Below are 108331 nucleotides of genomic sequence, written 5' to 3'. Positions count from 1 at the left end.
TTGCCACCAGGTTTCACCCGCTTGATTCAGGTAGTTCCCCTGGCTCTTGCCGACCTCGGCCCCACCTCCAGTCTCATCCACCTCCTCATAGCTTGGTTCTTCCCTATAATCCGGCCTGGGTCCACCTCCTGGCACCCACTACTGGCACCAAGGCCAGGGCAAGGGGTCCTATACTACTAGACCCTTTTCTGCTGCTCCTCCACACCCGTACTTTCTCACGACAGCCAGTGTGCTGCACGACCCATGGAGCAGTGCTGGCTGTGAACACCCCTGAGTGGCGGCTCCATTGTAGGGGGTTCAGGAAGTAGAGCAGGTAGACACCCCAGAAATGTCACTGCCTAGCTTCACTAACTACTGGGCTCGTAGGATATTTTGTTTGGGGGGCCGAATGCTGGGGATGTGATTTCTGTGACAAAGGACACAGGGAAGGGACTGGGTAGCTAGGACTGCTCTATGCTTGTTTGGGAAAAGCGCCCGGGGGTGATTCTCAGGCACCCTGTAGCCCATAGCAGGTGCGGGTTCCTGCATCCTCTCCTGGCCTGAGCCACATCCAAACCCCGCCCCAGAACCCAGGGGGCGGTACAGGCGGACAGCACCAACCAATTAGCGTGCGCGGGGGCAGGGTCGGTCCTCACGCAGGCTCTGATTGGCTAGCTCATGGCCCGCGCCAAACTCTTGACCGTTGGAATCGCCTTCTCGCCTGAGGGCGGAGGTGCTTCGCCTGCGAAGCCCCAGTGAGGTCGGCAGGAGACGTCCCAGCCGAAGTGGCCCCACTAAGGGCCTCTAAGGACGTCGCCAAGTGCCAGGGCGCCTCTGTCTCTTCTGGGTTGCCGCCCCGCTGGGCTGCTGCCATGAAACAGCGCAGACTACCTCTGCGAGGAGCTGCAGCGGGACCTGGAGGCGAGCGTGGTGAGCGGAGCAGCCTGGACCCTCCCTAGGAGGGAAAGGGCTCCTGGGGGCGGGTAGGACCCGGTCCCCAGCCTTCGGCCCTGGAGGAGGTGCGGGATACAGTGTTTAGCCTTCATTGGGAGGTGGGATTCGACCGTAGCCATGTTCAGTACCGCGCTTCCCTTTGCCCAGAGCAGTTTTGAAATTAGCTGGCCGTGCAGATCGCGACCACCGGCTCCTCCTGTCAGGGCCCCGGCTACGCTGTGTTAGCGCTAAAGAGAGGCGGACTGCCCGCCCAGGTGCGCTTGCCGGCCAGGTTTGGTAGCAAGCTGGTCTGGCAGAAGTAAAGTTTGCCCTGCTGACCCGCTTCCGAGGGCGTGTTTGATTTCTTGTGCCACCTCAGTATTTCTCATAGTGGAGACTAGGTTCTGGGGAAGCGCCACCCTGGGTAATGGACCCCTAGGGGATTGTCCTACCACTAATCACCCTATCCCAGAGAGCTGGGGGTTCCTGTTTACTGCCGGCTTTTAAGATGGACAGAGGAGAAGGTGCTCAGGGTTCCAAGCCCTTACCAGCTGAAAACCAGTCCTGTTCAACATTACTCCAATATTAGGGGCATGATAGAGAGTTTCCCCTGCAGGATCCCCTAGCCTTTCACAAGCCTCAGGGCATGTGGGGCCCAAGCATGGGCTCTTTGCCAATTGGAAAGCTGATGTTTTGTGGTCCCCAGGAGAAGGCCCAGTGGCTGCATAAACTGGGACTGGGCCTTCTCTCCGCCACTTGTGCCCCTGTGAGGACCATGAGCTTTTCAGAATCATGGTGTTATGAATGAGGATGGTGGGAACATGAAGTTAAGATAATAATTTTATAAAATGGGCAAGCTGTACTGACCCTCACATGCTTTTTTCCCCAAGATGCAACTTAACCACAGCCAAGCCTGGCCTCAGTGGGCACAATATGTTATATTACTCAGCAAATTACCTGTTCACTGCAGGAGAAATGTGGGCCCAAAATAAGGTTGATGAGAGGAACCCAGGTTAGTGTGAAGGAGGAGACTTTGGTAACCAGATCCTGAAACTCAGGGAGATAAGAATGGGTTCTCCTATCTATAAAACCTGTAAGAATGTGTGGTTAAGAGTCCAATTAGAGTTTATTGATTTTCCACAGCCATGTTGTGACTGCAGCCTTTGGAGTCTATGGAAACTGAAACCCACATCCTTGAGCTTACTGCTAGTTCTGCATGGGCCTTTCTGAGTCAATTAATCCAGACGAAAATCAGAATCTTGGAGCATTTTGCCTGGGGAACACACAGGTTGAAGAGAATGCAGAAAGTTGGCCTCTCCCAAGCTCCTGATTTCCTGAAAGGCTCAAGGAGGGAAGGGGTCCCCACTCCCTCCCCAGTCCTGCATCCACCTATCCCCAAGTCCTGTCATGTCCAGCATTGACCTGGCACCCAACAGGGACCTCTGGCTCTACAATCCTCAATCTCCCAACCCCTCCCTAGATCCAACCAGCCCATTGTTCACTACTAGGTACCCCACTATACAGAAAAGTTCTCCTTGGCAGAAGCACAGGTTCTGGAGCCCGTACCTCAGGATCCTGGGGACAGAGTTGCCAAATCAGGAATTGTGGGGTCCACAGGTGATAGGGCCTAAGATCAGGCTCCTACATCACATGAGTGGAACACAAAAGAGATTCTTGGGGTCCAGCCTTCCAACATGGACAAAGAAATTGCTATATCCCACCTCTAGGAGTTCTGCCTACAAGTGTAACCCTCCCAACCTAGAAACCCTCAACATCCTGAGGGTAGAGCCACCATCAAACTGCAGGCAACCTGACCTATTGGCTGAGAAAGGAAGCAGAAACTGTTCAATTTTTCACTGAGATTCTTTTTTCCCCTCTCTTATATCACTACCATTTTTGAAACCAAGTACTTTTCATGCATCAGTTCATCGAGGACTGGGATGTCTGAATAGCATATTACAGGTTTCTTGGGTATTCTTTTATTTTTACTTTTAAAATTTTTCTTTGTTTACTTTATTTTCTGCTCCCTTATCTGTCTCCCTGAATTCTCTTTCTCTCTTTTCTTCTGCTAACAGTCAACCTCTATTAATTCCTCTTTTATTCTTCCCATAATAATATTTTACTTCTATCTTCTCTTTCCTCATAAACATTACATCTGTTCTCTTTGTCCACCATTTGATTCGTAAACCCCTTTTGCAAACTTGCTGTTTATATTGTAGACAATAATTGAACACATCATTTCTGTGTTTTGTGACAAAATTGTAGATGCATTAATAGGAGGTATTTGGTTTAAGACTATATATTGTTTTTATTGGGTACTGTTAATATTGGTCTCTCACTTAATGCCTGGTGCTAGAAACATTCAGATATACTATAAGTCTACAGGTTGGAAACTGTACTGCCCCAGATCCACATGGATAGATGGGAAGACGCACAAGCAATATGAAAAAACAAGGAGAAAAAGCACTCCAAACAATAGAATCCATTGGCATCACAATAGAAGAAATTTCAGAGAAGGAGTTCAGAGTGTACATAGTTAAACTGGTTCACAATGTATAGGAGGATGTATAGAATGAAATCAGCAATAAGTTTCAGGTGAAAGATCACTTCAATAAAGAGACAGAGATCCTGAAAAGAAATCCAGCAAAAATCTGTGAAAAGAAGGAATCAAAACACCAAATTAAAACTTTAATGAAATGTATGACCAACAGCCTAAACCACTTATTAGACATAACTTCAGGCAATTAGGACAAAATGTGTAAACTTCTTTGGGGGGTTACTGGGGATTGAATCCAGGGCCACTTGACCACTGAGCCACATTCCAAGCTCTATTTTGTATTTTATTAATAAATAGGTCCTCACTGATTTTCTTAGTGCCTCACTTTTGCTGAGGCTGGCTTTGAATGCTGATCCTCCTGCCTCAGTCTCCTGAGTTGCTGTGATGACAAGCGTGTGCCATCATGCCTGGCAAAATATATAATCTTGAAAATAATGTTGACCACTCAGAGAAAATGGTAAGACACCAGGAACAGAACTTCCAAGAACTGTGGAATAACATGAAAAGACCAAATTTAAGATTTGTTGGGATAGAAGAAGGAGCAGAGATACAAACCAAAGGAATGTACAATCTGTTCAATGAAATAATATCACAAAATTTCCCAAACCTAAAGAACAAAGTAGAAAATCAAATTAAAGGGGCTTACAAGATCCCAAGTGTTCAAAATTACTTCAGATGCACACCAAGACACATTATAATGAGAGTGACTAACATAAAGAACAAGGATAGAATTTTAATGGTCATGAGAGAAAAAAATCAGATTATGTATGGGGGAACCCAATTTGGATCTCAGCTAATTTCAGAACCCAGACCCCCAATGCTACAATGTCCTCGAATGATCTATACCAAGCTCTGAAATAAAGTGGATGCCAACCAAATATTTTATTTCCAGCACAGTTAACCTTTGGATTTGAAGATTATACAAAAAAACCTTCCATGCTAAAAGAAAGTTAAAAGAATTCACAATTGGAAAGGCTGCACTTCAGCACATTCTCAATGACCCATAAGGATGAAATGAAAAAGCAATGTGAAAACCAGCAACTGGAGGAACTACACTAAAGGAATAGTCAATCAAAGGAGAAACTAAGTCAAATTAAAAACCAGAAAAAAACCAAAGTGACCAGGAATACAAATAATATCTCAAAAATAACCTTGAATATTAGTGGCCTGAACTAATCAATCAAAAGACATAGCCTGGCAGATTTGATAAAAAAAAAAAAGCAAGATCCAACAATATGCTGCCTTCATGAGACTCATCTCCTAGGCAAAGCCATCCACAAACAGATGGTGAAAGCATGTGAAGAAAACATACCACTCACATGGATTGGGTAAACAAACAAGGTTTTCCATCAGATAAAGTGGATTCAGGCCAACATTAATCAGAGGGGCAAAGAAGGACATTTCATACTGCTTAGGGGAACTATACATCAGCAAGACATAACAATTGTAAATATTTATGCCCCAAACAATGGAGCATCTACATACATCAAATAATCCCTTCTCAATTTAAAGGACAAATAGATCACAACATAATAATACTGGGTGTCGTTAACACACCTCTCTCACTACTGGATAGATCTTCCAAACAAATCTATAGACCAAAGAATCTATAGGACCAAATAATATAATCAGACATGGTGCAGAGTCACACAGGTAGTGCATACATGTGTACAGGGTAATGTCTGTCACATTCCACCATCCTTCCCATCTACACACCCCCTTTTGTCCCCTCACTCCCCTCTGTACAATCCAAAGTTCCTTCATTCTTCCCTGCCCACCTCCCCCATTATGGATTAGCATCTGCTTATCAAACAAAATATTCGGCCTTTGTTTATTGGATTTGGCTTATTTTGTTTAACATGATATTCTCCAGATCCATCCATATACCTGAAAATGCCATCATTTCATTCTTTTTTTAGTACTAATATGTTGTTATACATATGTATCACATTTTCTTTATCCATTCATCTGTTGAAGGGCATCTAGGTTGGTTTCATAGTTTAGTTATTGTGAATTGAGCTGCTAAAAGCATTGTTGTGGCTGTGTCACTGTAGTATGCTGATTTTTCAGTCCTTTGGGTATAAACCAAGGAGTTAGATAACTTGGTCAAAAGGTGGATTCATTCCACATTTTCTGAGGAATCTGCATATTGCTTTCCATAGTGGTTGCACCAGTTTGCAGCCCCACCAGCAATGTATGAGTGTACATCTGCACTGTGTTCAACCAGAGAAAGGAGAAGCTATATTCCATTTGTGTAAAATGTGTCAAAATACATTCTACTGTCATGTATAACTAATTAGAAGAAATTTTAAAAAATAAAAATACAATCAATAACTTAGACTTAATGGACATATATAGAATAATTTTTCCATCAAAGAATGAATATACTTTCTTCTCAGGAGCATGGGGATCCTTCTGTAAAATAGACCATATCTTAGGGCACAAAACAACTCTTTGCAAATACACACACACACACACAAAATAGAGATAGTACCCTGCATTCTATCATATCACAAAAAAATTTAATTAGAAATCAATGACAAATTAAAAAATGGAAGCCACTCTAACACCTGGAGATGAAATAGTATGCTATTGAATGACAAATGGACAGCAGAAGTCAGGGATGAAATTTAAAAATACCTAGAGATAAATGAGAGCACTGAAACAACATATCAAAATCTCTCAGACACTGTGAAGGCAGTGCCAAGAAGAAAGTTCATTGCATTGAACTCGTTCATTAAAAGAATAGAAGGTCAATGAATAAATGACCTAACATTACATCACATAGCCCTAGAAAAAGAAGAACAAATCCACAGCCAAAGCAGTAGAAGATAGGAAATAATTAAAATCAGAGCTGAAATCAATGAAATTGAAACAAAAGAAATAATTCAAAAATTGATAAAACAAGAAGTTGGTTCTTTGTATAAATAAATATGATAAGCAATTAGCCATGCTAACAAAGAGACAGAGAAAACTCAAATTACCAAAGTTTGTGCTGAAAAGGAAATATTACAATGGACACTGCTGAAATACAGAAGATAGACACTATTTTGAAAATTTGTACTCCAATAAAAAAGAAAATCTCTAAGACATCAACAAATTTCTCTAGACATATGATCTACCCAAACTGAATCAGGAGGACATACACAAATTAAACAGATCAATTTCGAGCAATGAAATAGAAGATGCCATCGAAAGCATACCAAACAAGAAAAACCCAAGACCAGACGAATTCTCAGCCAAATTCTACAAGACCTTCAAGAAGAATTAACACCAATACTCCTCAAATTATTCCATGAAATAGAAAAGGAGGGAACCCTTTCAAACTCATTCTATGAGAATCACCCTCATATCCAAACCAGGCAAAGATACATGAAGGAAAGAAAATTGCAGACCTATATCCATGATGAATATAGATACAAAAATTATCAATAAAATTCTGGCAAATGGCATACAAAAACATTAAAAAGATAGTGTACCACTATCAAGTGGGGTTCATCCCAGGGATGCAATGTTGTTTCAACATATGGAAATCAAAAAACATAATTCATCACATCAATAGACTTAAATACAAGAATCATATGATCATCTCAATAGATGCAGAAAAAAGCATTTGACAAAATACAACACCCCTTCATGTTCAAAACACTAGAAAAACTAGGGATAGTAGGAACACACCTCAACATCATAAAAGGAAAATATGCTAAACCCAAGGCCAATATCATTTTAAAGGAAGAAAAATTGAAAGCCTTCCCTCTATTAACAGGAAAAAGACAAGGATACCCACTTTCATCACTTCTGTTCACCATAGTCCTGGAACCTCTAGTCAGAGAAATTAGACAGATGAAAGAAATTAAAGGGGTACAAATAGGAAAAGGAGAACTCACACTATCACTATTTGGCAACAACATGATTCTGTATTTAGAAGATCCAAAAATTCCACTGGAAAACTTCTAGAATGAATAAATGAATTCAGCAAAGTAGCAGGATATAAAATCACCCATAAATCAAAAATTTTCTTATACATCAGTAAAGACTTCACTGAAAGAGAAATTAGGAAAACTGCCCCATTCACAATAGCCTCAAAAAACAAAATACTTGGGAATCAATTTAACAAAAGAGGTGAAAGACCTCTATAATGAAAATTACAGAACACTAAAGAAAGAAATTGAAGAAGACCTTAAAAGAAGGAAAGATCTCCCATGCTCTTGGATAGGCAGAATTAATATTGTCAAAATGGTCATACTACCAAAAGTGGTATACAGATTTAATGCAGTTCCTGTTAAATCCCAATAGAAGTAAAAAAAGCAATCATGAAATTTCATTTGGAGAAAAAAGAGACCCAGAATATTCAAAGCAATTCTTAGCAAGGAGAGTGAAGCAGGAGGCATCAAATAGTGGATCTTAAACTATACTACAGAGTCACAATAGAAGCACAGTATTGGCACCTAAACAGACATGTGGACCAGTGGTACAGAATAGAAGACACAGAGACAAAGTCACATGAATGCAGTTATCTTATTCTAGACAAATGTGCCAAAAACACTCATTGGAGGAAAGATACTCTCTTCAAAAAATGATGCTGGGAAAACTGGAAATCCATATATAGAAAAATAAAATTAAATCCCTATCTCTCACTCTGCATGAAACTCAACTCAAGGTGGATCAAAGACTTAGGCACTAGAACAGAGGCCCTGGTGCCTGCTAAAAGAAAAAGCAGGCCCAAATCTTCATCATGTCGATTTAGTAACTGAATTCCTTAACAAGACTCCTAAAGCACAAGAAGTAAAATGAAGAATTAATAAATGGGATGGATTCAAACAAAAAAGCTTCTTCTCATCAAAGGAAACAATAACATGAAGAGAGAGCCTACAGGATGGGAGCAAATCTTCACCACATGCACCTCAGAGTGCTAATTTCCAGGATATATAAAGAACTCAAAACACCAGCAAAAAAACAAAAAACAAAAAACAAAAAACAAAAAACTAATTACCCACTCAATAAGTAGGCTAAGGACATGAACAGACACTTCACAGAAGAAATACAATGGATTGACAAATATATGAAAAAATATTCAACACCTCTAGCAATTAGAGAATTGCAAATCAAAACTACTCTAAGATTTCATCTGCAATCAGAATGGCAGTTATCAAAACTACAAACAATTAAAAATGTTGGCAAGGATGTGGGGGAAAAGGTAAACTCAAACATGGCTGATGGGACTGCAAATTGGAGCAACCATTATGGAAAGCAGTATGGAGATTCCTCATAAAATGTGGAATGGAACCACCATTTGACCCAGCTATCCCACTCCTCGGTCTACACCCAAGGCACTTAAAATCAGCATACTACAGTGACACAGCCACATCAATGTTTATAGCAGCTCAATTCACAATAGCCTAACTGTGGGACCAATCTAGATGCCCTTCAACAGATGAATGGATAAAGTAAATGTGGTACATATACACAATGGAATATTATTCAGTCTTAAAGAAGAATGAAATGATGGCATTTTAGGTAGATGGATGGAGCTGGAGAATATCATGTTAGGCAAAATAAGCCAATCCCAAAAAACCAAAGTCCAAATGTTTTCACTTATGTGCCAGTGCTAATTCACAAGAAGCGGGTGGGGGCTAGGGAAGATTAGAGGTACTTTGGTTTAGACAGAGGGGAGTAAAGTGAGGGGAGGGGATATGCGAGTAGGAAAGAGAGTAGAATGAATTGGACATTATTACCCTTTGTGGATATATGATTACACAACTGGTGTGATTCTATATCATGTACAACTAGAAGAGTTTGTATATATGGTGTGTCAAGATGCATTCCACTGTTGTGTATAACTAATTAGAACAAATAAGTTTTAAAAATCCAATTAGAACTGGTCAGCTTGGCAAGGTGACCCAGAGTTGCCATGACAATGGGGACTTGATAGTCTGAAGTCAGCATACTGTCCATCAGAAGTCAAGATGTGGACATGGGCAGGCCTCTGGAAACTTCTCTGGGATCCCTAATGAAACTGGAATGCAGGAGAGGCACACTGTCCCTCTCCTCTCTGAGAGGATCCACTCTTTCCCTTGAGATTGTCCCCTTTTCCTTTTCCTAAACTTTCAATAAACTAATTTCTGTTACACTGAGCAACCTGTCTGAAATCTTTCTGACTTGATGAAAAAATTGGGGTTTGAAGAGGGGGTATTTTCAGTTCTTCAGATTCTCAGAAGGTCCCAACTCTAACAGTTGGATGTGAGGAGAACACGGGGTTAGGGTTAGGGCAGGAAATAAGGCTGACCTGAGGCAGAAAACTGGGACAGATGGTACGTCTATCTCAGTATTTAACAGTCTAGGCTGGACTCAACTCAGGAGCTCGAGTGATCCTCCCTCCTCAGCCTCCTGAGTAGCTGGGAACACCTCCATACCTAGCTCTCCCCTGGCTCTCCCTTCTATTTTATTTATTTTAGTATGTGGGATTGACTCAGGGCACTTAACCACTGAGTTGGATCCCCAGACTCATTTATTTCTTATTTTGAGATAGGCCTCACTAAGTTGCCGAGGCTGCATCTGATCCACTAGGATGATGACAGGTCTGCAGCACCACACCGGGCTCTCCCTGTATTTTAGGGGCTCCTTTCTCAGTTCCTGAATTACCTCCACAGTTACTGCCCTCTCTTGTTTCCATCCTACAGAATGAATTGGTGAAGTTGGGAGTCTTGATGGTTACAGGGTTACCCTCTGGTGCCCTGGATCATTTTCTGACCTTTTCAGTTCCCTCGAACCAGGAGGAGAGCTAGTGAGTGAGTCTACTCAGGAGGATTCTGGAATGGCCCATCACCCCCAGAGTGCAGGAGAGACTCAGAAGGAGCATCACTCCTTTAAGAGACCCACCTACACCCCTGGCACCCACAACAGCATTCACCAAATGGTGAAGGGAGCCCTCCTATATTTTACAGAAGAGAATGACTTGCCTACAGTCACATGGCCTGCATAGAGGGTGAGACAAAGAGGGTAGACAGGGACATTTGTACATCTTCCCCTGCACTAACTATGCAGGTAGATAAAGAGGAAAGGGCCAGGAATGGGGCTTTGTGTTGTCCCTGCATGGTATGAACCAAGCCCTGCTGTGACCCAGGCACCCATTCCAAAGAGCCCTCTGTGTCCCAGTTCAGGGGTCACTCCTAAGTTGGGTGGCAAAACCTTCTCCACAGGGCCTATTCCTGCTGGGTTCTTCTCTCCCAGAGTCAAGGCCCAGGCAGGACCCCAACACAGTGTGACAATGAGGCATGACTCAGGATCTGCCCTTCTGTGAGCCTGTCTCCTGCTTGTGCCTCAGTGTGCTCACCCATAAACCAGGTGAGGCAGATCCTTGGTTCCAAAATTGTTTAGTTTTCTGCTTTTAAAAAGGGTCCATTTTTAATTTACTTTTGGATCTTCAGTCCTTGCAAGCATTCGGCCTGTTTTTGAACCCCTTTACCTCTAAAAAAAGCCAAAACATAGAGTCATGCATCACTAAATCTTCTTAGATGTGCAACACTAGACAGTCTCAAAGTTGTGAGAATATCACAAAGAACTTACACAAACCTAGATGCTACCAGTCACTCCCTGTTGGCTTTCTTTTTCTCCTCCTTCTCATTATTATTACTATTAATAATATTATTTTGGTATTGGGGATTTTACCCAGAGCTGCTTCATGACTGTCCCCACCACTTTTCCATATTTCATTTTGAAACAGGTCTCACTAAGTTGCTTAGGGCCTCACTAAGTTGCCGAGGCTGCTTTGAACTTGCTATCCTCCTGCCTCAGCCTCCCAAGTCACTGGGACTGTAGGCCTGCACCCACCTCCATGTTGCCTCTTGATGGAAACAAAAGATGCAGTGAACATGAGCTGGGGGCGGCTGCTGGTGTCCCAGGGCATATTGCTTTCCCGTATATTTTTCATAAGGTAAAAAGACTGCACTCTAATGATGGGAAGTGAAGTCTAGAAAATACCTCAGGAGCCCCATTGCTTAGTATCATCGGGCATGCTGTACTCTACATAATCGCACGTGCTCTATCTTATACCACTGGCCACACAGTAGCGTTATCTACAGTAGCACCACCAGGCATGCAGAGTGTGCTGCACTAGGATGTTGCAGTGGCTGGGTGTCACTGGGTGAGAGCTTTCCAGCTCCCTCGGGTGCACTCTACGTGGCTGTCCTGGGGTGCACTGTCCTCATGCAGCCCATGACTGTCCTCAGAGTTTCACTAGTTCTCCTCGAGACAGAGGCAATTCTGGCCCACACCTCCTGCTTCTCTCTCTCCTGTGACCCAAGACCTGTGCCTCCCTGCTTCCTCCCACTTCCCACTCGGCTTCTTGCTGTGCTGGGAACCTGGAGGGTTTAGCAGAGCCCCACCCTGTGTCCTGCAGCAAGGCCCACGTGTGGCTGCCACCCAGCGGCAGCCTTCCAATACCTACAGACCACTGCCCTGGCTTCCCTGCCTGTCTTGGCTCAGGGGGCAGACTCCTTGGCCCTCAATCTTTTAGTTCCCAGTTTGGTTTTGTTAGATGTTGACTTGAGTGGAGCCATCCTGAGAGGACAAAGGTCCACATGGAATAATGGTTCCTCAACTTTTGGGTGAATTGTCACAGATGGTTAGAAAAAGACACAGAAGGGTCAGGATCCCTGCAGGTTTTGGTGACCCAGCACACTCAGGCAAACAGCGCCCAGGACAGGAGACAGCAGGTGACTGCACCTCCAAACCACCCTTTGGCATCTTCTCCCCCACATCTCATAACCTGGTAGTTTAGCTTGTCAGGTCCAAATGTGGACATCTAGTGGACAGGCAGGGAAGGTGCTGGACCCTTGGTGATAACTGGGGAATCCCTGCTGAGCTCCTCTGACAGCATGGGGCAGGGTGCCCATCCCAGAGCCTTCAAGGTTGAGCCAACTTCCCACATCAGCCACGACTGCCAATCTATACAATGACTTGGAGATGCCTCAGAAGACCATACAGAGAGGGGTACTGACAACCTGCAGCAGTTGGACATGACCCTGCCACTGTGGATTGGGAAGCCTTGTGACAAGTGAGCATGGGAGTCAGCAGGGAGGGTCTGCTGGCCCAGACTAATATTCCTTCCACTCTCAGGCCCAATGCTGCTGTGGGACCATTCTAGCCTAAGGGGACAATGTGGCCATGCTTGGAGTCAAGGTGGCAGCTTGGGTCAAGGCTGTGAATGGGAAGAGACTGTGGACCATGGTGGAGGTGGCCAGTTACATCCATGTCACCAATAAGTGAGTGGACACCCCTCCTTGACCTACGCCTTCCTCACCACACCTGCTTGGCTGACATTTTTCAGCCTGTCTGCACAGTGGGACAAGATCTTCACCAGAGGGTTGGTGTGGGAGGCACTGGGCTCCTCAGGCCACTTTCCCACTCCTCCATCTCCTCCTCCTCTTTCTGGCTCCCTGGCTTGCAGTGGGCACCTGGCTACACCCAGTGTTCTCCTTCCATTCCTCACAGGTATCAGGTAGATGACATTGATGAAGAAGGCAAAGAGTGAGTGTCCAACTGGGAACAGGGTGACCAGATTTCTGAGAAGTGGTCCCCTGGCCTTTTTCTGATTTAATCTTCTCTCAGGAGACACAACTTGAGCTGCCTGCTCATCATGCCACTGCCCCACTGGAAAACAAACCCTGAGAGTGACCCTAAGAATTATTTCAGAAGGAGCAGCTGGTGTTTGTGCTGTATCCCCAGACCCCTATGTGCCCTGATACACACAGCCCATAGTGGGTAAGGCAGCCTCCATGGAGAGGCCTTCATTGACACCAGGACCCCAGACAGAGCATGGGGTTATGTTGGGATTCCTTCCCTGTCGGGGTTTCGGCCGGACCCCTGGCCCTAGGTGGAGCCTGGCCAAGATGGCGCCTGGCAAGCTGCCAGTGCGGTTGAAAAACTGCTATTCTGCACGTATACAACTAACTTCACCTTGAGGAAGTCTCAGTAATTGGTCAGGGCCTCTGCATGATTCTTGCGTGATTCTTAGGTGCTTCAAGTTATACCCATATACGTCTATCTTTTCCCCACATATCATGAATATTCTAATTAGTTGATATAACCTATATAAGTGACAATAACTTTCCAAAAGAAAGAAGAAATAAAAAGAAGAATCAGCTGTTAATAAAGAAGTTTGCCACCCATCACGTCTCCGGGTCGTTCTTGCTGGCGAGAACGACAAGTGGTGCTGAAGCCCCGGGAATCTTACGTGCCGCGGAGAGGTGAGTGAGGTGAGCAACGGATCGGTGAAAGTGTGCACCCAGATCTGTCAGTGGACAGGGAGGTTTCCTAGAGACGAGAATATTGTGATTGCGATAAAGTTCCTAGGAACGAGAGGTGAAAGTTTCCTCAAAAAATGGGGAACGAGGTTGCTAGATGTAGAATGGAAGGTCCCTTGAAAGAAATTCTTAAAGCTAACGGCACTTCCTTAAAGACAAACTGCTTGGGCATTTTTAAAGCAGGTAGAGGAGATTTCACCTTGGTTTCTGGAAGAAGGATTGTTAACTATCCCACAGTGGGAACACCCGGGGGAAGATTTAAAGCGCTGTCCGGTAACGCTCCCAGGGACGTTAGCAGTTTGGTCATTAGTCAGAACTTGTTTGCGTTCCCCTCGGGAGGCTTTACAAAAGGCAGTTGCGCAGGGAGAGGAAGTGTTAGAAAAGGTAAAAGAAGAGTCACAAAAGGGCTCTGTTAGCGCTCAGTCAGATTCTGATGAGAGCGAAGAGGGACTCTCAGAGATGGAGTTAAATAAAATTAGTGAAGAAACAAAGTGTTCTCAAGCTGGTTCAATTAGTCAACAGGCATTAAGGGAATTGGAGAGCATAGGGCAGCAGTTAGAAGAAAAAAAAAATAAAAGGCGTTACAAAAGGCTTTATAAGAGTTGAGCTTACAAAAATATACAGTGGCACAGTAAAAAAAAAAAAAAAAAAAAAAAAAAAAAAGGAGAAAGTACAAATAAAACCACAAACAGAGCACAAAGAGAAAAATCAGTTTAGGGGAGGGTCCCCCTAGGCAGAGAGCTCAGCAGCTCCATTCCTTAAAAGTAGTAAAAAATAATGTTTTCTGATTTTCTGCATTCAAACCTAACCTGATTTCTCAACCAGGCAAAAAAGGGGTTAAAAAGTCCTGGGTGATCCTCCCTCCCCCTGCCACATTGGAATGTAACTACAGCGTCTCAAGGAGAAAAGGGGGGTAACCTAAAGATAAGAAGAAAAGAAGAAAAAAAAGGTGTCCGTTTAAACTTCTGGGCTGGTACACAGAACTAACTTATTTTCTAGGATTCTTCGTTTGTTTTGTTTTTTTTCTTTAATGCTGTACTTTTGAGCTCATAATTTTGATCCTACATACCTAGGTTAAGGATTTTATTTTTGATCAGTTCTATTTTTTATTCAACTGAAGTTTTTAAACAGCTGTTTCATTGCAATGAACATTTACCTATAAAGTTACAAGGCCTTTGATTTTGTGTTATGTGTTATGTTGTGCTGTCTAATGTCATGTTTTGTCAAAACTGAGCGCTCTTAAAATTAAAATTTAAAAATGGATCCAAATACTTTTATTCACGTGATTTAAAAAGGTTCAATTTAAATTGGGTAAACTAATAAAAGTAAAATATCTTTAAAAATAACTCGCAAGTCTCCAGGTGGTCAAACTAATAAAATGTTAATGTTAAACAATGTCTAATATCAATTGCTTCTAGGACTTTTCTTCAGCAGGAAAGAGGCAACGGATCCTGTTCAGGACACTTGTCTGATATCTTGGTTTTTATAAAATAAATAAATTGGAGTTAACATGTATGGGATTACTCAAATGTGTTTGTAGAGACGTCTGGTTAATTTACAAAGTTAAAATGCTAATTGTTAAATAACATCAAGTACTTTTAACTTCTTAAATTACATGGGATATCATACTTAAACATTATTGGTGTTTTCATAGGTTGGTAAATAAAAAGGGTTTACAATTACTTTATGTCCTCACTAAACTAGAAACAAGGTTACTAAGAGTTATGTCCTAACAAGTGAAATTCTATATACAAAGGGTCCCAAAAGTTTCAACTGTGTTTCAATTAAGAGTACTATAAACAACAAAATATTTAATCTTATTAAAATAGGGTGATTTATCTAAATTCAGAAATTTCATAAGAGTTGTTTCAAAATGTGAACAAAAAGGTGTCAACAGATAAAAAAAAATAAATAAATAAATAAAAGGTTCTGGGTATAGAAATATATTTAGTAAAAGGTAAAAGGAAATGTTTCTGGATAAAAAAAGTCTGTGTATAACAAAGGATAAGTTTCAACAAGTCTGTGTGTAACTAAGTTGGTTGTATGTATGTAAAACAGCTAAAGCTATTTTAGGTTTTTCCTAAGGTGAAATACTATGTTCTGATATAAGCCAAAGTTTAATCTATATGGTAAAATGACATGGTAAAATAACAAAGTTTTCTTAAAAACACCAATTCATTCTTAACTTTGTGTCTCTTAAGTTTTATTCTTTAGAACAATTGTCTTAAAAATAGGGGTTTATACAATTATGGTTAAGCAACTGTTAAAAATTGTACACGTTATAAAGTCTAAATTTTTCTTTAAAAACTAAAATTGGTAAGAACCAATTCCTCACTAAAATTAAAATAACTCTAACCACAGATGTACCTTATAACCCACAAAAACAAAGTATTGTCGAACATACACATCTCACCCTCAAAAATGCTCTTTATAAACAAAAAGGGGGAATAGAGGAGACCTTCAGGTCCCCTAAAGATAAACTTTCTCTTTGTCTCTTTGTTTGGGGTTTTTTAACTCTGGGTAATAAGGGTAACCCGGTGCTTTACTGGAGCTGTGGCTCAGTTTGTGTGTTTCCACGGAATAAACTAACTTACAACCTCTTTTTAGTCTCTTAGGAGGAACAGTTCAACTATGTAACAAAACAACTGCTTCTCTCAATTGTACTTCAGATTTGTGCTATCTCTCAATGTTAAAATGCTTCTAGGTTCCTGCTGGCAGACTTAATGTGTGTTCCTACCTTCCTACCAGTCCCAGTCTCTGTTACAGATGATGTATTGCCAGTATTGCTTTCCAGAAATAAGAGGGACTTTGGAATCACCGCAGCAGTCATTACCGCCATAGTTGCATCAGCGGCAGCTGCCACTGCAGCAGCTGTAGCCTTAACTACATCTGTACAATCTGCAGCCACAATCAATAAGGTGGTTCAACAGACTGCTACTGCCTTATCTACTCAGCAGACAGTGGATCAACACTTAAAAGCAGGGATTCTTTTAGTGAACCAGCGAGTGGACTTACTTCAAGAACAAATGGACATTTTACAGGAACTGTTAAGCGTAGGATGCATTTATCACCTAAGAGGACTTTGTGTTACACCCATAGCTTATCATAACTTCAGCTATGCAGCAAATTTGTCTAGAATCTTGTCTGTTCAGCTACGTTCCAACTGGTCTTATGAATTTGATAATCTTACAGTTATTCTTAGATCTCAAATTGTTAGCCTTAATGCTACTAGAGTTGATGTAGCTCCAATGTCTGAAGTGCTAAATTGGTTATCCTCCTCTTTCAGTTTTATTAAGCAGTGGGCTGGTATGGGAGCATTATGCATGCTTATGATCATTGCTGTTATCTTCCTCTCACGCACTATCATGCGTGTGCGTCAGAGTCAAGCGAGAGATCGTATCATCTTCCATCAGGCCATGGCTGCCCTAGAGGCCGGCAGCTCCCCACAAGTGTGGCTCGCGAGGCTGGACCATTGACCAGACGGGTAAGGTAGTAGGTAACGCCGTACCGACCTAAGACAGGAGCTGTAGCATGCTCTGCAGTTATCCGATGACGGGTAAGGACGGTGGTTGACCACTCCGCCTAAGACAGGCTTGGTCCCGAGCTTTTCTTTTAAAAGAAAAAAGGGGGAACTGTCGGGGTTTTGGCCGGACCCCTGGCCCTAGGTGGAGCCTGGCCAAGATGGCGCCTGGCAAGCTGCCAGTGCGGTTGAAAAACTGCTATTCTGCACGTATACAACTAACTTCACCTTGAGGAAGTCTCAGTAATTGGTCAGGGCCTCTGCATGATTCTTGCGTGATTCTTAGGTGCTTCAAGTTATACCCATATACGTCTATCTTCTCCCCACATATCATGAATATTCTAATTAGTTGATATAACCTATATAAGTGACAATAACTTCCCAAAAGAGGGAAGAAATAAAAAGAAGAATCAGCTGTTAATAAAGAAGTTTGCCACCCATCACGTCTCCGGGTCGTTCTTGCTGGCGAGAACGACACTTCCCTTTTCTCCTCTCATGGTCTTGCAACTTCAAGGACCTGCATCTGCCTTGTGAATTCCTCCTGCCCAGCCTTGGGTATTCAAACTGCCCACAGTGAGCAGGCTGCTCTGACCTTCCTCACTTTGGCAGTCAGAGTAGCTCAAGATGGGTTCATGTGCCCACACCTCCTGATGGCTGTTTCCACCCCTCTTGCTGACACTGACACTGTGACCTGTGTCACATGTCACATGATGTAGGCTGAACACTGTTCTATTTGTACCTCGAGAACACCTGCCTACTGACGCCTGGATTGCCTTTGATCTTCTTAACACAGGCCTGAATGGCACCAGACCCCTTCTCGTTCTAGCATAACCCTTTGGGGATGGATTCTCACCCTTCCTCTCCCTGCTCTTGGTCTTCGGCCCTAGGCCACCTTCATTGAAGACCAGCTTGGGAGCAACAGGGAATGGGAAGGGGATCTGGTCCCCTTGAATGCAGAGTGGAAGGTGAGGATGGGAGGGTCTGGGAGCTCTCAGGATTCCTGCTGATCCAAGGCTCCAGGTCAAAAGGAGGATGGCCTGTTCTGGAAGCTTCTGACCAGCGCCTCCTCTCTGCATCCTGTAGGTCTCAGATCAAAACTCCATTCTGTTTAAAGACCCCTCCCATGTGGATAGCTGCTGTCTCCCCTCAATGTGACCCAGAGGTACCTGGTAGTTTGTAAGGAGCCACCCCAAAATGTGGAGCTTGATGGCAGATTGGAGGGAGTAGGCAAGAGAAGATCTTACAGGATACTCTCGCTCTTCCCTTGTGTCTCCTGGCCCTTCCTTGTGCAGACCCTCTTTCCCCATCGAGGCAGGAAAAATGACCATGGAAGTCTGTGGGGGCAGAGGGCCCTACTTGGTCCCAGTGATATTTAGTTAGTGTCAGGTGTCCTCCTGGCTTCCACAGAGCCTCTTTGTGAGACACATCATATTTTATTCCTGAGGTCATGGGTCAGGTTTGTGCCCACGCTCCCCCTACAGTGGCTCCCATGGCAACATTCAGAGCTGCCAGCGGAAGTTGAGCTTGCAGCCTGCCATCTTCTCAGCATAGTGGGCATCAAAGCACTTATTCTGGGCCACAGTGAAGGCAGATTTCCAGTCCCCCATGATGCCTGGGGAGGGAAGAAGAGGCCTAAGTCTCACCCACACAACTGACTCCAAGTGGCTCAGGGTAGGCTCAGCAGTTGCTTCCACCCTCCCTTCTCCAGACTCTCACACTGACCACTACACACCTTTCCTTATGAAGGAGGAAATACTGTGGTCCATCATCTCAGTCAGTAAGATGCTGTAGTTAGCCATGGGATTCTTCTTCATCTCCTTGAAGGATGTGTGCTGGACAATGTGATCCACACTCTCCTCTGACACAGAATGCCCAGAAATTTCACAATCTTTCTAATCTTCCTTTTAGGGTTCTGGAACAAGAGATAGGCTCTTCAGTGGATGATTAGTTTGCTTACTGAGGACACACAAGGGTCATCCCCACTCTGGTATAAAAAGGGTGGGGATCACATCAACTTGAAAAACCTTCTGTCCCATCTTTCACTCTGGGTCTCTTTCACTGGATCCACACTGTTTAAAGTCTGGGATTGAGACCTGCTTGGTGCCTTAGGAGAGAGGGCAGGGACAGTCTTCTTTCAGAAATGTGGTCCCTGGTTTGGCAGTGGCCTGGGCATGTGTAACTGTTCCAGGAGCAAGAGATGAGGGCTGTACTGGGTCCTATGCTGAGCGCCTCTGCAGTACAGGCCAGGAAGTTGGTGAGAAGAATCCTGGACTGGGTAGGCTAGACACAGGGGAGGGCCTTGGCAGGTCCCCTGAGGTTCCTGTCACCCAGGTGCGTCCTGGATGGAATTGGCGGCAGGCACTCTCGCCTCCTTCAGGTCTTCATAGAAGAGGTAGAGCACAGGGTGGGTGCGGCTCAGCTCCAACCACTCCTGCACATGTTGGTACCATGACCCACAGGACACTGGGGAAGGGGCACCAACAGGGGTTGGTATGAGTTCTAGGTGTCCTTCCTCAGCTCCAGCCCTCTGCTTCCTCCAGATTGGGGCTCACCTTGTCCATCCATGAACTTCTCCAGAAAGCTGTCCCAGGTGCCAGGGTCAGGGTGCACCTTGGCCATTTTGTAGAAGTTGTAACCTTCTGGTCCAGCAGACTCTGGGGAAGCAGGACCACGGGCAAGTGTGTCTTGAGGAGCCGAGGGGCAGGTCTTTCTTTTAAAGTTCCCAGACCTAAGGTGCAGGAAGGTGAAAGTGTGCTGAGCTAGATCCCAGAGATACCTTCCTGCAGCTCTTTTGCCCCTGGATCTTGCCACACACCTGATGGAACCCCTGGACATTTGAGCTCAAGGAAAGGTACACGTGTATAAATGAGTGCCCGGTGACACTTCTCTAGGTCACCACCATGGTAGATCATCTCGAGTATCTCGCTCAACCAAGTGGTGCCTGGAAAGGAGAGAAGCAGAGGTGAGCAGGGTGTAGGGCCTGGCCCTGCCGACCAAGGTGGGGTTGCAGTCCCAGTAGGGGAGCAGGGTGGCCGTCCTCACTTACCAGACTTGGGGTAGGTGCTGATGAGCAGGTCATCAGGCCAGGCCTGGAAGCTCTGAAGTGGGCCCATCACCTCTGCAAAGTACTTGATGAGTGGGACCCCCTTCACATTGGTCAGTGGAGGCCGGGAGATGTCCTGGACCAGCTCCATGCTGCTGAGTCAGGGGCCAGCACCTGGTCTGCTCTGAATACCATCACAAAACAGCATTTGCTGTTTTTTTCTTTAAGATAAGGACATTGAGTCTTTGGAAGGTCCTGTGATTTGCCCAACTTCACTAAGCGACTAAGTGCAGAGATGGGATTGAAAGACAGTCTAACTCCAGTGCAGTGGTTCACAGCTCAGGCAGCACCTTCTGATTACTTGCAGAACTTTCTATGACCTTAGTGCCTGGTCAAAGCCCAGAGCGATGTTAGTGATATATGGGGTTGGACCCACATTTGGAAGCTTTCTAGGAGATTCTAGTGATTACTTCAGCATTGAGAAATTCCACCGGTCGCTGTCTGTTCCTCTTTGTATTTCTTTTGTTTTGTATTGCCTGTGGTGCTAAGATGGAACCCAGTGTCTCTTGTATGCTAGTCAAGTCTTCTACCACCCAGATTTGCGCACCCTAGCAGACATATCCATCCTAACTCTGAGCAGACAGCTCATTGCTGTTACTACCCCTGCTGAGATCACAGCTGATAGCCAATAGGCTCCTCTCTCTGCTGTTCTCCTCTACAACTCCCTGGGCCCATCACATTCAGATACACCTCAGGACAGCCACGTCTGGGATCCCACTTGCCCACCCAAGCTCCATCTTGGCTCCAGGATAACAGGACCAATGGAGCAGCTGAACTTGGTTGGTGGGCCAGTCTTGCATGTGAATGAGCAAAGCTCTGATCACTCAGCAAAGGAGGGGAAGGGAACTCAGGCCTGTCTAGAGTTGTCTATTGAGATGGGGTGTCCATGGGGAAAGAACAGGGAGGTAGAGGCCCTCTGAAGGGATCAACTAGGTGCCTGAACAAGCAAATGGATCACATAGAAGATATTGGATGGACAAGGGTGTCCTGCCCAGCCACCCCCATCTCTTACCTACCTGACCTCTGAGGATTCAGGCTTGTGGCCCTCTGGGCATGCAGGGGATTAATAGAGGTGTGGGGTGGGTACTACAGAGCTGTTCTCTTAGGTCCCCAGTGGGAGGGGTGAGGAACCAGCCCTGGGAATGGCTATCCTCATGGAAGGAAAGGTGGGGTTTGGGAATGGGGACATCAGTGTTACTATCCTTATCATTCAGGTGGATGCAGGCCACACCTGTCTTAAATCTAACATGTGCCTCCAGGAAACAACAGAATCCAAATGAAGGAAAAGAGCCCAAGAGTTGGATGGTCTCTCAGCTGTAAACTGGCAACTGAAGGCTCCCCAATCTTCGTCCTTGCCAGGATTTTTTCTAACTGATCACATCAATAGAGGGGAAGGGAGAGTAAAATGGGGTGCAGGGCCGCTCACCTTCCTTTGGCTTCAGACTACTCTTAAGACACCGGGGCTCAGGACGGAGCAGCACCAGGCATTCTAGGAACTGCAGGCTCTGACAACGGCAAGTCCAGAGTGCTGAGTGGGCAGGGCGATGGGACAGAGGTGGAGCAGAGTAAGGAAGGCCTATTTTTTTCCCAGGAAGGCTGTTTTTGAGGTAGCATAGGACAGGAAAGGAAAAGGATAGTTCTGTGAGGAAGCCCCTGCTTCATGGCTCCTGAGTGACCTCAGGGGCATCACTCATGGCAGTTGAATGAACCCACAGGTGCTTTTCTCCCCCAGGCTTGCAGGGGCCCCAGAGAGAGACATGAAGAGACTGGGGCACAAGAGTCACAGGGCTCCATGGAAGGGAGCTCCCCACCCCCTGTCAGCCTTTCTCTTACTGTTTGCATTAAAATCCAGCCTAGCCTGGCCCTGGAGGTCAGGAGGCTCTGAGCCACGGGTGTGGGTCTTGTGAGTCTCCCAAGAATGGAGTGTCCTCAGGGGTGAGCTGGGAAAGAGATTCAGAAGGGCTGGTAGGCAGGAGGGATGCTGGACACATGGTTGGGTTAGTGGCCCCTCCTCACATCTCTGTTGCCCTCACCCAGGTGTCCCAGCAATCACCAGAAGGAACCATCAGTCAACACTTTTATTTTTTGTTTCTGGGATTCAACCCAGTCTACTGTGCTACTACTAAGCAGCACTCCCAGTCCTTTTAAAAGTTTTTCATAATGAGTCATGTTCTTTCAGCGTTGCTTAGGGCCTTGCTAAGTTCTTGAGGCTGGCTTGAACTTGTGATCCTCTTACCTTGAACTCTTGAGTCACTGGGATTATAGTGTGTACCACCACATCTGTCTCAAAACTCTTTATTAGACTCAAATAAAAGCTGTCCAGTGTCTGGTAGAGGGGAGAGGGGACAGAAAATTAGGGGCAGGGATGGGGAGACAGAGGATAAGATGTCCAGTGTTCCCATGGAGAGAAGAGGTTGGTCAAAGGCAGCCTAGAGGATGGAGGCAGGTAGGGAGGGTAGGTCCAGAATCACCTTCTACTTCTTCTAATTTCCAGGCTTCCTCTTCCTCCTCAGTACCCATCTTACACAGCCAGATCAGGTCTCCCCAAAGCAGTGACTTCTCACACTAAAAAAGAGTGTCAGGGGTCACAGATGCTACAGAGTCAGGCTTCTGCAACTACCTGCAGCCTCAGCCCTGGGTGCCAGGATGAGTACTGAGCTGCCCCCTCCTGGACAGGATCACTGGGCTCCTTCTCCCTAGACCTAGGTCAGGCTAGGAAAGAGAACTGCACTCACCTAGGACATTGACCCTCAGGGTAGAAGCTGCCCTGGCTATTCCTGAAGGAACTCCTCTGCCAGGAAAATCACATGGGCTCTAGAGGAAAGCCAGGGAGAGGGAACCAGGGTCAGTGTTCATTCCTTCAGGAGTAGCATGCAGGAAATAAAGATAGGGAGTAACTCACATTTACTGAGAAGTAGAAGACAGACCTCTGTCTGTTAATTTATTAAGTATTGATTGATTTCTGGGGTGGTTTTTGTTTTTGTTTTATTTTGTTTTCATTTGATACTTAGGATTGAACCCAGGGCTGCATGGCCACTGAACTACATCTGCAACCCTTTTTTACATTTTATTTAGAGACAGGGTCTCACTGAATTGCTTAGGGCCTTACTAAATTGCTGAGTCTGGCTTTGAATTCACAATCCTCCTACCTCAACCTCCTGAGTCACTGAGTTTATAGTTGTGTGCCACCTCGACAGGCTTATTTTTAATTTTGATATATGGTTTCACTAAGTTTCTGAGACTGGTCTCCCACTTCTGATCCTCCTGCCTCAGTCTGTCAAGTTGCTGTGATTATAAAAAAGTGCCACAATGCCTGGTTATACCCTCTTCTGAAAGAGTGAAATGAACTGCCTTCCTGGAGTCTACTGTGAAGAGTGGGGAAGCTGATCACAAGATAAAATATAAATGAGAAGCTACTTCGAAAATCTGTATTCCAACAAAATAGAAACTACCAAAGGCATTGACAAATTTCTAGAGACATATGCTCCTCCCAAACTGAACCAGGAGGACATACACAATTTAAATAGATCAATATCAAGCAATGAAACAGAAGCCATTAAAAACCTAACATCCAAGAAAAGCCCAGGAGCAGACGAATTCTCAGCCGAGTTCTACAAGACTTTCAAACAAGAACTCATTCCAATACTTCTCAAAGTATTCCAGGAAATAGAAAAGGAGGGTACCCTACCAAACTCATTTTATGAGACTAATATCACCCTCATACCCAAACCAGGAAAAGACATCAAGGAAAGAAAATTTTAGACCAATATCCTTGATGAATATAGATGCAAAGATCCTTAACAAAATATTGGCAAACTGTATCCAGAAACATATTAAGAAAATCGTCCACCATGATCAAGTGGGGTTCATCCCTGGAATGCAAGGATGGTTTAACATCCATAAATCACACAACAGTCACACAATAACTCCATTTGCAATAGCCTAAAAAAAAAAAAAAAAAACTTGGGAATCAATCTAACAAAAGAGGTAAAAGATCTCTAAATGAAAACTACAAAACATTGAAGAAAGAAATTGAGGAAGACCTTAGAAGATGGAAAGATCTCCCATGTTCTTGGATAGGCAGAATTAACATTGTCAAAATGGCCATACTACCAAAAGTGCTATACAGATTCAATGCAATTCCAATTAAAATCCCAATGATGTACCTTACAGAAATAGAGCAAGCAATCATGAAATTCATCTGGAAGAATAAGAAACCCAGAATAGCTAAAGCAATCCTTAGCAGGAAGAATGAAACAGGGGGTATCGCAATACCAGAACTTCAACTATACTACAAAGCGATAGTAACAAAAACGGCATGGTATTGGCACCAAAATAGACAGATAGATCAATGGTATAGTGTCGGGGTTTCCGGGACCCCCAGCCTTGGGCACGGTCAAGATGGCGCCTGGCGCTGAGCCAAAAGCGGCCAGCTATACAGTAAACAACCAGCGAATTCCAATGATTGGCTAGTTAACGATGTGATTAGAGCATGCCCCCCTCGTGTACCTATTCTATGCCTGCAGCTGTCCGCGCGTTTACCTCGTGTGCTCTCCTCTGATTGGTTGAAGTGTATATAAACTTGATGGGTGGGGGAGTAGAGGAGAAGCTGAGAGTAGAAGAAGCTGAGAGTAGGAGTAGAAGCGAGAAAAAAAAAAGTGCGAGCGAGGGCAAGAGCCGAGTGGGAGAAGCGGAGCGGCCGAAGCAGGCGTGAGCCGAGTGGGAGAAGCGGAGCGACCGGAGCAGGCGAGAGTTAAGCAGAGGGAAAGAGAGCGAGAGAAAGAAAAGAGAGAAAGGGATAGAAAAGAGGGAAAGAAAGGAAGACTGTGCACAATAAACTTCCAAAGCTTCAGACGTTTGTCGTGTCTCTCTCTGCGGGCAGAGGGAACGTGATAACTGGTGCCGAAACCCGGGACCATGAAGGGTTTATAAAGAAGACAAGGTAAGATATCTTAAAAAATTTTTCAATAAGTTAAACCGGTTATAAAAAAGTTAAAGGGTATCAGGATACGCCATCAGCGGTCCTGGGGATACGCGGAATGCGGTCCAGTTAAAGGGTATCAGGATACGCCATCAGCGGTCCTGGGGACACGCGGGATGCGGTCCAATTAAAATAAAAATAAGGACACACGGAAGGTGGTCCGGTATCAGGATACGCCAGCAGCGGTCCTGACGCGTGGAACGCGGTCTAATTAAAAGTGAAAGTAGAAACACGCTTGAAGCGGTCCAATTAGGGTATAGGTAGCACGTGAAAAGCCGCTATAAAAATTTTAATGCACACTTGATAGATAACAGCTGGGGGAGGATTAAATCCTGCCTGCGAGATAAAAACAAAAAACCTTCACTCACCGAGCCTTTAGCTGAGGGAAGACAGGTTTTGGATGTTTCTACCAACTAACATTTCTAATAACACCTCTTAACTGTTCACTAACTGTGTGCTATCTCTCACAATGCTGGAATGGTTCTTTTGCCACCCGTGCAATTTTGATGCACATTCCTATCTTCCTACCAGTCCTAGTTTCTGTTGCAGATATAGAATTGCCAGTGCTATTATCAAGAAACAGAAGAGGCTTTGACATTGCAACAGCCGTGATCATTGCCATCACCGTCCTTGCAGTAGCAGCATTGACACAACCATAACAACGATCATTTGGCCGAAAATACAGCTGCAGCCTTACAGACCATAGAGACTCTATCAGAGAGTGGACTTACTACAGGAACAAGTGGATACCTTGCAAGAACTTTTGGGACTGGGATGCGTTTATTCCCTGAGAGCTGTTTGTGTTGCCCGTATTGTAACTCTACTGGGATGTATATTGTTTCTGTATTTAATATGGCTACATGGTTTTTCTTCTGTTTATAGATTTATCAAACAGCGGGCAGGCTTAGGAGCCTTGGCCTCCTTCTCTTCATTCGTTTTGGCATGCATCTACGAGCTAGCCAATAGAGAGATCAGATTATCTTTCATCAGGCCATGACCGCCCTAAAGGCCGACAGCCCCCCATTAGTATGGCTCTTGATGCTGGACCAGTAGTCAAAGACAGGTAATGAAGGAGGTGGCTGTGTACCAACCTAAGACAGGAGCTGCAGCATGCTCTGCAGGCTCTGATGACGGGTAAGGACATATGCTGACCACTCAGCCTAAGACAGACACGGTCCCGAGCCTTAGTTTAATAATAAAGAAGGTGGATATGTCGGGGTTTCCGGGACCCCCAGCCTTGGGCACGGTCAAGATGGCGCCTGGCGCTGAGCCAAAAGCGGCCAGCTATACAGTAAACAACCAGCGAATTCCAATGATTGGCTAGTTAACGATGTGATTAGAGCATGCCCCCCTCGTGTACCTATTCTATGCCTGCAGCTGTCCGCGCGTTTACCTCGTGTGCTCTCCCCTGATTGGTTGAAGTGTATATAAGCTTGGTGGGTGGGGGAGTAAAGAAGAAGCTGAAGCTGAGATTAGGAGAAGCTGAGAGTAGGAGTAGAAGCGAGGAAGAAGAGTGCGAGCGAGGGCGAGAGCCGAGCGGGAGAAGCGGAGCGGCCGAAGCAGGCGTGAGCCGAGTGGGAGAAGCGGAGCGACCGGAGCAGGCGAGAGCTAAGCAGAGGGAAAGAGAGCGAGAGAAAGAAAAGAGAGAAGGGGATAGAAAAGAGGGAAAGAAAGGAAGACTGTGCACAATAAACTTCCAAAGCTTCAGACGTTTGTTGTGTCTCTCTCTGCGGGCAGAGGGAACGCGATAGTATAGAATAGAGGACACGGACACAAACCCAAATAAATACAATTTTCTCATACTAGACAAAGATGCCAAAAATATGCAATGGAGAAAAGATAGCCTCTTCAACAAATGGTGCTGGGAAAACTGGAAATCCATACACAACAGATTGAAACTAAACCCCTATCTCTCACCCTGCACAAAAATCAACTCACAATGGATCAAGGACCTTGAAATCAGACCAGAAACCCTGCATCTTATAGAAGAAAAAGTAGGTCCAAATCTTCACCTTGTTGGCTTAGGATCAGACTTCCTTAACAGGATTCCCATAGCACAAGAAATAAAAACAAGAATCAACAACTGGGATAGATTCACACTAAATAGCTTTCTCTCAGCAAAGGAAACTATCAGCAATGCGAAGAGAGAGCCTACAGAGTGGGAGAAAATGTTTGCCACTCATACTTCAGATAGAGCACTAATTTCCAGAATATATAAAGAACTCAAAAAACTCTACATGAAGAATACAAATAACCCAATCAACAAATGGGCTAAGGATATGAACAGATGCTTAACAGAAGAAGATCTACAAGCAATCAACAAACATATGAAAAAATGTTCACCATCTTTAGTAATAAGAGAAATGCAAATCAAAACTACACTAAGATTCCATCTCACCCCAATTAGAATGGCAATTATCAAGAATACAAGCAACAATAGGTGTTGGCGAGGATGTGGGGAAAAAGGTACACTCATACATTGCTGGTGGGGCTGCAAATTAGTGCAGCCACTCTGGAAAGCAGTGTGGAGAGTCCTTAGAAAACTTGGAATGGACCCACCATTTGACCCAGCTATCCCACTCCTTGGCCTATACCCAAAGGACTTAAAATCAGCATACTACAGAGATACAGCCACATCAATGTTCACAGCTGCTCAATTCAAAATAGCCAGATTGTGGAACCAACCTAGATGCCCTTCAATTGATGAATGGATAAAGAAACTGTGGTATACATATACAATGGAATATTACTCAGCCATAAAGAATAATAAAATTATGGCATTTGCAGGCAAATGGATGAAACTGGCGAATATCATGCTAAGTGAGATAAGTCAATCTCTACAATCCAAAAGGCGAATGATCTCACTGATAAGCAGATGATGACACATAATGGGGGTGGGAGGGGGGCAAGAATGGAGGAAGGAGGGACTGTATAGAGGGAAAAGAGGGGTGGGATGGGGGGGGAAGGAAAAAAATAACAGAATGAATCAAACATCATTACCCTATGTAAATGTATGATTACGCAAATGGTATGCTGTTACTCCATGTACAAACAAACAATGTGTATCCCATTTGTTTACAATAAAAATAAATTTTAAAAAGATAAAATATGTATATATCATATATAAATACATACAAACTTACATTTATAAACAGGCTATTAAAATATGGATATTATATACATATATAATAAGTACAAAAATCACATATAACATATATTATATATAATTACATATACATTATATACTGCTACAATATATAATATATATTTGGATATAATAATATGTAAAAAGACATTACATATATAAAAATATATGTGTAACATGATGTTATATATAATATAAAATACATATTATAAATATATAAATATATAGAGAAAAATATTTGTTTTATATAGTAATATACATAAATATATAATATATTATAATACATATTTATAGTATATATTATACATAATATATATTCTTATTATATATTTTATATAATATTTTATAGGAAATATAAAACAAAATACATGAAGGGAAAGAGTGGCCCACTCCCTGAGCCTGTAATCCAGCCCCTGCAATCCTAGAAACTGGAAGTGGACTCAACATGACCACATGTTCTTGGTCAACTTGGCTGATTTGGCCAGAATCTGTCAAAATACCACCAACAAAAAAGTGTGGGGGATGTAGTTCAGCGATAAAAATGCCCCACATTTGTCCCCCACTATGAAGACAAACACAGAAGTTGGGGAAACAGGTCGTCCACAAGGAAGAGTCTAGTTTTAGATGGAGCCAGGGAAGACCTCCCCAGGAGGGTGGCACGTGCTCAAATCTGAAGGTCTAGGAAAGAGCCTTCCACACAAAGAGAAAGGGCAAGGGAACTGTTCATAGTGGTGGGTCCGAGGACCCTCGAGCACTACCCTTCCCAGGTTAGAAGTGGGGCAGAGCAGCTCAAGGGTGTTGGTCCCTCAACAAACACCTTGAACCCAGGTCATCGGAACCCTAGACCCACCCTCTTTGGTGCGGACCTCTCCTGCCTCAGGTATCGCAGCGCAGCAGATCTGGTCGCTGTCTCCAGGGGGTTCCCGGATGCTGGCCTGTGACAGAAGCAACGTGCAGAGATCCCCGCCCACCTGCCCGCAGGTCCAGGCACAGGCTTGGCCCCAGAGTGACCCGTGGCTCGAGGCCTGTGAGTGCTGCCAGGCTCACTCGAACTGTGAGCAGGAAGAAGAGCATTGGGGCGGCCGAGGTGGGGACAATTCCCGGCCCACCAGTCCGGTGGTGGATCCCTTGACTTTTTTTTACCTGAATGGAGGCCATTGCAGACCCTATGGCTTGCATGAGGAGGCCCATAACCCCAAGGAGGAGAATAGGTTGAAACCTGAGTCTCCATCCCACTCCTGACCAACAGGAAGTGGAATCCCTATCGACACTTGGCCTCCAGGCCCATCTAGAGCCTCCTCACCAGGGCTTCAAGCCCAGCTTGCAGGCTTCACCTCTTTTGTGCAGGGTTGTCCTCTCACCTTTGCCAACCTTGGGCCCCGAGTCCGGTCATAGGTACTTAACTGTCCCCTGTTCCTCATCCAGAAGGCTCTATTCTGTTCTAGGACTTGCTCATCAATATCCCATTGGTGAGACCCCTCGACTTTGGGATAGAACCTCCCATACATCTATTTTATAGCCCCGCCCACATAACTGTGCCTTTGTGCCTCCCATACTGATGCCTTCCAAAGCCTGCCTCCCAGCAGGAAGACCCAGCTGGTCCTACCAACACCTTTTCCAGTTGGTCCACAAGAGCCACCTCCACTTCTTGCCACCAGTGGGGTTGATGGTGAACCCCAGGTAGTTGGAGACACAATGCCCAGGTTCAGGTGGCAGAGCAGGCAGATGCTTAAGACTCCTTGCTTCACTCCTTGCTTCACCTTCCAGAGGCACATAGGGACTTCGTGTGTCCGGGTGTTAGAAATAAGGAGGTGCCAGGAGAAATCAAGCACAAGCTTGGCAGTGAGTGGGCAAGGTACTCACTTCTGAGCCTAGGGAGCACTACTGAACCCGGCTAGCAAGGCGCCTGCGTGGGCAGAATGTGGGTTTTCATACCCAGTATTGACTGGAGGACTCAGGGGCACAACCCCGGGATTGGCTAATTTTAAAATCAGGGCGGCAAAAGAGAAGGGCCATAATTAAAATGGTTACAGTTGAACCCAGTTAGGGCTGAATACTATATTTTGATAATTGAGCACTAGACTTTCTGTTTCTCACAGGGGCTGAAGCCGGGGGTCAGTTCCTTTGACCTAGGGCCCCTAGAAGAGTTGGGTGGCTAGGACTGCAAGATGCTTGTTTCAGAAAAACTCCTGGGAGCCATCACAGGCGTTGGGGTCCCAGCAGTGCCGATTAGTGCTTCATCTACTGGCAGCAGGAGCTAGGCGCCCTGGAACCCAGATAGGCTGCAATGCCAACCAATGAGCATGCGCTGGTGCAGGGTTGCTCGTCATGCAGACGCTGATTGGCTCACACATGGTAAGCGTGAACCCCTTGACTGTTGGAAACCGCCACCTGCCCCCAACCAACTTTCTTGAGGGCTTGAACACTGAGGTTACTGATGCCTTGCTGAGCATGGAAGTAGATGTCCCAGTGAAAATGTCTCCAGGAAGGATCGAATGTGGGCCATCCCAGATCCCAAGTTCTTTTTTTTTTTTTTTTAATTTATTTTTATTGTAAACAAATGGGATACATGTTGTTTCTGTTTGTACATGGAGTAACAGCATACCATTTGCATAATCATACATTTACATAGGGTAATGATGTTTGATTCATTCTGTTATTTTTTTCCTTCCCCCCCACCCATCCCACCCCTCTTTTCCCTCTATACAGTCCCTCCTTCCTCCATTCTTGCCCCGCTCCCACCCCCATTATGTGTCATCCTCCACTTATCAGCGAGATCATTTGTCCTTTGCTTTTTTGAGATTGACTTATCTCACTTAGCATGATATTCTCCAGTTTCATCCATTTGCCTGCAAATGCCATAATTTTATTATTCTTTTAATTTTTTTTAAATTTATTTTTATTGTAAACAAATGGGATACACATTGTTTCTGTTTGTACATGGAGTAACAGCATACCATTTGCATAATCATACATTTACATAGGGTAATGATGTTTGATTCATTCTGTTATTTTTTCCCTCCCCCCCCCCCTCCCACCCCTCTTTTCCCTCTATACAGTCCCTCCTTCCTCCATTCTTGCCCCCCTCCCACCCCCATTATGTATCATCATCCGCTTATCAATGAGATCATTCTTCCTTTGGATTTTTGAGATTGGCTTATCTCACTTAGCATGATGTTCTCCAATTTAATCCATTTGCCTGCAAATGCCATAATTTTATTATTATTCATAGCTGAGTAATATTCCATTGTATATATATACCACAGTTTCTTTATCCATTCATCCATTGAAGGGCATCTAGGTTGGTTCCACAATCTGGCTATTGTGAATTGAGCAGCTATGAACTTTGATGTGGCTGTATCTCTGTAGTATGCTGATTTTAAGTCCTTTTGGTATAGCCAGGCTCTTCTTTTTGAGGAATCTTGGTGAGGGGTGATTATGGGGAGGTATGTAGGAATACTTGTCTGGTGATCTCAAGACAGTTTGTCATGGATCCTCAGGGTAGACTTGGTCTTTGTTATCTGATTAATAGATTATGCTGAAAAGTCCCTTAAATTGAGGTTTCTCAAAATATGATATCTCTCTTCAAGGATATGTTGAGTGTTCAGTTAACAGTGCACAGGAATATTTGCAGGTTTCCCAGGATATGGGGAGTAACCAGGCTGCTTGAGAGACAGTCTTAGGAGAGTGACAGGCCTGGAAAAGTATGCAGGACATCTGGATTAATATACTACTTTTTTGTCCTTCATTTATGTCTGCTTTCTATCTTTTTATTACTTCTCTGATACTACCTCATCTCACCCACCTGCAGATCTTTATACCTTTACCTTAAGGGGCATTAGGGATGAGATCTGTCTTTTGTGCCTGCTTCTGACTGACAAGGAACAACGACCTTGCCTAGCCAGGTCTGGAAAGTCTTGTCCTGACTGATCTTAAGGATTCATAGGAAGATCAGGGATTTTTGATTATAGAATCATCATTCATTGATAGCCTGGGCACGTGAGATATTAGCCCACAACAATGACAGATCAAATGACTAAGAAGTATTGCTATGAAAGTATAAAGGCTAAGAAGTGGGTGCTATTTCTTTGGAAGTTGTTCCAGAAAATCTAAAGGATAGGAAGACTTTGAGGCTTTGGGCAGAATCAGACATCTTATTTCTTTGAGAGTCAAAGTCTGGTAACGTAGAAGACACACTTCCAGAGTTATCAGGGTAACACAACACTCCACTGTAATGACGGCACCAGTTCCTTCTGGTGGTGCAGGCGAGATATCCAGGGGGATTTGGTCATTGCTTAATGGTGAAATGTTCTGAGATATGTCACTGAGGGCTTTTTGTGTATATGTGCTAAAGGACTTGACTTGCCATATCATATCTTCAAGTCTACTTTGGGGAATAGAGATAAGCCAGAGGATCATTCTAGTGAAAGACTGCTTGTTCCCACCAATGCTGTAGGTTTGAGAAGTTGGCTGGAGAATCTACCATGTTCATTCACATCTTTGTACCCAAGAATATCCTAATGCTTATTATGCAGCCTGGTGATAACCATGGCCAAAAATGTAGCCATTGTGTCCCACTTTTCTCTGACCATTTCATTCTGTCCTCCATTTCCAATTGGTGGCAAACCCATAAGTGTCTTTTGATCTATTCCTATCAATAGGAGTCCATCCCATTTTACCTATGGAATTACTCCAGTGATACTTTCTTTGTTCCCAGTAGGGAACTGCCTGTTGGCTGAGTTGTCCCACAGTGAGTGTTAACCAAATATGTTCATCCCCATTTGAAAATATCCTTTCAGATATCTATAATTATCATTTTTTTGGGTATATTTGGGGCTTCAGTTAGACAAGGCTCAGCTTAATGCTGCACGTGAAAGTTAGTCCCAGTAAGAGAGATCTTTTCCAAGATGTTTTTGATGTAAGGTCTCATTTATGGGCCATTGGAAAACATCAGATCTTGTCATAAGCTGATCTAAAGTTAAGTTCCTTTTCCACATCACAGTCATTGGGCTGTACTTTTGATGTACGGTGTGAATTATAAGGGCTCAGGAGAACCCTGATGCCACATTCTAATAAAACTTCTTACACTTGATCCAAATTAATTACAGATTTAATCATTTCGCATGTTCTCTGGTCAGTTGCAGGATTGAGGTCAGTGAACGTCTTCTATGGAGCATTTCATTAGGACTTAGTTGAAGAGAAGTGTCAGGAACAATTCTGATCCTGACAAAGCAATAGGCAGAATTCAGAAGTTTCTTGGCCTAGTTATGTCATGATCGTTTTGACAATGTAAGCCAGCCCTGATGATTTAAGGGTGCCAAGGAGAATGAAGATAGGTTAAGTGATGTCCGAATCTCCTTAGCAATCCTGTGTCATCTTTGAGACAAAGGATAGTTCATTGTGAGTCTGAAGGGAACTAGGAAGTCCAAATATAGGAATATCTTTTTTCATAAGACTTTAATGGCTTCTCAGGGCTTTCAGTTCAGATAGGATATGCTTCAATTCACCCAGAAAAGGTGTGAAAAACTAGAAAGTATTTTTATCCTTGACATGGGGGCATCTGGGTAAAGTCCAGTTGCCAACCTTCCCCAGGGGATGTGCCTCACTGTTCTACAGGATTCAATAGTGAAGGTGGTTGCTTGGTGCCCCCAGCCTGCCCGCTGGAGTATTGTGAAGGCAGCGGGAGTGAGATCTCATGATCTCTTGAATGGTAGTCTCCAGGCCTTTCCTTCCTAAGGCGTGAGTAACCACAGTGGTCAGTGCCTTTCTCCCCAAGTGGCATGAATCATGGATCCCTTTAATACTTTCCCATTGATCAACCAGGGGTAATGAGTTCTTGGACTCTTTCCCTGGTTCTCCGTCCATTTCTGATATTTTATACCACCATTGATCTGTCCATTCCTTTTCAGTTTCTGTGCAGGATGGGCTTGAATGTCAGTTTGGGTTTGAAGAATTAGTCATTTCTGAAATATTTTGAAGTACTGCTCCTCTAGCCCATCTGTCTGCTCATGCATTTCCCTGGTCTATGGGGGAATTGCCATTTTTGGTGTCCTTGGCAGTGCATTGTTGAAATGTGAGCAGGTAAACAGAAGTTCCAAAAGAGAGAATTTGGGGTTCATGATTTGTTGGGGAATTTTTTTCTGTTAAGAGTCCCCTTTCTGTCCATATAGTAGCATGAGCATGAAGAACTAAGAAATCATGTTGGAATCTGTGTTTATTCAGTAACTCATTTATTTTTTCATAATTGCAAAGCTGCCATGAGGGCAGGTATTTCAGTTCTCTGAGCTGAGGTGTTTAGAGGAAGGAGTTTTGCCCGCATTACCTCCTGGAAGTCACGTACTATACAACCTGCCTTTCGAGTTCCCTCACCCATGTAGCTGCTTCCATCTGTGCACTATTCCATATTGGGATGTGTTAAAAGCTGAACTCTATGTCAGGTGTGCTGGAGTAGACCTGCTCTATAGTTTCCATATATGAGGGAAGCAAATTTCCCCCTTGTCTTGCAGTGAGAAGTCAAGTTGCCAGATTTTGAGTTTGGCAGAACTTGTGAGTAATCCCTGGAGATTCTAAACTATTAGTGTCTGGTATTTAGTCAGCCATCCTCCAGTTATCTGTTGATGTCCTTTAATTTCAAGAACATGCTGATCCTGGTGGGGGATTTGGACCTCTATCATGTGTCCTAAGGTTAGTCTGTAGCTTCATCTACCAGGAGTGCAATAGCAGCTACAGCTTCCAGGCACCCAGGCTCTGTTGGTAGGGTTCTCTAGAGGAACACAACTAACAGGATGTATAATTATAAACAGAGGATTTATTCAATTGGCTTAAACAACCAGATGCTAGATAGTCCACAATGGCCATCTGCAGGCTGGAGAGCTGGAGGAACCAGTAGCTTCATGTTCCAAGAGGCTGAAACCTCAGAACAAGAGGAATAAATGATGCTGCCCCAGTATAAGATGGGAGGCTTCTGGGAAATCCCTGGAGAATCACTGGCAGAGTCCACTTTGGAAGAGTAAGGAGTGAGAGTCTAATATACTCACATGATCAGAGAAGCTTGAAGAATGCATTCAAGGGGGCAGGCATTGTGGCTCAGTGGTAGAGAGCCACATATGTGAGGCTCTCATAGAGAGCCTAGCATATGTGAGGCATTGGGTTCAATTCTCAGTACCACAAATAATAAATGAATAAAATAAAGGTCTATCAACATCTAAAAAGTTAAAAAGAAAAAAACCTATTCAAGAATTGAGCTTCATCTGCTGCTGCTTCCTTGTTCTTTCAATTTTATTTCCTCCAAGCCTCTAACCTATTGGATGGCACTGCTCATGCTTAGGGAGGGTCTTCCCTTCAATATTCTATCCCACATGCCAATCATTCCTAGATACACCCTCACTGACATACCCAGAAGCCTCTTAATTTTTGGCATCTCATAATCCAATTGTAAGAAAAATGCAGCTCAGTTCAGGTCCCAAGGCAGCTCAGATGCTTGAATCCGTGGGAGCAAGCACTATGGGGTGCCCGGTCTGAGTCGTGGCCCCAGTGATGCACCCAGAAAACCACTCCGGACATGAGAACTCATACAAGAGATTTTATTAATTGGATAACCAGAGTGTCCACTCTCAGGGCTGGGAGAGAGAGAGAGAGAAAATCGTGGGGCAGCTTCTCCTAAGTAGTGGAATTTCCCAGCTAACAACGTTTGGGCCAATTGCAGATGAGGAAGTTTTCAGGTTAGCAATTGGACTAATGGTTGCCGAGAATGTTCTCAGGCTAACAAGTGGAACAATGGCTGGCTAGGATGTTCACAGACTGATGATCTGGTTTGTAAAATGGTGTGTATTGTGGGGGGGGGGGGCAGAATAATGGTGGCAGCAAAATTGTAGATCTGATGCCAATATCAATCAAGTTGACAATCCAAACTCATCATTAGCCAGGCCACCCACATGACACTGAATCCAACTGTTTAGAAAAGAAAGCCTCAGACAGAGTGGGAGAAAATCTTTGCCAATCATACTTCAGATAGAGCACTAATCTCCAGAGTCTATAAAGAACTCAAAAAACTCTACACCAAGAATGCAAATAATCCAATCAACAAATGGGCTAAGGAAATGAATAGACACTTCACAGAAGAAGATCTACAAGTAATCAACAAACATATGGAAAAATGTTCAACATCTCTAGTAATAAGAGAAATGCAAATCAAAACCACCCTAAGATTCCATCTCACCCCAATTAGAATGGCAATTATCAAGAATACAAGCAATAACAGGTGTTGGCGAGGATGTGGGGAGAAAGGTACACTCATACATTGCTGGTGGGGCTGCAAATTAGTGCAGCCACTCTGGAAAGCAGTGTGGAGACTCCTTAGAAAACTTGGAATGGAACCACCATTTGACCCAGCTATCCCACTCTTCGGCCTATACCCAGAGGACTTAAAATCAGCATATTACAGAGATACAGCCACATCAATGTTCATAGCTGCTCAGTTCACAATAGCCAGATTGTGGAACCAACCTAGATGTCCTTCAATTGATGAATGGATAAAGAAACTGTGGTATATATATACAATGGAATATTACTCAGCCATAAAGAATGATAAAATTATGGCATTTGCATGCAAATGGATGAAATTGGAGAATATCATGCTAAGTGAGATAAGCCAATCTCAAGAAACTGAAGGACGAATGATATCGCTAATAAGTGGATGATGACACATAATGGGGGGTGGGAGGGGTTAGTGTTAGGGTTAGAGTTAGGGTTAGGGAGGGGGGCAAGAATGGAGGAAGGAAGGACTGAATAGAGGGAAAAGAGGGGTGGAAGGGGTGGGGGAGGAAGGGAAAAAATAGCAGAATGAATCAAACAACATTACCCTATGTAAATTTATGATTACACAAATGGTAAGCCTTTATGCCATGTACAAACAGAGAAACAACATGTATCCCATTTGTTTACAATAAAAAAATAGTAAGGAATATAATTGACAGTTTATAGGAATTAAAGTCAATGTAAATTTTTATGGTAAAAAAAAAAAAGAAAAGAAAGCCTCAGATAATGGGATGTCCCCCAGTGTTTCATTGAGGATTCCTAGTGCCAAACCCTATCTCCTTGCTAGAAATAGGGTAAATGACCTATTCGAGTCAAGAATTCCCAGGGCTGTGGCAGACAGCAGAGTTTCCTGGAGTTCTTGAAAGGCTATTGGTCATGTTTTCATTCAGCCTTGGGGTTCATAATCATGCCCTCATATGGTTTCATAGATTGGTTTATCTATTAGTCCAAAGCTGGGAATTAAAATTCTGCAAAAGTCCACTCCTTCCTATGCAAGCTCTAACTTACCTTTTGGTCTGTAGTTGTCCTATTTTCTATAGGGCTTCTTTTCTCTCATGTGTGAGCATTCATTCCTCTGGAGTTAGGAAGTGGCCCAAGTATTTTATCCTTTTTTGGGAGATCTAAGCCTTCTGTGGAGACACTTGGTATCCTGCAGTTTCCAGGAAGTAAATAATTTTGATGATATTGTTATCAAGAGTTCTGTTTAGTGGACTGCAGATATGGAGATCATACTGGAGCAGAGTCCCTTTCCCAAGGATCAAACAACCTAAATTTTTTTGATAACGTATTTCCAAATAAGTGAATGCGGAGTGAGTGAAGAGGTGAGGTAGTGGGGATGGGAAGGAGAACAGAATGAAATAGACATTACTATCCATATATATGTGTTTGATTACACTACTGATGTGACTCAGTACCATGTACAGCCAGAGGAATGAGTAGTTATGCTCCTTTGGCATACAGTGTGTCAAAATGCATTCTATTGTCATGTATAACTAGAACAAAAAAAGTCGTCCAAGAGGTCCAAATAGAGCAAGAATGGAGCCTGACATCCTGAAGGATGTTGATGCCTTTACTTGCCATTTCCAGAGTTCCCAAGACACTTCAGCCTCCACTTGAGTATCCTGAGTCCTCCTGGGCAGCCATTATGGAAGCAGATATGCCCTCCCTCCCCCTCAGTGGTGAGGGCAATCTCACCTCCAAAGATTTCCCTCTTTACAGAGAAGCATCAGTGGATGGATGCCATTACGGCAGTCCTTGCTCCAAACCCAGGTTCTTTACAAAGGTAGCAATTTCCTGTCTTCAAGACTCTTCATGTCTTCTCCTACGGAGCCTTCGGGTATCCCTGAGGGAGTAGGGAGCTATTTCCCAATGCTAGAACAAGTAATTGGTCTTCTTCTTGTGTCTGCTTTCACCCTTTCCAGTTCCTAATGTTTTCTTCCTGCCTTGTCACTGTTATCGGAAACCCAAAAGACCAAATTTAAAAGTTGATCTATGAGTTAGACATGGAAGTACATGCCTGTAATCCCAGTGACTCCAGAGACTGAGACAAAAGAATGGTAATTTTGAGATCAGCCTCAGCAACTTAGTGAGGCCCTAATTAACTTCATGAGACCCTATCTCAAAATAAAAATATAAAGGGGCTGGAATTGTGGCTCATTGGTTAAGTGGCTATGGGTTAAAAAAAGAAAGTTGATCAGTGAGGTCCTATCATCTGCTTCTGGAATTTTCTTCTAATATCTGGAACCGATTGACTGATAAGGTCAGTTCCTAATAAGATTAGATATTCATATATTTGTGGAGGGTTTCAATTAAGTGTCTTGGAGTGGGGTAGACAGGAGTTCATCCTTATGTTATTTCTCTTGATGTTTCATAATTAACTGACTAATTTACACATTTTCTCATTCCCTCCATTAAACAGGTGTTTGCATAGCCTCTTTTGCTAAGGTTGTGGCTTTGATTTTGATAATAACAACTACGATTTTGGTTAGGGACAGCATCCTTTTCTCCAGGCTGTTCATGGACTTGAGCATGGACTTCATACCATATGCCTTTGCTGTTGCCCCTGAAAAGAACTTTTCCTCAGTGATGCAGCAAGTGGAACAGGATACTAGAATGTCAGCCCATGTGAAGTCAAACATGCTAGTCAGGACTTGAAACTCAGCTATGAATTGCTCAGGGGCCTCTGAGCATCTACCCAGATTTTGTTGACATCATGTTAAGTCAGTTGTGGGGAGTGGTGATGTAGATCAAGGTGTCTGATTGCCTTGTGCTTGTGGTGCCCTTGTGCTGGGCTCTTCCTTTGCACAAAGTACAGTAACATTGCCCAGTTACTATGGCGATGCCACCCGTGGTCACTCTGTGCAAAAGCTCAGAGTTATCAGTTTTAATCTTGAAACTCAGACAATGACTCCCGGGGACAGAGGATTCTGAACATAGCAAGATAACCTTAATGTCTCATCAGCACAGTGACCTTCAAGCCTGCCTGCTTTACGGAAACTTTCCCACAGATTAAAACTATATAATAAATGTGCTGAGCTTGCTCTGAGTCGTTGCATCACCATCTGGATGTAAAGTCCCATCTGGTGTCAACTTTCTCTCTATGTGTGTCTGTTTGTCTTTTCTAACCCCCCATCACCTCTTGCCAGTTTCTTCATTAACAGTCATGCAGGTCATAGCAGTTGGTGTCTGAACTGGGACCAGACACAGGAGAACTTTGAAGATTAGATGAAGGACGCTCCTGGAGGACACCATTATTAAATAAAGGTGAGTAATACAGTATAGCTGAGTGTAAAACATGAGACATACAGGGTCCAACATAGGACATCTCTATGTTGTTTTGCTCAAGACTATGCTTAAATCAAGGAAGGCACAGTTCTCACAGTTTTTAAATTTTTCTTACTAATACTTACCTCTGGTTTTCTAAAGAGAGCATGGGAAATGTAGAGAAATGGGAGAGACTGGGTAAACAGTTGGGTGCCAGGTATGCAGTTGAGGATACAGACAAGATACCTGTGCTTACTTTTACTTTATTGTCTTCTACATGAAGACCCACCTCATAAGAGTTAAATGGTCAGCTTCTCACCTGATTCCTGGCCTTCAAAACACTGTTAAAGTTTGTAAATAGTGAACAACAAGTCCTCTCCCAACAGCACCTTTCCTCCCACATTGGCGACCATACATCCTGAAAGTAACTGTAATTGGAAGAGGAAGGTGCTAACCTGGAGAAAATTAGAATTATGAGTACTTGAGTTGGCAATATGGTCACTGCTGCAAAAGGGTCTCCAGAGAAAACAAACTATAGCACCAGATCTTAAGAAAATAATTTTTCAAAGGAAAAACATAGTTAAGAAACAACAGCCTTCCTTGTTCTTAGTTTCTCTTAGATCTCTATCTCTCCTGGTCTTACATTTAAGATGTAAATTACAGAGTCTACAAGATTTACAATGCTTGTGGACAAAAGGATAATGGTGCCCCTTTTAAATCCAAGCTGCTTCTGGCTTGGCTAGCTATCTTATCTGCATTCACACTCTACCTGCCTGCTTTCTTCACAAGTTCCTCCATTAATACTACAGCAGAGATAGAGAAAAATGGAATGAACTGACTGTAATCTAAGCTCAAAGTGCATTCTGGTTTGATAAATATGTTTAACACAGTCTTTTACTAAGGATGTGTGAGCATGTAAAATTTTGAGCTCCTGTTTTTAAAAATTCTATAATTTTGAGCTTATAATTTTATGGTGAAATTCACTTTTGATCTTAGACACCTAAATTAATAAGTATTTCTGATCAGTCTTGTTTTTAATCTAACTACAAAGGGTTTTACACACTGTCTTTGTTCAGAGGCCAGTCTTTGTAGGATGAGCTCTCAAATACATTGTACAAAATTCTTTCTACTAAATTCTAACAAGAACATAGACATTGTGATGTTGGAGGTTGATCTGATTGCCATTAAGAACAAATGGTCAGCTTTTTCAACCTTTGCTTTCAGTGTCCATCATGGCTGTTAGATTTTACGCCTGGTATTTCCAACTGTACAGGCCTGCTCTATATTTAAGTCATAATGTAAAAGTCTGGTTGGCTCTATTTTCATTTCTAACAGGTTAAATCTAATAGAGACTTTCTTAAACATATGTAACACTGCCTCCTACCTGTGGAACTCCACTCACAAAAAGGTACAAAATCTTTGTTTCCTGTCTATTTTGTGTATGTGTGTAGATGTGTGTACTCTTGTGTGTACTATATGTGCTTGTGTGTATAGCTCATGTACATGGTATCAAAATTGGTATATAGATAAATGAGCACTCATAAATTAAAATTTAAATAAGAAATGAATCCAAATATTTTTTAGTTTATGTGACTTTTAAAAAAAGTTAAGTTTAGGGGCTGGGAATATAGCTCAATTCATGGAGTGCTTGCCTGTCGAACACAAGGCCCTGGGTTCAATCCCCACCACCACACACACACACACAAAGTTAAGGTTCAATTGGGTAAACAGATGAAAATAAAGATATGTTTAAAATTACTACTTAGGTTTTTCTAGGTTGTCAGACAAGAGAGTTTTTGTTTCTACAAAATGTGTAAGATGTAATATACATTACTTCTAGGATTTTTTTCAACAGAAAAGAGATGGCTAATACTGTTAACTGCTTTTGTTTGATATCCTGACTTTATAGTTAAAAATATGTAAATTTGATTTAACATAAATGAGATTAATTTTATAAATGTTGTTGTCAAAGGAGACATCTGATTAATTTACAAAGTTAAAGTCCCAAATGTCAACTGCTAAATATAAAATCAAATACTTTTAATTTCTCATCATCTGCCATTTGCCTGCCTCTTGCCTGTCCATTGCCTGCCTTACACCTATCCATCACACAATGCTCACCTCCTGATCGTCCGACAACAGTCAGCAAACTGATCGCTGACTGCCAGTGGAGCACCAGCTGCCTGCTCTTGCCTGGAAGTTCACTGTTACAGTACCTGCAGGTTTGATTACATGTGGCTGCCACCATTTTGAGACAACAGCCAGGCCCCAGAGGACCCCTGGCCAGACTGACTGAGCCCTGTCTCCAGGATCCCTCAGCCTGACCAATCACTCCCTGCCTCTGGGGCCCTCACATCGACTGACTGCTCCCTGCCGCCAGGACCCCCAGACCACTGACTGCGTCCTATCACCGGGACCCCAGATCGACTGATTGCACCCGGCCTCCACGATCCCACAACCACACCAAACACACCCGACCTCCAGGACCCCTGCCTGACCAACCGCATCCCACCTCCAGGACCTTCAGCTGAACATGTCCACACCCTGAGTTGCAGCTCCTCATTTGCCAACACATTTCGAAGCCAGAGTGGCCATCTTGGATAATCCTGGAAGCCGTAGCTCCGATCTTTAGGTGGGGCAAATCCCATCCTGAGACACCTGTTGGAGGCTTGAAGCTCATTGTCAGGTACCTCTTGTGCATCAGGCTACTGAAGACTGGGAGGTTTCATTACTATATGACTGTTATACTGTAGATTTTCTTTTTTCTTCTTATTGAAAAATTTTAAGTTTTTATTTCTTTACTTTCCTTGCTCTCTTTTCCTTTTGTTTACCTGTTCCCTCAGAGTCTCTTTCTCCCTTTTTTGCATGTTAACATCCAATTTCTTTTGATTACAATCTCACCCTTTCTATTATCTAGAACTTCTGTATATTCTTTTCTTATCCCATTAACAGCCACACTCTATATCCCTCTGCATCCTCTTTGTCTTCCATTAGAAACTGCAGACCTTATTGCAATTCTGTTTGTTTTACTGAATATAATATTTGAACTCATTCTGTTTATTATGACAATTTTGTTATTGTCCTTATAGGGGTTATTTGGTCTAGGATTGCATAGGGTCTGAATTGGGCACTGCTAATATTGATCTCCCATTAAAGAAAGGGTTTTGGAAACCTATAGGGCCACTATAAGCCTATAGGGGGAAATCTGCAATACCCCAGATCCGCACTGCTAGAGGGGAAGATACATGAACAACATGAAAAAACAAGGAAAGAAAATGATCCAAACAAATATAGATTCTATAATAATAGAATCCAATGACAGTATGTTAGAAGAAATGTCAGAAAAGGACTTCAGGCTATACATGATTAAGATGATTTGTGAAGCAAAGGATGAAATAAGAGAGCAAATGCAGGCAATGAATGATAATACCAGTAAGCTGAAAGAGCAACTGTAGGAAGCGAAAGATCATTTCAGCAAAGAGATAGAGATTCTCAAATACTTTTAATTTCTTAAATTCCATAAAAATTATATAAAAATTAGATTGGTTTTCATAAATTGATGAATAGAAAATGTCTGAGATTGCTTTATTTCTATGTCTTCACAAAAATGAGGTTGCTGGGAGGTAAGATTTCATTGGGTGTATGTAATTTTATATAGAAAGAGTACAAGAGGTTTCAGTAGGGTTTCAATTAAAGTACTATAAAAACAAAACTATTTCATCTTACAGTGATAAAAAGTATTGTATGTCCAAGTAACTTATATAAGTTTAGTGGAGGGTACATTTGAAAAAATTAGTGTATAACTAAGTTGATTTATCACAATTATTGAAAGCTATTTAAGGGTTTTTCCTGTTTAAAAAGGAAAATTCCCAATATATGAGGTTGAAGGCCTTTAACAGGGTTTCTGGCATGGAGCATTCTTACAGAAAGAGAAGATGAAGTGACTCTCTTCACAGGCATCTGTCACGTTTCAAGAGAATATAATCAAACTCCTAGGACAGTTATGTACAACCCAAAAGGTAGGGACCCATGGTTAATTAAGCTTCAAAGAAAGAGAAGGAAATAAAGAGAGAAAGAAAGAAAGAAAGAAAGAAAGGAAGAAAAGACTGAGAGAGGAAAGGAAACTGACCACTTCTCCAGACAACTCAAATGATAATGTACTGATATAAACCAAACTTCAACCCTCTGTGTTAAAGAAATAAGGATTTCTTAAAATATTAATCTGTTCTTACCCTGCAAGATAATTTCTTATGTCTCTTAAGTGTTGTTATTTAGGGAAATTAATCTTAAAGGAATTAATTTTTTACAATTCTATTTAAAGAATAAATATTAGAGTATTCACTACATTAATAAGTCAAAATTTTTCTTTAAAAGGTATTCATGGTTAATATAAGAATATCAGTGTAATTGTGGTGCTATTACTGGCTTCTTGGTACTCAAAAGGTATTCATGTACAGGTCTTTAAAATATAAGGTTTAGGACAACAGTTTACCGAACTAGGGTTCTCCAAATGAATGCTTTCTGTAACAGTGATCTCTTACAGACTTATGTAAAAATAACATATTTGGTTAAAAAGTTATTTATGTTATTTAATATTTTGTAATTAGATAAAAATCATATGGCATGTTATAAAATATTGTGTTACTCTTCACACTGGAATGGGAAGTTAAATACATTTTTAAAAGACTATAAAAGGAGCCTGGTTTATTTAAATGTTGACAATATTGGAGGTAAAACATTTTGCCACTTTCCCACAAAAGGGGGTTAAAGAACTCTTAACTTGTTTGATTCGTGTTTTAGATGTAAAGTTACATTAGGTAAACTGATTTGTATAGACTGAAAACATGATATATAAAAACTATAAAGTGATATTATAGAAAGAGACTAAGATTAGTTTGAGAAATAAAACACACCTTACCTAAGATTTATCAAGAGGCCACCTCAGCTAAGACTCTGCCTCTCACCATATCCATTTTCAGATAACCACTCAAGTTAATTTCCTCTACTCTTAGAAATAAACAGGAAATATAATATATAGCTAAATTAAGTTTTGGGATTACAAGAAAATGTTTCTTGGTTCATAGCTATTGTACAAACTAAAAATGGTTTTACTCTTGTTAATATCATTTTGTTTTTCTGGATAAACTTTAAAATTGATGCCTTATATAAGTACAACTTCTAATATAACAACTTGAGTTAATTTGAGATAATAGGCCATCAATTATGAGAGACAAAATGTAAGACTGACTTCCTGCACTTACACTGACCCCATTTCATAATTTTGTTACTCAGCATATTTGAGGAAGACAATGAGTTATATTACTGGTGGGAGCTGGGCCTCCTTTCATGGTGGTACCCCTTTCAGTTCATCAACAACAACATTGATCTTCACAATCCCCACATGATTGACAGGTGACTTTTACTAATGTTCCTGGCCAAATAGAAAATACACATCAAGTCATTTCTCACAATTTAGCTGCTATTGCAGTGTTGGACCTTCCTCTCTGAATTACAACCGATAATGATCCAGCTTATACCTGTCCTTTGTTTCAAAAGTTTGTGATCAATATCATATTGATCATGGAACTGGCATCCCTTATACTCCTCAAGGTCAGGCTATTGTAAAAGAGGAAGATAACATTAAATTACAATTACTAAAGCAAAAACAAAAAGGGGGAGGCCAAACCCCCCAAAATACTTTGAATCATGCTCTTTTTGTTTTAAATTTTTAATTTGTGAGGCTAAAGGTTGTTCTGCTGCTGAGTGAGACATGACTCCCACTGCAACAAGCCCATCAGGCCTAGTCTGGAGGAGACACGTAGAAACAGGGCAATGGCATGAACCAGATCTGGTACTAATGTGGGGAGAGGCCATGCTTGTGTCTTTCCAGAGGCACAACTCACCCTATCTGGATACCTGGATGTGCTGCTCACCACCAACCTGGAGGATCTGGAACTGCAGTTCAAACCACTGAAGAACCTGACATATCACGCTGAGCAGATGGTCAATCAGCAGGGACATACTTAATCTCCAGTCACAGTGTTTGTGACTAGGCTGGATTAATTGAGCTGTCAGGTAAGTAGGGATCATGGGGAAACCTATTGGACTTCTTTACCAGATCCACTTTACTGCACCCAGCTGTGTGGACTGCAGAATCCATTGCAATATTTACTAATGATGGAAGGTTTTTTGGATAAACATATTACACCTGTTTATTCAGCTGGATTTAGTTGTACTGGATATAGTGGGAGTCTGTCTATTTGTTGGTCCCACAGTAAAAATGCTGGCTGTTTAAGAGTAGCCCCAGAGACAAGGTCAGCATATGGGGAAGCCCCGGTAGTCTTTATCACTGGCCCCTGGGATTTAAACTGTATGTCCAGACAGTTACTAATATGGTAATGTGGTACTCACTAATCGTACTACCAACAGAAGAGGATGCCTTTCCCGAATGGGTGAAGAGTGCCAATACAGTGCCAGTGCAGCATCATGTCTCTGGCAGCAGTGGGTTTATTGTGGACTGGTCTCATAGATTTGATAAGAGGCACCCATATCAGAAATTTATGACTCCTGGAGGATTTGTAAGTAATGTTCTGACCGACAGTGGTGGTGGCACACAAAGAGATCCATGGCATTCGATAGCTGCCTTAGATGTTTATCAATTATGCTGCCAATTCTCAAACTACTCTTGAGGACAAGAGTAGTAGAGTAATTCCCTGCTATCGCCTGTGGGCCTGTGCACAAATCCACTATGTTTCAGTCTCGGGAAATATTAAAGTAAGTAGAACCAGAGGAAAAGGTCATGTAACTTGTCAAAACTGCTATTGGTCTAATTGTACTACTCAGTATATTAGAGGACACACTGCTCATGTTATACCAACCCTCTTTTATTATGATCCCAGGTCACATTTCAGGGCTCTGGTATTCTGATACTGGAGTTCAAGTTTTACAAGCAGATTCATTTTCAGCTGGAAAGACACCAGCATGCTTTTGGTCTTGTCATTTTGGAATAGTTACTTTGATAGCTGTTTTGGTGTCTGCTGTGATGTCCATCATAGCCCTATCCAAAAGCATTCAAAATGCTCATTTTCTTAATGACTTGGCTCAGAATACTTCTCAAGCTCTACCAAACTAGGCAGATATTAATGATAAGATAGAAACAAAATTAATGTCCTGCAAGCTATGGTCCTAAATATATCAAGTTCAGACTGTTTTTGCTTCCATCCTAAATGTGTTTGTGTTATAGCAGCAAAGTATAATGCTTCTTAATGTGATTGGGAGTAAATTAAAAATCACTAAATGTGTATTTGGTGGAGAAATAATGACAGTCTGACATAATGGAATGATATTATCACATCTGGGATATTGAGGAAACAGTGTGATCTTGTGGAACCTACATGGCTTGCTAAACAAACACTTGATGATTTAAATGGTTTGAATCCTTGGAATATGTGAAAACATACACTATGGTACATTTTTATAATTATATCTTTGCTAGTAATTCTCTTTTGTCTTAAAAACAATAGGATGCCACATCTTATGGGGAGAGATTTCACACCTCCACCTAATAGCACATCATTTGAGCTTAAAACATAGAGAAGGCGGGATGTGAGGAGCAATGATGTGGACCAAGGTGCCTGACTGCCTCATGGTTGTGGAGTGTTTATGCTGTGATCTTGCTATGCCAAAGTATGGGTTAAATTTGCCCAGTTGCCATGGCAACACCAGCCAGTGATCACTCTGTGCAAAAGCTCAGAGTTATCAGTTTTAAACTTGAAACTCCGAAACCACCTCCCAGGGATAGAGGAGTCTGAGCATAGCAAGGTAACCTTAATGTCTCATCAAGACTGGAAACTTCAAGCCTGCCTGCTTCACAGAAACTTTCCCACAAATAACCTCTGACTGATTAAGCCTATATAAAAAATGTGTCAATGTAGCTCTGGGTCATTGCATCGCCATCCAGATGTAATGTCGCACCTGGTGTCAGCTCTCTGTGTGTCTGTCTGTCTTTCTAATCCCCCATCATCCTCGCCTGTTTCTCAGTTAATGGACATGCTGCTCACTGCAGTCAGTCATAGAGAAAGGAACACATACCCTCAAAACATTCCGTTGCTCCTCTGCTACCTCTTGAGGTGCACAAATACAAGAATGTTTAGAAGTAGTGGATGATAAGAAATGCCACACTCCTTGTTAAAACAGCTTGGCTGTGTTCACCCAGTAATGCAAGACAGAGAGGCTGATGAACAGGCGGAAGTCATGGGGAAGGGGAGCAGAAGAATCCATAGAACTGTGTCCAGAAGTTTCATTAAAAGCCTGCAGGGATGCTGCTGGTTGTGCAGTTTGAGCCATTGAGTGGTGGAGGAGCACATGTGAAAGTCCAATCCCAGTGGGGACCCAAGCCTGTCTGGAACACTTAAATAAACACTTAAATAAACCCTTAAATAAACATTTGACTGGCACATGTTTACTGTGTTCAAGGAGAACATGAGTATAACAGATCTTGCAAAATCCTTGTTACTTTGGGTTTTGATATAAAGTCACAAAATCTTGAACATATGGGATGCATGTTCACTTTTCTTCCTGCTTGTAAAATAAATCAAGTTTATATATTGTTTTAATTTTTGGAGTCCCATTTTTAGTCCATAGTTCTCCACTCTAATTTTTATTGAGGGCAAGTCATATTATGAAAAGAAACCAATTTCTTTAATACCTATATCTTCAAAGTACTCAATTATTTATGATACACCAAGTGATAAGTTCTCAGGAATTGACACTGAATTGCATATAATCTTGGAATTTTATGAAAAGAAAAGGAAGACCAACCACCAACACCACCAACACCACCAACAAAAACCCATAGACCTCAGCTACTCTTTGGGTCCCCACTGGGATTGGACTTTCACATGTGCTCCATATTGTATCCATGGAGTAATCTACAAGAGCCCAATAGGATATGAGTTTTCACTCTTTCCATATTGTCTATGTATTACAGTAGGAGAGGGCCCCATTAAACAATTCTCAGGGTACCTGTCAGCCCCTATCTGGCCTTAGGTGCACAAAGCATAAGATTTCAGATATAGTTTGGAGAAGGCAGTGAGGGAAGTAGAACATAGATTCATGGAAGAGGCTTAAAGGTTTAAGAAGTTGACCACAAATATCAGCCTGAAAGTGGTGATTCATGGAGGTGGCTTCCTTGATTATCACATCAAGTCTGGGTCCCTCAACAAGGTAACTCAGGTGAACCCCATGTTTGATGAAATGAGAGGGTGCCCAAGACACTGGAGATCAACCCCTTATATGCACCTGCCAGAAGAGTGCGTTAAGTTCCTTCTGATCTGATGTGTTGGCCAAAGGGTGTCTCCTGTGTTTTGTTTTCTTATGAACAAACACTCATCTTCTTAGGGGAAAGAGGGCTTTGGGACAAGGAATAGAGAAAGGGAGAAAGAGAAGAAACAGAAATATCACCCATTGAAGTATTATGGAAGTTTGAGTTTAAAAGTGACACTCCCCTCCTTTGTTCTTAAATGGGTTTAGGGGTGATTCACCTGTAGTTCACACTATATCCCAATTGAGGCAGCAGGCCTTAGCAAGGCACACAGCTGAGAAGACTGTGGACATTGCTATTGAAGAGGAATGAATGAAAGGAGGGGACTTTAAAGACCAATGAGCTCCTTCGAGGCACCTGAAGACAGAGATGTTTGCATGTGCCACACATACCTCCTGCTGGCTTTTGGTTGCAATGTGAGCATGGCTGTGTGGCTGCATGGAGTGTTTCCTGTGTCACAAACTGACTCCTTAAACCCCACAGCAAGCTGACAGCTTGACCCTTGCTGCCCTCCTCTGGGTCTCAGTGTTGCTCCGTGGTATGCTGCAGCAGGGATCACATGATTGGCACCCAGGTAGCTAACTACAAGGTTGGGGTTTTGCAACAACTTTTGGAGTTTTGGGCAGCACCAATCAAGGTCACTCTGGTGATGCACATTTCATCTATCATTTACTGCAGAAACTACTGCAAAAATTTACACACAGGCACAGTGTGAGAAAACTTGAATTTTTCCATTCTAAAATAAAATGTAAGTTAACTTTTAAGATTCGTTATTCAGTCACTTTTAAGTAACAAATGTGAATTTAAAATGAAATAATGTAGCTGGATGCAGTAGTACATACCTGGAATCCCAGTGGCTTGGGAGACTGAGGTAGAGCATTGCAAGTTCAAAGCCTCAGCAACTTAGTGAGACCCTGTCTCAAAAATAAATAAATAAAAAGGACTGGAGATGTGGCTCAGTGGTAAAGGATCCCTGGGTTCACTCTCCAGTAGCAAAACATAAATTAAAATCTTCTGAATACATACCTATGATAGACAATGACAGGAAACAAAGGTTGATTCTCTAGAGCTGAACTCCTCATTAAGCTCAAGAAACTTTTCTAAGCTGTAGTTCACAGAAAATACATGCCCTCTCTGCTTTTTGTTAGCTCAGAGTAGTTCAATGGAGATGGAAAGAGTGAATTTCAGTCATCAAGAAAGAGATTGCTGGGTGCAGTGGGGCACACCTATAATCCTAGCAGCACAGGAGGCTGAGGCAAGAGAACTGAGTTCAGAGCAAGCCTCATCAACTAATCAAGGCCCTAAGCAACTCAGTGAGACTCTGTCTCTAAATAAAACATAAATAGGATTGGGGTTGGCTCAGTGGTCAAGCACCTGGATTCAATCCCCAGAAAAGATTAAAAATATCTGCTTGACCTAAAACCACTTTAAAGTTTCTATGCTAGAAGTACATGGACCTCCTGCCTGTTACTCCAACCTTAGGAAGGCCCACATTTCAGCATTGCCTGTCTGAAGCGGATCCACTGCCATGTTTTATAAATGTCTGATTTGTAACAAAATCTACTGGGAACAGAAATAGTAGCCATATCTCTTGAAACTTTCTTAACATCTCATCAAACTCTGGACAGATGGCTGTGGTTTAACAACTGAATCCCCTTCACTTGGTGATAATCCTGGAGTTCTGCAGAGATGCCTGGGTTTGTTCAACATGCTTCCAGACAGTGTGAACACTATGCACAAATACTATCAAACCCCTGTGTGTACAAACAGGCAGAGGAGAGCTAACTAAGACGAATTTGAGCATGAGGACATGAGGAAGCTCATGAGTAAGGAAGCAGAAGCAAGTGGGCAGAATCAGAATGCTGTCCTTTCCCACACTTTGTTAGAAGTGGCCTCTGCAGAACTTTGTGTCACAGCTCAATCAGTTTTCCCTGCTTAGCAGTCACCAAGCAAGCTCCCACCCAGGCCCTGGAGAAGAGTCAACATGATGAGGACTGAAGAGAACAATCATTCCTGCTGCTGCCTGGAGCTGACCCAGCGTGGGTATGAGGTGCAAATGGACAGGCACCAAGGTTCCCTCTGTCCTAATCTGTGGCAGGATTCTTCAAGAACAACAGTCCATCTGGAATTACATGTGGGTTTGGAATGGAACTTCAGCCTACATCTGGGGACTCTGGACAGCTGGGACTCAGGAATTTCCAACTTGTGTAGGGTATGTTCTTGTCCCTGAGGTGGTTTATGGGGAGCCATCTGCCATGGATGAGGAAGAGATGAGGGCAGACTTCTCACATGCTCCTGGGAGGTGAATCCTGAGCTCCTGGGCCTGTTAGACTGTGTTCAGTGCTCTGTAGCTGACAGCTTGACTGCAGGCTGGTGGGATTGGAGAACCTCTGTGCCCCCAATTTTCGAGTGTGGTTGTAAAAGCACATTGTAGAAAGCTTGGAAAATCCGCAAAATATAAGGAAAAACCCCTTCCCCCCCCATAAAAGAAAGTGAAGGAAGTGGAAGGAGAGATTATACATCCAGGAGGGAGCAGAATAATTCATAGCCAAGGCCCAAAGAAAACATTTGAGCAGACTTCTCAAAGTCAGTGCCTCCAAAGGCCCCACATGGGACAGCAAGAGATGTCAGAGGAGAAGAGGTGTCTCTGAAGAAGAGTCTGAGGAGTCCCTGGAGAGAAGGTGGAATTCACTCAGGACCAGCCGGGTTCTTGGTTTATGTGACAGACAAGAATTTCATCATGTGCAAGTCAGAGGCATAGACAGTTTTATTTAGGAATGCAGATAACACATTAATGGGAGAATGCAGGTCACCCCAGAGTGGGAGAAGTGGTTTGAGGGTTCCAGGCTCTTATTTTAAAGAAAACTTGGTGAAAGACGGGTATGGGAAGGTATGTAAAAATGGTATCAGGAATGACATCAATTGGGTGATCTGGGGTCTGGGGGTCTGGTCAATCTCAGGATCCTCAGGCTGGCATGGTCTTCGTTATCCCATCAGTAGGTAGCACAGGAAAGTTCCTGAAATTATAGGTTTCTCAAAATATCTCTGTATTTTTTCTGCTCATTGGGTGTTTGTACACAGGTAAATTTACATAAATCTCAAGAATTTAGGGAGACAGGTTTAGGGAGTGAAAGGCCTTAAAATGTATGCAGAACTTCTAAATTAAAATCATTCTGTTTTCTTGTTCTACATTTCATGTTCTACTCTTCTTCCTATTTCTATTTCTTTTACCTCAGACTGACAAGGGGGAAAAGACTCATTAAGGTGGCCTGGGCATGGTCCCTATCCTTCTGCCCAGTAGGAGGCAGGGGATAGGACTCTCAATCATTGTGCAACCAAATTCTGAATCCTCCTGGAGTCCATTAAATGGAAGGAAAGAACTGCTTCAAAGCCACCATGAAGACCCAAGAATCCCCTCACCCAGCCCGAATCCAGCCCCAAGACCACACTCCCACCATGGCCCCATCCCCCCAAACGGTCACACCCTTGCAACGTGGACCATGACCGGGAGGAACCTGCCTTTGTGGCCCCGGCTTTGGGGGTTTTGACTCTGTCCTCTCCATATATTCCTCATTGTGGAGACTATGACTTGGGGACAGCTACCCAGGCGTTGGCCTGCCACTTCCACCCCATCTCTTACCCATGTGCTGGTGACTGACGCATGAGCAGACATGAAGGACTGAGGTCTGCAGAGCCATTACCTGATCAATCAGGGCCAGTGCCTGTGTCTGTGCCGTGTGTGGCAAGGACGCTGAGGCTGAGCTGAGTGAACTGTGTGGTTCTCCCCACCTCACCTGGATTGTTTTGCTTGGAACAAGTTCCTCTCTGATGTAGGCCTCTGTGTCACTGCTTGTGCAATGCAAGTTGTGTCCTTTAAGTCCCTTCCAGCGGTACCAACTTTGATCTTTGGATTCAGTCTGTAAAACAAACACAGGACCCAGAATTTGAGTCCAGGTGAGGATTTCTTAGGCCCTTTGAAGCCAGAAGGGAGGCAGCACATGGGGACAGAAGTCCCAGACTGATTCAAGCAAAGAACAAAGGGAAGAGCTCTTGTGGCCTCTGAGTGCAGACAAGAAGTGTCTCTTGATGACACTCCATGGAGCGGGGAATTTCAGCTGAGCCTGCCCTCTTCCTCAACACTTCTTCATGAATCACGTGTCCCTTACCATCTCAGTCTCCACCTAGATGTGGCTATGCTGGGCTAATGAGGTGAAGGTACAGGGCTGCTTGGGAGACTGGTCTGAGCATAGGTCTGCCCCTCACTACCTGGAGTGCCCTCAGCATCCGGAAAGTCTCTAATACTGTTTTCAGAACTGGGCAGGCCCTGCTCGCTCTGCTCCTACCTGGCATTTCTGCTGGCCACACAGTCTCGGAGGGCTGAGCTGACTTTCCTAGCCTCCCCTCCCCTGCCATGTCATCTCCCTCCACAGCCTGGACAGCTGGTGCACCTTTCAGTTCCTGGTTTCCTGGAAAGACTGTCGATCCTGCAGGACAGAGAGCTCTGGAGAGCTCCCCTGATGGTCTTATTTCCCTTCAAAAGTGTTCATGGCTTAATCCCATGAGATCACATGTTTTCCCTGGGAAGTTCACACTGTGACAAGAGCCTCTATTGGAGCCTCTGTGCTACCATTAAACACTTGATCTCCAGATGGCTGGGAGTCCTGTTCACTGCCAGTCATGGAGAGATGAGAAAGTGCTCAGAGCCCTTCCCAGCTGAAAATCTGTCCTTGGGATGATGTCTCCCCAACATCATCCCAATATTAGAGGCAGGATAGCAAAGTCCCCTGCAGGGCAAGTGAGGCCCAAGCTAGAGCTCCTTGAAAGCTGAAAGGATGATGTTTTGTGTTCACCAAGAGAAGGCCAGTGGCTCCATAGCCTTGGACATCATGTGCCCACTGGTGCCCCTGTGAAGACCATGGGATTTTCAGAAATGTGGGATGTGAGGAGAAGGTGGAGTTAGGGTTTACACACGAAAGAAACGGTGGCCTGAGGCAGAACTGGGGCAGAAGAATTTGCCTCCACCAACGGTTGTCAGGGTTGGTACCTTGCACAGAGGTCCTGGAGACAGAAGTAGCTAGGGAGCCAGGGTGAGTCATGTTTCCCTTGAGAGTGAGAAATGAGGTGTGTAAGCCATCCTTCCCTCCATGTCCCCTGTGTTTTTATTTCTTCTCCTGTTTCTATTTGCACTGCATCTTCCTGTGCTGCCCACACTGCTCTTGACCCTGAGCTCAGGCACTCTTCCTTCCTCATCCTCTGAGTAGCTGGGACTACAGGTGCACCTTCATGTCTGGCTCTCCCCTCTATTTCAAGGCTGGTTTCTCAGTCCCTGAATTCCTTCAACGCATCCCCTGCCCTTACTTCCCCATGAGAGAGAATGGGCGGGTGAAGCTGGGAGCCATGGTGGTTACAGGTTAACCCTTCTGGTCCCAGGATTCATTTGCTGAGGATTTTTAGTTCCCCTGAACCAAGAGGATAAGGAATGAGTGAGTCTACTTAGGAGGACTCAAATGGCCCATCATCCCTGTAGTGCAGGAGAGAAGCAGAGAAGAAGTGTAAGTCCTTTAAGAGGCCCAACCTACAGCCCCTGGCACCCACCACTGCATTCACCAAATGGGAAGGGGGTCCTCCTATATTTATAAAGGAGAAATGACTTGCTTACAGTCATATGCCTTGCATAGAGTGTGAGACCAAGAGGGTAGAGAGAGACAATTGTATACCTGCCCCAGCATTACCTATGTAGGTAGACATAGAGGCAAGGGCAAGGAATGGAGCGTTGGGTTGTCCCTGCATGGTATGAACCAAGCCCTGCTGTGGCCAGGCACACACTCCCAGGAGCCCTGTGTTGTCCCAGCTCAGGGGTCACTCCTACATTGTACAGCAACACCTACTCCTCAGACCTGCTTGAAATGGTTTGACAACCTCTCCCTGCCAGTTCCCCCTGTCACAGAGCCCTGACCCAGGAGAACACACGGGAAGGGTTCTAAGAGACAGAAGCACTATTTAGACTTAGCCCATGACTCAGGATCTGTCCTTCTGTCAGCTGGTCTTCAGTTTGCTTGTGTGTAACCCAGGGTCAGACTGTTGCTTTGATTCTACATATTTTCCTAAAGACAGTAGAATAATCAGACATGACTTTCCTCTGTTCATATATCAATACAGAACCACTGCCACACCCCATCACGAACCACCCCAAGAATGGGATCCTAATTAGCATGAGTCACACTCTATGTATGTATAACATATCAAAACACACTCAGGTGTCATGTATATTTAAAAAGAACAAATAAAAAAAATTATCTTCATTAGGTCTTGGTGTTATTTTCATACTTTGGTCCTGCAGCACATAACATGTTCATCATGTAGGTCTGCTGGTTCCCGTCTCCTGATTTCTTACCTCTGGCCACACAGTAGCGTTATCTACAGTAGCACCACCAGGCACGCAGAGTGTGCTGCACTAGGATGTTGCAGTGGCTGTGGTGTCACTGGGTGAGAGCTTTCCAGCTCCCTCGGGTGCTCTCTATGTGGCCGTCCTGGGGTGCACTGTCCTCATGCAGCCCATGACTGTCCTCAGGGTTTCCCTAGTTCTCCCCGAGACAGAGGCAATTCTGGCCCTTGCCTCCTGCTTCTCTCTCTCCTGTGACCCAAGGCCTGTGCCTCCCTGCTTCCTCCCACCTCCCACTTGGCTTCTTGCTGTGCTGGGAACCTGGAGGGTTTGGCAGAGCCCCACCCTGTGTCCTGCAGCAAGGCCCACGTGTGGCTGCCACCCAGGGGCTGCCTTCCAAGCCCCAGAGATGCCGCTGCCCTGGCTTCCCTGCCTGTCTCACCACAGTGAGCAGACTCTTTGTCCCTTAGTTTTATCTCCTTGCCAGTGTGGATTTGTTTGAAGTTGAGGGGTGTGTGCAGCCATGCCTGAGAGGACAAAGGTCCACATGGAATCATTGTTTTTCAACTTTGGGTGAATTGCCAAAGACATGAAAGAAAAGGGCAGGGAAGGGTCAGGCTCCCTGCAGGTTTTCTGACCCAGCACACTCAGGCAAACAGCACCCAGGTCAGGACACAGGAGGTGACTGCATTTCCAAACCACCATTTGGAACTATGGTTCCCCCTGTCAAGAATAACCACTGTGCCCAAATCTCATCACCCTGGCTTTTTAGCTTGTCAGGGTCCAAACTTGGACATATGGTGGACAGGCAGGGAAGGTGCTGAACCCTTGGGGGCTCCCTGCTCAGCTCCTCTGACAGCACACAGCAGGGTTCTCGGTGTCCCAGTACAATTGCCCATCACTGGGGACTCAAGATTGCTTCTCCTCCCACAGTTGCCAAGATCATGAATCTGTACATGACTCAGAGTTGCTCTAGAGGATCATGCAGACAGGGGTGCTGATGACCTTGCTGCAGCAGTCAGCCATGACCCTGTGGATTGGAGAGCCTGGTGAGAGCTGATGGTGGCAGACAGCAGGGGGCCTCGTGTTGAGGCCCAGCATAACGCTCCTTTCACTCACAGCCCCCATGTCTATGTGGGACGATTCCAGCCTTCAGGGGACTATGTAGCCAAGCCTGGAGAAAATATGGGTGTGTGGGTCAAGGCCATGAATGGTGAAGAGCGATGAATCCTGCAGAGGTGGTCAGTTACAGTCCTGCCACCAAAAGTGAGTGCACACCCTTCCTTGGGCTGTGCCTTCCTCACCACACCTGCTTGGCTGACATTTTTCAGTCTGTCCGCTCAGTGGGTCAAGATCTTCACCAGAGGGCACCTGGAGCAGGTGGGTGTGGGGGACACTGGGCTTCTCAGGCCACTTTCCCACTCCTCCATCTCCTCCTCCTCCTCCTGGCTCCCTGGCTTGCAGTGGGCACCTGGCTACACCCAGTGTTCTCCTTCCATTCCCCACAGGTATGAGGCAGATGACATTGACGAAGAAGGCAAAGAGTGAGTGTCCAGCTGGAAAGCAGTCCCCCCAAGCCTAGGCTGATTCAGTTTCCCCTCAGGAGACACACCCTCAGCTGCCTGCTCATTAGCCCACTGTCCCCCTGGAAAATCAACCTCGAGACGGACCCCAAGACCTTATTCCAGAAGGAGGGGCTGGTGTGGCCCTGTATCCCCAGAACACCTGCCCCTACTGTGCCCTGATCCACACGCCCCCACAGTGGGAAAGGCAGCCTCCATGGAGAGGCCTTCATTGACACCAGGACCCCAGACAGAGCATGGGGTCATCTTGGGAGTCCTTCCCTTTTCTCCTCTCATGGTCTTGCAAGTTCAAGGACCTGCATCTGCCTTGTGAATTCCTCCTTCCCAACCTTGGGTCCTCAGCCTGCCCACAGTCTGTGCTTCCTACTTTGGCAGTCAGAGTAGTTCAAGTAGATGAGGGGAAGGCAACTCTGGCCAGGCTGGAGTTGCCCATTGAGATTGGGTGTCCATGGAAAAAGAACAGGAAGGTAGAGGCCCTCCCAGGGGATCAAAAAGGTGCCTGAAAAACCAAAAGGAGCACCTGGAAAATTTTGGCCCAGGACTGGGCAGGGGAAGTGTGTCCTGCCCAACCACCCCTAATCTGGTACCTACCTATCCTCTCAGATTCCTGGCTCATGGCCTCCTGGGCATGCAGGGGATTAGCAGAGGTGTGCGGTGGGTACTACAGAACTTTTATCTGTAGGTCCCCCATGGGATGGGTGAGGAGCCAGCCCTGAGTATAGCTATCCTCCTGCAAGAAGGGTGTGGTTTGGAAATGGGACTTAAGTGTTACCATCCTTTTCATTCAGGTGGATGCAGGCACACGCTTGTCTTAAAATCTAATATGTGCATTTAACCTTTATGAAACAGCAGAACCGAAATAAAGGGAAAGAGCCTAAGAGTTGGATGGTCTCTCAGCTGTAAACTGGGTAAGCATGACTTTGCAAACTTCTTCCCTGCAGGGATGCTCAACAGGGGGGTGGATAGCAAAATGGGGTGCAGGGCTGCTCACCTTCCTGCTGGCTCCAGACTAGTCTCAAGACACCAGGGCTCAGGACAGAGCAGCACCAGGCATTCCAGGAACTGCAGGCTCTGACAACAGGGCAAGTCCAGAGTGCTGAGTGGGCAGGGCGATGGGACAGGGGGTGGGGCAGAGTAAGGAGGGCTATTTTTTTCCCCAGGAAAGCTGTTTTTGAGGCAGCATAGGACAGGAAAGGAAAAGGATGTCAGAGCCTAATAGTTCTGGGAGGGAGCCCCTGCTTCATGGCTCCTGGGTGACCTCAGGGGCATCACTCATGGTAGCTGGATGGCTCCACAGGTGCTTTTGTCCCCTGGGCTTGCAGGGGCCCCAGAGAGAGACATGAAGAGACTGGGGCACAAGAGCCACAGGGCTCCATGGAAGGGAGCTCCCCACCCCCTGCTCAGCCTTCCTCTTACTGTTTGCATTAAAATCCAGTCTAGCCTGACCCTGGAGGTCAGGAGGCTCTGAGCCACGGGTGTGGGTCTTGTGAGTCTCCCAAGAATGGAGTGTCTCAGGGGTGAGCTGGGAAAGAGATTCAGAAGGGCTGGTAGGCAGGAGGGATGCTGGACACATGGTTGGGTCAGTGGCCCCTCCTCACATCTCTGCTGCCCTCACCCAGGTGTCCCAGCAACACCAGAAGGAACCATCAGTCAACAGTTATTTTTTTTAACTGGGATTCAACCCAGTGGCTCTTCACCACTGAGCCATATCCCCAGTCCTTTTAAAACTTTTTATAATGAGTCAGGGTCTTGCTACGTTATTTAGGGCCTTGCTAAGTTCTTGGGACTGGCTTTGAACTTGTGATCCTCCTCCTTAGTCTCCTGAGTCACTGGGATTATAGTGTGGGCCACCACATCTGTCTCAAAACTCTTTATTAGACTCAAATAAAAGCTGTCCAGTGTATGGTAGAGGGGTGAGGGGAAAGAAAACTAGGGGCAGGGCTGGGGAGACAGATGATCAGGTGTCCAGTGTTCCCATGGAGAGAAGAGGTTGGTCAAAGGCAGCCTAGAGGATGGAGGCAGGTAGGGAGGGCAGGTCCAGAATCACCTTCTACTTCTAATTTCCAGGCTTCCTCTTCCTCCTCAGTGCCCATCTTACACAGCCAGATCAGGTCTCCCCAAAGCAGTGACTTCTCACACTAAACAAAGGTACACTTGGTAAGAGATGACCCAGAGTCAGGCTTCTCCAGCTGCCTGTAGCCTCTGCCCTGGGTGCCAAGATGAGTACTGAGCCGCCCCCTCCTGGATTGGATCACTGGGCTCCCTCTCCCCAGACTTAGGCCAGGCTGGGAAAGAGGACTGCGCTCACCTAGGACATTGACCCCCAGGGTAGAAGCTGCCCTGGCTATTCCTGAAGGAACTCCTCTGCCAGGAAAATCACATGGGCCCTAGAGGAAAGCCAGGGTGAGGGAACCAGGGTCAGTGTTCATTCCTTCAGGGGTGGCATGCAGGAAATAAAGATGGGGAGTAACTCACATTTACTGAGAAGTACAAGACAGACCTCCGTCTGTTAATTCGTTAAGTATTGACTGACCTGTGGGGTTGTTTTTGTTTTATTTTGTTTTGATTTGATACCGGGGATTGAACCCAGCGTCACTTAACCATTGGACAACATCACTAGCCCTTTTTAATATTTTAATTAGAGACAGAATCTGTCTCATTGAGTTGCTTAGGGCCTCACTAAATTGCTGAGGCTGGCTTTGAACTCACAATTCTCCTGTCTCAACCTCCTGAGTCACTGGTATTACAGGCGTGTGCCACCTCAACAGGCTTATTTTTTATGATGATAGAGGGTTTTATTAAGTTTTTGAGTCTGGCCTCCCAATTATGATCCTCTTGCCATAGTCTGTCAAGTTGCTGGGATTATAGGCAAGTGCCCCTGGGCTTGGCTATACTCTCTTCTGCAAGAGTGAACATGAACTGCCTTCCTGGAGTCTACTATGAAGAGGCTGAAAGTGGATCACAAAATAAAACATCATTATATATAAATATATACAAAATTATATTTGTAATACAAGATATTATGAATATAAATATTATATAAATATATAATAAATATAAGTTTATGTATAACATATTATGTGTTATATATAATTACATATACATTATACACTGCTACAATATATAATATAGTTTGTATATAATAATATATAAAATATATAACATTACATATACAACAGTATAATATGTAATATGATGTTATATATAACATATAATATATATTGTAAATATATAAATATATAGATAAAAATGATATTTCTGCTTTATATAATAATATACATATATATTATGATATATATTTGAAGTATATGTTACATATATATTCATATTATATATGCATATGTGTATATATATGTGTGTATATATATAAATATAAAAGAAAAATACATGAAGGAAAACTGGTCCACTCTCTGAGCCCTGTAATCCAGCACCTGTAATCCCAGAAATTGAAAGTGAACTCAGAATGACCACATGTTCTTGGTCAACCTGGCTAATTAGGCCAGACTCTGTCAAAATAACAACAATAAAAAGGAATTGGAGATGTAGCTCAGTGATAAAAGTGCCCCACGTTTGTTCCCCACTATGATGATAAACACATAAATTGGGGAAACAGGTCGTCCACAAGGAAGAGTCTAGTTTTAGATGGAGCCAGGGAAGACCTCCCCAGGAGGGTGGCATATGCTAAGTCTGAAGGTCTAGGAAAGAGCCTTCCACACAAAGAGAAAGGGTAAGGGAACTGTTCATAGTGGTGGGTCCGAGGACCCTTGAGCACTACCCTTCCCAGGTTAGAAGTGGGGGCAGAGCAGCTCAAGGGTGTGAGCTACCTGGTCCCTCAACAAGCACCCTGAACTCAGGTCATCAGAATCCTAGATGCCACCTGCTTTGGTGCAGACCTCACCTGCCTCAGGTATCACAGCACAGCAGATCTGGTCGGTGTCTCCAAGGGGTCCTGCTTAGCAATCCCGGATGCTGGCCTGTGGCAGAAGCAACATGCTGAGATCCTCACCCATCCAGTCACAGGGAAGGCACAGGCTTGGCCCCAGAGTGACCCGTGGCTCGAGGCCTGCAAGTGCTGCCAGGCCCACTGTAACTGAGCAGGAAGATCATTGGGGCAGCAGAGGCGGGGACAATTCCTGGACCCACCAGTCAGGCAGTGGATCAGTTGATATTTTACCTGAATGGAGGCCACCACAGATCCTAAGGCTTGCAATGAGGAGGCTCATAATCCCAGGAAGGAGAAGGGATAAAACCTGTGAGTTTCCACCACACTCCTGACCAACAGGAAGCAGAATCGCTAGCCACCCTTGGCCTCCAGGCCCATCTAGAGCCTCCTCACGAGGGCTTCAAGCCCAGACTCTGGGCTTCACCTCTTTTTGCAGGCTGGTCTTCTCACCTTTGCCAACCTTAGGCCCCTATCTAGTTGTAGGTACATAACTGTCCCCTATTCCTCATCCAGAAGGATCTATTCTGTTCTAGGACTTGTTTAGCAACCTCCCAGTCACAGGAACCCTCAACTTTGGAATATACCCTCCCACACATCTACTGTACAGTCCCCGCCCATATAAATGACCTTTTGCACCACCAAGCCTGATGCTTCCCAAAGCCTGCCTCCCAGCAGGAAGAACCTCATGGTCCTATAGCACCTTCTCCAGTTGGTCCACAAGAACTGCCTCTCCTTTCTTGCCACCAGTGGGGTTGATGGTGAACCCCAGGTAGCTGCAGTCCCTATGCCCAGGGTTCAGGAGGCAGAGCAGGTAGATGCCTAAGACTCCTTGCATCACCTCCAGAGGCACATAAGGACTTCATGTGTCAGGGTATTAGAAATAAGGAGGTGCCAGGAGAAATCAAACACATGCTTGACAGTGGGTGGGCAAGTCACTCAGTTCTGAGCCCAGGGAATTCTACAGAACCCGGCTAGCAAGGTGCCTGCATGGGCAGAATGCAGGTTTTCATACCCAGCACTGATTGGAGGATTCAGGGGCACAAATTTCGGGATTGGCTAATTTTAAAGTGAGGGCGGGCAAAAGGGATGGGTCATAATGAAAATGGCTAAGATGAACCCAGTTCGGGCTGAATAATATATTTTGAAAATGGAGCACCACACTTTCTCACAAGGGCTGAAGCTGGGGGTAATTTCCTGAAACCTAGGAACCCTGGAAGGGTTGGGTGGTTAGTATTGCAAGATGCTTGTTTCAGAAAAAAAGCTCCCAGGATCCATGGCACGTGCCTTGTGGGCCCCAGCAGTGCGGGTTAGTGCTTCCTCTCCCCGCAGCAGGAGCTAGGTTTCCCTGGAGCCCAGGTAGGTTGTGACGCTAACTAATGAGCATGCACTGCCGCAGGGTTGCTAGTCATGCAGACGCTGATTGGCTAACACATTTAGCGTGAACCCCTTGACTGTTGGAAACCGCCACCCCCAAACATCTCTCCTGGAGGTGTGAACGCTGAGGTTGCTGATGCCTTGCTGAGCGTGGAGAGCTATTTCTTGGCAAGGTAGTCCAGACAACCTGAAGAATAGGAAGTCTTTGAAGCTTTGGGCAGAATCAGACATCTTAGTTCTTTGAGAGTCTTAAATCTGGTAATGTAGAAGACACATTTCCAGAGTTATCAGGGGTAACACACATTCCACTATACCGATGACATCAGTTCCTTCTGGTGATACAGGAGAAATATCCAGGGCCATTTGATCATTGCTTAATAGTGAAATGATAGTCTGGGCACATGAGATATTAGCCCACAACAATAACAGCTCAAACGACAAAGAAGTATTGCTATGCAAAGTATAAGAGCTAAGAAAATGGGAGCTGTTCTTGGCAAGGTGTTCCAGAAAATCTAAAGGATAGGAAGTTTTGGGCAGAATCAGATATCTTATTTCTTTGAGAATCGAAGTCTGGTAACGTAGAAGACACATTTCCAGAGTTATGAACACAACATTCCACTATACTGATGGCACAGTTGCTTCAGTGATGCAGGTGAGATATCCAGGGCCATTTGGTCATTGCTTAATAGTGAAATGTTCTGAGATATGTCACTGAGGGCTTTTTGTGTATATGTGCTAAAGGACTTGACTTGCCATATCATATCTTCAAACCCACTTTGGGGAATAGAGATAAGCCAGAGGATCATTCCAGTGAAAGACTGCTTGTTCCCACCAATGCTGTAGGTTTGGGAAGTTGGCTGGAGAATCTATAGTGTTAATTCACATGCTTGTATCCAAGAATATCCTCATGCTTATTATGCAGCCTGGTGATAACCATGACCAAAGATGTAGCCATTATGTTCCACTTTTCTCTGACCATCTCATTCTGTCCTCCACTTCCAACTGGTGGCAAGCCTATAAGTGTCTTTTGATCTAGTTGTATAATTAGTTTTCTATAGGAGTCCTTCTCATTTTACCTATGGAATTACTCCAGTGATAAAGACTGCTTTCTTTGTTCCCAAAAGGAAGCTGCCTGTTGATTGAGTTGTTCCATACTGGGTGTTAGCCAAATATGTTCTTTCCACAAATGAAAATATCCTTGGAGATATCTATAATTATCATCTTTTATATTAGATGTATTTGGAGTTTGAGTTAGACAAGGCTCAACCTAATTCTACATGTCCGCAATAGTTGCAGTAAGAGGAATTTTTTCCAGGGCCTTTTTGGTGTAAGGTCTCATTTATTGACCATTGGGAAACATCTGATCTTCTTGTAACCTGATCTAAAGTTAAGTTCTTTTTCTAAGTCATAGTCACTTGGTTGTGCTTTTGATATACAGTGTGAATCATAAGGGCTCAGGAGAACACTGATGCCATATTCTAATAAAACTTTTTGCATTTGAACCAAATTAATTAAATATTTAATCATTTCTGCATTCTATGGTCAGTCCAGAATCTGAGGTCAGGAAAATCTTCCATGAAGCATTTCATTAGGACTTAGTTGGAGAGAAGTTTTAGGAACTATTCTGATCCTCAACAGAGCAATAGTTAGTGAACCTGACCTGGATTGAGAAGTTTCTTGGCATAGTTTTGTCACAGTTGATTGAATAATGTAAGCTTCCCCTCTTGACTTTTCCTGAAGATTGAGGGTGCCCAGAGGTATGAAGATAGGTAAGTGATGTCCAAATCTCCTGAATAAACCTGTGTCATGCTTTCGATGAAGCGCAGTTCATTATGATTGTGAAGGGACCTAGGAAGTCCAAATCTAGGGATAACTTTTTTTCATAAGACTTTAATGGCCTCTTGGGACTTTTCAGTTCATATAGGATAGGAACTAGCCAAAACTAGAAGGTATTTTTATCCTTGACATGGGGGCATCTGGGTAAAGTCCAGTTGCCAACCTTCCCCAGGGGATGTGCCTCACTGTTCTATGGGATTCAATAGTGAAGGTGGTTGCTTGGTGCCCCCAGCCTGCCCGCTGGAGTATTATGAAGGCAGAGGGAGTGAGATCTCATGATCTCTTGAATGGTAGGCTCCAGGCCTTTCCTTCCTAAGGCGTGAGTAACCACAGTGGTCAGTGTCTTTCTCCCCAAGTGGCATGAATCATGAATGCCTTTAATACTTTTCCATTGATAAGCCAAGGGTAATAAGAGGCCACAAACTCTTTCCCTTGTCTTCCATCCATTTCTGCTAATTTATATCACCATTGATTAGTCCATTCCTTTTCAGTTTTTGTGCAGGATGAACTTGAATGTCAGTTTGGGTTTGAAGAATTAGAGCCATTTCTGAAATATTTTCAAGTACTGCTCCTCTAATACTTCTGTCTGCTAGTGCATTTCCCTGGTCTATGGAGAAGTTGCCTTTTTGGTGTCCTTGGCAGTGCATTGTTGAAACATGGGCCATTAAACAGAACTGTTTCCAAAAGGATGAATTAAATTAATGAGTGTTTCTGATCAGTCTTGTTTGATCTAACAGAAAGTTTTTTACACACTGTCTTTGTTCAGAGGCCAATTCTTCTAGGATGAACTCTCAAATACATTGAACAAAATTCTTTCTACTAAATCCTAAAAAGGACATAGACATTGTGATGTTGGAGGTTGATGTGATAGCCATCAAGAACAAATGGCCAGCTACTCCAACCTTTGCTTTCAGTGTACATCATGGCTGTTAGATTTTACCCCTGGTATTTCCAACTGTACAGGCCTGCTCTATATTTAAGTCATAATGTAAAAGTCTGGTGGGCTCTATTTTCATTTCTAACAGGTTAAATGTAATAGAGACTTTCTTAAACATCTGTAACATTGCCTCCTACCTGTGGAACTCCACTCACAAAAAGGTACAAAATCTTTGTTTCCTGTCTATTTTGGTATGTGTGCACACATGTATACTGTTTTGTTGTGTGTACTATATGTGCTTGTGTGTATAGATCATGTACATGGTATCAAAATTGGCATATAGATAAATAAGCACTCATAAATTAAAATTTAAATAAGAAATGAATCCAAATATTTTTTAGTTTATGTGACTTTTAAAAAAGATTAAGTTTATGGGCAGGGGATATAGCTCAGTTCATACAGTACTCACCTGTCAAACACAAGGCCCTGGGTTCAATCCCCAGCAGTGCAAAAAAAAAAAAAAAAAAAAAAAAAAGAAAGGTAAGGTTCAATTGGGTAAAGAGATGAAAATAAAGATATGTTTAAAATTACCACTTAGGTTTTTCTAGATTGTCAGACAATAAAGTTTATGTTTCTACAAAATGTGTAAGGTTTAATATCCATTACTTCTAGGATTTTTTCAACAGAAAAGAGATGGCTAATGCTGTTAACTGCTTTTGTTTGATATCCTGACTTTATAGTTAAAAATATGTAAATTTGATTTAACATAAATGAGATTAATTTTATAAATGTTGTTGTCAAAGGAGACGTAGGATTAATTTACACAGTTGAAGTCCTAAATGTCAACTGCTAAATGTTATAAAATCAAATACTTTTAACTTCTTAAATTTCTTAAAAATTATATAAATATTAGAAGTGTTTTCATAAATTGGTATATAAAAATGTCTGAGATTGCTTTGTTTCTATGTCTTCACAAAAATGGGGTTGCTGGGAGGTAAGATTTCAATGGGTATAATTTTATATAGAAAGAGTAAAGTGGTTTTAGTTGGGTTTCAATTAAAGTACTATAAAAACAAAAGTTTTTCATATTAAAGTGATTAAAAGTATTGTACACTGTCCAAGTAACTTATATAAGTTTTGTGGAGGGTACATTTGAAAAAGTTAGTGTATAACTGAATTGGTTTATCACAATTATTGAAAGCTATTTAGGGCTTTTTCCTGTTTGAAAAGGAAAATTCCCAATCTATGAGGCCAAAGGCCTTAAACAGGGTTTCTGGCAAGGAGCATGCTTACAGAAAGAGAAGAAGAATTGGCTTTCTTCATAGGCATCTGTTACATTTCAAGAGAAAATAATCAAACTCCTAGGAGAGTTATGTACAACCCGAAAGGTAGGGACCCATGGTTAATTAAGCTTCAAAAAAAATGAAAGAAAGAAAAGACTGAGAGAGGAAAGGAAACTGACCCTTTCTCCAGACAAATATAAATGTTCTGATAAAAACCAAACTTGAACCCTCTCTGTTAAAGAAATAAAGATTTCTTAAAATGTTAATCTGCTCTTACCATGAAAGAGAATTTCTTATGTCTCTTAAGTGTTGTTATTTAGGGAAATTAATCTTAAAGGAAATACTTTTTACAATTCTAATTAAAGAACAAATATTAGAGTATTCACTACATTACTAAGTCAAAAATTTTCTTTAAAAGCTATTCATGGTTAATATAAGAATATCAGTGTAATTGTGGTGCTGATACTGGCTTCTTGGTACTCTAAAAGTATTCATGTACAGGTCTTTAAAATATAAGGTTTAGGAAAACAGTTTACCAAACTAGGGTTCTCTAAGTGAATGTTTTCTGTAACAGTGATCTCTTACAGACTTATGTAAAAATAACACATGCGGTTGGAAAGTTATTTGTGTCATTTAATACTTTGTAATTAGATAAATATCATATGCCATGTTACAAAACATTGTGTTACTCTTACACTGAATGGGAAGTTAAATACATCTTTAAAAACTGTTTTTAAAAAGCCTGGTTTATTTAAATGTTGATATGGGAGGTAAAAACATTTTGCCACTTTCCCACAAAAGGGGGTTAAAAAGATCTCTTAACTTGTTGGATGCATGTTTCAGATGTAATGTTACATTAGGTTAACAAATAGTTAACCTAATGTTAACTCAAAACCTGATATATAAAAACTATAAATTAATATTTGAGAAAGAGACTAAGATTAGTTTGAAAAATAAAACACCTTATCTAAGATATGTCAAGAGGCCACCTCAGCTAAGACTCTGCCTCTCACCTTATCCATCTTCAGATAACCACTCAACTTAATTTCCTTTAATCTTGAAAAAAAAAACAAAATATAATATATAGCTAAATTAAGCTTTAGGATTACAAGGAAATGTTTCCTGGTGCAAGTTATTGTACAACCTAACATGGTTTTACTCTCATTAATGTCATTTTTTATTTTCTGGATAAACTTTGTAATTGATGCCTTATATAAGTACAACTTCTAATATAACAACCTGAGTTAATTTGAGATAATAGACCATCAATTAAGAGAGACAAGATGTAAGACTGACTTCCTGTACTTACACTGACCCCATTTCATAATTTTGTTGCTCAGAACATTTGAGAAAGACAATGAGTTACATTATTGGTAGGAACTGGGCCTCCTTTCATGGTGGTACCCCTTTCAGTTCAACAACAACAACATTCATCTTCACAATCCCCACATGATTGACAGGTGACTTTTACTAATGTTCCTGACCAAATAGAAAATACACATCAAGTCATTTCTCACAATTTAGCTGCTATTGCAATGCTGGGCCTTCCTCTCTGAATTAAAACTGATAATGATCCAGTTTATACCTGTCCTTCGTTTCAACAGTTTTGTGATCAATACCATATTGATCATGGAACTGGTATCCCTTATACTCCTCAAGGTCAGGCTATTATAAAAGAGGAGGATAACATTAAATTACAATTACTAAAGCAAAAACAAAAAGGAGGAGGCCAAACCCCCCAAAATACTTTGAATCATGCTCTTTTTGTTTTAAATTTTTAATTTGTGAGGCTAAAGGTTGCTCTGCTGCTGAGTGAGACATGACTCCCACTGCAACAAGCCCATCAGGCCTAGTCTGGAGGAGACACGTAGAAACAGGGCAATGGCATGAACCAGATCTGGTACTAATGTGGGGAGAGGCCATGCTTGTGTCTTTCCAGAGGCACAGCTCACCCTATCTGGATACCTGGATGTGCTGCTCACCACCAACCTGGAGGATCTGGAACTGCAGTTCAAACCACTGAAGAACCTGACATATCACGCTGAGCAGATGGTCAATCAGCAGGGACATACTTAATCTCCAGCCACAGTGTTTGTGACTAGGCTGGCTTAATTGAGCTGTCAGGTAAGTAGGGATCATGGGGAAACCTATTGGACTGCTTTACCAGATCCACTTTACTACCTCCAGCTGTGTGGACTGCAGAATCCATTGCAATATTTACTAATGATGGAAGGTTTTTTTGGATAAACATATTACACCTGTTTATTCAGCTGGATTTAGTTGTACTGGATATAGTGGGAGTCTATTTGTTGGTCCCACAGTAAAAATGCTGGCTGTTTAAGAGTAACCCCAGAGAGAAGGTCAGCATATGGGGAAGCCCCAGTAGTCTTTATCACTGGCCCCTGGGATTTAAACTGTATGTCCAGACAGTTACTAATATGGTAATGTGGTACTCACTAATCATACTACCAACAGAACAGATGCCTTTCCCGAATGGGTGAAGAGTGCCAATACGGTTCCAGTGCAGCATCATGTCTCTGGCAGCAGTGGGTTTATTGTGGCCTGGTCTCATAGATTTGATAAGAGGCACCCATATCAGAAATTTATGACTCCTGGAGGATTTGTAAGTAATGTTCTGACTGACAGTGGTGGTGGCACACAAAGAGATCCATGGCATTTGATAGCTGCCTTAGATGTTTATCAATTTTGCTGCCAATTCTCAAACAAATCTTGAGGACAAGAGTTGTAGAGTAATTCCCTGCTATGGCCTGTGGGCCTGTGCACAAATCCACTATGTTTCAGTCTCGGGAAATATTAAAGTAAGTAGAACCAGAGGAAAAGGTCATGTAACTTGTCAAAACTGCTATTGGTCTAATTGTACTACTCAGTATATTAGAGGACAGACTGCTCATGTTATACCAACCCTCTTTTATTATGATCCCAGGTCACATTTCAGGGCCCTGGTATTCTGATACTGGAGTTCAAGTTTTACAAGACATTCATTTTTCACCTAGGAAGACACCAGCATGCTTTTGGTCTTGTCATTTTGGAATAGTTACTTTGATAGCTGTTTTGCTGTTTTGGTGTCTGCTGTGATGTCCACCATAGCCCTATCCAAAAGCATTCAAAATGCTCACTTTCTTAATGACTTGACTCAGAATACCTCTCAAGCTCTACCAAACTAGGCAGATATTAATGATAAGATAGAAACAAAATTAATGTCCTGGAAATTAGAGTACTAAATATATGAAATGAGGGTGCCACTACCAAGTTCAGACCGTTTTTTGCTTCCATACTAAATGTTTTTGTCTTACAGCAGCAAAGTATAATGCTTCTTAATGTGATTGGGAGTAAATTAAAAATCACGTAATGTGCATTTGGTGGATAAATAATGACAGTCTGACTTAATGGAATGACATCATCACATCCGGGATATTGAAGAAACAGGGATGATCTTGTGGAACATGTATGGCTTGCTAAACAAACACTTGATGATTTAAATGGTTTGAATCCTTGGAATATGTGAAAACATACAGTATGGTACATTTGTGGAATTATGTCTTCATTAGTAATTCTCTTTTGTCTTATAAGAATAGGATGCGACATCTTCTATGGAGAAATTCCACACCTCCACATAATAGCACATCATTTGCACTTAAAAAATAGAAAAGAAGGAGATGTGGAGAGCAATGATGTGGACTGAGGTATCTGACTGCCTCATGGTTGTGGAGTGTTTGTGCTGTGATCTTGCTGTGCAAAAGTATGGGTTAAATTTGCCCAATTGCCATGGCAATATAGCCAGTGATCACTGGGTGCAAAAGTTCAGAGTTTTCAGTTTTAAACTTGAAACTCAGAAACCACCTCCCAGGGTTGGAGGAGTCTGAGCATAGCAAGGTAACCTTAATGTCTCATCACGACTGAGGCCTTCAAGTGTTGGGTGTTTGTACACAGGTAGACTTACATATTTCTCAGGAATTTAGGGAGACAGGCTTAGGGAACGACAGGCCTTGAAATGTATGCAGAACCTCTGAATTAAAATCCTATTTTCTTGTTCTACATTTCATGTTCTACTCTTCTTCCTATTTTTATTTATTCTACCTCAGATTGAATAGGGGAAAACAACCCATGAAGGTGGCCTGGGCATGGTCCCCATCCTTCTGCCCAGTAGGAGGCAGGGGATAGGACTCTCAACCATTGTGCAACCAAATTCTGAATCCTCCTGGAGTCCACTAAGTTGGAAGGAAAGAACTGCTTCAAAGCCACCACGGAGACCCCAGAATCACCTCACCCAGCCCGAATCCAGCTCCAAGACCATAACTCCCACCATGGCCCCATCCCCCAAAACTGTCACACCCTTGCAATGTGGACCATGACCAGGAGGAACCTGCCTTTATGGCCCTGGTTTTGGGGGTTTTGACTCTGTCCTCTCCATATACTATTCATTGTGGAGACTATGACTTGGGGACAGCTACCCAGGCGTTGGCCTGCCACTTCCACCCCATCTCTTACCCATGTGCTGGTGACTGACGCATGAGCAGACATGAAGGACTGAGGCCTGCAGAGCCATTACCTGATCAATCAGGGCCAGTGCCTGTGTCTGTGCCGTGTGTGGCAAGGACGCTGAGGCTGAGCTGAGTGAACTGTGTGGTTCTCCCCACCTCACCTGGATTGTTTTGCTTGGAACAAGTTCCTCTCTGATGTAGGCCTCTGTGTCACTGCTTGTGCAATGCAAATTGTGTCCTTTAAGTCCCTTCCAGCGGTACCATCTTTGATCTTTGGATTTAGTCTGTAAAACAAACATTGGACCCAGAAAGAATTTGAGTCCAGGTGAGGATTTCTTAGGCTCTTTGAAGCCAGAAGGGAGTCAGCACATGGGGACAGAAGTCCCAGACTGATTCAAGCAAAGAACAAAGGGAAGAGCTCTTGTGGCCTCTGAGTGCAAACAAGAAGTGTCTCTTGATGACACTCCATGGAGCGGGGAATTTCAGCTGAGCCTGCCCTCTTCCTCAACACTTCTTCATGAATCACGTGTCCCTTACCATCTCAGTCTCCACCTAGATGTGGCTATGCTGGGCTAATGAGGTGAAGGTACAGGGCTGCTTGGGAGACTGGTCTGAGCATAGGTCTGCCCCTCACTACCTGGAGTGCCCTCAGCATCCGGAAAGTCTCTAATACTGTTTTCAGAACTGGGCAGGCCCTGCTCGCTCTGCTCCTACCTGGCATTTCTGCTGGCCACACAGTCTCGGAGGGCTGAGCTGACTTTCCTAGCCTCCCCTCCCCTGCCATGTCATCTCCCTCCACAGCCTGGACAGCTGGTGCACCTTTCAGCTCCTGGTTTCCTGGAAAGACTGTTGATCTTGCAGGATGGAGAGAACTCTGGAGTTCCCCTGATGGTCTTATTTCCCTTCAAAAGTGTTCATGGCCTAATCCCATGAGATCATGTTTTTCCTGGGAAGTCCCCAACTGTGACGAGAGCCTCTACTGTAGCCTCTGTACTGCAATTAAACACTTGATCTCCTGATAGGTGGAGGTCCTGTTCACTACCAGCCATGGAGAGATAAGAAAGTGCTCAGAGCCCTTCCCAGCTGAAAAATATGTCCTGCTCCCCAATATCACCCCAAAATTAGAGGCATGACAGCAAATTCCCCTGCAGGTTCCCCAGACCTTCACAAGTCTCAGGGAAAGTGAGGCCCAAACTAGAACTCCTTGCAGGCTTAAAGTATGATATTTTCTGTTCCCCAGAAGGCCAGGGGCTTCATACCTTGAACATGATGTGCCCACTGGTGCCTCTGTGAAGACCATGAGATTTTCCAGAAGTCTGGCGACCCTGTTCCCAGCTGGTCACTCCCTCTTTCCCTTCTTCATCAATGTCATCTACCTCATACCTGTGGGGAGTGGAAGGAGAACACTGGGTGTAGCCAGGTGCCCACTGCAAGCCAGGGAGCCAGGAAGAGGAGGAGGAGATGGAGGAGTGGGAAAGTGGCCTGAGGAGCCCAGTGCCTCCCACACCTCCCTGACCAGGTGCCCTTGGGGATGCCCTTCTCCCACTGTGTAGACAGGATGAAAAATGTCAGCCAAGCAGGTGTGGTGAGGAAGGCACAGCCCAAGGAAGGGTGTGCACTCACTTTTGGTGGCAGGACTGTAACTGACCACCTCTGCCAGGATTCATCACTCTTCCCCATTCATGGCCTTGACCCACGCACCTATATTTTCTCCAGGCTTGGCTACATAGTCCCCTGAGGCTGGAATCGTCCCACATAGACATGGGGGCTGTGAGTGAAAGGAGCGTTATGCTGGGCCTCAACACGAGGCCCCCTGCTGTCTGCCACCATCAGCTCTCACCAGGCTCTCCAATCCACAGGGTCATGGCTGACTGCTGCAGCAAGGTCATCAGCACCCCTGTCTGCATGATCCTCTAGAGCAACTCTGAGTCATGTACAGATTCATGATCTTGGCAACTGTGGGAAATGACCTTGAGTCCCCAGGGATGGGCACCTGTTCTGGGACACCCAGAACCCTGTTCCACACTGTCGGAGAAGCTCAGCAGGGAGCCCCCACTTGTCACCAAGGGCTCAGTGCCTTCCCTGCCTGTCCACCATATGTCCAAGTTTGGACCCTGACAAACTAACAAACCAGAGTGATGAGGTGGGCACAGTAGTTATTCTTGACAGGGGGAACCATAGTTCCAAATGGTGGTTTGGAAGTGCACTCACCTCCTGTGTCCTGACCTGGGCGCTGTTTGCCTGAGTGTGCTGGGTCAGAAAATCTACAGGGAGCCTGACCCTTCCCTGCCCTTTTCTTACATGTCTTTGGCAATTCACCCAAAGTTGAGAAACAATGATTCCATGTGGACCTTTGTCCTCCCAGGCATGGCTGCACACACCCCTCAACTTCAAACAAACCCAAATTGGCAATAAACAAGGGCCGTGGAGCCTGCCCAGTGTGGTAAGACAGGCAGGGAAATCAGGGCAGTGGCTTCTGTGGGTCTTGGAAGGCAGCCCCTGGGTGGCAGCCACACGTGGGCCTTGCTGCAGGACACAGGGTGGGGCTCTGCCAAACCCTCCAGGTTCCCAGCACAGCAAGAAGCAGAGTGGGAGGTGGGAGGAAGCAGGGCGGCACAGACCTTGGGTCACTGGAGAAGAGAGAAGCAGGAGGCAAGGGCCAGAATTGCCTCTGTCTCAGGGAGAACTAGGGAAACCCTGAGGACAGTCATGGACTGCATGAGGACAGTGCCCCCCGGGACGGCCACATAGAGAGCACCCAAGGGAGCTGGAAAGCTCTCACCCAGTGACACCACAGCCACTGCAACATCCTAGTGCAGCGCACTCTGCGTGCCTGGTGGTGCTACTGTAGATAACGCTACTGTGTGGCCAGTGGTAAGAAATCAGGAGACGGGAACCAGCAGACCTACATGATAAACGTGTTTTGTGCTGCAGGACCAAAGTATGAAAATAACACCGAGACCTAATGAAGATAAATTTTTTTATTTGTTCTTTTTAAATATACATGACACCTGAGTGTGTTTTGATATGTTATACATACATAGAGTGTGACTCATGCTAATTAGGATCCCATTCTTGGGGTGGTTCGTGATGGGGTGTGGCAGTGGTTCTGTATTGATATATGAACAGAGGAAAGTCATGTCTGATTATTCTACTGTCTTTAGGAAAATATGTAGAATCAAAGCAACAGTCTGACCCTGGGTTACACACAAGCAAACTGAAGACCGGCTGACAGAAGGACAGATCCTGCGTCATGGGCTATGTTTACATAGTGATTCTGTCTCTTAGCCCTTCCCATGTGTCTACCTGGGTCAGGGCTCTGTGACAGAGGGAACTGGCAGGGAGAGGTGATCAAACCATTTCAAGCAGGTCTGAGGAGTAGGTGTTGCTGTACAATGTAGGAGTGACCCCTGAGCTGGGACAACACAGGGCTCCTGGGAGTGTGTGCCTGGCCACAGCAGGGCTTGGTTCATACCATGCAGGGACAACCCAACGCTCCATTCCTTGCCCTTGCCTCTGTATCTGCCTACATAGGTAATGCTGGGGCAGGTATATAAATGTCTCTGTCTACCCTCTTGGTCTCACCCTCTATGCAAGTCATGTGACTGTAAGCAAGTCATTTCTCCTTTATAAATACAGGAAAACTCCCTTCAGCATATGGTGAATGCAGTGTGCGTGCCAGGGGTGGTAGGCTGGGTCTCTTAAAGGACTTACACTCCTTCTCTGCATCTCTCCTGCACTATGGGTATGATGGACCATTCCAGAATCCTCCTGAGTAGACTCACTCACTCCTTCTCCCCTTGGATCAGGGGAAATAAAAATCTTCAACAAATGATTCCTGGATCCAGAAAAGTTAACCTGTAACCACCTTGGCTCTTAGCTTCACCAGCCCATTCTCTTTCATGGGGAAGTAAGGACGGAGGGGTGGGTGGAAAGAATTCAGGGGCTGAAAAACCAGCCTTGAAAATTCAAGAGAGAGTCAGGCATGCAGGCGCACCTGTAGTCCCAGCTACTCAGAGGATGAACCAGAAAGAGCGCCTAAGCTCAGGGCCAAGAGCAGTGTGGGCAGTACAGGGAGATGCCATGCAAATAGAAAAAGGAGACGAAATAAAATGCAGGTGATTTGGAGGAAAGAAGGGCTTACACACCTCATTTTTACCTCTCAGGGAAACATGATTCACCCTGGCCCCCTAGTTACTTCTCCCGTATCCAGGACCTCTGTGCAAGGTACCAACCCTGACAACCCTTGGTGGAGGCAGATACACCTGCCCCAGTTCTGCCTCATGCCACCCTTCCTTTCCTGCTCAAACCCCTAACCCCACCTTCTCCTCACATCCCACATTTCTGAAAATCCCATGGTCTTCACAGGGGCACCAGTGGACACATGATGTCCAAGGCTATGGAGCCACTGGCCTTTTCCTGGTGAACACAAAACATCATCCTTTCAGTCTATAAGGAGCTCTAAACAATGTGGATCCATGGAAAGAGGCCCATTGTGAAAGAGATGGGACTGAGGGTCCAAGTCGATGTCGTCACCACCCTTTTTACACCAGAGTGGGGACGCCCCTTGTGTGTCCTCAGTAAGCAATCTAATCCTCCACTGAAGAGTCTGTCTCTTGCTTACTGGGAGACTAAAAAGACTGTGAAATTTCTGGGCATTCTGTGTCAGAGGAGAGTGTGGATCTCCTTGTCCACCACACATCCTTCAAGGAGATGAGGAAGAATCCCATGGCTAACTACAGCACCTTACCAACTGAGATGATGGACCACAGTATTTACCCCTTCATGAGGAAAGGTGGGTGCTGGTTAGGGTGCAAGTTTGGAGAAGGGAGGGTGGAAGCAGCTGCTGAGCCTGCCCTGGCCACTTGGAGCCACCTGTTGGGTGGGACTCATTCATCCTTTTTCCCTCCCCAGGCATGGTGGGGGACTGGAAATCTGCCTTCACTGTGGCCCAGAATGAGTGCTTTGATGCCCACTATGCTGAGAAGATGGCAGGCTGCAAGCTTGACTTCCGCTGGCAGCTCTGAGTGTTGTCATGGGGGCCACTGCAGGGGGAGTGTGGGCACAAGTGTGACCCATGACCTCAGGAATAAAATATGATGGTCTCACAAAGAGGCTCTGTGGAAGCCAGGAGAACACCTGACACTAACTAAATTCCACTTGAACCAAGTGGGGCCCTCTGCCTCTGCAGCCTGCCATGGTCATTTGCTCTGCCTGGGTAGAGGAAGAGGGTCTCCACAAGGAAGACCCAGGAGACAGGAGAGAACAGCAAGAATATTTGATCCTGTAAGATCCTCTGTTGCCTACTCTCTCCAGTATGCCAGCCAGCTTCACTTTTGGGGATGACTCCTTACAAGCCACCAGGTACCCTGGGCCACAATGAGGGGAGGAGGGCAACCATCTGCATAGGAGGTGTCTTCAAACAGGATGGTGTTTTTATCTGGGCCCTCAGGATGCAGACAGGAGGCGCTGGTCAGAGACTTCCAGGATAGGCCAGCCTCTTCTTGGTCTGGAGACCTGGAGCAGCAGGAACCCTGAAAGTTACCCCTCCCATTTTCACCTACCACTCTGCAGCCAAGGGGTCCACATCCCCTTCCCACTCCTGCTCCCGAGTTGGTCCTCAGTTAGTGTGGCCGAGGACAGATGACCAAGAGCAGGGAGAGGAAGAGTGAGACTCCATCCCCAAAGGATTATGCTAGAATGAGAAGGGGTCAGGTGCCATTCAGGGCTGTGTTAAGAAGGACAAAGACAACCCGGGCATCAGAAGGCAGATGTCCTGGAGGTACAGGAGGAAGAGCATTCAGCCTGAATCAGCTTACATGTGACCTGGGTCACAGTGTCAATGTCAGCTAGAAGGATGAAAGCAGGCCTCAGGCGGTGTGAGCACATGCATCCAGCTCAAGCTACTCTGACTGCCAAAGTAAGGAAGCACAGAAGGCCAGAGCAGCCTGCTCACTGGTGGCAGCCTGAGGACCCAAGGCTGGGCAGGAGGGATTCACAAGGCAGATGTAATGAAGTTGCAAGACCATGAGAGGAGAAAAGGGAAGGACTCCCAAGATGACCCCATGCTCTGTCTGGGGTCCTGGTGTCAATGAAGGCCTCTCCATGGAGGCTGCCTTTCCCACTATGGGATTTGTGGATCAGGGCACAGTAGGGGGAGGTGTTATGGGGATACAGGGCCAACACCAGCAGCTCTTTCTGGAATAAGGTCTTGGGGTCACTCTCAGGGTTGGTTTTCCAGGGGGACAGTGAGATGATGAGCAGACAGCTGAGGATGTGTCTCCTGAGGGGAGACTGAATCAGAACATCATTAACCTTTGTGGACACATGAACATTATTACCCTTTGTGGATATATGATTACACAACTGGTGTGATTCTACATCATGTACAACTAGAAGAGTTTGTATATATGGTGTGTCAAGATGCATTCCACTGTTGTGTATAACTAATTAGAACAAATAAGTTTTAAAAATCCAATTAGAACTGGTCAGCTTGGCCAAGGTGACCTAGAGTTACCATGACAATGGGGACTTGACAGTCTGAAGTCAGCATGCTGTCCATCAGAAGTCAAGATGTGGGCCTGGGCAGGCCTCTGGAAACTTCTCTGGGATCCCCAATAAAACTGGAGTGCAGGAGAGGCACACTGTCCCTCTCCTCTCTGAGAGGACCCACTTGTTCCCTTGAGAATGTCCCCTTTCCCTTTTCCTAAACCTTCAATAAACTCATTTTTCTTACTCTGAGCGACCTGTCTGAAATCTTTCTGACTTGATGGAAGAATCGTGTTTGAAGAGGGATTCTTTTCAGTTCCTCAGTTTCTCAGAAGGCCCCAACTCTAACAGTTGGATGTAAGGAGAACATGGGGTTAGGGTTAGAGCAGGAAATACGGCTGACCTCATGCCGAAAAATGGGACAGATGGTACGTCTATCTCAGTATTTAACAGTCTAGGCTGGACTCAACTCAGGAGCTCGAGTGATCCTCCCGCCTCAGCCTCCTGAGTATCTGGGAATGCAGGTGTCATTTCCATACCTGGCTCTCACTTCTATTTTATTTATTTATTTTTTTAGTACTTGGAATGGAACCCAGGGCACTTAACCACTGAGTTGGATCCCCAGACTCTTTTATTTTTTTATTTTGAGACAGGCCTCACTAAGTTGCTGAGGCTGCTTCTGACCCACTAGGATGACAGGCCTGCAGCACCACACCGGGCTCTCCCTGTATCTTAAAGGCTACATTCTCAGTCCCTAAACTACCTCCACAGCTACTGTCCTCTCTTGTTTCCACCCTAAGCATGGCCTGGTGAAGCTGGGGGTCTTGATGGTTACAGGGTTACCCTTCTTGTCCCCTGGATCATTTTCTAACCTTTTTAGTTCCCCTGAACCAGGAGGATAACTAGTGTGTAAGTCTACTCAGGAGGATTCTGGAATAGTACCCCCAGTGCAGGAGAGACGCAGAGAAGGAGCACCACTCCTTTAAGAGACCCAGCCTACACCCCTGGCACCCACTACAGCATTCACCAAATGGTGAAGGGAGCCCTCCTATATTTTATAGAGGAGAAGTGACTTGCCTATAGTCACATGGCTTGTGTAGAGGGTGAGACCAAGTGGGTAGACAGGGACATTTGTACATATTGCCCCATCAATACTTATGCAGGTAGATAAAGAGGAAAGGGCCAGGAATGGGGCTTTGTGTTGTCCCTGCATGGTATGAACCAAGCCCTGCTGTGACCCAGGCACCCATTCCAAAGAGCCCTCTGTGTCCCAGTTCAGGGGTCACTCCTAAGTTGGGTGGCAAAACCTACTCCCAAGACCCCTCTTCACAGGGTCTATTCCTGCTGGGTTCTTCTCTCCCAGAGTCAAGGCCCAGGCAGGACCCCAAGAGGCAGCAGCATAATCAAGTGGGACAATCAGGCCATGACTCAGGATCTGCCCTTCTGTGAGCCTGTCTCCTGCTTGTGCCTCAGTGTGCTCACCCATAAACCGGGTGAGGTGGATCCTTTGGTTCCAAGATTGTTTGTTTGTTTCCACAAAAGGAACCATTTTTATTTTACTTTTGGGTCTCCAGTCCTAGAAAGCATTAGGCCTCTTCTTTTGGTCCCTAGTACCTCTTAAAAAAAAAAAGCCAAAACATAGAGTCATGGGTCACTAAATCTTCTTAGATGTGGATCACTAGACAGTCTCGAAGTTGTGAGAATATCACAGAGAACTTACACAAACCTAAATGCTACCAGTCACTCCCTGTTGCCTTTATTTTCTCCTCCTCTTCCTCATTATTATTAATAATAATATTATTTTGGTATTGGGGATTTAACCCAGAGGTGCTTCATGACTGTCCTCATTGCTTTTCCATATTTCATTTTGAAACAGGTCTCACTAAGTTGCTTAGGGCCTCAGTAACTTCAGGCTGCTCTGAAGTTATGATCCTCCTGCCTCAGCCTCCCGAGTCACTGGGACTGTAGGCCTGCACCCACCTCCATGTTGCCTCTTGATGGAAACAAAAGATGCAGTGAACATGAGCTGGGGGGCGGCTGCTGGTGTCCCAGGGCATATTGCTTTCCCGTATATTTTTCCTAAGGTAAAAAGACTGCACCCTAATGATGGGAAGTGAAGTCTAGAAAATACCTCAGGAGCCCCATTGCTTAGTATCATCGGGCATGCTGTACTCTACATAATCGCACGTGCTCTATCTTATACCACCGGCCACACAGTAGCGTTATCTACAGTAGCACCACCAGGCACGCAGAGTGTGCTGCACTAGGATGTTGCAGTGGCTGTGGTGTCACTGGGTGAGAGCTTTCCAGCTCCCTCGGGTGCACTCTACGTGGCCATCCTGGGGTGCACTGTCTTCATGCAGCTCATGACTGTCCTCAGAGTTTCCCTAGTTCTCCCCGAGACAGAGGCAATTCTGGCCCACACCTCCTGCTTCTCTCTTCTGTGACCCAAGGCCTGTGCCTCCCTGCTTCCTCCCACCTCCCACTCTGCTTCTTGCTGTGCTGGGAACCTGGAGGGTTTGGCAGAGCCCCACCCTGTGTCCTGCAGCAAGGCCCACGTGTGGCTGCCACCCAGGGGCTGCCTTCCAAGCCCCAGATTCTGCTGCCCTGGCTTCCCTGCCTGTCTTGGCACAGTGGGCAAAATCCTCGGCCTTGGGTCTTGTTTACTTGCCTGTTTGGTTTTGTTAGAGGTTGACGGGAGTGGAGCCATCCTGAGAGGACAAAGGTTTACTTGGAATATGAAGTCATGCCTGAGAGGACAAAGGTCCACGTGGAATAATTGTTTCTCAACTTTTGGGTGAATTGCCACACAGATGGTTAGAAAAGGGCACAGAAGGGTCCGGCTCCCTGCAGGTTTTGCTGACCCAGCACACTCAGGCAAACAGCGCCCAGGACAGGAGACAGCAGGTGACTGCACCTCCAAACCACCCTTTGGCATCTTTTCAGTTTCTCCCCTTCATGGATGACTACTGTTCCCACATCTCATTAACCTGGTAGTTTAGCTTGTCAAGTCCAAATGCGGACATCTAGTGGACAGGCAGGGAAGGTGCCCTTGGTGATAACTGGGGGATCCCTGCTGAGCTCCTCTGACAGCATGGGGCAGGGTGCCCATCCCAGAGCCTTCAAGGTTGAGCCAACTTCCCACATCAGCCACGACTGCCAATCTATACAATGACTTGGAGATGCCTCAGAAGACCATACAGAGAGGGGTACTGACAACCTGCAGCAGTTGGCCATGACTGTCGCTCTCGCCAGCAAGAACGACCCGGAGACGTGAGGGGTGGCAAACTTCTTTATTAACAGCAGATTCTTCTTTCTCTTTTTTTTAGGGAAGTTATTGTCACTTATATAGGTTATATCAACTAATTAGAATATTCATGATATGTGGGGAGAAGATAGACGTATATGGGTATAACTTGAAGCACCTAAGAATCACGCAAGAATCATGCAGAGGCCCTGACCAATTACTGAGACTTCCTCAAGGTGAAGTTAGTTGTTTGCGTGCAGAATAGCAGTTTTCAACCGCACTGGCAGCTTGCCAGGTGCCATCTTGGCCAGGCTCCACCTAGGGCCAGGGGTCCGGCCAAAACCCCGACACATGACCTTGCCACTGTGGATCTGGTGACAAGTAAATGTGGGAGTCAGAAGGGAGGGTCTGCTGTCCTGGCCCAGACTAATATTTCTTCTACTCACAGGCCCCAACTCTGCTGCGGGACCATTCTAGCCTAAGAGGACAATGTGGCCATGCTTGGAGTCAAGGTGGCAGCTTGGGTCAAGGCTGTGGATAGAAAGAGGACGTGGATCATGGTGGAGGTAGTCAGTTATACCTGTGTCACCAATAAGTGAGTGGACACCCCTCCTTGAGCTGCGCCTCCTCACCACACCTTCTTGGCTGACATTTTTCAGCCTGTCTGCACAAGGGGACAACATCTTCACCAGAGGGCACCTGGTCTGGGAGGTGTGGGAGGCATTGGGCTCCTCAGGCCACTTTCCCACTCCTCCATCTCCTCCTCCTCTTCCTGGCTCCCTGGCTTGCAGTGGGCACCTGGCTACACCCAGTGTTCTCCTTCCATTCCCCACAGGTATGAGGTAGATGACATTGATGAAGAAGGCAAAGAGTGAGTGTCCAGCTGGGAACGGGGTGGCCAGACTCCTGGCATGTGGTCCCTCTGGCCCTGGGCTGATTCACTGTCCCCTCAGGAGACACACCCTGAGCCGCCGGCGCATCATCCCACTGCCTCAGTGGAAAGCCAACCCTGAGACTGACCCCGAGGCCTTATTCCGGAAGGAGCAGCTGGTATTGGCCCTGTATCCCCAGACCACCTGCTTCTATCGTGCCCTGATCCACACGCCCCCACAGCGGGTAAGGCAGCCTCCATGGAGAGGTCTTATTGACCCAGGACCCCAGACAGAGCATGGGGTCATCTTGGGAGTCCTTCCCTTTTCTCCTCTCATGGCCTTGCAACTTCAAGGACCTGCATCTGCCTTGTGAATCCCTCCTGCCCAGCCTTGGGTCCTCAGCCTGCCCACAGTGAGCAGGCTGCTCTGGCCTTCTGTGCTTCCTTACTTTGGCAGTCAGAGTAGCTTGAGTTGGATGCATGTGCCCACACCTCCTGATGCCCGCTTTCATGCCTCTTGTTGACACTGACACTGTGACCCAGGTCACTAGTCACCTGATGCAGGCTGAGAGTTGTTCCACCTGTGTTGCCACCTGCAGCAACATTCCTGCAGATATTTGTTACCGCCTGCAGCAACAATCTCGCAGGTATTTATCGGAGGTGGACTGGAAATAAACTACTTCTACTCCTGAGCTGCTTCCTTGGTTGCTTGCTTATTCTCTAGCTTATAGAGGCTTGCTTGATTTTAGAGGAAGAGAGGCTTTCAGAGGGAGAAGACTTTGCTTAGAGGAAAAGAGACTTGCTACGCTTTCAGGGATCTACTTCTTCTTAAAGTTCTGTTGCTTCTTCTTAGAGGTGCATCCCGCATCCTGAGAACTAAAGGTGCATGCTAGAGGTGCGTGCTAAAGGTGCTGTCTATCAGAGGTGCTTCTTAGTGGTGCGTCCCACATACTGTGATCTGTGATCTGCGACCTTGATGTGTGTTCTTAGTCCTCTGCTCTGCGATCTGCCATCTGCCTTCTGCCTTCTGCCTACTGCTGCTGCTGCTTCTTTTTGCCTTCTGCCTATTGCCCGCTTATATTCCCTCCAAGAGGCGGAGGGCAGGGCCAAGCCAGTTAAGCGAAGATCAGGCAAGGAGCCAGCTGCCCAATCACGGCAAAGGTCAAAACGAGCAGGCACGAGCAGGAGCACTCAGGAACACATGTGCACGCGCTGTGTGCACGGACTCACTTCAACACGGCCAATGATAAAGCACCTGAGTGTGTTTATGTTAACCGACTTCCTCACCACTAATGTGACCAAAACAACTTCTGGCTGGTTTCCAGGCACCATCTTGGCGTAGTCTGCATGGCATAGCCCCCAGCACACCTGTACCTCCAGGACTCCTGCCTACTGACCCCTAGGTTGGCTTTGATCTTCTTTACACAGTACTGAAAGGCACCAGACCCCTTCTCGTTCTAGCATGACACCATGGGGCAGAGTCTCACCCTTCTCTCTGCTCTTGGTCTTCTGCCTTAGGCCACCTTGACTGAGGACTAGTTAGGGAGCAGAGGGAGTGGGAAGGGGATCTGGACACCTTGACTGCAGAGTGGAAGGTGAGGATGGGTGGGTGCTGGCTGATCCAGGGCTCCAGGCCAAGAGGAGGCTGGCCTTCCTGAGAGCCTCTGACCAGCGCCTCCTGTCTGCATTCTGCAGATCCCAGATCAAAACTCCATCCTGTTTGAAGACACCTCCTATGTGGATAGCAGCTGTCTCCCCTCAATGTGATCCAGAGGTACCTGGTGGCTTGTAAGGAGCCATCCCCAAAAGTGAAGCTGGCTGGCAGGCTGGAGGGAGTAGGCAACAGAGGATCTTAAAGGATCAAATATTCTTGCTGTTCTCTCCTGTCTACTGAACCTTCCTTATGCAGACACTCTGTCCCCACCCAGGCAGAGCAAATGAGCAGGCAGTTTGCAGTAGCAGAAGGCCCTACTTGGTCCCAGTGGGGTTTAGTTAGTGTCAGGTGTTCTCCTGGCTTCCACAGAGCCTCTGTGTGGACACATCATATTTTATTGCTGAGGTCATGGGTCACACTTGTGCCCACGCTTCCCCTGCAGTGGCCCCCATGACAACACTCAGAGCTGCCAGCGGAAGTCAAGCTTGCAGCCTGCCATCTTCTCAGCATAGTGGGCATCAAAGCGCTCATTCTGGGCCACAGTGAAGGCAGATTTCCAGTCCCCCACAATGCCTGGGGAGGGAAAAAGGACGTATGAGTCCCACCCAACAGGTGGCTCCAAGTGGCCAGGGCAGGCTCAGCAGCTGCTTCCACCCTCCCTTCTCCAGACTTGCACCCTGACCAGCACCCACCTTTCCTCATGAAGGGGGAAATACTGTGGTCCATTAACTCAGTCGGTAAGGTACTGTAGTTAGCCATGGGATTCTTCTTCATCTCCTTGAAGGATGTGTGCTGGACAATGTGATCCACACTCTCCTCTGACACAGAGCGCCCCAGAAAGTCCACAATCTTTCCAATCTCTTTTTTAGGGTTCTGAAGCAAGAGACAGACTCTTCAGTAGAGGATTAGATTGCTTACTGAGGACACAAAAGGGAAATCCTCTCTCTGGTGTAAAAATGGTGCTGAACGCATTGACTTGGAAAACCCTGGGCATCTTTAACTCTGGGCTTCTTTTCCTGGACTCATACTGTTTAGGGTCTGGGATTGAGACCTGCGTGGTGCCTTAGGAGAGAGGGCAGGGACAGTCTTCTTTCAGAAATGTGGTCCCTGGTTTGGCAGTGGCCTGGGCATGTGTAACTGTTCCAGGAGCAAGAGATGAGGGCTGTACTGGGTCCTATGCTGAGCGCCTCTGCAGTACAGGCCAGAAAGTTGGTGAGAAGAATCCTGGACTGGGTGGGCTAGACACGGGGGAGGGCCTTGGCAGGTCCCCTGAGGTTCCTATCTCCCAGGTGGGTCATGGATGGAATTGGCAGCAGGCAGTCTCACCTCCTTCAGGTCTTCATAGAAGAGGTAGAGCACAGGGTGGGTGCGGCTCAGCTCCCACCACTCCTGCACGTGCTGGTACCACGACCCATAGGACACTGGGGAAGGGGCACCAACAGGAGTTGGTATGAGTTCTAGGTGTCCTTCCTCAGCTCCAGCCCTCTGCTTCCTCCAGATTGGGGCTCACCTTGTCCATCCATGAACTTCTCCAGAAAGCTGTCCCAGGTGCCAGGGTCAGGGTGCACCTTGGCCATTTTGTAGAAGTTGTAATAGGAGACGGCCACATCCTTTGCATTGCGGGCAACATAGATCACCTGCAGGGACAGACGACACCCACTGACAGCTACACCACCCTACACGCACACACTCCAGAACTGCCTACCATTCTGCCTGCCTGGCACCCTTCACAGCACCCCTGTGGGGGAGTCTCTCTCAGCTTGACAAAGGAAGACCCTGAGGCCTTGAGGCTGACTTGCTTGAGATCTCAGGAATGGCTATGGCAGCTGGCATTTGAACGCAGCTTTGATGTGAAACCCTGGCTGGTCCCTGGAACTGTACTTCATACTAATCTGATTCCTTAAATTCCACCACATGCACAGATTGGGACAAGGCACACCAAGCTCCCTATATCCTCTCCTCTCAGATCATTTGAGCACCAATGCTGCCCTGCTATAAGGTCTGCACAGAAAATTCTCACTCTCTTCCTCATTTGGGCCCTGCCACAGTGATGGCAGGTGGCCTTCCCACTTGAGTGGAGACAAAACTTGAAGAGAATTCCCAGCAGAACAAGAACTATGCTGGAATGGCCTAGTGGCCTCTCTGCCACTTACCTTGACCTTCTGGTCCAGCAGACTCTGGGGAAGCAGGGTCAGGGGCAAGTGTGTCTTGAGGAGCCGAGGGGCAGGTCTTTCTTTTAAAGTTTCCAGACCTAAGGTGCAGGCAGGAGAAAATGTGCTGAGCTAGAACCCAGAGATGACTTCTTGCAGTTCTTTTGTCCCTGAATCCTGTCACACACCTGATGGAACCCCTGGACATTTGAACTCAAGGAAGGGTACACGTGTATAAATGGGAGCCCGGTGACACTTCTTTAGGTCACCACCGTGGTAGATCATCTCGAGTATCTCGCTCAACCAAGTGGTGCCTGGAAAGGAGAGAGCCAGAGGTGAGCAGGGTGGAGGGCCTGGCCCTGCCAACCAAGGTGGGGTTGCAGTTCCAGTAGGGGAGCAGGGTGGCCGTCCTCACTTACCAGATTTTGGGTACGTGCTGATGAGCAGGTCATCAGGCCAGGCCTGGAAGTTCTGAAGTGGCCCCACCATTTCTGCAAAGTACTTGATGAGCGGGACTCCCTTCACATTGGTCAGTGGTACCTGGGAGATGTCCTGGAACAGCTCCATGCTGCTGAGTCAGGGGCCAGCACCTGGTCTGCTCTGAATACCATCACAAAACAGCATTCGCTGGTTGTTTCTTTAAGATAAGGACACTGACACTTCGAAAGATCCTGTGATTTGCCCAACTTCAATAAGATACTAAGTGGGGAGATGGAATTGGATGACATGTCTAACTCCAGTGCAGTGGTTCACAGCTCAGGCTGCACCTTCTGATTGCTTGCAGAATTTCCCATGATCCCAATGCCTGGTCAGAGCCCAGAGCGATGTTAGTGATATCTGGGGTTTGATCCAGATTTGAAAGCTTGCCAGGAGATTCTAGTAATTACTTCATCTTTGAGAATGTTCACCAGTCACTGTTCTGTTTTGTTTGTTTTTCTTTTGTTTTGTATTGCTTGTGGTGCTGAGGATGGAACCCAGTGTCTCTTGCATGCTAGTCAAGTCTTCTACCACCCAGCTTCATGCGTCCCCAGCAGATGTGCCCATCCTAACTCTGAGCAGAGAGTTCATTGCTGTTACTACCCCTCCTGAGATTTCAGGTCACAGCCAATAAGCTCCTCTCTGTGCTGGTTTCCTTCTAAAACTCCCTGGGCCCATTACATTCATATACACCTCAGGACAGCAAGTCTGGGATCCCACTTGCCCACCCAAGCTCCATCTTGGCTCCAGGATAAACAGGACCAATAGAGCAGCTGAACTTGGTTGGTGGGTCAGTCTTGCATGTGAATCAGCAAAGCTCTGATCATTCAGCAGAGGAAGGGAACTCAGGCCAGTCTGGAGTTGTCTACTGAGATGGGTTGTCCATGGGAAAAGAACAGGGAGGTAGAGGCCCTCTCGAGGGATCAAATAGGTGCCTGAATAAGCAAAAGGAGCACCTAGAAGATATTGGAAGGGCAAGGGTGTCCTGCCCAGCCACCCCAATCTGATACCTACCTGACCTCTCAGGATCCAGGCTTATGGCCTCCTGGGCATGCAGGGAATTAGCAGAGGTGTGGGGTGGGTACTATAGAGCTGTTCTCTGTATGTCTCCTACGAGGGGTAAGGAGGGGAGGGGTAAGGAGACAGCCCTGGGAATGGCTGTCCTCCTGGAAGGAAGGTCGTGGTCTGGGAATGGGGACATCAGTGTTACCTTCCTTACCATTCAGGTGGATGCAGGCCACACCTGCCTTAAAATCTAACATGTGCCTCTAGGAAACAAAAGAATCCAAATGAAGAGAAAGAACCCAAGAGTTGGATGGTCTCTCAGATGTAAACTGGCTACTGAATGGTTCCCCATAACTTGTCCCTGCAGGGAAGGTCAACAGAGGGCTTTTTCTAACAAATTACATCAATGGTGGGGAGGGGAGGGGAAAAGGGGTGCAGGGATGCTCACCTTCCCGCTGGCTCCAGACTAGTCTCAAGACACCAGGGCTCAGGACAAAGCAGCACCAGGCATTCCAGGAACTGCAGGCTCTGACAACAGGGCAAGTCCAGAGTGCTGAGTGGGCAGGGCGATGGGACAGGGGGTGGAGCAGAGTAAGGAAGGCCTATTTTTTTTCTAGGAAAGCTGTTTTTGAGGCAGCATAGGACAGGAAAGGAAAAGGATGTCAGAGCCTAATAGTTCTGGGAGGGAGCCCCTGCTTCATGGCTCCTGGGTGACCTCAGGGGCATCACTCATGGCAGCTGGATGGCCCCACAGGTGCTTTTCTCCCCCGGGCTTGCAGGGGCCTCCAGAGAGAGATGTGACGAGACTGGGGCACAAGAGCCACAGGGTTCCATGGAAGGGAGCCCCCCCCCACCCCGCTCAGCCTTCCTCTTACTGTTTGCATTAAAATCCAGTCTAGCCTGGCCCTGGAGGTCAGGAGGCTCTGAGCCATGGGTGTGGGTCTTGTGAGTCTCCCAAGAATGGAGTGTCCTCAGGGGTGAGCTGGGAAAGAGATTCAACAGGGCTCACAGGTAGGAGGGATGCTGGATACATGGTTGGGCAAGTGGCCCCTCCTTACATCTCTGTTGCCCTCACCCAGGGGACAATTTCGAGTCCCACCAGTCAGGTGCATCCATTAACGTTTTTACCTGACTGGTGGTCACTGCATGTAGGTAATGTCCCACAGGCATTTTGGCAGCAGTCACTGAGTCAATGGAGTGAGCAAAGGCCCACCACTCAGGCTGGATTGGAATGCCATCCAGTGGACTTGTGATGCTTGCCTGTAGCCTTGGGAAAATCTGCCATAAGTGGAGTTAATGACCTTTCCATTGGTTGATGCAGAAGGAGCCTCCCCTCAAGTAAGAAGCTGCATAGTCTATGTAACCAAAAGCTTTTGCACAATAAATGGATTTTTCTTCACCAACACCACGAGCCAGTCCCCCATGTCTGTGTGTAGGTGACATCATCACCCTCACTACTCCAAGGAAGAAACCCCATTCAATAACTGCAAGACCCTAAGGCTTGCATGAGAAGAACCCTAACCCTAGGGAGGAGAACAGGTCGAAACCTGAGAGTCTCCACTCCACTCCTGCCCAACAGGAAGTGGAATCCCTAACTATCCTTGGCCTCCAGGCCCATCTAGAGCCTCCTCACGAGGGCTTCAAGCCCAGCCTCCGGGCTTCACCTCTTTTTGCAGGCTTGTAGTCTTTCCTTTGCCAAGAATAGGCCCCAACTCCAGTTGCAGGTACTTAACTATTCCCTGTTCTTCATCCAGAAGGCTCTATTCTGTCTAGTACTTGTTCATCAATCTCCCAGTGGCAGGACCCCTCCCTAGCCTGCTTGGAATTGCACAGGGTGGATCTTCCTACCCAGCCCTATGGGACAGACTCTTTCATATAGTACCCCTCATATAATGTGCCCTTTGCCCATTGAGCCTGATGCTTCCCAAAGCCTGCTTCCCAGCAGGAAGACCCACATGGTCCTACCAACACCTTCTCCAGTTGGTCCACAAGAACCACCTCCCCTTCTTGCCACCAGTGAGGCTGATGAACCCAAGATGGTTGCAGACCCAATGCCCAGGATTCAGGAGGCAGAGAAGGTAGATGCCTAAGACTCCTTGCTTCACCTCCCAGAGACACATAGGGACTTCGTGTGTCAGGGCACATAGACACAGCAAAAAAGCTGGAGTTTCCATTCTCATATCAGATAATGTGGACTTGAAGCTAAAGTTAGTCTGAGGGGATAAAGAAGGACATTTCATACTGCTTAAGGGAAGCATAAATCAGCAAGACATAACAATCATAAATATCTATGCCCCAAACAGTGGCTCATCCATGTATGTTAAACAAATCCTTCTCGATTCCAGAAATCAAATAGACCACAACACAATAATACTAAGTGATTTTAACACACCTCTCTCACCACTGGACAGATCCTCCAAACAAAAATTGAACAAAGAAACCATAGATCTCAATAACACAATCAATAATTTAGACTTAAGGACATTTATAGAATATACCATCCAACAAAGAGCGAATACACTTTCTTCACAGCAACACATGGATCCTTCTCTAAAATAGACCATATTTTATGCCACAAAGCTACTGTTAGCAAGTACAAGAAGATAGAGATACTACTTTGTATTCTCTCAGATCATAATGGATTGAAATTAGAAATAAATGACAGAGTTAAAAGCTGAAACTACTCCAACACCTGGAGATTGAATAATACGCTATTGTATGATGAATGGATAACAGAAGACATCAAGAAGGAAAATAAAAAATTCTTAGAGGTAAATAAGAACAAAGAAACATCATATCAAAATCTCTGGGACACTATGAAAGCAGTACTTAGAGGAAAATTTATTTCATGGAGTGCATTCAATAAAAGAAGAAAAAATCAACAAATAAACGACCTAACACTACAGCTCAAAGTCCTAGAAAAAGAAGAACAGAACAACACTAAAAATAGTAGAAGACAGGAAATAGTTAAAATCAGAGCTGAAATCAACAAAATTGAAACAAAAGAAATAATTGAAAAATTGACAAAATAAATAGTTGGTTCTTTGAAAACAAAAACAAAATTGATAAACCGTTAGCCACACTAACAAAGAGAAGGAGAGAGAAAACTCAAATTACTAAAATTCAGAATGAACAAGGAAATATCACAACAGACACGAGTGAAATATAAAACATAATTAGAAGCTTTTTTGAAAATCTATACTCCAAAAAAATAGAAAATCTCGAAGACATCAACAAGTTTCTAGAGACATATGAATTACCTAAACTGAACCAGGAGGACATACACAATTTAAATAGATCAATTTCAAGTAATGAAATAGAAGAGGTCATCAAAAGCCTACCAACAAAGAAAAGTCCGGGACCAGATGGGTTCTCAGCCAAGTTCTACAAAACCTTTAAAGAAGAGCTCATTCCAATACTTCTCAAAGTATTTCAGGAAATAGAAGAGGAGGGAACCCTCCCAAACTCATTCTATGAAGCCAACATCACCCTGATACCTAAACCAGACAGAGACACTGCGAGGAAAGAAAATTTCAGACCAATATCCTTAATGAACATCGACGCAAAAATTCTCAACAAATTTTAGCAAATTGCATACAAAAATATATTTAAAGGATAGTGCATCACGATCAAGTGGGTTTTATCTTAGGGATGCAAGGTTGGTTCAACATTTGGAAATCAATAAATGTCATTCACCATATCAATAGACTTAAAGTTAAGAATCACATGATTATTTCGATAGATGCAGAAAAAGCATTCGATAAAATACAGCACCCCTTCATGCTCAAAACACTAGAAAAAAATGGGATAGCGGGAACATTCCTTAACATTGTAAAGGCCATCTGTGCTAAGCCCATGGCCAATATCATTCTAAATGGTGAAAAACTGAAAGCATTCCCCCTAAAAACTGGAACAAGGCAGGGATGCCCTCTTTCACCACTTCTATTCAACATCGTCCTTGAAACTCTAGCCAGAGCAATTAGACAAACCAAAGAAATTAAAGGGATAAGAATTGGAAAAGAGGAACTCAAACTATCCCTGTTCGCTGATGACATGATTATATATTTAGAGGAACCTGGAAATTCCACCAGAAGACTTGTAGAACTCATAAGTGAATTCAGTAAAGTAGCAGGTTACGAGATCAATGCTTATAAGTCCAATGCATTTTTATACATAAGTGATAAATCTTCAGAAAGAGAAGTTAGGAAAACTACCACATTCACAATAGCATCGAAAAAAATAAAATACTTGGGAATCAATCTCACAAAAGAGGTGAAAGACCTCTACAATGAGAACTACAGAACACTAAAGAAAGAAATTCAAGAAAACCTTAGAAGATGGAAAGATATCCCATGTCCTTGGATAGGCAGAATTAATATTGTCAAAATGGCCATACTACCTAAAGTGCTATACAGATTCAATGCAATTCCAATTAAAATCCCAATGATGTACCTTACAGAAATAGAGAAAGCAATTATGAAATTCATCTGGGAGAATAAAAAACCCAGAATAGCTAAAGCAATTCTCAGTAGAAAGAGCGAAGCAGGGTGTATCACAATACCAGAACTTCGACTCTACTACAAAGCAATAGTAACAAAAACGGCATGGTATTGGTACCAAAATAGACAGGTAGATCAATGGTACAGAATAGAGGACATGGACACAACCCAAATAAATACAATTTTCTCATACTAGACAAAGATGCCAAAAATATGCAATGGAGAAAAGATAGCCTGTTCAACAAATGGTGCTGGGAAAACTGGAAAACCATATGCAACAGAATGAAATTAAACCCCTATCTCTCACCCTGCACAAAACTCAACTCAAAATGGATCAAGGACCTCAGAATCAGACCAGAGACCTGCATCTTATAGAAGAAAAAGTAGGTCCAAATCTTCAACTTGTTGATTTAGGATCAGACTTCCTTAATAGGACTCCCATAGCATAAGAAATAAAAGCAAGAATCAACAACTGGGATAGATTCAAACGAAAAGCTTTCTCTCAGCAAAGGAAACTATCAGTAATGTGAAGAAAGAGCCTACAGAGTGGGAGAATATCTTTGCCACTCATACTTCAGATAGAGCGCAAATTTCCAGAATATATAAAGAACTCAAAAAACTCTACACCAAGAATACAAATAATCCAATGAACAAATGGGCTAAGGAAATGAACAGACACTTCACAGAAGATATACAAGCAATCAACAGATATATGAAAAAATGTTCAACATCTCTAGTAATAAGAGAAATGCAAATCAAAACTACACTAAGATTCCATCTCACCCAAATTAGAACGGCGATTATCAAGAATACTAGCAACAATAGGTGTTGGCGAGGATGTGGGGAAAAAAGAACATTCATACATTGCTGGTGGGGTTGCAAATTAGTGCAGCCACTCTGGAAAGCAGTATGAAGATTCCTCAGAAAGCTTGGAATGGAACCACCATTTGACCCAGCTATCCCACTCCTTGGCCTATACCCAAAGGACTTAAAATCAGCATACTACAGAGATACAGCCACATCAGTCTTCATAGCTGCTCAATTCACCATAGCCAGATTGTGGAACCAACCCAGATGTCCTTCAACTGATGAATGGATAAAGAAACTGTGGTATTTATATACAATGGAATATTACTCAGCTATAAAGAACAATAAAATGATGGCATTTGCAGGCAAATGGATGAAATTGGAGAATATCATGCTAAGTGAGATAAGCCAATCTCAAAAATCCAAAGGACGAATGATCTCACTGATAAGCGGATGATGACACATAATGGGGGGTGGGAGGGGGGCAAGAATGGAGGAAGGAGGGACTGTATAGAGGGAAAAGAGGGGTGGGATGGGTGGGGGGGGGACGGAAACAGTAACAGAATGAATCAAACATCATTACCCTATGTAAATGTATGATTACACAAATGTTATGCTGTTACTCCATGTACAAACAGAAACAATATGTATCCCATTTGTTTACAATAAAAATAAATTTTTAAAAAAAGCCTGGTTTATTTAAATGTTGATATGGGAGGTAAAAACATTTTGCCACTTTCCCACAAAAGGGGGTTAAAAGATCTCTTAACTTGTTTGATGCATGTTTCAGATGTAATATTGTATTAGGTTAACTGATTTGTATAGACTCAAAACATGATATATAAAAACTATAAATTAATATTTGAGAAAGAGACTAAGATTAGTTTGAAAAATAAAACACCTTATCTAAGATATGTTAAGAGGCCACCTCAGCTAAGACTCTGCCTCTCACCTTATTAATCTTCAGATAACCACTCAACTTAATTTCCTCTAATCTTAGAAATAAACAAGAATATAATATATAGGTAAATTAAGCTTTGGAATTACAAGAAAATGTTTCCTGGTTCATAGCTATTGTACAAACTAAACATGGTTGTACTCTCAATAATGTCATTTTTTATTTTCTGCATAAACTTTATAATTGATGCCTTACATAAGTACAACTTCTAATATAACAACCTGAGTGAATTTGAGATAATAGACCATCAGTTATGAGAGACCAGATGTAAGACTGACTTCCTGTACTTACACTGACCCCATTTCATAATTTTGTTACTCAGCATATTTGAGGAAGAAATGAGTTATATTACTGGTGGGAACTGGGCCTCCTTTCATGGTGGTACCCCTTTCATTCAACAACAACAACATTGATCTTCACAATTCCCACATGATTGACAGGTGATTTTGCTAATTTTCCTGGTCAAACAGAAAATACACATCAAGTCATTTCTCACAATTTAGTTTCTATTGCAGTGCTGGGCCTTCCTCTCTGAATTAAAACTGATAATGATCCAGCTTATACCTGTCCTTCAATCAATATCATATTGATCATGGAACTGGCATTCCTTATACTCCTCAAGGTCAGGCTATTGAAAAAGAGGAGGATAACATTAAATTACAATTACTAAAGCAAAAACAAAAAGCAGGAGACCAACCCCTCCAAAATTGTTTGAATCGTGCTGTTTTTGTTTTAAATTTTTAAATTGGGATGCTAATGGTTTCACTGCTGCTGTGAGACATGACTCTCACTGCAACAAGCCCATCAGGCCTAGTCCGGGGGAGACATGTAGAAACAGGGCAATGGAATGAACCAGATCTGGTACTAATGTGGGGAGAGGCCATGCTTGTGTCTTTCCAGAGGCACAGCTCACCCTATCTGGATACCTGGATGTGCTGCTCACCACCAACCTGGAGGATCTGGAACTGCAATTCAAACCACTGAAGAACCTGACATATCACGCTGAGCAGATGGTCAATCAGCAGGGACATAATCTCCAGCCACAGTGTTTGTGACTAGGCTGGCTTAATTGAGCTGTCAGGTAAGTAGGGATCATGGGGAAACCTATTGGACTGCTTTACCAGATCCACTTTACTGCACCCAATGTGTGGACTGCAGAATCCATTGCAGTATTTACTAATGATATTCTGAGGATGAGAGGTTTGTTGGATAAACATATTACACCTGTTTATTCAGCTGGATTTAGTTGTACTGGATATAGTGGGAATCTATCTCTTTGCTGGTCCTGCAATAAAAAATGCTGGCTGTTTAAGAGTAGCCCCAGAAGAAGGTCAGCATATGGGGAAGCCCCGGTAGTCTTTATCACTGGCCCCTGGGATTTAAACTGTATGTCCAGACAGTTACTAATATGGTAATGTGGTACTCACTAATCATACTACCAACAGAACAGGATGCCTTTCCCGAATGGGTGAAGAGTGCCAATACGGTGCCAGTGCAGCATCATGTCTCTGGCAGCAGTGGGTTTATTGTGGCCTGGTCTCATAGATTTGATAAGAGGCACCCATATCAGAAATTTATGACTCCTGGAGGATTTGTAAGTAATGTTCTGACCGACAGTGGTGGTGGCACACAAAGAGATCCATGGCATTTGATAGCTGCCTTAGATGTTTATCAATTATGCTGCCAATTCTCAAACTACTCTTGAGGACAAGAGTAGTAGAGTAATTCCCTGCTATGGCCTGTGGGCCTGTGCACAAATCTCCTACGGTTCAGTCTCTGGAAATATTAAAGTAAGTAGAACCTGAGAAAAATGTCATGTAACTTGTCAAAACTGCAATCTGACTAATTGTATTACTTGGTATATTAGAGGACAGACTGCTCGCATTATACCAACCCTCCTAATTATGATCCACATTTCAGGGCCCTGGTATTCTGATTCTGGAGTTCAAGATCTACAACCGATTCATTTTCAGCTAGAAAGACACCAGCAGGTCTTTGGTCTTGTTATTTTGGAAAAGTTACTTTGATAGCTGTTTTGGTGTCTGCCATGAAATCCACCATAACCTTATCCAAAAACATTCAAAATGCTCACTTTCTTAATGACTTGGCTCAGAATACTTCTCAAGCTCTACCGAACTAGGCAGATATTAATGATAAAATAGAAACAAAATTAATGCTCTGGAAATTACAGTCCTAAATATAGGAAATAAGGATGCCACTATCAAGTTCAGACAGTTTTTTGCTTCCAAACTAAATGTGTTTGTGTTACAGCAGCAAAGTATAATGCGTCTGAATGTGATTGGGAGAAAATTAAAAATCACTAAATGAGCATTTGGTGGAGAAATAATGACAGTCTGACATAATGGACCGACATCATCAAATCTGGAATATTCAGGAAACAGGGTTGATCTTGTGGAACCCGCATGGCTTGCTAAACAAACACTTGATGATTTAAATGGTTTGAATCCTTGGAATATGTGAAAACACACAGTATGGTACAGTTTTGGAATTATGTCTTTGCTAGTAATTCTCTTTTGTAACAGTAGGAAACCACAGATTCTGGGGAGAGATTTCACACCTCCACCTAATAGCACATCATTTGCACTTAAAAAATAGAAAAGGAGGAGATATGGGGAGTAATGATGTCGACCGAGGTGTCTGACTGCCTCATGGTGTGGACTGTTTGTGATGTGATCTTGCTGTGCAAAAGTATGGGTTAAATTTGCCCAGTTGCCATGGCAACACCAGCCAGTGCTCACTCTGTACAAAGGTTCAGAGTTATCAGTTTTAAACTTGAAACTCAGAAACCACCTCCCAGGGTTGGAGGAGTCTGAGCATAGCAAGGTAACCTTAATGTCTCATCCAGACTGGAAATTTCAAGCCTGCCTGCTTCACAGAAACTTTCCCACAAATAAACTCTGACTGATTAAAACTATGTAATAAATGAGCTGAGGTAGCTCTGGGTCATTGCATTGCCATCAAAATGTAATGTCCTACTTGATATCAGCTTTCTCTCTCTGTGTGTCTGTCTGTCTTTCTAATCCCCCATCACCCCTGCCTGTTTCTCAGTTAATGACTCACTGCAGTCAGTCATAGAGAAAGGAACACATACCCTTAAAACATTCCATTGCTCCTCTGCTACCTCTCAAGGTGCTGAACATAAGAATATTTAAAAGTGGTGGATGATAAGAAATGCCACTCCTTGTTAACACCAGCTTGGCTGTGTTCCCCCAGTAATGCAAGACAGAGAGGCTGATGAACAGGTGGAAGTCATGGGGAAGGGGAGCAGAAGAATCCATAGAACTGTGTCCAGAAGTTTCATTAAAAGCCTGCAGGGATGCTGCTGGTTTTGCAGTTTGAGCCATACAGTGGTGGAGGAGGCTTGTCTGGAACACTTAAATAAACCCTGCATTTTGTCTGGCACATGTTTACTATGTTCAAGGAGAACATGAGTATAACAGATCTTGCAAAATCCTTGTTACTTTGGATTTTGATATAAAGCCACAAAATCTTGAACATATGGGATGCATGCTCACTTTCCTTCCTACTTGTAAAATAAATCAAGTTGATATATTGTTTTAATTTTTGGAGTCCCATTTTTAGTCCATAGTTCTCCACTCTAATTTTTATTGAGGACACATTGTATTATAGAAAGAAACAAATTTCTTCATGTATCTTCAAAGAACTCAATTATTTATGATATCCCAAGGAATAACTTCTCAGGGATTGACACTGAATTTCCTATAATCTTGGAATTTTATGAAAAGAAAAGAAAGACCAACCACCAACAACACCAACACCACCAACAAAAACCAACAGACTCAGCTACTCTTTGAGTCCCCATTGGGATTGGACTTTCATGTGTGCTCCACATTGTATCCATGGAGTAATCTACGAGTGCCCAACAGGATAGGACTTTTCACTCTGTCCATATTGTCTATGTATTACTCATGGTAGGAGAGGGCCCTATTAAGCAATTCTCAGGGTACCTTTCAACCCCTATCCAGGCTTAGGCACACAAAACATAAGATTGCAGAGATAGGAAGTGAGGGAAGATGAGTTCATAAATAGAAATTAGATTCATGGAAGAGGCTTAAAGGGTTAAGAAGTTGACCACAAAGTATCAGCCTAAAAGTGGTGATTCATGGCTTCCTTGATTATCACATCAAGTCTTGGTCCCCCAACAATATAGCTCAGGTGAACCCCATGTTTAATGAAATGAGAGAGTGCCCAAGACACTGGAGATCGACCCCTTATATGCATCTTCCAGAAGAGTACATTAGGTTCCTTCTGCCCCAGGAACTGGATGTGTTGGCCAAAGGGAGTCTCCTGTGTTCTGTGCACTGATGAATGAACACTCATCTTCTAAGGGAAAAGAGGGCTTAGGGACAAGGAAGAGAGAGAGAGAGAGAGAGAGAGAGAGAGAGAGAGAGAGAGAGAGAGAGAGAGAGAGAGAGAGAGAGAGAGAAGAAACAGAAATATCACACATTGAAGTATTATGGAAGTTTGAGTTTAAAAGTGACACTTCCCTCCTTTGTTCTTAAATAGGTTTAGGGGTGATTCAGCTGTAGTTCACACTATATCCCAATTGAGATAGCAGGCCTTAGCAAGGCACACAGCTAAGAAGACTGTAGACATCTGCTGTTGGAGAGGAATGAAGACTTTAAAGACCAGTGAGCTCTTTCAAGGCACATGAAGACAGATGTTTGCATGTGACACACATACCTCCTGCTGCTTTTGTTTGCAGTGTGAGCACAGATGTGTGGCTGCATGGAGTGTTCCCTGTGTCACAGACTGACTACTTCGACCCCAGAGCAAGTTGACAGCTGGACCCTTGCTGCCCTACTCTGTGCTCCCATGTTGCCCCATGGTATGCTGCAGCAGGGATCACATGATTGGCACCCAGGTAGCTAACCACAGGGTTAGGGTTTGTCAACAGCTTTTGGGGTTTTGGGCAGCTCAAGTCAAGGTCACTCCAGTGATGCACATTTCAACATCTATCATTTACTGCAGAAACTACTGCAAAAATTCACACACAGGACAACAGAGGATAGTGTGAAAGACTTAAAATTTTCCATTCTAAAATGAAATGTAAGTTGATATTTAAGATTCATTATTCAGGCACCTTTAAGTAACAAATGTGAATTTAAATGAAATTGTGTAGCTGGATGCGGTAGTAAATACCTGTAATCCAAGTGGCATGGGAGACTGAGGTAGGAGCATCACAAGTTCAAAGCCAGCCTCAGCAACTTAGTGAGTCCCTGTCTCAAAAAAATAATGACTGGAGATGTGGTTCAGTGGTAAAGTTCCTCTGGGTTCAATATCCAGTAGCAAAACATAAATTAAAATAAAATCTTCTGAATACATACCAATGGTAGACAATGACAGGAAACAAAGGTTGATTCTCTAGAGCTGAAATCCTCATTAAACTCTAGAAACTATTTTAAGCTGTAGTTCACAAAATATTCATGTCCTTTCTGCTTTTGTTAGCTCAGAGTAGATGAGTGAAGATGGAAAGAGTGAATTTCAGTCATCAAGAAAGAGATTGCTGGGTGCAGTGGGGCACACCTACAATCCTAGCAGCACAGGAAACTGAAGGAGGATTGTAAATTCAGAGCCAGCCTCAGCAACTAATCGAGGCCCTAAGCAACTCAGTGAGACTCTGTCTCTAAATAAAACATAAATAGGTCTGGGGTTGGCTCAGTGGTCAAACACTCCTGGGTTCAATCTCCAGAAAAGATTAAAAATACTGGCTTGCCATAAAAACCACTTTGAAGTTTCTATGCTAGAAGTACATGGACCCTCCTGCCTGTTACTCCAACCTTAGGAAGGCCCACATTTCAGCATTGCCTGTCTGGAGTGGGTCCACTGCCATGTTTCATAAATGTCTGATTTATAACAAAATCTACTGGGAACAGAAAGAATAATCGTATCTCTTGAAACTTTCTTAACATCTCATCAAACTCTGGACAGATGGCTGTGGTTTCATGACTGGATCACCTTCACTTGGTGACAATCGTGGTGTTCTGCAGAGATGCCTGGGTTTGTTCTACATGCTTCCAGACAGTGTGAACACTATGCACAAATACTATCACACCTGTGTGTACAAACAGGCAGAGGAGAGCTAACTAAGACGAATTTGAGCATGGGGACATGAGGAAGCTCATGAGTAAGGAAGGAGAAGCAAGTGGGCAGAATCAGAATGCTGTCCTTTCCCACACTTTGTTAGAAGTGGCCTCTCCAGAACTTTGTGTCACAGCTCAGTCAGTCTTCCCTGCTTAGCAGTCACCCAGCAAGCTCCCACCCAGGCCCTGGAGAAGAGTCAACATGATGAGGACTGAAGAGAACAATCATTCCTGCTGCTGCCTGGAGCTGACCCAGCGTGGGTATGAGGTACAAATGGACAGGCACCAAGGTTCCCTCTGTCCTAATCTGTGGCAGGATTCTTCAAGAACAACAGTCCATCTGGAATTACATGTGGGTTTGGAATGGAACTTCAGCCTACATCTGGGGCCTCTGGACAGCTGGGACTCAGGAATTTCCAACTTGTGTAGGGTATGTTCTTGTCCCTGAGGTGATTTATGGGGAGCCATCTGCCATGGATGAGGAAGAGATGAGGGCAGACTTCTCACATGCTCCTGGGAGGTGAATCCTGAGCTCCTGGGCCTGTTAGACTGTGTTCAGTGCTCTGTAGCTGACAGCTTGACTGCAGGCTGGTGAGATTGGAGAACCTCTGTGCCCCCAATTTTCGAGTGTGGTTGTAAAAGCACATTGTAGAAAGCTTGGAAAATCCGCAAAATATAAGGAAAAATCCGCTTCCCCCAAAAAAAGAAAGTGAAGGAAGTGGAAGGAGAGATTATACATCCAGGAGGGAGCAGAATAATTCATAGCCAAGGCCCAAAGAAAACATTTGAGCAGACTTCTCAAAGTCAGTGCCTCCAAAGGCCCCACATGGGACAGCAAGAGATGTCAGAGGAGAAGAGGTGTCTCTGAAGAAGAGTCTGAGGAGTCCCTGGAGAGAAGGTGGAATTCACTCAGGACCAGCCGGGTTCTTGGTTTATGTGACAGACAAGAATTTCATCATGTGCAAGTCAGAGGCATAGACAGTTTTATTTAGGAATGCAGATAACACATTAATGGGAGAATGCAGGTCACCCCAGAGTGGGAGAAGTGGTTTGAGGATTCCAGGCTCTTATTTTAAAGAAAACTTGATTGAAGATGGGTATGGGAAGGTATGTAAAAATGGTATCAGGAATGACATCAATTGGGTGATCTGGGGTCTGGGGGTCTGGTCAATCTCAGGATCCTCAGGTTGGCATGGTCTTCGTTATCTCATCAGTAGATAGCACAGGAAAGTTCCTGAAATTATAGGTTTCTCAAACTATCACTTTACTTACTCTGTTCATTGGGTGTTTGTACACAGGTAAATTTACGTAATTCTCAGGAATTTAGGGAGACAGACTTAGGGAACGAAAGGCCTTAAAATGTATGCAGAACTTCTGAATTAAAATCCTATTTTCTTGTTCTACATTTATGTCTCTTCTTCCTATTTTTATTTCTTCTACCTCAGACTGACAAGGGGAAAAAGACTCAAGAAAGTGACCTGAGCATGGGCCCCATCCTTCTTCCCAGTAGGAGGCAGGGGATAGGACTCTCAACCATTATGCAACCAAATTCTGAATCCTCCTGGAGTCCGCTAAGATGGAAGGAAAGAACTGCTTCAAAGCCACCACGGAGACCCAAGAATCCCCTCACCCAGCCCGAATCCAACCCCAAGACCATAACTCCCACCATGGCTCCATCCCTCGAAACTTGCAACGTGGACCATGACCGGGAGGAACCTGCCTTTGTGGCCCTGGTTTTGGGGGTTTTGACTCTGTCCTCATTGTGGAGACTATGACCTTGGGGACAGCTACCCAGGCGTTGGCCTGCCACTTCCACCCCATCTCTTACCCATGTGCTGGTGACTGACGCATGAGCAGACATGAAGGACTGAGGCCTGCAGAGTCATTACCTGATCAATCAGGGCCAGTGCCTGTGTCTGTGCCGTGTGTGGCAAGGACGCTGAGGCTGAGCTGAATGAACTGTGTGGTTCTCCCCGCCTCACCTGGATTGTTTTGCCTGGAACAAGTTCCTCTCTGATGTAGGCCTCTGTGTCACTGCTTGTGCAATGCAAGTTGTGTCCTTTAAGTCCCTTCCAGCGGTACCAACTTTGATCTTTAGATCCAGTCTGTAAAACAAACACTGGACCCAGAAAGAATTTGAGGCCATGTGAGGATTTCTTAGACCCTTTGAAGCCTTTTGAAGGGAGGCAGCACATGGGGACAGTAATCCCAGGCTGACACAAGCAAAGAACAAAGGGAAGAGCTCTTGTGGCCTCTGAGTGCAGCAAGAAGTGTCTCTTGATGACACTCCATGGAGAGGGGGTTTTTAGCTGAGCCTGCCCTCTTCCTCATGACACTGCTTCACGCATCACATGTCCCCTTACCATCTTTTTTTTGCGGGAGGGGATTCTTTTTTTTTATTGTAAACAAATGGGATACATGTTGTTTCTCTGTTTGTACATGGAGTAAAGGCATACCATTTGTGATTATAAATTTATGATTATAAATTTACATAGGGTAATGTTGTTTGATTCATTCTGTTATTTTTTCCCTTCCCCCTATCCCTCCCTCCCCTCTTTTCCCTCTATACAATCCTTCCTTCCTCCATTCTTTCCCCCCTCCCTAACCCTAACTCTAACCCTAACACTAATCCCTCCCAACCCCCATTATGTGTCATCATTCACTTATCAGCGAGATCATTCGTCCTTTGGTTTTTTGAGATTGGCTTATCTCACTTAGCATGATATTCTCCAATTTCATCCATTTGCCTGCAAATGCCATAATTTTATCATTCTTTATGGCTGAGTAATATTCCATTGTATATATCCCCTTACCATCTTTAGTCTCCACCTAAATGTGTGGCTATGCTGGGCTAATGAGGTGAAGGTACAGGGCTGCTTGGGAGACTGGTCTGAGCATAGGTTTGCCCCTCACTACCTGGAGTGCCCTCAGCATCTGGAAAGTCTTTAATACTGTTTTCAGAACCGGGCAGACCCTGCTTGCTCTGCTCCTACCTGGTATTTCTGCTGGCCACACAGTCTCAGAGGGCTGAGCTGACTTTCCTAGCCTCCCCTCCCCTGCCATGTCATCTCCCTCCCACAGCCTGGACAACTGGTGCGCTTTCAGCTCCTGGTTTCCTGGAAAGACTGTTGATCCCACAGGATAGAGCTGACCTGATGGTCTTATTTCCCTTCAAAAGTGTTCATGGCTTAATCCCATGAGATCATATTTTCCCTGGGAAGTTCACACTGTGACAAGAGCCTCTATTGGAGCCTCCGTGCTACCATTAAACACTTGTTCTCCAGATGGCTGGGGGTCCTGTTCACTGCCAGTCATGGAGAGATGACAAAGTGTCAGAGCCCTTCCCAGCTGAAAATCTGTCCTTGGGATGATGTCTCCCCAACATCATCCCAATATTAGAGGCAGGATAGCAAAGTCCCCTGCAGGGCAAGTGAGGCCCAAGCTAGAGCTTCTTGCAGGCTGAAAGGATGATGTTTTGTGTTCACCAGGAGAAGGCCAGTGGCTCCATAGCCTTGGACATCATGTGCCCACTGGTGCCCCTGTGAAGACCATGGGATTTTCAGAAATGTGGGATGTGAGGAGAAGGTGGGGTTAGGCTTTGAGCCAGAAATGAAGGGTGGCCTGAGGCAGAACTTGGGCAGATGTATCTGCCTCCACCAAGGGTTGTCAGAGTTGGTACCTTGCACAGGCAACCCGGAGACAGGAGAAATAGCTAGGGGACCGTGGTGAGTCATGTTTCCCTTGAGAGTGAGAAATGAGGTGTGTAAGCCATCCTTCCCTCCATGTCCCCTATGTTTTTATTTCTTCTCCTGTTTCTATTTGCACTGCATCTTCCTGTGCTGCCCACACTGCTCTTGACCCTGAGCTCAGGTGCTCTTCCTTCCTCATCCTCTGAGTAGCTGGGACTACAGGTGCACCTTCATGCCTGGCTCTCCCCTCTATTTCAAGGCTGTTTTCTCATTCCCTGAATTCTTCCACCCACCCCCTTCCCTTACTTCCCCATGAAAGAGAATGGGCTGGTGAAGCTGGAATCCATGGTGGTTACAGGTTAACCCTTCTGGTCCCAGGAATCATTTGCTGAAGATTTTTATTTCCCCTGAACCAAGAGAAGGAGCAAGTGAGTCTATTCAGGAAGACTCTGGAATGGCCCATCATCCCTGTAGTGCAGGAGAGATGCAAGGAAGGAGTGTAAGTCCTTTAAGAGGCCCAGCCTACAGCCCCTGGCACCCACCACTGCATTCACCAAATGGTGAAGGGAGCCCTCCTATATTTTATAGAGGAGAAGTGACTTGCTTACAATCACATGGCTTGCATAGAGGGTGAAAACAATGGGTAGACAGGGACATTTGTATACTTGTCACAAGATTTACCTATGCAGATATACATAGAGGCAAGGGCAAGGAATGGGGCTTTGGGTTGTCTGCGTGGTATGAACCAAGCCCTGCTGTGGCCTAAGCACCCACTCCCAGGAGCCCTGTGTTTTCCCAGCTCAGGGGTCACTCCTACATTTTATAGCAACACTTACTCCCCAGACCTGTTTGATATGGTTTGACAACCTCTGCCTGCCAGGTCCCCCTGTCACATTGCTCTGACCCAGGTGAACCCATGGGAAGGGCTCTAAGAGACAGAAGTACTATGTAGACTTAGCCCATGACTCAGGATCTGCCCTTCTGTAAGCAGGTCTTCGGTTTGCTTATGTGTAAACCAGGGTCAGACTATTGCTTTGATTCTACATATTTTCCTAAAGACAGTAGAATAATCAGACATGACTTTCCTCTGTTCATATATCAATACAGAACCACTGAAATGCCCCATCATGAACCACCCCAAGAATGGGATCCTAATTAGCATGAGTCACACTCTATGTATGTATAACATATCAAAACACACTCAGGTGTCATGTATATTTAAAAAGAACAAATAAAAAAATTTATCTTCATTAGGTCATCCCACTGCCCCAATAGAAAACCAACCTCGAGACTGATCCCAAGGAGCAGCTGGTGTTGACCCTGTATCCCCTGAACACCTGCTTCTCCCCACCCTGATCCACACATCCCACAGAAGGTAAGGCATCCTCCATGGAGAGGCCATCATTGACCCAGGACCTGAGACTGAGCATGGGGTCATCTTGGGAGTCCTTCCCTTTTCCCCTCTCATTGTCTTGCAACTTCAAGGACCTGCATCTGCCTTCTGAATCCCTCCCACCCAGCCTTGGAGCCTGAGCCTGCCCCCAGTGAGCAGGCTGTTCTGCCCTCCTATCCTCCCTCACGTTGGCAGTCAGAGTAGCTTGAGCTGGGTGCATGTGCCCACACTACTGACACCCGCTTTCACCCCTCTTGCTGACACTGACCCATGTGACCCAAGTCACATGTCACCTAAGTCACATGTCACCTGATGCAGGCTGAAAGCTGTTCCACCTGTACCTCCAGGACACCTGCCTGCTGATCCCTGGGTTTTCTTTGATCTTCTAAACACCATTCTGAATGGCACCCCTTCCAATTCTAGCATGACCCTTTGGGGACAGAGTCTCACCCTTCTTCTCCCTACTCTTGGTCTTCATTCCTACACTACCTTGACTGAGGACCAACTTGGGAGCAGCAGGGACTGGGAAGAAGATCTGGACCCATTGACTGCAGAGTGGAAATTGAGGATGGAAGGGCTGGGGAGCTCCCAGGGTCCCTGATGATCCAGGGCTCCAGGCCAAGAGGAGGCTGGCCTTCCTGGAAGTCTCTGACCAGAGCCTCCTGTCTGCATCCTGCAGATCCCAGATCAAAACTCCATCCTGTTTGAAGACACCTTCTATGCGGATGGCTGCTCTCCTCCCTTTAATGTGGCCCAGGGTACCTGGTGGCTTGTAAGGAGTCCCCCAGAATTGAAGCTGGCTAGCAGACTAGAGAGAGGAGGCAAGAGAGGATCTTACTGGATCAAATATTCTTGCTCTTCTCTTGTGTCTCCTGGGCCTTCCTTGTGCAGACCCTCTTTCCCCACCCAGGCAGAGCAAATGACCATGGCAGACTGCAGGGCCCAGGCAGGCTACATAACCCCATTGGGATTTACCTATTCTCAGGTGTTCTCCTGGCTTCCACGGAGCCTCTGTGTGGACACATCATATTTTATTCCTGAGGTCATGGGTCACGCTTGTGCCCAGGCGCCCCCTGCAGTGGCCCCCATGACACCTCTCAGAGCTGCCAGCAGAAGTTGAGCTTGCAGCCTGCCATCTTCTCAGCATAGTGGGCATCAAAGTGCTCATTCTGAGCCACAGTGAAGGCAGATTACCTGTCCACAGTGATGACTGAAGAGGGACAAAATTACCTGACTATAACCCACACTGGTGGCTGCAAGTGGCTCAGGACAAGTTCAACAGCTGCTTCCACCCTCCCTTCTCCAGACTCGCACCCTGACAAGCACACATCTTTCCTTATGAAAGCAGAAATACTGTGGTCCATCATCTCAGTTGGAAAGGTGGTGTAGTCATGGGATTCTTCATCTTCTTGAAAGATGTGATATCCACAGTGATATCCACAGTCTCCTCTGACAGGGAGTGCCCCAGAAACACCATGATCTTTCTAATATCCCTTCTAGAGCTCTGAAGCTAGAGACAGGCTCTTCAGAGGAGGCTTGGATTGCTTACTGGGGAAACACAAGGAAAATGTCTCTTTGGTGAAACAAGGCAACTGGCCACTTCCACTTGGAAGCCTGGAAACTTGGAAACCTCTCAGTTCCATCTCCTGCACTCTGGGCCTCTTTCCCTAGACCCCCTCTGCATTTAGAATCCAGGAGTGAGCCCTGCTTGGTGCCTTAGGAAAGAGGACAAGAAGAGTCTTGTATTAGAAATTTGGCCCCAGGCTTGATACAGCCCTGGGCATGGGTAGTAGACACAGATGCTAGGACATAAGGGCTGTCCTGGGTCCTGAACTGAGCTGGCTCTGCGGTCTCAGGCCTTGAAGGCAGTGTGAGAAATCCTGGACTGGGTGGGCCTGCCAAAGGGGAGGGCCTTGTCAGGACCCCTGAAGTTCCTGTCCCCTGGTTGGGTCATGGATGGAATTGGTGGCAGGCTGTCTCACCTCCTTCAGGTCTTCATAGAGGAGGTAGAGCACAGGGTGGGTTCGTCTCAGCTCCCACCACTTCTGCACATGCTGGTACCAGGACCCATAGGACACTGAGGAAGGGCACCATTAGGAATTGGTATGAATTTTAGGTGGCCTTCCTCAGCTCCAGTCCTCTCCTTCCTCCACATTGTGGCTTACGCTGTCCATTCATGAGGTTCTCCAGGAAGCTGTTCTAGGTGCCAGGGTCTGGGTGCTGGGATTTTGTAGAAGTAGTAATAGGAGATGACCACAACCTTTGCATTGGGGAAAACACACATCACCTGCAGGAACAGACAATACCTGCCATGACCACAGCAACCAAACTTGCAGGTTCCAGTGAGGGGTAATGGGAGATTAGAAAATAAACACTCTCACATGCAGGTTTTGAAGATGAATACCTGGGATCAGGTGGAGTGCTGCTCTCTGATGGAGAAGCAGATCTTAAGAATTACACCAGCAATCTTTCTATATGTCTTAATATCAGGCCAAAGACTGTGCAAGCATTATTCTTTGTACTCAAAGTTACAGAAACTTAAAACCATCTAGGCAGTTTTACCCCAGTTGCAATCCACAGTTGCAAAGTGCAATGTTAGGAGCTTTGTGTAGCTCTCAAGAAAGTCCATTGTTAAAAGTTATTGCTAAGTGGACAGGTTTAGGAGTCTCAGAGTTGGTGAAACACTGGGGTCGTCTGGCATGAGAATTCCTCTATTCCCAGGAACTGTGCCTGAGATCAAGGTCAAAGGTGATAGGAGGCCCCTGAGTCCTCTGCCAAGGACTTTTCTCCAGGTGCTGTTGCTGCTGTTGACCCTGTCACAGTCGCCGTTGCCCAGAGGCCTGCTGCCCTTGATGCTACCTCGGACTCCCAGCTTCCATCTACTACTGCTGCCACTGTTGCTGCTACCACTGATACCACTGCCACCCAAGCGACTGCTACTTCTTGGAGGTCAACTAGGGGTCTTCTCTCAGCATGCTGCTGCAGCTGATCCACAGCCACTGCTGCCGCAGTCCCCCCACCTGCTGCCACCGCCACCAACATCTGTAGCTGCTGCTGACCCCTACCTGCTGCCACCAACTCCTGCCACTACCACTTCCACTACTGCCCAGAAGTCTGCTGCCAGAGAGACTCTAGGTTTGGTTGCACGTGGCCACGTCCATTTTGAGACACAGGCCAGAGCCTGGGGTTTGTTTGGCATGCCGGTTGGGTTTGCTGCCACTGCCATCCTGGGGCACAGCTGCCTCTGCCTGGGCACGCCGACCAGGACCTGCAGGTTCAATGTCGGGGTGCCTACGGGTTTGGCTGCAACTGGGGTCTTCCTCTGGGGAGTGTGAGTTGCTGCCATCTAGTTACTGTCTCAGTCTGCTTATCCCTGGTCCTGGTGGTCTCTCTCCAAATTCCAGTGACACTGAGATCTTGGGATTGCAACATGGCTGAACCCAGGACACCTGAGGCCCAGAGTGGCGAGATAGTGACTTGATCTGCCAGGACCTGTCTGGGCCAGACAGTCTTGTGCAAAGTCAGCGACAGGGCTGAGAAGATTTGGATGCTGGGCAGAGATAGTCGTTCAGTGTTCCCCTGAGATTTATTTTATTTTTATTTTTTGCTTCTCTGGCATCTCTCTTCTCCATATTCTTAACAAAATTTTAGCAAATTGCATACAAAAACATATTTAAAAGATAGTGCACCACGATCAAGTGGGGTTCATCCCAGGGATGCAAGGTTGGTTCAATATATGGAAATTAATAAACATAATTCATCC

At 44.8% G+C, this 108331-nt stretch overlaps 1 protein-coding gene, 2 long non-coding RNA genes and 3 pseudogenes across 5 annotated transcripts; 1 reads left to right on the top strand and 5 right to left on the bottom strand.

Annotated features, from left to right (window-relative positions):
- Positions 1–10743: 10743 nt before the first annotated feature.
- On the top strand, positions 10744–83919 carry LOC124969934 (SAGA-associated factor 29-like; annotated as a pseudogene).
- LOC124970016 (sulfotransferase 1A1-like) lies at positions 18793–20487 on the bottom strand (annotated as a pseudogene).
- Positions 52174–58488, bottom strand: LOC124970017 (uncharacterized). 2 transcript variants are annotated; one of them, XR_007106057.1, is made up of 3 exons: positions 58381–58488; positions 53219–53341; positions 52174–52441 (listed from the first exon to the last, which is right to left on the bottom strand). It is a non-coding gene; the product is annotated as an uncharacterized LOC124970017 (long non-coding RNA). The 2 variants fall into 2 exon arrangements; XR_007106058.1 differs by lacking the exon at positions 58381–58488 and adding an exon at positions 56812–56838.
- On the bottom strand, positions 59443–65909 carry LOC124970019 (uncharacterized). The gene is made up of 3 exons (XR_007106060.1): positions 65889–65909; positions 61288–61363; positions 59443–59527 (listed from the first exon to the last, which is right to left on the bottom strand). It is a non-coding gene; the product is annotated as an uncharacterized LOC124970019 (long non-coding RNA).
- LOC124970015 (sulfotransferase 1A1-like) lies at positions 83821–87623 on the bottom strand. Of its 2 annotated transcripts, XM_047533035.1 has the most exons (9): positions 87546–87574; positions 87107–87202; positions 86035–86215; positions 85804–85929; positions 85619–85716; positions 84976–85102; positions 84792–84886; positions 84158–84338; positions 83821–84038 (listed from the first exon to the last, which is right to left on the bottom strand). In XM_047533035.1, the coding sequence occupies exons 3-9, from the start codon at positions 86180–86182 to the stop codon at positions 83926–83928; spliced, it is 888 nt and encodes a 295-aa protein (XP_047388991.1). In that variant the 5' UTR covers positions 86183–86215; positions 87107–87202; positions 87546–87574; the 3' UTR covers positions 83821–83925. The 2 variants fall into 2 exon arrangements, with proteins under 2 accessions (XP_047388991.1, XP_047388990.1); XM_047533034.1 differs by lacking the exon at positions 87107–87202 and having other exon boundaries at positions 83822–84038; positions 87546–87623.
- Positions 87624–105665: 18042 nt separating this feature from the next.
- The window catches only part of LOC124970385 (sulfotransferase 1A1-like), a 6208-nt pseudogene continuing 3542 nt past the window's right edge, over positions 105666–108331 (bottom strand).

Source organism: Sciurus carolinensis, chromosome 18 (assembly GCF_902686445.1).
Source record: "Sciurus carolinensis chromosome 18, mSciCar1.2, whole genome shotgun sequence".
NCBI classification, from domain to species: domain Eukaryota; kingdom Metazoa; phylum Chordata; class Mammalia; order Rodentia; family Sciuridae; genus Sciurus; species Sciurus carolinensis.
This window is presented reverse-complemented; position numbering and strand designations above follow the sequence as displayed.

Coding starts and splice junctions, on each gene's coding strand:
- LOC124970015 (XM_047533034.1), bottom strand. CDS start 86,182: ATGGAGCTGTTCCAGGACATCTCCCAGGTACCACTGACCAATGTGAAG. Junction 85,930..86,034: donor CAGCACGTACCCAAAATCTG/GTAAGTGAGGAC, acceptor TCTCCTTTCCAG/GCACCACTTGGTTGAGCGAG. Junction 85,717..85,803: donor ATGTCCAGGGGTTCCATCAG/GTGTGTGACAGG, acceptor CCTGCACCTTAG/GTCTGGAAACTTTAAAAGAA.